The following is a 144,179-nucleotide window of genomic DNA, read 5'->3' as shown; positions in this document are numbered from 1 at the left end:
AGGTTTTCTCTGTATAACAGCTTTGTCTGTCCTGGAACTCACTTTGTAGACCAGGCTGGCCTCAACTCACAGAGATCTTCCTGCCTCTGCCTCCAGAGTGCTAGGATTAAAGACATGCGTCATCATCACCTGAGCTACTCTGAGCATGTTTTAAATTAAGTTTAATTGACAAAATTTACATTATTATTATTTTTATTGACAAATCATAATTTTAGACATTTATGGAATACTGGGTAGTGTTTTTATAAATGTTTACAGTACAGCATAACTGAATCAAATTTATTAATATATACTATTTCTTATTTTTATGCTAGGTATTTAAGTTCGCTATTATTTTTGAAATTGTAATATATTATTATAGACAATTGTTACTCTATTGTGCATAAGCCTTAAAATCTACTCTCCCTGTTGGCTGAAATTTTGTATCCTTTGATCAACACCACCACGCTCAGCATGCCCTGCTGATCTCTGGAAACCATTTAATTATGAGGGTAGTCTGTTCAGACTCCTATGTAAGATCATATGATATTTATCATTCTATATCTGGCTGATTTCAATTAGCATGATGTCATCCAGATCGATTCATGTTGTCACAAATGGCTGCATTCCCTTCTCTCTACATTTTAGTCAGTGTTTACAATTCATGGCTTTTACTTATTACTTTTTTAATTCATTTGTGGAGGGTATTATCATGTGACAAGATCTTCCTGGGGAGATACAATACACATATCTACTCATCCCAGACAGGGAGTCTACAACCAGGCAAAGTACAGATACCACTAAAGTCCAATTTGGTGAACAATGAGTTTCATTTGGGTTGCTTACAGGAGTATGGATAAGGGATTACTTAGAGAAGTGGAAATGATTTAAAGACAGCTACATCACCAAAACCTACCCAAATGTGAATAAGAACTCACAAAAACTGGGAACCTACAGGACAGTACACAGCCTGCAGGCAGCTCAGTCGGTGGGAGAGTGTTTTTTCTGAGCGATTCAGTTGGTCTAAACCTCTTCTAGGCAGTTTGGCTGGTTTCAGGGTCTTCTTTGCAGTTTGACTTTATGGCTTACTCTGGGGGTGGGGGCTAATGAATCTGCTCAGTTTCAGGGACTTCCTGAAGCTATTTTGAGTTGCTTGCCCTCTGATTTAAGGAACTTCCCCACAGGATGAAGTGTTTCAGTCTAGGAGGAAACTGTTACCCAGCAGATATACATTTCCTTCCATCATTTGGGTCCTGGAGATTGAGCTAAGCTCCTCAAACCAGGCAGCTGTTACTTTTGCTAACTGAGCCATGCTGTGGTCCCAGCATTCATTTTTGTCTTTTTTTTGATAAAAGCCACTCTAACCATTATGGGGTGGTATTTTATGGTTGTTTTAATTTGTATTTACCTAATGATTAGTTATGTTAAACATTCATTCTTGTACTAGTAGGCCTTCTGAATAAATGTCAGCTCACAACCTTGGCCCATCTTAAAATTTTTGCTTGATATCTCTTGTGTATGAATGTTTAGTCCAAACATTTTGATGCACCACAGATGTACCTTGTTCCCAAGGAGGCCAGAGGAGGGCTCAGATAGCCTATAACTGGAGTGAGTTATGCCTGTGAGCCACCATGTGGGAGCTGGGGATTGAAACTAGATCTTGGAAGAGCATCTAATGTTCTCAACTACTGAGCCATCTCTCCAGCATACTTTGTCCATTTTTAATAAAACAGTTTGTTTCCTTACTACTGAACTGAGTTTTTTTTAATATTGTAGTCCTTATGCCAGATTGTGGTTTGTCTATATTTCCCAGCTGAATAGTTTCCTTTGGTGTCCATTTGCCTATATTTGCTATTGTCACATGTGCTTTTGTGGTCATGACTAATATTCTTGCCCAAGCCAATGAACTAGGTATTAACTCAATGAATACTGTATAATATGGGTTTAAAGTATAGTTTATACATCCATCCCTGCACATTTCCAACTCCTAAAAGTTCCTGCTTCTTTCACATTCTTCATACAAGGCAGTATCTACTTCCCATCACTAAGAGACCCTTCTCCTTGTATCGATTACAGACTTAATTGTGCCTTCTGCAAATTCATATGCTGAGCTCCTAAACCCTATGCCTCAGAATGTGGCAGTATTTGGAGACAGGGTCTCTAGCAGGGTGACTAAGTTAACACGTGGACCTTAGAAAAAAAGACTGCAAATGAAACATGATGGGTGTCCTCATTAAAGGAAACCCAACACGACTGGTGGCCTCATGAAAGCAAATGTGACATGAGTGGTGTCCTCATGAAAGGAGATTAGGGCACAGACACGCAGAGGTAAGACAAAGTGAAAACCTGGGAGGAAGGTGGTCCTCTACATTCCAAAGGGAGAGGTTTCAGAAGCAACCAACGGCTGGGCAGTGGTGGCACGTGCCTTTAATTCCAGCACTCAGGAGGCACCGGCAAGAGGACCTCTGAGTTGGAGGCCAGTCTGGTCTACAGAGTGAGTTCAATACAGTGAGGGCTACATGAAGTCCTGTCTTAAAAAAACAAACAAATGAAGAAGGAGGAAGAGGAAGAGAAGGAGGAGGAGGAGGAAGAGGAGGAAGAGGAGGAGGAGGAGAAGAAGAAGAAGAAGAAGAAGAAGAAGAAGAAGAAGAAGAAGAAGAAGAAGAAGAAGAAGAAGAAGAAGAAGAAGAAGAAGAAGAAGCCATCATTATTAACACCTTGATGGCAAGTTTTTAATACTCAGAGTGGTGAGAAGATTAAGTTCTGTTATTTAAGCTACCACACCATCTCTGGTATCTGTCATAGCAGCTGTGGCAAACCAATTCAGTACCGCATTGTTAAGATCTCTAAGGAGTGTGAATCTCATTGGTCCATGGTGATGATCAAGGTCTCTGTAGAGCCAGTTAGAATTTCATCAACCCAGAGGATGGGCTCTTCTGATCAAATGCCCCCCCCCTTGGGACAATTAGCTTTGTCTAGGGCATATGAGGGTCAGGAGGGAAGGAACATATGTTAACTCAATGGTAGTGTATATTTAAGTACCCATCCTTGCCAAAATAGAAATGACTTAGAACACCTTACATTGCTAGGATTCTGGAGGCTGGATAAGCCTAAGGTTGAACCTGTTTTTAAGATTTCTTTCTATGGATCAAGGCAGAGCTAGTCAAAGACACCAGGGTGTATATATCTAAGCAACTTCTATCGCTTGTTTACGCTCTATACCAGCATTCAGGTGCCTGGCACCTGCGAAGCACTTAGATGGCCTGCTGAATCCATTTAATATGGACAGCAAAATCCACCCAGAGACTTTCTTAGTGTCAGCAGAAACCCTGGACAGGTGATCAGAAGATCCACACTTCAAGAAACACACTCAGAAATCTGCTCTTAACAGAGTTGCCTCGATTCCTCTTGGATGCAAAGTAAAAAGAAAACAAGGGGAAAAAAATTGCAGAAAGGGGATGAGGTGATTTGTAGAGGAGGCTGGAGCTCCCCCTAGGGGCAGAGATGACGCATGTGTAAAAATGCAGTGCCGGGTTGGATAGAAAATTCCTTTTTTAAAGGAAAAAACATTATGTGGCAGTATTGTTGAAACTACATCACAGAACGACAGAATTAATCCGTTGGTTACACATTTTTCCAAAAAAAAAAAAACCTGTCTGTTAGGGGTCTAGAGAAATGGTTCAGAGGTTAAGAGCACTGGCTGCTCTTCCAGAGGTCCTGAGTTCAGTTCTCAGCAACCACGTGGTAGCTCACAATCATCCATAATGAGATATGGTGCCCCTCTTCTGGCCTGCAGGCATACATGTAGGCAGAACACTGAATAAAGAATGAATAAATAAATAAATAAATAAACTCTTTAAATATATAAATAAATGAATGAATAAATAAATAAATAAACCTAACATTTTTTTTTTAAATGTTAAATATCAAGATGTGGGGCTGGAGAGATGACACAGTGGTTAAGAGCACTCATTGCTCTCCCGAAGGTCCCGAGTTCAATTCCCAACACCTACATGGCAGCTCACAACTGTCTGATACCCTCTTTTGGTGTGCAGATATGCATGCAGACAAAGTACCATATACATAAAATATATAAATAAACAAATCTTTAAAAAAAATCAAGATGTAAGATACAAGGCCCTTGAATATTAAAGTTGAAATTCATTAATTTTCTTACATCTATTTATTTATTTAGTGGGGGTTGGGAAAGAGGGTGGGAATGTATGCCAAGGCATGGTTATGGATATCTTTGGTATACACTTATATAATTTAATATTATTACATTTTTATGAGATGTAATAATTCATTTGAGCTTCAAAGGACATCTAGTCCTGCCATCCAATATCTCTATACTGTGGAAATAGTTTTAACAGTCAAGAACAGAGGGAGATGTTTGGTTTTGTTGCTTAATTTTTATTGTATACATGTTTGTGGGTTGTTGTGGGATTTTTTTGAAATGTACTTTAAAAATATTTGGGGGTTCTTTGAGAATTTTATATAATGTACTTTGATCCTATTCACCCCCAACTCTTACCCTTAACTCCTCCTAGACCCATCTCTACCTACCTATACCCCCCCAACTTTGTGTCCTCCTTTTAAAAAATACCCATCTATTTAATTGATGTTCCCTGTATACTCCTGGCTGTGGAGCTGTACATTGAAGCATGGTATACCTATCAGGAGCCACACCATTAAAGAGAACTGACTCTCCCTCCTCCAGAAGCCATCAACAATATTCGGCTCTTCAGGAGTAGAAACTCATGAGCCTTGTCTAAGGTTTCTATTGCTGTCAAGAGACATCAAGAGCAGCCCTCGGAGATCCGGTGGATCTGTGTCTTGCTTCAACAATGTTTGGACGAAACAGACCCGGGGCCTCCCTTTGTTAGCTTCCACCGCTCCTCATCTGCAGTCTCAGCCTCCGGGACCATCTCCTCGCCACCTTCAGCTCCCAGGACCAGCCAGCACCATCTCTTTGCGGGTAGCTCCAGACTGCATCACAGCCATGACCTCCCAGGTTCGTCAGAATTATTCCACCGAAGTGGAGGCTGCCGTGAACCGCCTGGTCAACCTGCACCTGCGGGCCTCCTACACCTACCTCTCGCTGGGTTACTATTTTGATCGGAATGACATGGCTCTGGAGGGTGTAGGCCACTCTTCCCTGAACTGACCGAGGAGTAGAGCGAGAGCGCCAAGCGTCTCCTCAAGTTGCAGAACGATCGTGGAGGCCATGCACTCTTTCAGGATGTGCAGAAGCCATCTCAAGATAAGTGGGGTAAAACCCAGGAGGCCATGGAAGCTGTCCTGGCCTTGGAGAAGAACTTGAACCAGGCCCTCTTGGATCTTCATTCCCTGGACTCTGCTCGCACAGATCCTCATCTCTGTGACTTCCTTGAAAACCATTTCTTGGATGAGGAGGTCAAGGTCATCAAGAAGATGGGCAACCACCTGACCAACCTCCGCAGGTTGGCTGCTGGGCCCCAGGCATCTCTGGGCGAGTACCTCTTTGAGCGGCTCACTCTCAAGCATGACTAGGGGGCCTCTCCTTCCGAGGGGCTCCCACCTCTGCTCTGCACCAGCCAGCCTCAGGACCTTCACCCCAACCTCTCAAGAAGCCACTAGGCAGCTTTGTAATGCCCTGGAGCCCCTCTCAAGTCTTGGACCAAGTAAAAATAAAGTCTTTTGAAACAGCAAAGAGAGAGAGAGAGAGAGAGAGAGACATCAAGGCCATGTTAAACCTTATAAAGGAAAGCATCTGTGGCTTGTTTACAGTTTCAGAGGCTCAGTCCATTATCATCACCATGAGAATGGTGGCATACAGGCAAATCCAATGCTAGAGAGGTAGCTGAGGGTTCTACATCTTGCTTGGCAGGCAACAGGAAGTGAACTGTGTCAATGGGTGCAGCTTGAGCATAGGAGACCTCAAAGCCCATTCCCACATTGACACACTTCCTCCAACAAGACTATATCTATTCCAGCAAAGCCACACCTCCCGATAGTGCTACTCCCTTTGGGGGATATTTTATTTCAAACCACCACAGGCCTCTTGCCACTCCATGCTAGAACATTAGCTAGCTTCCTCTTGCTTTGTGATCTCAGAGTTGCCTGAGAGAAAGTGAATTGTCAAGTGTTTTGTGTGCTGTAATCCAATAGGAAAAGCAAATGCTTTTACAGAGTTTCTCCAAGTTATATCCATTTCCTGTTAATTATACCTGGGGACTGAACCCAGATGAAGGAAGCAAGAATATTGAGCAATAGATGGAGATCAACTGTGAAGTTCTTTATCTAGGTGATGGGTATTATCTTAGCCCTTCAGTGTTACCATAGCAAAATGTCACACACTGTTGCTGAAAGGCCAGCTAATTATACCAAAAGCGCCTTTAGAAATACTGGTAAATATGGCCGGGTGGTGGTGGCGCACGCCTTTAATCCCAGCACTCAGGAGGCAGAGGCAGGCAGATCTCTGTGAGTTTGAGGCTAGCCTGGTCTACAAGAGCAAATTCCAGGACATATTCTAAAGCTACAGAGAAACCCTGTCTCAAAAAACAAAACAAAACAAAGAAATACTGGTAAATATGAACACACAAAATAACCCAAATAAAATTTTATTTGACTCAAATACACAGAAATAAGCAGTAGCCACCGGTTTCTGTCATGGGAGCTTCCATTCCATAAGCAGCATGGTACTTTTCCCTGGTGAGTTTTGGGTGGAGTCAGCTTCGCTATCACAGCCATATTTCAGTGTGTAGCGTGACTATAAAATTGGAGCATCAACCCCACGCTTGTAGCTTCTCAACTGGTGCAGGAGCTGCATATTCCTGGGATTTGGTGAGCAAGGAAGACAGAATAAGACGGAGTTAATCTTTTTTTTTTCTTTGTCTTGAAACTATAGCCTCAGTAAAGACACAGATGGAGAAAGCATACCTCAGAGTAAAACCAGTAAAACTCAAAGCAGAAGTAAGAGATGGATTCTGAGAAATGAAACAGCTAGATCCATGTGAGATGGAAGGAAAGTCTTTCTTTGAAGTTTTCTGCTATGTATCCCAATAAACACTCTTTTCTGGAAGCCAGCTTTCTGTCGCTTGTAACCATAACCATGCTGATGACTGGGATTTCCATCTGCACCGGCTCTAAGTCTGGAAACTGATGCTGTCACTGTCACCTGAGATGTCGCCTTTATACTTACAACACCAATTCAAACTATAACTTAGATAACGGCATGCTTCCAAAGCACACAGATCTGTGTACAATAAGATTACTAGCTTCATGACTAAAATCTATTAGAAAATCTATGATTACCTGAATAAATTTCACTTCTGATAATATTTTATGTGGAAATGGCAAACTAACCTGAAATGAAATTCAGTTTGACTTTATGGTAGATAAAACATATGAGATATAAACTTTTGTGAGAGTGCTTGTTATGGATGTGTGTGTGTGTGTGTGTGTGTGTGTGTGGTGTGTGTATGTGTGTGCATGTGTGTGCATGTGTGTATGTGTGTTTGCTCATGTGTGTATATGTGTATGTATGTGTGTATGCATGTGTGTATGTGTGTGTATATATGTGTGTGTGTGTATGTGTGTGTGTGTGTGTGTGTGTGTGTGTGAAAGAGAGAGAGAAAGAGAGAGATGGAAAATCAGAGACTCAGTTTGTGAATCTGCAAAGTGATCAAGAATAAATGACCTTGTACTCAGTACCAAGTCATAAAATGATGACACACATGACAGATTCCTCTTCTGATGGCAAGAGTTTTAGACATTTTATAGAGATTTAATCCTAGAAATAGGGACGCTGGCAATTGAAAAACTTTCCAAAGTAGCCAGAGAAGACTATCATCTCTTAGGTCACTAGTAAGGCCATCTCTCTTCCTTTTATCTGGCCTTTACTAATGACCACTACAAATGTCCACTCTATAACAAAGTGCCTGGGCAATAGGGTTTCAGCAGTGCCCAGAACACAGAAATCCTTTACCTGTAGGAGTTCATGGGTCATGAATTCACAATAAGAATACGACTGCGGGACAACAGCTCATTTAATGAGCATTCGTCTGAGGAACATTATAGAACACTGGATGGAGTGGCTAACTCTGCTTAATGGAAAAGAAGTTGCAAGTGTTATAGGGGTTGATTTAGGAGATTTTAGCTGAGACCTTTAGGGACATTTCCTACAATGAGCCTAAGACCCCACCTCCTCCACCCCCATACATTAATGTCCTTTTTGTTTTCTTTTACCAATGAGCAGACGGTAATTCACAGATCACAACTACTTTGTAGTCTCTCAGACTCCCTGAGCATCCCAAGGGCCTCTGGAAATCTGGCTTGGGGTTCAACGTTGCCTCTTAGCTAAACAAATGTGCACGACACGGAAGCGGAATGCCCTAAAGCTTGCTGTGTCTTCTTTGGAAAGGTAAGTTGTGTATGGTGATGGTGAAGAAGCTGTAACTCTCTCAGATCCTCTGCTTAAGGAATCTTTGGCTGAAAACCCTTCCTGCTTATTAGTCTGAAGTATAAACATCAGTGAATCAGATCAATGGAAATGGAGGACATCTCCATGGACCTTTCCGTTTCTATCCCAGGAAAAACGCTAAGAGCAGTTAGAAGTCCCAGATACTGAAAATACCTGAAGTGTCTGACAGTGCACTCATGCATGTAAGTAATTGCCCCCAGGTCCAAATCTGGAATCATCACTTTCCAGCTAAGGAATCACAGGCAAATTACTTGAGCTTTTGGCTAAGTTTAGTTTCCTCATCTATAAAATGAGGATCTTTTCCATGGGTGATTAAATGAGATAATACACACTTGGTGAAGTGACATTTAACTGAGAAAAAAAAAAAGAAAAAAAATTGCTGGACAGGGTGGAACCTGCCTTTAAACTTGGGTACAGAACTTGAGTTCCAGGCTAATACATAGAGACTTTCAGGCTATTCTCAATGAGACTCTGTCTGCTCTATCTAAAATAAAATTTAAAATATTTTTTTAAGGTTAACTACAGTGGTTGCTATCATCTAATAGAGTATCATTCACTTTATTGGCCAAACAAAGTTCGACTGCAGACAGGGGCACAGGCCCCTCACACTCAGCCCACACTAAGCTCTCAGTCAGCCCTGGGCAGCGCTGGTGAATAACTGAAGAGTCTTCGCTACTAGCAGAAAGGCTAATGCAGCATGTGTCCTGGCTTCTGCTGAGGTCCAGAAGGGGATGAAGCCTTTTATTGTCGTTACAGTCAAAAAGGATCACCAGGTGGTGGTGGCACTCGCCTTTCTTTACCAAAGGTAAGCAGATTTCTGTGAGTTTGAGGCCAGCCTGGTCTACAGGGCTAGTTCCAGGACAGCCAGAGCTGTTACACGGAGAAACCCTCTCATGAAAACCAAAACCAAACCAAAGCCAAACAGAAAGAAAAAAGATCCAGTTGTGGTGGTGCACACCGGTAGGATTTGCTGAAGGAGGCAGAGGCAGGCAGATTTCTGTGAGTTCAAGGCCAGCCTGGTCTACAAGAGCTAGTTCCAGGGCAGGCTTCAAAAGCTACAGAGAAACCCTGTCTCAAAAAACCAAAAAAAAAAAAAAATCAGTGTATGGCCTGGCTCAGGCTGACTCCAAAGAGGAGCATTCCATTAGAATGCTGGAACACCCTTTTTAAGCCCAGTCACTATAGTCATTAGCTAGCTGACACCACATGCAGATGCAGGTTTACGGGGTGTCTCTCTCTCTCTCTCTCTCTCTCTCATCACCAATGCATTTTAAGCTGCAGAGAGAGTGAGGTCTTTACTCCCTGTGGTGGTTCATAAGAGCAAGTGATTGAAGCTAGAATCTCAATAAGCACTTGCCCTGAAGGGACTGTTAGCATTTTGCTGTGATGATGTTGGTTAGACCCAGAATGAACAATCGAGTGCTTCCTCCAAATATGTGAACACAAGTTCTAGAGATGATGAACACATAACCAGGTCCTCTTGTTTTTCTATATTGATATACACTCAGATGTGGAAAGTTCTTCTGTATATGTGTTGCTTTTATTGGCTAATGAATAAAGAACCAGCCTTGACCTGTGATAGGATAGAGTAGAGCTAGGCGGGGGCAGGGCAGGGGGCACTGACATGACTAAACTGAATGCTGGGAGAAAGAAGGCAGAATCAGAGAGATGCAGTGTAGCCCCCTCCCCTTGCCAGGGACAGACGAACGGGAACCTTGCTGCTAAGCCACAGCCACATGGCAGTACATGGATTAATAGAAATGGGTTAATGGAGATGGGCTAGTTTAGGATAAAAGAGTTAGCCAGTAATACACTTAAGCTATTGACCAAACAGTATTGCAAATCATATGGTTTCTGTGTGATTATTTCAGGGTTGAGCAACCAGGAACTAACTAGCAACTTCTGCCAACAGTCTAGAGATGCATGCCATTGTAGGTGGCATGGCAAGCCAAGTTGAGGCAAGTGGCCAACTAGAAGTGGGTGCAGGAAGCCAATACATAGAGTGAACCCAAAGCAGGAGCCTTTGACCTCCTGGGGGTGGGGGCAGGCTGTGGACCTGGAGTGGCTGTCTTAGATTCTTTATTGCTGGTCACTTTGGAGCCCAGCCTCCCAGGTTCCACCGGGTTGAGGGAGACACCCCAGAGTTTTTCTGTAGAACTGTCCCTTTATTTATCACACTTTGAACAGGCTTTGGTCTGTACCATCCAGTAATCCCTAAGATGGACCTGCTTGAAAAGGACCAAAAGTTCCGAACATTAAGTCAACTGCGCTATTGCCAGGATGTGGCGCCCACAACTAATTTACATGGTGAGCAAGCATTTGTGCAGACCTCTACCCACAGAGCGAGCTCCATCTCCCTAGCATTCAGAAAGCTTTCCCTGGTTTCCAAAAGAACCTTCCCCCCACTCTGCCCCCATCCTCAGTGTTAAACTATCTGGGTGCAAAGGTGGCTTTGAAACACAAAAGTGTTTCTGATGAGTGTTTAGAGCCTCCTACGGATGCAGATTGTTCAAGGTCTCACTCACGAAGCAGAATACTGTGTTCAGAGTTATTAGATTTTCTAATAAAAAGAGTTTTTCCTCTGGCTTATTGTGATGTAATCCACATAAATTTACAATAATTTAGGCTCTGCTCCCTTTTCAGTGGTAGAACAATAAGCTAGTTGTCTATGTGGCTATGATTTTGTGTTCTTTGAAAATCTTGATCTTTCCCACTCCACCCCACCCCAAAAGAGCTCACTGCATCTGAGGCCTCCTCAGATCGCTGACACAAAGACCGAGATTTTTCATTCTTCTTTCTAAGTTGTAACAAGTTAAATTCTCTCTCCCTCAATCTCTCTCTCTCTCTCTCTCTCTCTCTTCGTCGTCGTCGTCTTCTTCTTCTTCTTCTTCTTCTTCTTCTTCTTCTTCTTCTTCTTCTTCTTCTTCTTCTTCTTCTTCTCTCCCTTTCTCTCTCCCTCTCTTCCTTATCTTTCAAAATGGGGTTTCTTTGTGTAGTCCTGACTGTCCTGAAACTCACTCCATAGACCAGGCAGGCCTCAAACTCAGAGATCTGCTTGCCTCTGACTCCTGAGTGATGGCATTAAAGGCATGTGCCACCATGCCCAGTCAAGAATTTTAAAAGTCCTCTCCCTAAGAACCTCAGAGTCTGACACTGTAGATATTCTTTGGTGTGTGACATGATTTTTGTCATAATAAGTACATTATAAATTAAAATATCAGCTGGATGGTGGCATATGCCTTTAATCCCAGCACTCAAGAGGCAGAGGCATGTGGATTTCGAGACCAGCATGGTCAACAGAGTGAGTTCTAGGACAGCCAAGTCTGTCACACAGAAAAACCCTGTCTCAAAAAAAAAAAAAAAGGAGAAAGAAATAAAGAAAGAAAAAGAAAACAGAAAAGAAAGAATAAAAGAAAGAAAAAAGAAAATGTCCTAAGCTGAAAATGTATTCACTATATCTAGCCCAGAGACAGTACAGTGTAGGCTATGAGCCATTCATCCTCATGGCTAGGGCCTAGGAAGGAGCTACAACCATGGCTGCTACCCAACAACCCAGAGTGTGACATGCTGTATATGGTTAGTCTGAGGAAACACTCAGAATTCAATATATGGCTTCTGCAGGATGATTATTGCTCTTGTACCATTATGAAGAAAAAAAAAATAAATCAAGTCATCAGAAATGAGGGTGGGTGAGGCTACGTTGGAAAATAAGGCCATTGTTATGTACAGTTGGTAGAGATAAGGGCATATTGTGTCAGGATGTGTTTTTACTCCAAGAGGAACAGTGTCCTCAGAAGAAGAGGAAGGTCCACTGGGTGCTGGTGGCACTTGCCTTTAATCCCCGCACTCACTCGGGAAACAGAGGCAAAAGAATCTCTGTGAGTTCCAGGAGAGCCTGGTCTACAGAGTGAGTTCCAGGACAGCCAAGAATACACAGAGAAACTCTGTCTCAGAAAAACGAAAACAAAAGCAAAACAAACAAAGAAAAACCAATATCCTGGCTCTAGATATCCAGAAGTCTCGCTCAGCCACTTCCCTCCAAAGTCCTCTTCTTCGAGAAGCTCACACTGGACAGCCAGTCCAGCCTTACTTATCCCTCACCCTCTCAAGTATCCTCGTACTGACCGGTCCTGTTTCTGTTCTTGTGGGGCCTAGGCCACATGGAGCCAGGTTCCAGGAAAAGCCATAAACTGACACCACCCAGTGAGGGCCAGCATCTAAAGGGAAGTACCTGACATTCCAACCATTAGATAAGATTAGATAAGATTTCCAGACTTTCCCTGAGCCCAGGACTCACCAATTCCCCTTTGCCAAGACCCCTAGACCAATGTCAGCCAATCAGAGTCCTGAACCCTGGAAATCCCCTCTACTGTGAAATCCAACCTCTACGGTGATAAAAATCCTATCCAACTGGGCTTGGCACTCTCTAATCTCAACCTCTGTGACTGTGGTGGGTTTTAGGGGTACCCCGCGATCTGGGTGTTATGTTTATTTTTTCAGCTCCTATTTGTCCCACAAAAGTTGCATATCTTTGTCTCTTGGTATTCACTGTACAATAGCTGCTCAATAAATATCAGTTGGTTGACTGAAGACCAAAGGACAACATCAGCCACCGGCCGGGCCGGGGTCAGCGTGGGCTGAACTACCCAGAGGTGTGTAGAACCTGCTCCCAGGAGCTGGGGAAAGATAACTTGCTTCTATTTTCTGTCCCTGTTCAGTGATGTCACATGGTAATTTGGGTAAAAAGCCATGGTGAGAGTATTTACATCTCAGTAATGGGCAGACCCTACACATCAGGATTTGTTTTCAGGAAACAGAATGACTACACATTTGTTAGCATATCACCATGATTTTCAAGACTGATTAATATTAATGGTGAGCTTGACAAGATCTAAAATCACCCACAAAACCAGCCTCTGGGCATACAGTTGTGAGTGGGTTATTTAAAATGAAAAGACCCATTCTCTGTGTGGGTGGCGCCTTCCCCTAAGGCCCTGATAGAAGGAAGTGGAAGGAAGACACTTTTCTTTGGTGCCTGCTCACCTTCACATCCTGCTGATGAGTTCATCTGCTCTGTTTGTGTGGGTTCAGCTACCCTGTTGCTGTTACCTCCTCTGCTGCTGCCATCTTTTGCCAGCACAGAACCCAACCCCTTTAGCCTTCTAGTGTGGACTTAAAACCAGTGACTCTTAGGAACCCTCCAGGCCAGTGGTTTTTACTCTTCCTCATGCTGCACCCCTTTAATACAGTTCCTCATGTTGTGGTGACCCCTAAACCATAAAATTATTTTTGTTACTTCTTCATAACTAATTTTGCTGCTGTTAATGAATCATAATATAAATATCTATGCTATCCGATGGTCCTAGGCAACCCTGTGGAAGAGTCATTTGACCCCCAAAGGGGGGTGTGACCCACAAATTGAGAACCACTGCTCTAGGGAACCCTGACTGATACACCTACCACTGTGAAAATAGTACAAAACCAAATTTTAGCTGTGAAGCCGAATATATGTCTGAAATTAGTTCATTTAGTTTACTGTTTTTTTAAAATAATTTTGCTCTAAGAAGACAAAAGACCTACTGAAAATAAGTTCCATGTTCTCATCTGTATGATATGATGATCTTTCTTATGACTGTTCTCAGGAAGGGAAGAGACGACATGTTGTCACCATCCAACAATGCTTTAGAATAATCTATTGCATCTACAAATAACTTCAATTTAACTCCACTACTGAAATTAAGCTCAGTCATTGGAATGACACTTTAGCTTAACAGAATGAGTGAACCAAGCCCTCTGATACCAGACCGTGTATGAAAGCCTGCTCTTATCCTCAACATGCCTGCAGGCTAGTGACAGAGGGTGATGTGGAGTATTACCAGCTGGGAACTAAAGGTGTAGAGAATGCTTCAAGAGAGGCAGACAAATGACAGAGATTATTTATTACCTAAGTGTTTGTGATTTTTCTTGGTTATCAAAATAATATAGAAAACAACGCAAGAAGCTACACAGGACTCCTGGAATCTAGTGCACAGATTAGATTCCTGGTTCCCATCTTGTACTCCTTTGAAAGCAGTCAAGGATGGTGTCGTTATCTTCTGGTGATGGTGAGCGAGAGAGGGTCAGCTAAAGTGTAAGAAGCCACCTTTTTCCTATCTCAAACAGTGAAGAGGCAGAGGGGTGGATGGATCTTCATGACCTTGGCTCCCAGCTCCAATAACAGCCAAGGAAGAGAGAGCTCTAATTAACCAGGAGGTGGCCGGAAGACCCAGTAGATAGAGGACTCAGAAGGAGGACAAGCATGTGCTCCAGTTGTCATGGGACCCTTGCGTTTTGCACCTTTCACTGTTGGTCTAGTTTAGGATTTGCGTGGAGGAAAAAGAAAAGGTGCCAAACCCAAGTAAGACGGAGCAGACACGGGCCAGCAGGTGGCGCCAAATGCAAGAGGACTTTGGAATTCTAAACCCGTTCTCCGTTTTGCTGTAACTTGACCTCATCGTCTGGATCATTCTATACTAATCCAAAACCCCATCTTTACTAAGAATTTTGGACATAATGAATGTCTTTGGATAATTTTCTCATGACTAATTACTTTCTTCCTGCGGGTAATGACTCTCTTCTTCACCTTTTTTTTTTTTTTTGGATGGGGACGTGAGAGGGCAAGGTTTCATATATGTCTAGGTGCATGTCCACGTGTGTACATGCATACAGAGGGCAGAGGGCACAGCACGTGTCTTCCTCAGCCAAGGTCCATCTTATGTTTCGAGGTAGGGTCTCTTGATGAACTTGGCGCTTACTGATTAGGCTAGACAGGGTGACCAGCAAGCTCCCGGGATCTTCCGGCCCCGCACCGGGGCTGCAGTCAAACACTGCAGCACCCAGCTTTGACAGAGGACCTGGAGATTAAGCTCAGGTGCTCGTGGTTGCCTGGCAAGCACTTTAGCAGCTGGTCATCTCCCTAGCTCATCACCGCTCTCCTTTCTAAGAAAGCTTCACACACACGCTCTCTGGTTCCTAGCCTCAGAGACGGAATCTCCCTAAGACCCGGCGGCCCTAACAGTTTCTACACTTTTGCCTTTTAGGACTGAAAAATGTCAGGCTCTTTCTCTGGCTTGTTCAGCAACCCTTCCGGAAGCCCACACTAACAAGATAATGTATGGTGGGAAGACGGGGTGTGGACCAAAAGATGCCGAAATAGATGAAGTCACCTAAAGAGGCTTGATCCAGTTATTGACACAGCTCATAAGTAACATTAAAAATAATAAATCTTAAACCTTCTCTAAGATGCTCTTGTCTTCCTCGGAACTTTATCCTAAAGAACAGAAGGCTCTATACCCATCCCAAATTATCACTCTCCATCCTAAAATAACCGATTTTCATTTGGAGACCTGATCAGTCACCTCTCACCATTGCAACAGTGTTCTAGTAAGGCTAAACATCTCCACTGCCCACCCCAATTCCTACCCATACTCCTCAGAGTTGAACATATAATTTAACCCAACATTCATGTAAATTCAGCGTGCTTTCCAGAGGGGTTTCGTACTGTTTACAACATGGAATAGGTCTGTCTCATCCAGGCCAATTTCTTCCCATATCCCTTAACTCTGACCGTCTATTCTGGACCTTTAGCCTCTGCCCAGGGCATTCTGGGACCACACAACCATAGCACCACAGTCCTGCTTCAGGTAAACCATTGTCCCTCCTGCCTTTGGTAAGCCTACATGGTATTGAGAGCAAAGGACTGTGTCTGTAATCTGGGAGACTGTCAATCATTCATTCAGAATTTTCTCATCACTTTCCTGGTTCCAGGATACACCGTTTTGCCTTACAGAATCAACTTCCTTTAACCTATCAGTGTCCAACACACCGTGACTCGAGACTTGTCAGAGGCGGTATCCAAGGATGCTGAGAGAGAGGCATTTTCCTAAATAGTTCTATCCGTTTCAAATTGTGTAGCTGCAGACATTAAAATACAAAAGTAATGAATTCTTTGAAGTTAAGTTTCATGGCAAGCCGTCCATAAGCCTTTGACGGTGGAAGTGACTCAGTGCATTATTTTCTGAAAGTCGCACTTATCAATTGACACCACAATTATTCCTCCCTTCAGCATTTGACCACACTTGTGTAACTCGAGATGAAAGTAGGGTTAGGGGTGAGGGGGGCGGAAACTAGCCAAGAACTTTGTCAGGTCTCTTCTTAAGTATAACTTGTATATGATAAAATTCATTCACTTTAGGTATACCTTCTTTGAATTTGGCAGCATCCGTGATGCTCTGCCCACCCCTGCGATTGAGAGAAAGAACATTTCCATCGCCAGTTAATGCTCCTTAGGACCCTTTTGTCATGTCCCCTCCCCGCTTCCCAGCCTGCAGCAACCGCTGACCTATGCCCTGTCGTTACTGTCTTGTTCTTTCCAGAATGTTACACAAATGCAATCAGACCCTCTGTAGTTTTGCTACTGGCCTCTTCCCTAGAGCATAATTCTTTTTGAGATCCACATTTCTGCATGTACCAATAACTCATTTTTTTCTGTTGCTGACTCATATTTCACGGCCTGGGTATAACAGACCTGGGCACTGGCTGGCCTAAGTACAGCCCCAAGGTTGTTCCTAGGCTTTCGTGACTGTGAATGAATGGATGGTTCCTGTATGAAGACATTTCGGTGTTTCTCTGGGGTCGGCACTGAGGAATGAGATGACGGGTCTTAATGATAAATGAGTGTTTAGCTTTTTAAGCAACTCTGGATGATTCTGGAGTGTTGGTTCACATTTCTACCATCAGGTGGGCTAGAGTTCGAATCTCTCCATAGCCTTCTGTAATGTGGCTGTCGTAATAGGTGTAGAGCAACACTTTGCCATGACTGTCAATTTCGTTAGTACTGACTCTGTGATTTGATTCCTATGGAGAAGCCAGACGTGGTGGCGCATGCCTTTAATCCCAGCACTCAGGGTGGGGGTGGGGGGAATCTGGGTGGATCTCTGTGAGTTCGATGCCAGCCTGGTCTACAGAGTGAGTTCCAGGACAGGCTCCAAAGCTACAGAGAAACCCTGTCTCCAAAAACCAAAGGTGCTGGCCACCAAGTATGACTCCCTAAGCTCAGCCCCTGGATCAATGTGATGGAAGGAGAGAACTCATATCTGTAGGTTTTCCTCTCCTTTGACCTGCACACTGCTGCCATGGTATGCATTCATGTAGGAGGCAGGAGGTCCTTGTGCTCACAAATAAGCACAAGGGAAACCTGGGATGTTGAGCACACAGGGTTGTTCCTTCGAGGGAAGGTGTACGCAAGACCTGTCATCTCTCTGCCCAGAAGGCTGGGAGCGGCTGTGCTTCCTGTGCACTCTCTGTGAGGTCTGGTCCCTCCTGCAGACCTTTATTGTAAGCTTGCTTCTCACATTCAGTCTGTAGATCCTGTCTTTATAGAAGACGTCACGTGCACTTTTCAAACTGTGTTGATGTAGTCACATCCAACTTTCATTTAGCCTACTTTGCTCCTCAAGGAGATTCACTTATACTTCGTTGTGCACGTGGAGTTGAATTAATTATTACCAGAAGAGTTTTCCACCAAGTTGTGCTGTGCTTAAATATACCTGAAACAAACCACTTGGGGTCAGGCTTTCCAGATTTGAACCAACGCAGGCTAATAAGCCATGTTGAACTTGCCTCCCTCAGATCTTTGCTCCACAGGCCTCTGGAGGTTACAGGGACTCCCCCACAAACACACCCCTCCTTCTAACCATAAATAAATACGTTAATAAAAGAAGCTTATTGAGGTCAATGAGTCAGACAGAAAGAATAATGGTATCATATCTGTGGTGTCTCAAAGAACAGTCCCGATGTTAAATACATTTGAACCATCTGTTTTATCTTACTGACAATTATTATCCTTTTAAAAAAAATGAAGAACCAGCATTTTATTGTAGGCAGAGATTGCATTTCATTTTCTGGCTGCCCAGACCCGAATAAACACAGAAACTATATTTATTACAACACCCGCTTGGTCTATTAGCTCAGGCTTCTTATTAACTATTACATCTTAAATTAACCCATTTCTATTAATCTATGTATCACCATGAGGCTGTGGCCTACTGATAAGGTTCCAGGGGGAGTCTTTCTCTTTCGGCAGCTACACGGCATCTCTTTGACTCCACCTTCTCTCTCTCTCTCTCTCTCTCTCTCTCTCTCTCTCTCTCTCTCTCTCTCTCTCTTCTGATTTCCCACATGGTTTTACTCTGCTAAGCCATTGCCCGAAACAGCTACTTTATTAACCAATGGCAATAAAACATATTCATAGCATACAGAGGGGAATACTACATCATTTTATAAACATACTATTATAAAGCAACAAGTATGTATCAAATTCATAGTCTGGAGTAAACCGTGTACAAATCATTGCGCCTCATTCTTAGTAATAATGTCCCTGAAATCAAGAGTCCTGAATACAAGGCTGGTTAGGATAAAGATCATACTGTCATTTTCCTTTCAAGAAACTAGGCCTGCACCTTGAGTAAATGTGGTGTGACAACTTCTCGGAGCCCTCTGTAAATGACAGGTGGTATGTGACTTCTGCCACCTTTTCAGTTTGTCCCTTTTTCTTACCTTGTAACTAGAGCTGAGGAGATAGCCTTGGTTCATGAGTGAACCTTGACCACGGGGATACACACAAATCAGTAAAATGGAAGTCTCTGAAGTTCCTGAAAATTCCGAGCCCCATGCCAGCCCTGAACCACTTGCCTGCAGAATTTGATATGGAACAGATAGACTTCTGCTTTGATGGGGCAGTCTGAAGGATGGCCCTTAAGTCTGCCCTCCTCACTGTCTCCATTCCATCATTTCCAGAGGAAGAGCATTCCCTATCTTTGATTCTGTCTTCAATGTGTAGTGTCTGCTGACTCTGAGCCTGAGCTTTATAAAGCTCCCAGCAGTTCTGCCTCCTCTGCCTTCCTTTATTGGAAGAGCAGCCCTGCCTAGCCTACCCTTTTGAATCTCTGGATGGCATGGTGGGAGCCTGCGCAAGGACACAGTGGAATAAAACAAATCCACATGTTTTGAATAAGTCAGCAAAGCTTTGATGAAAGGTAGAGTTTCAACTAGAAGGCAAAAGGGAGTTAGTTCTGACCAAAACAGTGATTAGGAAGCCCTTTTAATGGGCTGGAGAGATGACTCAGAGGTTAAGACCCTGACTGTTCTTACAGAGGTCCTGAGTTCAATTCCCAGCAGCCACATGGTGGCTCACAACCATCTATAATGAGATCTGGTGCCCTCTTCTGGTTAGATTACATTCCTAACGCTACCCCCCCTACCAGGTCTATTCCCTTATTTGGCCACTTCCTCCTCCTAAGGCTGACCACCAAAGGTCCAGCTATTGAAGTCTAGCAGTCAAAGTCCCCTTTGGCTCACCTAATTAACATGCTTAATTAAAATTAAATACCTCATACTAACATGGGGTTATTTATAAAGGTAAAACTTTATAAACTGCCATTTTCCTATGTGCCACATCTGTCTCCTCTCTGTCCAGAGACAGTCCTTTGACCCCCTCCAGAACAAGGATCTCTGCCCATCTCTCCCCTTTCCCCTTCCCTTTCTCCCTTGCCCTCTATCCTGTCTTTGTCTCTTATTCTCTGCCATCTGTCCCTCTAGGGCCAATAAATCTCCTTCGTGCTGAGACTTGGCCTTGGGTTTTCTGAGCTGATGCTTTTCCTCTCAGTGTGGCCTTTTCAAAGCCTGCTAGGAACAGCTTGGTTTGGTCATAAGGGACCTCAGTCTGCGTTCGGATTCAGGCATTATGCTGGCCCTTGTCACCTGGCAAGATAAACCCAGGTCCTATAGCCAACCCAGAGTCTTATAGCTGCTATGTCACTACTTAGTCTGTACGGAGATGCGAAGGTCCCTTTAAGAGGCAGGCTCTTTAATGAGCACATTCTCATCTCTTTCACTGCTTTTCTGAAGAGCAAAGCTGGTCCTTGACTCTTCTTCCTCTTCCTCTTTCTCTCTGTATTTCTCTTTCTCTCTTCCTTCCCCGACTCCCTGTATCTCAATAAAACTCTGACACAAGCTCTGTCTGCATGGCGTGTCTGTCTCTCACCTGCCACATGGCCCCTTAGCCAGCCAAGGTCTCTCACGCCATTTACAACAGACTGTAAATACCTGGCCTCCTGGCCTTACCCAGCATTTTATAATGAAACTGTTGAAGAGAATACAACAACTCACATGTCATCCTTCTTTGATTCCTTCAGGTAGTCCCCAGTGCTTCACCCCTTCTCTTGCTCCTGAAGCCAGATTGCCCAAACGTCATAATTCAAAACATAACCAGGTAAGGTTCAGCAAAAAGCCAGCAATCCAAAAGGATATTGTTCAAGGCAATGGGCTCTGGAATGGTTTGTCGTTTAGGGGTAATGTAATTGACATACTTGTTTGAGCGATTGTCCTTGTGGCTATATTCAGAACTGAAACAGACTCTAAGTAATGCAGCTACGAAGGCATAAGATGCCAAGCTTAAGCTCCGTGGGAGAGCACTATCGAAAAGGGAAAATAGAAGACAAGGTAATTTAATTAGAAAATTCTTTTTAAGGGTCTTGTAACAACTAGATATCCCCAAGTGGAAAATAATCAGAATTTACCCTTAATTTGCTTAGTACACAAATGTTAATTTAGTATAGATCATAGACATAAACATAAAACCTAAAAATGTCAGGGTTCTATTTCCTAATCTACCTATGCTGAGTGTCTACATTGCATTGCTTTAATAAAAATAAATCTTGTAGGTGACTAAATATTTATGTACCTGAAATGACATGTTTACATGGGTTATTTCATTTCATTCTCAGACTAGCTCGATAATATAGGTGTGCGTGGAGAAGCAGCTATGTATTTGTTTAGCTGACTGTGGTGAGAAGGGTCCCTACGCTTTCCTCAGAAGGTTTGCCTCTCCTTATGCCTGATGATGCTGCCTTGTCTGAGACAGGCCTCGTGCTCTGCTTCTGGAGCTGACATTTGACCCAAAGCTGAACTATTACAATCATGACGTCCCAGATCCCATTGCCTCTCTTTGGTTTTGCTTTATTATGGGCTAGTGCAGCCATGTGACTGTTAAACTTCAGAGAGCCAAGAGTCACGTAGCAATCGCATTAAAATAGAGGTTCCTCAGTGCTGGAGAGATGGCTCAGTGGCTAAGAGCATCTCTTGCTGCTCTTGTAGAGGACCAAAGTTCAATTCTCAGTACCCTTATTCAGTTTCTGAGGGCATCTACACACATAACATATATATCCAGGTAAATAGAGGCTCTTGGCCCGCTGCCCAGAGACTGCTAAAGGTGAACAGGGCTCACAATTTGCATTTCTAGCTGGTTCCCATTTAGTGCTGATACTGATCATGCGGGATTGTGCTAAAGATACAACTTCACAGAGGTCCTCGCTCAGACCGACGATTCAGAGTCTCTAAAAGTAAGGCTCAGAAAGCTAAGTTTTCGCATAACCTACAGATGACTTTTAGCCTTATCAAAGTGTGTCCATTCAGTGTTTTTGAACCTTGCAACTTCATTAGAATCAGTCGGGAGCTTTAAGAGTAGTTCATAACGCAGATCTCTTCCTGAAGATTCCCATTTTAACGTTTTAAGAAGTTTTGGTGAGCGACAACTTTACAGCTTAGAGCGGAGAGCTCCTGTGACCCACAATGCCCTGGGAAGGAGGGCGGGCCCCGGGTCTGCCTTAGAAATATTGGGTCCAAGAGGAGAGGGTGCCTGAACTGGCCTTGGCCCATAACCATACTGATGAATATTTTGCTTATCACCATAGATCCTTCATCTGGCGATGAATGGAGATGGAGACGGAGACCCACATTGGAACACTGTACTTAACTCCCTAGGTCCAAACGAGAAGCAGGAGGAAAGAGAACGTGAGCAAGGAAGGCAAGATCAGAGGGAACCTTCATCCGACAATGGATGGCGATACAGACGGAGAGTCACATTGGAGCACCGGACGGAGTCCCCCAAGGTCCAAATGAGGATCAGAAGGAGGAAGAAAATGAAAAAGTAAATCAGGACTGCGAGGTGTGCGATCACCCACTGATACAAGGGGACTGATCTAATGAGAGTTCACCAAGGCCAGTTGACTGGGACTGAGCGAGCATGTGATCCAGCCAGATTCTCTGAATGAGGCCGGATTCTCTGAATGTGGCTGGCCCGGAGTCTTTCTGAAAAGACATTGACAATGACACTGGGACTTGTTTCCTCTGCATATACTGGATTTCTGGGATCCAGTCTGTTTGGATGCTCACCTTCCTGGACCTGGAGGGAGGGGGGAGGAGCTTGAACTACCCACAGGGTGGGAGACCCTGACTGCTCTTGGGGATGGAGAGGGAGGAGGGGAGGGGGTGGGGGAGTAGGAGGGTGTTGGGAGGAGGGACGGAAATGGAGACTTTTGTACTTTAATAAACTTTGAGAAAAAAAAAACAGAATAATAAAGTTTGAATATCATAAAAAAAAAGAAATATTGGGTCCAGGTGTACAGTGCCCGTAGTGTAAATGGAGACTGCTCGTTCATTTCCAGCTGCATAAACGTCAATAATCTTCCGTTCCTGGTCTCCGCTTACAGGACAGGGAACTGAACAGATACAAAGGAATATTTTTTAGATCATTTAAAACAGTCAACTAAAATGAGTTTTAATGACTGTGTATTGTTCCAGTATGATTATTTGTTGGTTGTCCACGAGGAGGCAGGCCCTTTCTCATTTACAGTCTATACTAACTTTACTGTGTACTCAAGAAAACTGAAACTTGGAAGGAGTCTGACAGATGCCCCATTCTCCGATCCATTTCTCCGACTCAAGTTCTTTGGTCTACACCAAAGATTCCAGCCAGGCTGCCCACAGAAAATACCTGGAGAATATTTAAATTAAGCAAGTGCCTGGACCCCACCCCCAGTTAAAGGCACATATCTCTTTTGGTTGGACATTTATTTGGTTTCCCATGATTCCGTTGTCAGGGCTAGATGCTTTATCTCTCAATATTATCCTTCTGTGGCTGATTGCAAAGGTATTTTTGTGGTTCCCAGGTGTTTCAGAGGGTCACCAGTCTGATCATCAGTAAATTCTAACAAAGAAGACACTTTTTTTTTTTCGTTTACTGGTACCAGGTCCTCACCAGGGACTCAGAATTTCAGAGTGTAACCCTGAGTTACCTCAGTCAGGGATTTATAAAGGCAAAGAACACAAAATTACATTCTGATCTAGTGCAAGCTGCAGGTCCTCTCAGGCAAAACAAGGTTTGTTTGCAGAAGCAGAAACAAAAGTTGATCTTATGACCTACTAATTCGCAGAAACAATACTTTTGTTAAAACGTACAAAACCAGGCAATTACAAAAATCAACCCTTAACAGCCCTTAACATTTGGAAATTTAATTTTGCTTTATAGTTCTCTTAATCAGAGAAACATAAAACTTTTAAACATGAAGTCAACCATCAACATAATGTTAGCTATTGAAGTATGATTTCTGACTTTCTTATTCCTTCTCCAGGTTGAGTGCTGTGGGATAATTTTTCTGTACACCGTAAAGACGTGTTGTTCTCGTTGGTTAATAAAAGTAAGACATGACCTTGAACTTCAAAAAACATCCTAGTTTGAAGTATCTAAAAGTATTAATGCAGAAAGTACAACCACAACAAAACCCAGAGCCGCTGCTGTTGGAGCGGCTGCCTGCCCGCCCACCCATCTAGTTTACCACCACTCTAAGGGGGCTCAGATGGAACAGGACATGAACGTGGGTACCTACATCTCAATGATGCTCTCGAACATTCTCCTTCATGCCCAACTGTTTTCGAATATGGGAAACTGTGCCAGGATAGTGCGGATGGGATGGCTCCAGAGCTAAAGTGCGGCCTGCTCTGTTGTGCACCATTAAAAGGTTTACGTTTGCTAATTCAGTTCTGGAGAGAAGAACTCCCCCCATCACAACAGCAATGCCATTTTCGTGTCAAGTTGGCCAAAACATCGTTGTGAAATGGTTGTGCAAAAATGAGAAGTGTTCGGAAGATTTATCTTTTTAGCAATTACTACTTGTGGGTTATCTATAACATTCTGGCAACCGAATGAAACAGCAGCTTCCTGACTGCATCAAACAGGCAGAGACTTGCTTGAGATTAGTGCACAGGAAGAAAAGAAAGAACATAGAAACACACAAATAGCTCATCAGAACAATTCTTCTCCTTCAAAGAAACCAGAAACAATGACAAATATTCTCTTTTCTTCTTTAGCATCCTAAGTACAGAGTATATTTTGTTCAGTCTCCTTGGTTTCTCATGAATACCTTTGCATAGTATGCCTTGCATGGATACATTTTTCAAACAGTTTTACTGATTTTTAGTTCATTTAATAGATGATTTAATTACTAGGTATACAAGATCAAATGATGTTAATATATTCTCAAGGCAATGTGTCAGGCAGCACAATCAACTCCTCTTTTTATTACCCACCCCCAGAAAAACTCTCAGCCTCTTTCCCTCTTGCCTGCTCCATTTCCTTTGACCTAGCAATCCATGAATCTTTTCTGACTATAGATTCATTTATTCTGCATAAGCCGTAGAAATGTAGCCATAGAGTATTTGATCTTTTGGTTTCTTCCAGTTAGAAAGTTTTCAGGGCTCAACCATCTCACAGTATATATTTGTATTTTTTCTTTATTTTATTTTTTTTAAAATATTTATTTATTTATTATGTATACAATATTCTGTGTGTATGTCTGCAGACCAGAAGAGGGCACCAGACCTCATTACAGATGGTTGTGAGCCACCATGTGGTTGCCGGGAATTGAACTCAGGAGCTTTGGAAGAGCAGGCAATGCTCTTAACCACTGAGCCATCTCTCCAGCCCCTCTTCTTTATTTTAAACTTTAACTTTATTTCATGCGCATTGGTTTAATGATGTCAGATTCTCTGGAACTGGAGTTACTGACAGCTGTGAGCCGCCTTGTGGGTGCTGGGAATTGAACCTGGATCCTCTGGAGGAGCAGTCAGTGCTCTTAACCACTGAACCATCTCACCAGCCCATTTGTATTTCTTCTCTACTGCCATGCAGTACCCCATTTCATCACACCGTGTTTGTCAATTGGTGGGCATTTGTGATGACGTTCTCCTCTTATTAATAATAATGCCACTGTGAATTTTTGCATATAAGTGTAGTGGCATTTCATTTGTATTTTAATAAATAAAGAAAATGCCCCTGCCTCAACTGCTGACAGTGTGCTATCCTAATTAGACCAGCAGGACACAACAGAAAGTGACTGCCAAACATTGTCAAAACAAGGAGACAGCCCTTCAGAATATCCTGCCTCACAAAAAAGTCTGTCTGTAGGATATGCTAGGCCTGTAGGCCGAAGTTGGATGCCACAACATTGCAGAGGGACTTTGGGTGACTGTCCAGGCAGCCAGTTGTTTCTGTCATTACTCAGTTTTTGGAAGTTGCTTGCCTGCACTTCCTGCTTACTCAGTTAATATTATTTCCTTCTTGGGTTGCTGAGGGAGTTGAAGACTAGAGAGTTATAGTTATAGTCTTCCTTGTTTACCCGACACAGAAAGCAAATGATGATAGAAAGTAAATTAGGTACAAAGTTTGAACTCACCAAGATAGAATAGATATGAAGTATTTTCTCTAAATTTGTTAAATGCTAACAGACTAGACATTGTTGATGTATTTATTGCCTGTATATGTTGCATATAATTATTGTACTTATTATATATAGTTTTTTATATTAGTTATTGCTTTTTTATTTTAGACAAAAAAGAGAAATATAGTGGCATTTCGTTTGTATTTTAATAAATAAAGCTAACGTGAAGGTCAGAAAAGCAAAACTGCCAGCCACTTGCTCTTACCTCTACTTCAGTCCAAAAATGGCGATCCTGCCTCTGGGAATCTCAGAATGAGACTGAGATTGAGAGCTGTCGCCTCCCATTTTATAATTCTTTCTAGTTCTGGGATGAAGGGCATGCACCACTACCGCCTGGTTTCTATGACAAGCTAGTGTGGCTACAGGGATTAAAGGTGTGTGTCACTGCTGCCTGGTCTGTAGGGCTGGCCAGAGTGGTTGCTCCACTTCTCTGAACTTCAGGCAAGCTTTATTTATTAAAATACAAACGAAATGCCACTACCCATAATTTCTATTTGGACAACTGTTTAATTTCTCTGAAACACACACCTAGGAGGGAATCTACGAGATAACATTGTAAGTACATGTTTAACAACTTGAACCTCTGCCTGCCTCTTTTCCAGGCGAGTTGTACCATTTTGAAATTACACTAGCAACATATGATATTTCTGTTTGTTTCCTTTTCGCCCACTTGCTATTGTCTGTCAGGTTATAGCAGTCCGGCTAGGCTGGAGGTGGCATCTTGTCGCCGTCTACTTTCCATTCTCTGATGACTAATAATGTGGAGCATCTTCACATGTGCTCAGGAGCCATTGGCAGATTTCTTTGTAATGGTGTCTGTTTATATTCGGTGCCCAATTTTAGGTGCTGTGTGGTCCTGTTAGCACTAGCCATTGTTCTGTTCCACACGTCCTTTACTGATGCGTGTTCACTCTCGCTCTACCGTCTGTCTTCTCGCCTCGCGAGCACCATTCTGGGAGGAAGAACTGGTTCAGACAGTGCCTCACACCTTGTGAAGACAACAGTGGCGGATGGGACTTTCACTTGGCTTGTCTTTGACTGTCTTGGATGGTCCTGGTATTGGTCAACTGTCCCCTGTCCGGTCTCACGTTACGTCATTTAGGGGGAACTGACTGCCTTACCCAAACTCCAGAGGAGAGAAGCAGGATGGACCAATTAGAACCTCTGCATTAGGTCAAAGGGGGGGGGGGGGATCACAATACTTATGAGACAGAAGAAATAAATGACAGATAGGAAGTCCATGAGTGTTAATTAGAATTTCCCTCCCTGTAACAATCACATGAGAGAAATGACGTAGAGGGGAGGCATATTCATCCCTGCTGTTTTGCTGTTGTTTTCGTCCTTGGATTATTTGTTCTTCTGCATCTATTTGTATTAAGGACTCGTTACTTTACTGTGTCGAATATGGCGGATTCTTCGTCCTCCTTAGTCTATCTATTCCTCTCCTGAAACCAGCACTTACTCAAGCATGCAACCGTGGTAGTGATCTGTGCTGCTCTGCCCATGAGGACCTAGTTCTTCATTTGCTCTCCTGAGGGATGGAGCAACCCAGCAACTTCCACTTGATTTTTCCCACCCGAATGACCCTGAATCTATACATGAGAGACAATGGCTGGTGACACGTGCACTTTCTAAGTGTGTCCGACAATCATCAGTGCTGGAACTGGGGGGAAACAGTAGGGAGTTCACAAGCCTGCTGCACTACTGGACTCTAAACTTGACTCCCAATGTGAGAGGAAACTGGTAACTGGGTCCAATGGACGAGCTGAAATGTAGACTAAAGGGGTATTTGGAGGAGTTTCAGTAATGACAGTTAAATTAAGCAGTCTTACTGTTTTCGTCCACTACTAGCTAAATAGCTGCTCTAGAGCTAGAAAGATGGTTCCTAGCATTAAGGACTTGCTGCATTCTAAGTTAAAAAAAAAATTCATTTTGTTCCAAGTGTACAAGTGTGTGTGTTTCTTGCAGGAGATAATTTTCTTTTCTTTTCTTTTTTATTGTTTTGTTTTTTCAAGACACTTTTTTTTTCCTCTGTGTAGCTATGGAGCCTGTCCTGGAACTCTCTCTGCCAACCAGGCTGACCTCGAACTCAGAGATCCTCCTGCCTCCTAAGTGCTAGGATTAAACGTGTGTGCCACCACTGCCTGGCCAGGAGATGAATTCTTGTCTCACAAGGCTAGGCAGGGACTCGACCACCCCATCTTCCCAAGGCTGGTCCTGTTTATACATTCCATTAAACCACAAACACTCTTAAAGAGTAACCTTAGTACCTAAGTCTATGGTTTGCACAGAGTGATTAATCAAGAACTACTTCAGGAGTACAGCGATGTCTGGACTTAACCTAAGCTGACAGACACTACTGATGGAACGTCCTGCTCACAGGCATCTTATCCAAGTGGCAGAATTAGCAGCCGTAGAGGCACAGGTAAGATCTCTACATAGAGAAGAGCAAACGTCATGATAGCCTTGGCACAGACTCTTCAACCTTTCACTTCAAATTTTCGGGGGCTGTTGGTGTAGTCAGTCAATTCGCCCCCTCCAAGGAGAAAACTCCCATATAATGTTCCTATAATGTAGTATTTGGGTGGCAGTATTTCAGAAAGATTAAGTTAACATTACATGCTGGGTACTCTGAAACCAAACGGAGACGCATTGCAATTTAGCCAGGACTTTTTTTTCATCATTTTAAATTGTTTAGACAATTTTACTAAATGGATAAATGGACAGTGGCCACTCTCTCCTTTCAGCCTCCTACCCTCCCTGCCCACAGCCTCCCCCTTCCCACAAATCTCATTGTGACCCACATGATTAACCAGGTCTGTCTGTGTGACCACCTGTTTGAGGCATCCTTTGGGGCATGGTGTCAATGAACATGATTCCCCCTCTCTAAGAATCTTTCACTAGCAAATGGTTCAGAAGTAAATGGTAGGCCCCACAAGCCCCTCCCTGCACTGTGACTGCTAATAAGGCCTATCTTAGGTGCGCCTAGTACCGATAATTAGTTTTGAGTTAATGATTGCACTTCACTGGCAAGTTACTGGTTCAGTGAGAGACCCTGTCTCAAAAATTAAAGGTAGAGTGTGACAGAGGAAGATGCCTCATGTCTTCATGCACCCTCTCTCTCTCTCTCTCTCTCTCTCTCTCTCTCTCTCTCTCTCTCACACACACACACACACACACACACAAAAGCTCATGCACGTATGTAAACACATACTAATGCACACACTATACACATACATACCACTTGGGAGGTGGGAGTGGAGAAACAGGAGACAATAATTTTATAATAAAACATCTCTCAAAGCAACTGAAGAAGAATGGTAATAAAGAAACCCAACCACTCTTTAATTTAGGCAAAAGTGTATGAGCCAGTATTAACTTAGAAAAATAAGTCTAGTCTTTGCTGTAAACTCTTTCACAGTTCTCAAGGAAATGAGTCTCCTCATCGCCTTCCAGAGCATCCCCAGCAAGCATCATCCTTCCACGCCCTGCTGCTCAGGGAGTACTTTCGGGGTAGATCTGTTCCGGATTCTGTTCCGTTTCCTCTTCTTTTCTGAAGCAGGTGACTTTGTGTCCTGTGCTTTCTTCTTTTTCTTCAAGCAGCTGAGAGGATTGGGGCCGCCTACCTTCTTTTTCCTCCTCCTCCTAGGTTCCCGGCTCCTCACTAAGCCTTGCTCCTCCTTCAGTTGCTTGATACTTTGTTTCTCGTGCACTGAGACCAGCTGGCCTGACTCAACAGCCTTCACAAAGGCCACTGTTCTGGGAGAAGGCCTGTCCAAGACCATAGTGTTCTGAATAATGAACATGAGAGGAATCCCAGGAGTTTTCTTTAGTTTCACAGATAAATCCTGATCCTGTTAAAAAGAAAATGCATTTAGTTTCTCAATCAAGTTTAGGTAGTTAAAATTAAGTTTACAGGAATTTCAACAAGGTTGTATGGAAAAGAGTGAGACTGGCTTTGATTCCTCACCTCAGTAGGCTTTACTAATCAAGGTATGTCTTATAAGAGAGGACAAGGAACATAAAAACTGAGGACAGGTGGGCAACATCAGTCTGGGCTAGACTGCTCAACACTGGGGCCATGAACTATCAACTAATGCAAAAGAAAATGCATTAGGAAGTTTCTCTTGTTTCTATCCTAAAATATTAGCTGGAAACATCAACGTGGGAGGAGGCTGACGTGGAGAAGTGAGCTGACTCAGGTCATTCTGGAAGTATAGTTGAGCAAATCTGCATGGGAGTGTTTTGATATCAGCCCTGACACCTCTCCTTTTACCTCCCAGCCTTTAAATGCCTTCAACATTCCATGTGTTGCCGGTCTCTTTCTTTTAAGGTTCATTTGTCTTTATGTGTATAGATATTTAGCTACATGTACATCTTTGCACCTCATGTATGTCCTTGGAGGCCAAAAGAGGGTGTTGGGAATTGAATCCCAGTCCTTTAAAAGAGCAGCCAGTGCTCTTAACTACTGAGCCACCCCTCCAGCCCCTTGAAGTCAGCCTTACAGGATAAGCACCATGACTTTTGGAGAAATCGTATAAACTAAAGAACATGAAAACAGTTATGAATACAGAATGTAAAGGCTCTGCCCTCCTTCCCACTGAAGAACCCTGCAGCAGTCAGCTACTGCAACAATTCCTCATCCTCTCGAGGGAAACTTCTGGAAGTTTACTTAAGTTTTCTCCTCATACGCTTGAGTAACATATTTTACTGGCTCCATTGATAAGTCTGCATTTTTGGAAGTCCAAACATGAAACATGGATTATAGCTAAGTGATAGCATCCTTGTCTAACACATCACAGTGAGTAAATAAACGCCAACACTGCATTATCCCTTCCACTTATTTCTTTCTGATCACGTGAAGTATACACAGAAGCACTCAGAACCGCAGTTTCCAAAGTACCATCACCTGTGTTGCCACGAAATAATGATGAGGGTTTCCCTCCTCCACCATGGACAGGAGGCACTCTGATCCACTCACTGCACTCTTGACATGACGACAATTTCGAACCTGGCACTTCTGTGCGATCAGCTTTGCTCCATATAGTTCCTTTCCCAGAGTCTCTAACTCCTTTAACACACATCTGGTGGGAAACAAAGTCAAGAGAAGTTCACGATCACAACTGACACACTCCTTGTGTGTATACAAAGCAAACAGAAACACAATATGCAAGTGTTTACAATGCAAAACTATACCATCAAAATGTGAATTTATAGTACTGCTGCCATTTTCTTCTTAAATGAAGGGTTGAAAATTACATACTCTAAGCAGAAGGAATATCAATGCCAGAATATATTGAGCCCTTGTGTGTACAAGAAGCAAGGAAAGTGCTCATTACGGGTTATTGCTTAACTCCAAATGACTCCAGAAGCTAGGTGATAAACTGAATTAATTTCTAACTTATCCTCAAGCCTACAAGAGGTACCAGATACAGTCAGCCTTCCAGATGCCTGAAGAGGTCTCCAGGTTGCTGGTACAACTTCAAAATATCCTAACACAGAATCCAAAGCAATTTGTGTTATCTTATTTGAATCCTGATTTTAAAAAGGTTCTTCAAAATTGTAGGAGTCGGAGGGGTTGAGGACACAAGGAGAACGCAGCCCACAGAATGAACTAAGTATGGCTCACAGGGGTTCAGAGACTAAACGGCAATCACAGAGCCTGCATGGGTCTGTGCTAGGTCCTCTGCATTTGTTATAGTCGTTACCTTAGTGTTTTTGTGAGACTTCTAACAGTGGGAATGGAGGTATCTCTGATTCTTTTGCCTGCTCATGGAATTCTTTTCCTTCTACTAGGTTGCCTTGTCTGGCCCTGATATGAGGGTTTGTGCCTAGTCCTAATGTATCTTGTTATGCTGTGTTTGGTTCATACCCCTTGAAGGCCTGCTCTTATCTGAAGGGAAACAGGAGGAATAGAACTAGGGAAGAGGGGAGGAAAGGGGAGAACTGGGAGGAACAGATGGAGAGGAAACTCCAGTTGGAATATACTAAATGGGAGAAGAATGAATAAAAAAAAAATAAAAAATAAAATGGGCGGTGGTGGTGCACGCCTTTAATCCCAACACTCAGGAGGCAGAGGCACGGATCTCTTAGATTTCAAGGCCAGCTTGATCCACAAGAGCTAGATCCAGGACAGGCTCCAAAGGTACAGAGAAACCCTGTTTCAAAATACATAAATAAATAAATAGCTGCTAAACAACAAAGAATGAAGGGGAGATGCTCTAACTTGAGTAAGAAGGTAGGGAAGAGACGGATCAACAAGAATGAGCATCCCGGTACCTGCAAACAATGGGTATCAATGTTTTCCTGCATCATTCTACTTCTGTGTTGTTCGAAAAATTCCCAAAGTAGCTGGCTTATGGTGGCGCACACCTTTAATCCCAGCACCCTGGAGGCATGTGGATCTCTGAGTTTAAGGTCAGCCTGGTCTAGAAGGCTAGTTCCAGGACAGCCAGGACTACACAGAGAAAACATGTCTCGAACAATAAAAACAAAACAAAAAACTGTGAGTTTATGTGTGGGTGTGGGTGGTCGCAGAGGCCACAAGAGCAAGTTGGATCCCCTGGAGCTGGAGTTACAGTTATGAGACTCCTGACACAGATGATGGGAACTCAACTCAGGTCCTCTGCAAGAATAAGAAGGAGACCTCACCTTCAGTAAACCATCTTTCCAGTCTGGGGTTAAAGTTTTAAGGCTATTTGTAACCCAGAAGGAGCATTACTTGAGAATTCTTTCTTTTTTTCCCCCAAGACATGGTTTCTCTGTGTAACAGCCCTAGCTATTTCAGAACTAGCCCTATAGACCATGTTGGCTTTAAACTCACAGAGATCCTCCTGTCTCTGCCTCCTGAGTGCTGGGATTAAAGGCATGCATGAGAAATTCTTAATACGGAAGACTATTCACTGCAAGACAGAACATTACCACAGCACACGGCACAGCTAGGTTTGTATTCACACATAAAGAACATTCAAACCAGCTATTCATGAGCTGTAACAGTATGACTCAGTTTATTTGCTTATGCAAGTATCCTATAATGCAAAAACCACTAAAGTTCTTAAGAGTTGTTCATGGTCTAGCTTTAGTTCACGGTACTTTCATGTTTCACAATATTAGATACAACCTGTTCTTCAGAGGTCAACCGACTGCATTTGTTCAAAAGTTCTCTCAATCGACAGCACCATTTTTATATTGGCAAAACAGTCCCGTGCCCCCCAGGTCTGAACGAACCTAGGGACTCAAACATCGACTGACTGAAACCTTTTAAAATTACACCCCCACCCTCCTGCTCCCAGTGTTCTGCCCTAAGTGTGCTCACTTACATGAAGTAAGGAGGCACAGATGTGGGATGAAAACAGCCACTGAGAGTTGACTTTACACACTTACAGCCCACGAAGGCTGGACCTCTGTCCTGCCCACGAAGTGTTCTCAGTTCGGGAGCAGCGCTTGACATTTGATTGGTACTTATAAACGGGCAAAGGTTTCAATCTCCAGTCTTGACTTCTTTTCCTAGGAACTGAAGGTAATACCTCACTGGCAGTTGGAAGGCTTGAAAACCTTTGCGTTAAATTTAAAAGTACCAACCACTATAGAGAGGGGGTAGCATTCGTATATTGAAAAATGCACTGTGTACACTATACCTCATCTGACCTGACAGCAACTTTTAAGAAGTTATTCCCTTGGGGCTGGAGAGATGGCTCAGTGGTTAAGAGCACTGACTGCTCTTCCAGAAGACCTGGGTTCAATTCCCAGCACCCACATGGCAGCTCACAACTGTGTATAACTCCACTTCTAAGGGATCCAACACCTCATAATGGCAAACCAATGTCCGTGAAATAAAAATAAATAAATCAATTTTTTTAAAGGAAGAAATGGTTCCCTCTATTTCACGATTAACGTCATTTCTTGCCTGAAATCACCCAGGAATCAAAGCCAGGCCTGCCTGCTACAAAACACGCGTTCTGTGGGACTATAGGCAGGGCACAGTACCACCCGCCAGACCTGTCAGTTACCGAGGGCCACACCCGCGACCCCGCCCAGCAGGCCCACCTCGTGGTGCACAGCTGGGTCTCTCCCATTAGGTAGCGGGGCAGCTGGTCCCGCAGCTGGATGCGACCCCGCAGCGCCGCCTGGCAGAACGTGCCGTCCAGAAGGATCTGGTAGGGCTCACGGACTCCGAAATTGTTACGGAAGAAGCCAAGATGCTTCTTGGCGTGTTTCTGCCTGGTGATCTTCATCCCTGCTTAAGCCCCCGTCCAGGACCCGGCGGCGCCAGCTTCTCTTCCGCACTCCTAGACGCCCGTATCCCCGGAAGCGAAGCCTCTTCGGCCCGGAAGTACACGCCCCGCCTCTCTGGTTTACGTCCCTCTCAGAGGAGCGCCCACTTCCACGTCCTGGCGCAAACCTTAGGGGGCGGAGCTTCGCAAATTCGCGCGGGCTGGCAGGTTAGCAGCCGTGAGCTGAAATAAAAAAGTTGTTGCTTTGTGCAGCTTGTTGCCTGGCACTTAGTAATAAGAAAATAACCAGCGATGACGCCATTGCTCCAGGCACTCTGTAATTTGCCATTTGCTGTGTATCATCCCATTGAATGTTTTTAATTTTCAAGAGAGGGAATGGAGCCAGTGTTGGACATCCTTGCCCCTTGGCAAGTTTGGCTGGCTGCTAATCTTTAAGGAAGCAAAGCACCTTTGCTAAGGGCACGTGGTTCTTCAGCGTCTGGAACCCAGCCCTGACTGCCTGATGGTCACAGGTATTTTACCACACCCCTAAGAATCGACCCTATCAAAGAGCCACGTGTCACGGCAAGAAGGTCTGTGTACCCAACTCGAGGTCACAGTCTCTACCCCATAAGCCTGTTCTGGAGAACACAAAACAGCCAAATTAACAGGAAAAAGATTTGATTATCGTGGCCCAATGGAAAACAAGGCTGAAGAGATCCAGTGAGCAGCCATTTCTGCTGTCAATCTCTGAGGTCCTGAAATGAAACGGAAGTCTAAGGCGATGATTCTCAGCCTTCCTAATGCTGCGACCCTTCAGTGCAGTTCCTCATGCTGTGGTCCCCGACCATAAATTTATTTTCATTGCTACTTCATAACTGTAATTTTACAACTTTTATGAATCGTAATGTAAATATCTGATGTGACCCCTGTGAAAAGGTCATTCGACCCACCAACACATTGCGAACCACCAAATTCTCACCAACCTACGTTAATGAATGTTACTGCTCACCACCGACCCCTCTTTTTGAGGCTTCAGTCCTATCCTGCAAGGTGTTAGGACTATGAAATCTCTTTCCCAGACGACAAATTAAGTTCCCCCATGTGTTCTAGGCTCTGAGACTTTTCCTTCTCACAGCACAAGAGTCCCCATGGAGATTCCCATTTCTTGGGGTCAGTTGTTTCAGATGAGGGAAACAAAGGAATATCTTCATTTCTGTTAGGTCAGATACAGAGTCACTATTGTATCTCCTCATCCTAAAGCCCATCCTAAATGACTCAGTGTTTCAGAAGAATTCCTGAGTTTTATTTTATTTTATTTTAACAAAGTCTGTTGAGTTGGAGGCCCAATCCTACCACTAACCTGGATCATTTGAGCTGGCTGACTCTCCATGACAGCTGTGCCCAGCTTCCTCTTCAAACCAATTGGAAGGTTGATTCAATTTTATAGATGTTTTTCTGTCCATAGTTTCAGACAGAAGAAACATACATACTGGGTTAAAAATAGGAAGACACACATCTAATTTAAATAATGTACAAGTTACTTAGTCAATTTGGTTAGATGAAGACAATGAACCAGAAGTTTTCGAATTTGGTTAACCACATGGGGTATCCATTGGAAGGTAAAATGATCAAAGAATGGAGAGTATGGATTTTGCGTTTTTTGTCTCTGCCTGGAATCTGTCCCAGATCCAGTTTTGGTCAAAGATTGAAAGAATCATTTTTTTCAATGACTTATAATGTGATTGAAATGCATTGCCTGTATTTGGCATTTTGTTTCAACTTATAGGTTTATGGAATTAGAACTAAGGTATTCTAAAAAGTTAGCCCTGATCTGAATCCCAACACTTTCCTGAGATGATGGCTGCTTTCATTTAACTGAAAATTCAATTAGGAATTTGAAATCATGAGAAATTGTAGTAGGGTTGGATTTGTGGTCCTTAAGTATAATTTCTCACTATTTTCTGCTTTGATTTTTCCTTTGTCCTGTTGTGCACACTCCCTGCCTGAACATACTCTCATCACAAAGAAATATTGTCCCAGCCTTGTAAAACAATGAAAGCTTTATATTTTTTTTTTTAAAAAAAGCTCACGTCTTTCACTCTAGATCTAACTTCTAGACATCGTGTAGCTCTAGAAAGATGTGGGACACCACAAAGGACTTGAGTCATATTCTAGGGTTTTTCTTCTTGTTTTTAATTTACTGAACTACAACACAGTCTTTTTCAAGTTCTGCATTTGCCTGCCAATTAGCCCTCTTCCTCTCCTTACAAAAGAACAAAAGCACCTTAGAATAGTGATGAGCAAGTTCGAAATCCTTTCCTATTAATGTCTTTTAAAAACGTGATCCTCAGATATGCAGAAAACACCTTAGTGTGCTTGCTTAAGACAACCATTTCTGGTTCAGACCTAGTTTTGTTGGAGAGAGATTCTACTTTAGTTATAAGTTCTTAAATTCTTCCAGCGGGAACCTAACATGTGGATAGTAGTGGATTTTATATAGACTATGTCTTTTCCAGTAGATACAGGACTGTGATAAACTTTAACTCATAAATCAGTCACAGTAGGGAACTGTCAACAATAATAAAATAGAGCAGTTAATACTGTAATAAAACTTATGTGAAGTTCTCTGTGTCTCTTGCCTAAGATCTGACTTTTGGTTTCAATTCCACCCACTGAGGAACTAACAGGCTGGTAGTATATAGTATTCAGACAGACAGGCACATTTATTATGAAAATTTCTCCAAGTCTTCACTTGCTTATTAGTGTTCCTGACTGACCTTTTGCAGTAAAACACTACTGTTTATCCAATATGATATTTCCACTAGGCGATCTACCTAAAACATTTTTGCCCAAATGCCAAATGACCTAGTATTAATGGCAAGTCAATATTTGGTTACAGCCAAGGCAGAAGCTAAATATTACCATTATTCAAAAAACTCTTAGGATATGTTTAAACTTTTCAAAGAAACGAGTTAATTCTTTTGAAAAAATATTGTGATATCATTTTAAAAGCTACAGCAGTCTTTGAAAATATGATTTTATAATGGTGAGAACAATAATACCTTAATATTGCTACCCTTTGGTTTTGTCTTGGGCTGCTGCACTGTGTGCTTCCTATGCCAGACATTTACATTCAGCTGAGGTGGATGGAAATTTATTTTTCTTGACTTTTAAAATACTCTTTATATTCATTATTGTGTCTGGATCAAATATAATTTATAAAGTGACGTTGTTGTACATGGTCTTGGAGGGTTTTTATTCCTCATGAAAGTTTGATGAAGCCAAGGTGACATGAGAATGATTTATTCTTGGAAGGTGTGACTAATACCCAAAAAGGACTATTTCATGAAAGATTCATGGTCTAAATGGAATTAAATAGGCAAACATTAAGTTCAGTTCATAAAGGTTATTTTGTTTCACTCATGAATGTTAGTATAATTTTATTTAATTTTATGGGCATCGAGGGATGCATGTAACATATCTATTGTGATGCTATCTTTCTTGCATTCACATTTAAATATTTATAAACAATTGTTAACATGGCATTAACTCAAAAAGAATATTACTTTCCTCCTAAATTATGCAGCAAACATTCTCTCTAAATAAATGATTTAGCTGAATAAATTGCATTTTAGAACAAGTTAGGTGAACTGCTACATAGTGGGGTCCCATTAATGTCTTCACTGGGTAGAGAGAGTTATACAGATATATTTTGTTCTATAGGACAGAATTCATGTGGGCTCCCTGACCTGTCTGAAGGTGTTATTAAGATTCAATATAAAGGTGACACATTTAAAAATATTTTTAAATTTCAAATTACAAGGGGGCTGGAGAGATGGCTCAGAGGTTAAGAGCATTGCCTGCTCTTCCTAAGGTCCTGAGTTCAATTCCCAGCAACCACATGGTGGCTCACAACCATCTGTAATGAGATCTGGTGCCCTCTTCTGGCCTGCAGACAGAATATTGTGTACATAATAAATAAAAATATAAAAAAATTTCAAATTACAAAATCAACCATGTCAATTCTATAGCAAGTAGAATAATAAATATAAGATGTTAACTGCTGTTGTGTGGCAGAACCTTCTTTCCTGGGGAGACATGGCATAAATGTCTACTCACCCCAGATAGGAAACCTAGAAAGAAATGATGCCACCGACGTCCAGCTTGGTGAACCCACGCGTTTTGTTGCAGTCACTCATAGGAATACGAGTGAGAGGTTACTTATGGGCACAGAAATGACTCAGAGACGGCTGTGTCACTGAAGTCCACCCCAGCATGGGTGACAGCTCACAAAAGCTGCAGACTTGGAGCACAGCTCAACAGGTTGGAAAGTGTCCTTTCCCGGTGCCTCATTTGGCCTAAATCTCTTATTTGGGAGTCTTCTTTGCAGCTGTACTCTGCTTGCTTTGGCAAGGAAGAACCTAGAGCTACTGTTACTACTATTGGTTGTTTACCTCCTTGCTTAAGGAACTACCCTGCAGTATAGAATGTTTTTTTGGTTTTTTTTTTTTCTGTTTTTGGTTTTTCGAGACAGGGTTCCTCTGTAGCTTTGGAGACTGTCCTGGAAGTAGCTCTTGTAGGGCAGGCTGGCCTTGAACTCACAGAGATCCGCCTGCCTCTGCCTGTACTGGGATTAAAGACGTGTGCCACCACCGCCCTGCTAGTATAAATGTTTGAATCCTAACTTTGAAACCTAGACTTCCTAGAATGAATTATCAGAAGATGACTTTCGTCTGATGACTGCAAAATTAGACTAGAAAGCTCATTTGAACAAAAGCATGCAAGATTACTGCCCACTTGACTAAAGTGGACGAGATTCAGTTTTCCACTATGGTTTGGACAAGTGTTTGCCTTTGGAACTTCGCTACAGAACCTTTAATTTTACTCAATAAAAGTATGGGGGGGGGGCGAGAAACTTTTAGAGAAGAGCAAAGGGCTCAGAACTAGCAGCCATTTTTACTTTTTCCTGTTAGAAACTGTTGAACCCTAGAGTCCAATCACTAAGGAGAGGAGTCGCCCCCCAGAGACCGTCTCTCACCACCACAGCTGATGTAAAAGCATGAGGATTTTATTAATTCTGTCATGACAGGGTCTTCCAGAATTTGGGAGGCTAGAAGACTCCGAATGGCTGGTACAGGCTATTTTTAACAGGAGAAACCACAGAAAGAAGGGGTGTCTGGGGGTTGTTCTTTAACTATTATGATTGGGTTATTCAAAAGGGCTATTACCAATAATTGGCTGGAGAGTGACTGACAGATCAGATGAGATAAGGGAAAACATCTGAGGGTCACTTTGCCCCTTTCCCAGGGCCTAAGTCAAAGCATCAGTCACTGAGTCAACACCTAAGGGTTATCTTGCCCCTATTCAATAACTGAGTTCTATTTGGAGAACATTCACAAGGACTCAGGGAGATGATGGAACTCTCCCAACATTTCAGTACGTGTTTGGGAAATTGTTAGGTCCTTGGTTCCCAAGGGGGAAGGGGGAGCATTACTGCTGAGACTGAAAGTTATCAGAAATGGCTTCAGAGTTCCACGAAACGAAGCAGCCTCTAAAAGAAAAATGTTTCGGTTTGATGAAAACACCTTGCTATTTGAAGTTTAATTACATCATAACTGAAATGGGTCAAAGAGTTCACGCTGTAAAGGGGGCTATCGTTTTGACCATCAAAACACTTTGGAGATTAATGAACCCTTATTAAATTACTCTAGGTAAGCAAATATTAGTGCTATTTCTTAAAGGAGCTTAAAGATTGAAAACGATCTCCGATTACAGCTTTAAAGGGACTTTCTTACAGCACTGTTTGTTTTTGTAGCACGCGGTGTTAAGGGCAACCATTCACTTACAGTTCCGTGTGTATTTTTGTAGCGTGTGATGGTAAAGGCAACCTTTCACTTAAGAGTTTTGTGTGTGTTTTTAAGCTGCAGGAGGACTTTGGGGTAGAGACCGAACTCCTGGAGGTAAGAAAATAAATGCGCTTTATTAATCCAGTAGAATATTATTACAGAGTCTGGTAATTATAATTGAATTACACCAATACGAGGTATTAATTACATGATCTTATACAAAATAAGCTCACTCTTAGAATCTTTGACATTTTCCCAGTGCGAGCTCAATTTGTTTTAATACTAGTCAGTAAGTCATAAATCAACACACGGGGATAGAAAGGTCAAATGTCACTTTAAAAATTATTATTTTAGCAAACCTATAGAAAATGGCCTCACGCTGAGTCTCGTGGAAGTTCTGAATATTGTTTTCTTTTAAATGGCTCTGCTTTACCCTCCCTTCTGTCGCTCCTTCTGTAGCACTGAAAAAAAAGATCACTTCACTCTTCCAAGCATACACTCCTATGCTACACACAGGACAAAAAAGGAGATATGTGGGTTCAACTGACACCAATCGGAGCAAAGGAGAGACTTTTCCTGGGACAGGCGTTGTGGTTTGAATATGGAATATCCCCATGGGCTAAAGTGTTTAAATACTTAGTCTCCAGGTGGTGTGATTTTGGAAGGTTCTGGAACCTCTAGACGATGGACCTGAAGGAAATGGGTCTTCAGTGGTAGACTTGGAGGATTTTTAGCCTGACCTCACTGTTTGTCAACTTCTATGTCACCGACGTGTAAGAAGTCTTTTGGGGGAGGGACATTTGTGCTCTATATTTCTAAAGATACTTTAAGGAGTTGGGATTGTGTGTGTGCATGATTCCTTCCTTCCTTCCTTCCTTCCTTCCTTCCTTCCTTCCTTCGTTCCTTCCTTCGTTCGTTCGTTCCTTCCTTCCTTCCTTCCTTCCTTCCTTCTTTTCTTCCTTCTTTTTTTCTTTTCCTCCCTTCTTCCTTCCCCCCCATTTTTTTTTATTTTAAGACAGTCTCACTGTGTAGCCCCAGCTGACCTGTAACTCACTGTGTAGATTAGGCTAGCCTTGAACTCACCAAGATCTGCCCACCTCTACCTCTTGAGTGACGGGATTAAGGCTTTCACTACTACATCCAGCTCCTTGCTTCCTCTTGAATAGACTAGTTGAGGTATTTGGGGAAAGTGACTGATTTCTGGCCAACACAGTATCTTCTGACTTTGTTCCTCCATTTTTCATGTTTTAGATTTAGCTCATGGATTGCAATGGCCCTGTCTTAATCTCTTGGGGAGGAAGGGGGTAGAAGTTACTATTCTCTCCTCCCATTTCCAAGAAGAGAGGATTTCTGATACTACTCATGAGTAGTGTTGGAAGGTCAACTTGTCCATCCTCCTGTACTCTGTTACTTGAGACTCCCCAAAGGAGCAGCTCAACTAATGTTTTAGTAGATGCATAAGCATTGCATACAAAAACAGGTCATTTCCTAGGGAACAGATGATTATAAACTACTGCTTGTTTTTCTTCACCTCAAAGAATAAAATAAACATTTCGAAGCCAGAGAAAAGATGTTTGTGTCTTTTCTCCCCCAATATACGATCTGCACAGACAAGAAAATAACATAAAACCCCAATATAATACCTGGTTCACCGTTTCTTTGTTTAGATACATTGCTTCTCCGCCTTAGGTTGTAATTGGTAGTGTAGACCACACTCCACTTCAGGACCGACACTCTTGTCTTCTGGAGGTGTAAGAGATAGGAGTGTGTGATCACAAGGTGCAGGTGACATCACACCAAGGCAGGAGCACAAGCTAAAGAGGTGCTAAAGAGATTGGCCTGGAGCCCCAACAGAAACATTCCGTGTCGTTTTCTTTCTGCCCCATCACCAAAGGCATTGCTTAGCAGCAAGCCTGCGGGATGTTCCAAGTGACCTCATCCCACAAGGAGGTCTCAAAGCAGCTACACCAAACAGGAATAAAAAATAAATTAAAAATTGTTATAATTTGTTCTTATTTATCCTTGCAACTTCCCTCCCCCATTTCCTATGCACCCCCCCACTGGTCTCCTTCTGTCACACAAATAATACTTGCTTCTGTGCCACGTTTTCCATTATCTTGCTTTCTTTTGGTTAATGTTTTCTTGATGTATTTTCCATCATTTTGCTGTGTGTGTGTGTGTGTGCATGAGCATACAGGTGTAATATTTGTATGCAAGTGTGTGTGTGTGTGCACAACTGTGCATGTGTGTGTCACATGCATGAATGTGTTATGTATAGGTGTGCATACACAAGTGTGCTTGTGTGAGTGCATGTATGTCTGTTTGTATGTGTTTAGGACAGAGAGAAAACTCAGGTATTGTTCCTCAGGCACTCTCTGCCTTTGAAAGATAAATTTAAAATATTATTTATTGTGTGAGTGTGTATCTCTGTGAGCATGTGGATGTTCTTTAGTTGGGGGCTTCACCCCAGCTCCTGGCATAAGCTCCCTCCCCTGGGAGTTGCCTCCGTCGAAACTCCACCTCCAAGAAAGCCTGCCAAATGATGACCCCTCTCCAGGGAAGGTCAAGGTCACTCCCACAGACTATTTAAACTGACCCCCAGAAAATGAACATAAGGTCTCCTGATTTTCCTGGTTTTCTGAGCTCCAGATATGCCAGAAGTCACGCAAAGGCTCTATAAATCACGGAAAACAATCACTGTTTTCCACAATGATTTCTTCAAGGTCAAAGTACTTCTAGGAAACAGCTCTTCATTCTACTGCTTGCCCTAGCTAAAGTGAAGACAACTCTCCCTTCTAACAATTACTGCTGTCAGCTTGATGTATAACGACCCCAAATAAAAGCAACAACAAAATCAAAACATCAGGGTACATGGCTTGCCATAATGTGACCATTTCATTACGTTTGAATACTGAGTAAAGGAATACTTACTGCAAAAATAAGGAACGGGAACAAAGTCACTTGAATGTAGAGAATTACCTAAAATGGCTTGCTCCAACTGATGCAGTAGTTTCCAGACTTGGTATGTATTTCAGAATTGCATGTCACTTGATTTGCAATGTAGTCTAAATACTTACCATTACATCGAGTTCAACGCTACAACACTACATAAAAGAACTTTGGTATTTTACTCAAGTAAGTCTTTGATCCTGAAGACTGATCGAAGTTAACCATGGTTTAAGTATTTTCTGTATGTTCTGAGTGGCTAGAGATGGCAATCTAAAACTTCATAAGGCAAGCGACTCGATTCAGCTTGTCACTAATTAACGGGTGATGTCTCAAGTCTCCTTGACAGCTGGTGAGAAGATTGGGAATTAAATTAGAAGTCAAAGCATTTTTTTTTTTTTGTCTTCCGAGGATGGGTTTCTCTGTAGCTTTGGAGCCTGTCCTGGAATTAACTCTTGTAGACCAGGCTGGCCTCGAACTCACAGAGATCCTCCTGCTTCTGCCTCCCGAGAGTTGGGATTAAAGGCATGCGCCACCACCACTCGACTAAATAAAAGCATTTTTACTATGGAAGTGATACAGAAGTGCGAGCTCTATTATTATAGCTGTCTGTCTAATAGCGAGCAAGTCCACACTAAAAAAAGTGTAACTGGGCTGGAGAGATGGCTTGGCGGTTAAGAGTACTGGCTGCCCTTCCATAGGTCCTGAGTTCAAGTCCCAGCAACCACATGGTAGCTCAAAACCATCATCTATAATGGGATCTGATGCCTTCTAGACAGAGCACTCACATGTATTAAAAAAAAAAAAAGCGTATTAGGTTTTAAGTAGTGAGTGGGTGATGAAAGACTGGAGACACCAGCCATACACAACGCGCTTGCGCAGAGTCATTGACTCCCGCCCGCCCGAAGTGGGGAAAGCACCCGGGTGAGTCTTGGCTCTCCCAGACCCCGCCCCTTAGCCCTCCATTGACGTCATGACGTTCGTCATTCCGCTTCCGGCGTCTCACGCTTTCCCTTTCTTCCTGTCTGGCTGGAAACATGGCGTCGCGCAAGGAAGGCACCGGGTCCACCGCCACCTCCTCCAGCTCGGCGGGCGGCGCGGTGGGGAAGAGCAAAGGCAAAGGCGGCTCCGGGGACTCAGCCGTGAAGCAGGTGCAGATCGACGGCCTGGTGAGTGCGGAGCTTGGCCGCAGGCCGATGCGGGACCCAGATCCCCGCCGGGCGCGCTTCCTGCCGCCTTCCCCGTGAGGATGCTGACCGCGCTCTCCCCTCAGCACCCTTCTCCTTCATCCTCACTCTTGCTCGAAAGACACCACAGCCTTCCCTGGTTTCCAGGGACAGAGCTGGGTGCTGATCAGAAGGACCGGAGTCGGGGCGTGCGACAGATTTGCCTGATCTGGCGTTTAGGTGCTCAGGAAGAGGGCGAAAGGACCAGTTCCAGCCAAGTGGCAGTTGTCATGAGAAGGATGTAGGGCCCTGGTGAGAGTTCTGGGGAGGGGAGAGAGGGAAAGGCAGACGCCTTGGCTTCCCGGAGAGACTTTTGACAAGTGCCTTCTCCGGAGATCTGCTACTCCGTTCCCGTGCTTTCAGCACGTCAGCTGGAATTGCGGGGCTGGGATAGACTCCTGGGCACTGTTCAGTCCGAACCACAGAAAGCCGTGGGAAATAGCCTTACGTCTATTTCTGGGTAAGGGGCACCTGTGGCAACTCGGTAGAAGGAAGAGGATGGAACAGAAGATGCGAATCTAAGTGGTGTGGGTTTCTAAGCTTTAGGGTGTACTGCTGGCATGTGGTTGTACTCCCAGCGCTGGCGAGGCACAGGCCGGCACATCTCTACGAGTGTGAGGCCACCTGGGGCTAAGGTGCCCCCCCCAAAAAAAATGACAAAAGAAAAAGGCATTCACCCTGCGTTTTTTCAAAAGCACACTTTCCTCTCAAATCAGTTTTCTAGGTAAGTTAAGACACTTGTAGGAATTTTTAAGTTCGTGTGAAAATTGGGATTATAGCAGGCAATGCAGTGTATTTTTTTTAAAAAAAATTTTAGTTATTTATTTTAAAAAAGAAAACCGTCCTTTTTCATTATACATACCAATTCAAGTTTCCATTCCTTCCTCTCCCATTCCCTCCACCTTCCCCCCACCGTCACCCCCATCCTCAGAGAGGGTAAGGCACATTGTTTTAGGGAAAGGTTCAAGGCCCTCCTACTATATCTAGGCTGAGCAAGGTATCCATCCAAAGAGAATGGGTTTCCAAAAAGCCAGTATATACAGTAGAGATAAATCCCACGGCCACTGCCAGTGGTCCCTTAGTCTGCCCCAGCCATGCAACTGTCAACCACAATCAGAGGAACTAGTTTGGTCCTATGCTTGTTCCTCTTCCCAGTCCGGCTGGAGTGAGAAGTCGGTATGTATCAGTGTGTTGTTTGGATTATGTAGAAACCCTTGATGTGGCGACCTGTTGTGAGCTTGTGAAGCTGTGAGCCATGGTTATTGCTGGCTGGAACATCTGTGGAGTTTGAAAGATGTAGGGAATAACTTTGGACGGCTTAATCGCATCATTTAAATGTCACTTGGAAAAGTAATGCTTCTCTTTTGCTTAGCTGACAGTTTCAACTTTCATTGGCTTTTTTGAAGCAGGTGCCTTCAGGAATAAAACATTTTTTGGTTATTCTTGTTTTTCAAGATAGGGCTTCTTTGTAGCTTTGGAGCATGTCCTGGAACTCGCTCCCTCCGTAGACCAGACTGACCTTGAACTCACAGAGATCCACCTGCTTCTGCCTCCCGAGTGGTGAGATTAAAGGCATGAACCCATTTTCAAAGATTGCAGATTAGTTGGTGGGTGGACTTGTTGAAGTACCAGTTAAATATTCAGAAAATATTCTGGACGCTCGGAAAGTCTTGCGAGTTTATGTTTTACTGCATTTGCGTATGCTTTGAAAGTACTCTAAATTACTTGGTTTCTAGAGGTGTAGAAGGCAGCAAGTAGGTATTATAAGTCCGGCTGGTGGATCTAATTACAAATAAATATTTTAGGACTTGGGCTGGGCATGGAGGTGCACACCTGTATTCCTAGCTCTTGGGAGGGTGCAGCAGGGTGCTGCTGAGTTGTCTGTCAGTCTGTCTGGGCTACATAGTGAGACTGTCAACCAAGAGAGAGTAAAGCATGCTTTTTAGGGCAGCCTTGAAACTACTGAGCTGCAACAGTGTCAGGGCACCTTAAGAAAGTTAAAGGCATGTGGTTGTTGTGGGGATAGACAGGGTCATTTGAGTTGAGCCGGCAGTGGGCCTAGGAAAGTCAAGACACTTGCTTTGGATTTCTGTATTCACAGCCACTGTTTGATCTGTAAGCTGATTCATGCTCTTCACAAGAGATTGGATTAAAAGTTTATAATTTGCTATGAAGATAGACTTTTCAGTGACAAAGTACTCATGTCTTCAATCCAAAGGATCTCTTTTACCAGGTTTTCTGGCAAATTATACTGGGGATTATGAGTGACCCCAAATGAGTAATAAAAAGGGACACTCAGGTTGTTAAGGGCCTTTGCATGCCGAGCCATCATGCTGGCCCTTAGTTCAAATCTTGATATCCCCTTTAGTGATATTTTAATTTTTTCTCATTCACTTAAAGTTCAGATTGTATCTCCCTGCATTAGATGTTGTCAGTGAATTCAGGGTCCATCAAGATGTTGCTTCTTTTTTTCTTTTTTTTTTTAAATATTTATTTATTTATTGCATATACAATATTCTGTCTACGTGCATGCCTGAAGAGGGCACCAAGCCACATTACAGATGGTTGTGAGCCACCATGTGGTTGCTGGGAATTGAACTCAGGACCTTTGGAAGAACAGGCAATGCTCTTAACCTCTGAGCCATCTCTCCAGCCCCCAAAGTGATGCTTCTTGTGTTCAGGTTTGTTTCCTGATCGTTCCACACTTTGTCTAAGGTGTGTGGCCAGTTAGTCCTTCCCTGACTAGGTCCTGCAGTTTGTCTTTTGTCTGTGGCGTTCCTCTTTACCTCATTTCATATACAGTGTTGCCAAATGTTACTAAATAGAGCTATGGTTTTAATCTCTAGTTTAATTTGAATCTGTATACTTCAGATATGTTCTGTTCTTATTCATTTAGTAAAAATCATGGGTTACCTATCTTTTTGCTTGTTTGTTTGTTTACTTATTATTATTTTTTTTTAGAATTGATTGCTCTGTAGTTTTGACTATCCTGGGACTAACTATATAGACCAGGATGGCCTTGAACTCAGAAAGATCTCCTTGCCTCTGCCTCCCGTCCACACCCACTATGGATTACCTATCTTTAGTGACGTTCAGCTCTGCCAGTTGCTGCTTATGTTGGTGAGCAAAGTAGACACTCGAGAGTCCCGCTACCATGACTTTATTTAGCCATGCATAGGCATGGGTGAATTCAGATATTAGTTTCATATTGATTATATTTGCTTCTGGCATATTACTAGTGGCTACAACCAGTTAATATTATCCTTAGGAATATAAACTCTTGATTATATTGAAGGATAGTTCATAGGAATGACTTGACTTATTTCAAATAGATTTCTGTTTTTGGGGTTTTTTTTGTTTTTTGTTTTTTGTTTTTTTTTTAGTTTTTAGTTGTTTTTTTTTTAGTTTTTCGAGACAGGGTTTCTCTGTAGCTTTGGAGCCTGTCCTGGAACTAGCTCTTGTTTACCAGGCTGGCTTTGAACTCACAGAAATCTGCCTGCCTCTGCCTCCTGTGTGCTGGGATTAAAGGTGTGCGTCTCCACCACCCGGCTTTCAAATATATTTGGCCAAGCATAAATTGTTAGAAGGCAAGTTGACCATGTCTGTTCAGCAAAGTGGTGAAGGCAGGTTTTGCTTTAGGCTTTTGACAAGTACTGCAGTATCAGGCATTCCATTTGTGCCTGTGGAGCAGGTCTGCTGACTGACAGTCGGCATGGTTTGTCTGTAGGTTGGTGCAGCATGTGGATGCAGCTGGATAAGATCTTTGTTGTCTTTTCTTCCCCCAACAGCTGGTCCACTTCATATTTTAAAACTAGGCCTCTGAGGCGGACCTGGGCCTTGCTGATAAAGTTATGCTGACTGACCGGATTTACAGGGATCCAGCATTCTTTTCCTCCCTAGGCTTAGGGTGTCAGACACCAACACCAAGCTTGGCCTTTTCGGTGAGGTTTGAGGAATTCAGGTCCTCCTCAAGAACTTTGTATGGCAAAGCACTTTACCAAATAAGCTATCATCCCCAGCTCCTATTCCAAGAGTAGCATTCACATGCTCCTTAACAGTGGCGTTACCTCCCCATAAACCTACAGAAAATTGAGAATATTGTAAATCGGATTGTGTTTCAGCTGAGAGTGGCGGCTTTACAGATTACACACCTGTAATCCCAGCGTTTGAGGTCGGGGTAGGAGGACCAGGAGGTCAAAGTCATTTTCAGTTATATAGCAGTTCGCGACCTGATGGGCTACATGAGATCCACCGTCATCACTTGCCTGCTCGCTCGCTCACTCACACGTGGGATTGGGGCACCTGCCCTACCTAGTATTAGAAATACTGTACTGTGTGCCATTCATCCATGAGAAGACCACAATTCAGAATTACAGGTTTAATTTTTGACTGCTTTCACACCATCATAAGGTCAACAATTTTTTTTTGGTTGTTTGTTTTTCGAGACAGGGTTTCTCTGTAGCTTTGGTTGTTTTTCGAGACAGGGTTTCTCTGTAGTTTTGGAGCCTGTCCTGGAACTAGCTCTGTAGACCAGGCTGGCCTCAAATTCACAGAGATCCGCCTACCTCTGCCTCCTGAGTGCTGGGTTTAAAGGTGTGTGCCACCACCACCTGGCTAAGGTCAAAAAGTTTCAGGAGAACTTTATAAAACCAGCTTTACATATTATTGTGTTGAGTAGCTCTCAGGTAGAAATGACAGCAATCTTCATATAAGTGGATATGAAACTGCAACATATAAGAAATTAAAATACAGATTATGGGTCTTGGCATATGCTAAAATGGGGAAATAATTTCTGTTTAGAACAGAGTTCTCAACCTGTGGGTCACAGCCCCTTTGGGGGGTAGAATGGCTCTTTTTCAGGGATAACCTTAGACTGTTGGAAAACAGATATTTACATTATGATTCATAACAGTAGTAAAATTATAGTTATGATGTATCAATGAAAATAATTTTATGGTTACAGATAACCACAACATGAGGAACTGTGTTAAAAGGTCACGGCGTTAGGAAGATTGAGAACCACTGATTTAGAAATTATGTACAAAATGTTTTCTTGTTTAGTTGTTAGAAAGCAGTTTCCAAAAATTTGATTTGTTATGTGAGGTTTTTCTGACTCCTTTCCCATTCATTGCCTTAGATTTTTCCTTAGATGAATGCCTCTGCTTTTAACAGTTCTGTGAGACATGAATAGGTTTGCTTTTCTGATGATGAAAGAACAGAGTGCAGTGTAGCTCACGCACATAGCGTAAGCTTTATTTCTTTATCTAAAACTAAAAGGTCTGAAGCAGATACTTGCATGTGTCAGAGTGGTAGGGTGGAAATTCAGCTTAACATAGTGAACACGGGAGGCTTTCACCACTTGCGTGGAGCAGCAGCTGCGTTCTTGTTTTGCGGTTTTATTGTCTTCCCAGGTAAAGTATCAGTAGCACTCACTGGTGATTGAGGTTTAATTTTTGGACTGTCTGACCTTCTCTTATCCCTGCCTACAGCTGCTTTCACTGTGTAAGTGGCAGGTGCTTACCTGTGACACAACCCATGGGACACAGTTTCTATGAAGAAAAGCTCCATACGCTCATTTGCAGGGGGGTTTTGGAGAAATCAGAAAGAAGAAAATTAATTCGGGTTGGCTGATACTCTTTAAATTAGGGGATTATTGTTCTAGCATTTTCCCCATTTTTTAAATAGATGTGTAGAGTTGGAGTTGATGAGTTACAGATGATAGGTGTTTCTGGTCTCCGAGCATTGCTCTCCTCAGTGGTCACTGTCTGTCTGTCGTCCGTCCTCAGAGTAGTCCCATGTATTTTTTTGGCTCCATTGCTGACTGAATGTGACTTTTTAAAAAATGTTACCCTACTTTTAAAATTAAGTGTTCATATTAGTATCCTTGTTGTACTAATGCAATTGTTTTCTATTATTATGATTCTCCTTCCTGCCTAAGTCCCCCAAGCATCTGGGCGTCTTTGATTCCTAGAGGAATTTCCTGAGACTCTCTGAAGATCACTTCTTAGCACTCTGAATTATAACTGTACTGCCCATGTTTTCCTTTCTAGCTCTCCTTTCCCATCTATTGCAAAAACCTCACGTAAGTTGTCTTACAGGCTGTTTTGTGTAGTTGGCGTCACAGACAATGCTGTTGAGTAAACTTTGTGGAACAGCTGTAGCCCTAAAACTAAAAACCCTGTGGTAAAATCCCTGTTACCTCCAAAGCAAGCTCACTTCACTGTGCGATATTTAAATCCTGAGTTCATATCCTGAAGAATCCCTCCTGCTTTATATATCAAAACATAAACTGAGGGGTAAATACATTAGCATTCTGTTTCCTTGGTAACCAGGTGAATGGCTTTTAGTCATGTCTACATCTACCTATCTGCTCTGTATGCTAGCTGGCACACAGGCTTGATTAGCATCTCTATCAGACATCCTCTAAATTACAAAGAAAAGAGCAAAACAACATCCTGACCTTTTCTTAGGTTAGCGACAGCCTGTCTGGAAGGTTATGTGACCACTTCAGATACTGACGATGGCTTTAGAGCCTGGCTGCCATACCATATAGAAATAGGGGCCAAAGGACCCAAGATTTGGTTCCTAGCAGCTACATGGCAGTTCACAAGCATCTGTAACTCTGTTTCCAGGACACCCAACACCCTCTTCTGGCCTCTAGAGGCACCAGTCACAAATCTGTGTACTGACACAGATGCAGGCAAATACCGGATACACGTAAATTAAACCAACTAACCAAACAAACAGAAAGTATGCATTTTATGAAAAGTGGATGTTGGTGTTTATTTAAAATGTTCAAGGGTGTAGTTTCCAGTGTTGTTTCACTGGGTGATTGCTTCATCAGCTCTCACTTGATGCAGTCTTTGTTACATCCTCCTAGTGAAGTTTGCCCCTCATCACAATGTTAGGAATATTTCCTAACATGAGTTCTCCGCTGATGCAAAATCCCAACCAAGCCAAATCAAAACAAGCCAAATTAAGAGATATCCAGTTTTAATGGAAGTTCTGCGCTCTTGGGTGGCCCTGAGGGGGAACCGAGAAGCCAAGCAAACTGGACCACTGGGAAGGAGAAAAGGAGACCAAGTGTTCCTCTTTTGGGAGTTCACTTGAATACTCTTGGGAGTAGTCCTGAGGCCACTCCCTCCAGGGAGGGGTCAGGACCTGGCCTGCTGGGATTTGGAGTCCAGAGTGCTAATTCTCAGGGTCAGGGGGCTAGGATAGATGCAAGGGGCTGGGACCTAAGCTCCCAACTTAATAACAACCCCTCCCCTTCTTTTCATTATAATTGTTTTTCACAAACTGTTACAGAGAAGGCCCCTTTGCTCTTTCTGGCCACCCGGCCAGCTTAACCCCTCCCCCCCCGAAATAATCACACAGAAACTGTATTCATTAAAACACTGATTGGCCTATTAGCTTTAGTTTCTTATTGGCTAATTCTTACATCTTAATTTAACCCATTTCTATTAATCTGTGTATCACCATGTGACTGCCTTACCGGCCAGCGTAGGTCTCAGGCAGAAGATCCATAGCGTCTCCCTCTCTGCCCTTCTTCCCAGCATTCAGTTCTGTCTTCTCCACCTATCAAGCCCAAAGCAGTTTCTTTATTCATTAGCCAACAAAAGCAACACATGAACAGAAGAACCTTCTATACCAACAAACTGTAATCATGATCAGGTTTGTTGATTGTCATTAACATCTTAGTTAGATATTACTTAAAAAGTCTCCAGGGTCAAACTTTTCATAATACATAAACCCTCTTTTCCAGCTTTTTGTGTATTCTTTCATGAGTTTTCAGTACATTCCAGATGCTCAGCGATAAAGTGATGTAATAAAAGATTGAGTACAAAGGCAGACTTGGTAATCCACCTGCTGTCTACAAAGCAAGATGTTAAAAAGACTTGAAAATGTGAAACAGTTTGATTCTTCTGTTCTGAATACAATATTTTTATAAATTAACTTTTTCTAAATATCTGAAAGTGCCATTTTTGAATACTGAGTAAATATTATTGTTTTGGAAAATAGTTATTTTTCATAAGAATGTAGCTTATGCTGGAACATAGCACATTCATTATTGTTGTTGAGAGAAATATTGTGAAAATTTCTCAATTGACTGAAATTATCAATACTTTAGTTTTGGGGGCCCTTGGTGAATTTTAAGAATTTTAAAGTTTTAAAAGATTAGTGAGTGCTTTGGGTCTTGAGTGTGTTCAGTTCTTGTTCCCAGTTTCTGTACCAGAACTTCTATCACGTTTAGGGCTTTGAGTGTCAGGAATGGATTTTGTTCGTACTCAGCGCTCTGGTCCCATAGGAATTTATGTTTATGAGGATGAGGTTCTGTAAAGAGATTGGAGTAGTTGGACTTAGCCCCACTAGGTTCTAGGAAGGAGTTGGGTAAGCTGGAGATGAGTCTAATTTACTAAAGATTAGTAAAAACAAGATAAAATTAAAACAAATCTACTAAGATGTAAGTCTTGATGAATGATAGGAATCTGAATAGTTAGAGGTTCTGGGGGAGTGGTAGGCTGTTCCTGCTGCCAGTCCCTTGCATTGTCCACTGCTAAGTAATGTGTTTCCCTGGGTCCTGTAAGCTTTTTAAAGGAACTGGTTAAACCTGAGAAAGGTGTCATGGGAGAATCCCTGGTTTATGTAGTCTGTTGGTCAGAAGCATCCGAGACATGAAGTGTGGAGGTGGTGTGGGACAGAGCTCCTAACTGTTGGAATCTGGTGCTGACTTCAGGTGTAGAATTGCCTTACAATCTGAGACACTCAGGTGGTGCTGGGAGAACGGGAAGACTTGCTTAGTATGGAAGCCTCACATATTTGAGTCAGAGGCTTGCTTTTCTAAACTTGGAACCTCATGAAAGCATAGACTTTGTGCATTATGTTAGACTTCATTTTATGTTCCCAGGGTATGGGAGAGGTGACCCATAGAATTAAGTCATTAAATATCTGACCAAATGAATTAATGATGAAAAGAGACAAGTAGAAGGTAGCAGAAGCCTGTAAGTCTGTGCAGAAGATGCAAACCTTCTTTAGGTAATGTTCTTCAGAAATGCATATTTGATAGAAAACAGTTATTTGCTAAAAAGCATTTTCTGTATTTTGGTAAGATTTAAAGTCTTTCCTGATAGGAAGTTAAAAGGCCCTTCAACCTCCCTCCTTTTTCTTTTCCTTTTTTCCCTTTTTCTTTTTTGGTGAGACAAAGCTCAGACTGAACTCTGACCTGAAATTTCCATTCTTCCGCACCCTGCTTGGAAGCTCCTAATGTATTTATAGGGAGGTCTTAGGGAACCACAGAAAAATTTACCCATCCTGTTAATGCTTTAAATTTAAGCATTTTTGATTGTTATTGTAATAACTTACTTGGCTATTATAGATTAGTATTTATAGTCTTCCATATATGTGTCTTAAACTTTTTTGTTTATTTGTTTTTTGAGACAGGATCCTTTTATGGAGTTCTGGTGGTCTAGAACTGGCTATGTAGACCAGGCTGATTTCAAACTTACAAAAATCCATCTACCCTTGCCTTCCAAGTGCTGGCATTAAAGGCATGCACCATCACTGCCCGGCTTGTTTTAAATGTTTTTATTTTTTATTCAGTTCATTTGATTATGTTTTTGTGTCACAATCTCCAGTTCTTTGCCACCTCCCAACCAGCCCCACTTCTCCTTTCTCTATTTGAAAGAAAACAAACAAAACCCAACAAAACCAATAAACCAAAAAAAAAAAAAGAGAGAGAAACTCCAACAAAACAAAATTGGAAACCAAAATAAACAACAAAAGACCAGTAAGACAGAAAAAGTCCAAATAAAGCAAATGAGCGGAAAGCTACTAGAGTACCTTGAGTTACTTGTGTGTTGGCAGCCATTCCTCAAAACTGGTCCTGCAGTCCAGTGCAGAGTGAGACTGCGGTGGAGAAAACTGATTTTTCCTTTGCCAGCGTGTGTCAATTGCAGGTAAGTTCTTGGTTAGGGTAAAAGTCCATGTCCACTAACTGGTGCGGGCCTTGTGTGTACTGTGTCAGTCTATGAGTTCATATGTGTATCATCCTGTTGTGTGGAAGACCCTGTTCCTTGGAGCCATCCATCACTTCTGACTCTAGAAATGTTTCTGCTTCCTCTTCTATATAGATAGATTTTGACGGTTCCCTGTTCTCTTGAGAATACTATTTTTTTTTTGAGAACACTATCTTAAGTTACATCAGTTGCTGCATTTAGACTTTGAATCAAAGTTAGGTTGCGTTTGTTTTGTTTTCCTTTTTAAAGCCAGGCACGTTGAACATACTCTTATGTTCATAGACTCATGTCAGGTGGCTCACAACCACTTGTAAGCCCCACTGTAGAGGACCCAGTGAATTCTGGCTTATACAGGCTGTTCATACTCAGGAGCAGATATCTACACATAGACACATATGGCTACACTAATTTAAATAATAACTGAAATAAATTAAGTTTTAAGGTACTAGAGTCAAGTAGGATGATATAGTCTAGTCACCTGGAGAATCTCAATGCAAAACATCCCACACAGTATTCACACCAGCTCAGGTTAGTTAACTCTGAATTCAGAGAGTAGGATTGGGTGCAAGAATATTTTAGGGCTCCCCAGATGCCCCTTTATATGTAAATAGGGACATTTATTTATGCTGAAAACATCTATTAGATCATTTGTTAAACAGAGAGCAGGTGATGTAAGGCTCTGGAGTATGTGGGCTCAATATCAAAATATATTATGGGAATATGTTTTTATTTTGGAGACCTAGTAAACCTTCCACACATGCTTTTGAAAGTAGGGACAGGGAACTTGACTTTACTAAACAGGACTAATTAAATACATCAGCACTGTTTTATGGAAAGAAACATGGTGGTTGGTGGGAAAGAAAGTAAATAGTGAGTGTGAACAGGTGAGGATTTTTGTGGGTGGATATGCCTAATTTGCAACTGATGTGTAAAAGATTAAAAGCTGCCTTGCATTCTTGGAGTGACTGGGCACTTGTTTCGGCGACCAGGGCCTTGATCATCATCACCATTCTTTCACAGACAGTTGCTGCCTGATCTTGTATGGTGTGCTGTGTGCATGAACCCCTTAGTGTGTAGCCATAGTTACAGCGACACCATCTAGCTACAGAGATGCTGGCACTGTATCATGATGGTCTAGCCTGTTATAAGCATGTTTAGCACACCTTCACTTTCTGAGTTATTGTAAAGTAACTTAAAAGTATCAAGGTTTACATGAATATGCTCATTTTGTGTCAGCTTCATTATTTCTTGGGGAAGACAGGAAACTAGTACAATTGGCTTTGTAAAAAGAAGGCTGTAGGGATTGAATTAAGTCATTCATTGCTTGTAAGACATTGAGCAGAGGATTTAGTGTATCATGAATGATTGGTAATGTTTTTTATGCATTCCTTAAACAAACTACATTTGGAGTTATCTTTCGTGTGCTAGTGTCTGTTAGCTGTTGGAAATGTAATACTGAGTAAAACAGCCCTTCATTTATGAGAGTCTTTAAGAGGGACTGCAGTAAGCGGGACGTTGAGACTTCCAGATTCCAAACATGCAAGTTTTAAACACATGTATATAACAGATTTGTGGTTATGTAGAATTATAAAAAATAGGCTTCTGTTTGTTCCCTTGAGGAATTTTCTTTCTTTGTTCATTCAGTTGTTCTTTTTTAATTCTTTCTTTCTTCCTTTCTCTCTCTCTCTCTCTCTCGTTTTTTTTTTTTTGTTTTTTGGTTTTGTTTTTTGGTTTTGTTTTTGATTTTTTGAGGCAGGGTTTCTCTGTGTAGCTGTCCTAGCTGTCCTGGAACTAGTTCTTATAGACCAGGCTGGTCTCGAGCTCACAGAGATCTGCCTGCCTCTGCCTCCTGAGTGCCAGGATTAGAGGTGTGAGTTACCACTCCCGGCTCTTATTTTGTTCTTTCAGCTAAGTAATTAGAGGGGCTAGAGAGGCCAGTGGTTAAAAGGGCTTATTGCTGTGTTTGTATGCCTGTGAAAGGGTGTCAGGGACTACAGTTACAGAATTATAGTTATAGTTACACAGTTGTGAGCTGCCATGTGGATGCTGGGAATTGAACCCAGGTCCTCTGGAGGAGCAGTCAGCACTCTTAACCTGAGCCATCTATCGCTTCAGCCTCCAGTTTAATATTCTTATGGTTTAGGTACAAAGCTGAGTTGTCACCAGATGGGCTTTGGGAAGTGGTTGGGTCATGAGGGTTCTGACTTAGTTAATCCTCTGTTGGAGTCATCCTTTATGGTGGTGTTGGGAAGAAGTGGAGACTTGTGTGATGGGGTTTGGCTTGCGGAGTTAGTATCTGGGGACCTGCTTAGAGGGGCTGTAGTTGTCCCTGTTCATTTCCTGTCTCTATTTGTTGCCATGGAGACATTAGCTCAGACAACTCCACTTACTGTCTACCATGATGTTCTACCGCACTCTCTCCAAAACATGGGCTAGAACCCCTGGAACTGTGAGCTGGGGTAAACTCTCCTTCCTAGAAGTTGTTAGTCAGGCAGCGTGCTCCAGCAGCACAGCTAACATTGTGTGCGGGTATATTACTTTACATTGCTGTGGAAACAGCAGGGAACAACACCTTAAAGGAGGAAATTTAACTTTGGTTCTTGGTTTCAAATGGTGCAGTTTGTGGTTGCATGCCCCGTGTGTTTGAGTAGACACCATCATGGTGGCAGAAGTGGATGAAAAAGAAGATGGGGAAGCACTAAAGGGAAGGGACTTGGGACCAGGTCTGAATTTCAGAGCCATGCCTCCAGAAATACTGTCACCAGCTGAGGCACAACACTAAACACGGGAGTTTGGGGCCATTTGTATTCCTACCACAGCACTAGGGGAGTGGAAAGACCATACAGTTTCAAAGGATGAATGAAGCTGCTTAGGTTTGAGAAGGATGTGGTTTGACTTATTTTTGAATGCTTTATTTCATTAGGTTGAAATGGTAAGATCACACATTTATTATGTTGCTGGTGGAGTCTTTCTTGATGAATTTATTGTAGCCAGTCTTGAATGCTGTAGATAATTTACCCTTAAATTTGAAATTTTATTTATTGAAATGAACACAAGTAATTCCCAGGCTTATGTTTCCACCTAAGGTTAAAGGAAGTGGTTTGTGAGACAAAATTTGTTGAGTCCTAATACGTAGTTTTGTGGTTGTGGAAACTCACTGGTGGAGTTTTTTGTTTGTTTGTTTTTGTAGAAATAAGTAAAATATAAACTAGTGTGTCTTTTAAGTTCTTTTTTGTATTTTCTTTCAGGTAATATTAAAGATAATCAAACATTATCAAGAAGAAGGACAAGGAACTGAGGTAGTTCAGGGCGTGCTCCTGGGTCTGGTTGTAGAAGACCGACTAGAGATTACCAACTGCTTCCCATTCCCCCAGCACACAGAAGATGATGCTGAGTTTGATGAAGGTAAGGGTCTAGACTGGCATCAAGCTTGTCTTTACAGGATATACAAGTAATGACGAATTTTCCAGTTAACTTTTGATTATATGCTATCAGAGTTTTATTGGGTTAACCTAAATTTCAACTTGACTTTTGAGTTTCTTGGAAACATTGCATGTTCTGCGCAGTGAGAATTTGTGGAATAAAGTTTATGACTTTGTCCTGTTTGGCAGCAATTGTCTTCTGTTTTGAAGGGTTGAAGAAGAGGTAAGTCTCAAGAAAGACAAAGAGATGAGTATCGCCAGCTGCTTTATAGGAAGATCACCCTTCTAGTTAAAAGATCACACCAGACACAAACGCAATATCTTTAGAGATTTCTCTTTTAAAATATAGTTGAATTTTCACTGTTTTTGAACTCTTAGGACACAATTTATATATAATTTTTTAAAATTAAAAATGGTTGCTTATAGTATATGATCGATTTTATTATCATAACCTTTTTTTTTTGAAAAATGTACCATAGTCATGTGAAATACATGAATATTGTCAGTAGATCTCTGAAATTTCTCATAAAAGTGACACTATTGCTGGGTGATGGTGGTGTAACGCCTTTAACCCCAGTACTCAGGAGGCAGAGGCAGGTGGATCTCTGTGAATATGAGGCCAGCCTGGAAGTTCAGGATAGCCAGAGCTACACAGAGAAACACTGTCTTGAAAATTGAAAAAAAACAAAAAAACCAAAACTCAAACCCAAAAAACCTAAAAGTGATATTATTAATGTTTCTTTTTTAAAAAATTTATTTATTTTTATTTTATATTAATTGGTGTTTTTGCTTTCATATGTGTCTGTGTGAGCATGTTGGATCCTCTGGAACCGGAGTCACAGACAGTTTGAGCTGCCATGTTGGTGCTGGAATTGAACCCAGGTCCTCTGGAAGAATAGTCAGTGCTCTTAACCTTTGAGCCATCTTCCCAGCTCTCTATTAATGTTTCTGTGACTCTCACCCCTGACAACCACTGCTGTGAATTGCTTTCAGTTTGACTGCCGTTTAGCCAATTGGCAAGTTGAATCATGCAGACTTTGAGGCAATGTTTTCAAGTTTCATCCATGTTGTAGCATATAACAGGATTTCCTAAGACTTTTTATTTAAAAGATCTTTTGTATGCATGTGTGTGTGTATGTGTGTGTGTGTTGGATCCTCTGGAGCTGGAGTAATAGCTGGTGGAGTCATTTGATGTGGGTTTTGGAAAACAAACTTCAGTCCTGAGTCATTTCTCCAATCAAGACTATCTTTACTTTATTCCCTGACAATTGTATATATGTATACAATGTGTCTTGATCATACCTGTTCCCACCTCTCCCTCCGCCACTCTACCAACACCCCCAGCACATCACTCGCCCACGTTTACCTTCATGAGTATTAATTATTTTGTTTCATTTGTTTACGTTTTTTTGCGACCTACTGGGTCCAGTTAAAGCTGCCAGCTGGAAAGTTGACGGATCTTGTTGCCTTGATGTTGTTCAGGTAACCATAGCTTCAGTGCGCTCGTGAGCACAGTGCCAGTGTCAGGTCAAGAAGACAGCAGGTCACAGCACTCGAACTCAGACTCCTCTTCGCGCTCGTAGTTTCTTTCTGCCTCCTCTTAGATGATACTTTCTCAACCTTGCATATGCGTAAGGGGTTTGATTTAGGTAGTCATTTAGGGCTGAACCCTGAGTTACCTTTTCTTAACACTTTACCAGTTATGAGTCTCTGCCTCGCTGCCCATGGCACAAAGAGACTTTTTTGGCCAAGACTGAGAGTAACACTAATCTATGAGTATAGACATTAATATTTAGAAGACAGTTTGACAACATGTCCATGTAGCAATAGTAGTAGGTTCCCACCGATAGCTTGGGCTTTTGACCAGGTTTGTAGAACTAGCCATGAATTTCCTTTGGCGCATCCCTCAGATCTAGAAATAAAGTTGTTTCTCCCATAGCTTTCAGGCCAGTGTTGCACGAGCAGGCACACCTTGCCTGGTAGGTTGGTATTATAGAATTTGGGGTTCAGCCATGGGTATTGATACGTTTTTTTCTCAGTGGCGAGCATGGTAACTTACTGATGAACGATGATGCTGAACCTCTTTTCGTGTCTATCCTTCCCTTGTTTTCTATTAGGGATTGTTTCTAGGACCTCACCTTAAATATAAAATTTCTTGTATGCTTAATTCCTTTTATGTCAAACAGTATAATATTTACGTGTAACCTGTGAACATCCTTCTTTGTGCTAGAAATCTTCACTTTACTCATTTGCCTAATATATGAACAGTTGTTAACAGTATTTTATTAATAGCTGAGAAAACAATAAAGAGAAAATGTCTATAAAAGTTCAATACAGACACAAATTCTTTCCTATATACTTTTGATCTGAAATTGGTTGAATCCCTCCCTAGTCATGGGTCCTGTGAATATGGAGGGCCTATTCCACTTGATGGTTTGAATAGCTTTTGGAGAAAAGATTATTCAAGTCCTTTTCCCATACAGTTGTGTAGGCAGAAGCTGCTTGTTTGTTACAGGCTGCCCAGACCACGAAATAATCACACAGAAACTATATCATTTGCAATACTGTTTGGCCAATAGCTTAAGTATATTTCTGGCTTACTTGTATACTTTAAATTAACCCATTTCTATTAATCTGTGTATTGCCACATGGTTGTGGCTTACCGGCAAGGTCTGTCTTTTCTGTTATTCTGGTTCAAATGTCTGTCCTCTTTTAATCCTACCGAATGAGAGTAGAGATCATCCCTCAAATTCTTTTTGGTTTTTTGAGACAGGGTTTTTCTGTAGCTTTTGAGCCTGTCCTAGAACTAGCCCTTGTAGAACTCACAGAGATCCACCTGCCTCCACCTCCCGAGTGCTGGAATTAAAGGCTTGCGCCACCACCGCCCGGCCATCCCTCAAATTCTTTGGTCAAATTATGCAAGCTTTATTTTCTGTTGGACAGGGCTACCTCCCTAAAGCAGAGTTTGAGGAAATAGCTTTGAACATAGGAGATAGTAGGTTTATATAGTTCAAAAAGCTGCAAGAGTGAGGGTTTTCAGGTGTTGGGTGATTTCCAGAGGTTTTTTTTGGGTTACATAGGAACTTTGCTGAACATTGCAGAGCATTTTATCAGGGTGGAGTTTAGTGTATAGGGCGTAGGACATGTCAAATTCCAGAAAAGACCTGGTTAAGACATGCTCAAATCCAAGTTTTATAGATAATAGGAATGAACTTATTTTGACTTTGTAATAGATAGCTTCTAATCTTAAAATGAAGTCAGGCTGTTCCATCAATACAAGAACATTAGGTTTTTTAGCTTTGTGATGTCTTTTTTTGTTTTGCTTTGGTTTTTGGGATAGTCTTTACTGTGTAGTTTTTAGCTGTCGTGGAGTCCTTTGGACCAGGGTATCCTGAAACTCACAGAGATCCTCCTACCTCTCTGCCTTCCTTATGTTGGGATTAAAGGCGTGAGATACCACAACCAGCTGGAATATAATTTTGCATTCAGAAAGTGTGAGATTTTTAGTTTTGTTTTTCTCTTTCAAGGCTGTGCTGCTACTTAGCTTTGTTGGAAATTCTGTGCATATTTACAATTTTTTTTCAAAAAAAGAAATGGATTTATTCATGTGTTTTATGTTTACTAGTGCTCTGTCTACATGTATGTTTGCAAGCCAGAAGAGGGTATCATCAGATCCTCATAGATGACTGTGAGTCACCATGTGGTTGTTGGGAATTGAACTCAGGACATATAGAAGAGCAGCAGCCAGTGCTCTTAACTGCTGAGCCAGCTCTCCAGCCTGCATTATTAGACTTAATAAAATATTAGAATTTTGATAGGGATTACATTGAATATGTAAGTCACTGTAGGTAGTGGCAAGTCTTGTTTTCTTGGTTAAGCGTATTTCTAAGTATTGCATGTATAATGCTGTAAATTGGGTATTTTTCTTCTTATGCATTTCTTTTAAATAATTTTTGTTTTGTTTTGTTTTTTTTTGTGTTTGAGACAGGGTTTCTCTCTGTAGCCTTGGCTGTCCTGGAACTCACAGACATCTGCCTGCTTCTGCCTCTGTGCTAGGATTAAAGATGTGTGCCACCAATGCCGGCTAAATATAACTTTTTATTATTGTGGTTGGAGGCATGTGTGCCATATCATGTGTGTGTAGGTTAGAGGTTATTTTTGCCTTTCCATCTTTGTGGATTTTGGTGATCGGTCTTGGGCTGTCAGACTTGAACGGGAAGCATTTTCTTTCCCTACTGCTCCATCTTGTTGTTCCCTCATGATTTTTAAAATAACTTTTAGCCAGTTACTTTTAACTTAATAAAATGTCACTATTTTATTCAGCCTTGAACATACTAGAAATGTACAGTATATTCTTGCAGAGGCTGATTTCATGGTACTGTCATTCTTCTGGGAATAGTTTTCCATTAACTTAATATCTCTGGAAAATCATGTATCTGTTTTTGTTTCAGACACCTGATTGCCTGTGTGTTAGTTTGTAAACTTCTATACATAACACATTTTTTTCTGTTCTAAACAGGCCTGTTTTCACTTGGGTTTCTGTAAAAACACCTTTGATAAGTTTAAAGCAGGATCAGTAGAGATCAGTTTCTCTGTTAAGCGTGTCTGGAGATGCTGAGTTGTAATTTAATATCCACTCTTTCAGACTAGGGGACAGGTGGTTATTCGTACAGTTGTTTTCTCTTAATAATGAAGAGCTTTAGGTGTTTATTGAACCAATGTGGTTGGTTAGAATAAAAACCATCTCAGAATATATAATGTCTGATTTTGTTGGGTAGGTATTATTTTTTAAATAAAATTTTTTAGAATATAAAGAAATAATATTTAGTCCAATTATGCTGCATAAAGTGTTACATATTAACTTTAGAACTTGATCATTGGAAGTTCGTTAATATATACTTTAAGAAGCTTTTTTAAGGCTTTAACAGTTTCAAGATAAGAAGAAACTGTACTTAGCATTTAGTAATACTAGTAATTTTTAAATCTTGGTCATTATATCCTGTCCCACATGGGATATAATTTTTATCAGCCCTATTTTCTGCATTAGGAAACTGAAGTGTGTGTCAGAGATGAAAATATATTGAATGTAAAGCAGTGTGGTTCCATATCTGAAATCTCTTTATATAAAACAAGCTTTAATTTCTTGGTTTACCTGTAAGAACTAATAAGGGGCTGTGAAGGTGGCACAGTCCCTAAAGCACTTGCCCCCCAAACTTTGACAACTCAGGTTAGCTCCCCAGCTTTGCGTAAAAGTGTGGCTCTGTAGTGTCTGTAGCCCCAGATCTTAGTACAAGGGAACAGCGTGGAGGAAGGAGGGTCCCTCCCTGCACGTCCCTGTCAGCCAGTGAAGCTGAATTGACGGCTCCAGGTTAAGTGAGAGACCCTCCAGGTATAAGGTGATTGCTGAAGACGCCGGCCACACCTCTGGTCTCAGTATGTGTACAAACGTGCTCTTACAGAGAACTAATGGGATCCATCCTTTTCATTATACACGTGAAAGTGTAGCATGACACTCTATTTCTTCATAGTCTTAGGTGAGAAGTTTGAATTTTAGGTTCAGTTACCTAAACCCATTTATTCTCTTAATAATCATCAGAATGTGGTCATGGTTAGAATTTTTATTTTTGTCAAACAAATAAAATTTCTTACTATGGTTAGGTATCTTAGAATATTCCTAGATTGGGCTGTTGTGCGTCATAGTAAAGGTTGCTTGTTTTACTCACTGGTTTTCCATCATTCTGTGTCCTCTTCTGCCACCGCTTTATGAAACTGAAATATCAAATATTTCATAGTTATGGTAATTATACAATTTGGGTTTCTTACGAATTTTTGGTAGGGATATGGGCTTGGTTTTTGGTTTTTGTTTTGGTGCCTCATGCGAAGTGAGGAATTTTAATCTGTGGTACAAATAAAATATTAGTAAACGTTTTAAACCAGGTTACAAACTGATCTGTGTGCCTGATGTTGTAAGTAAAGTTTCATTGGAAGACTGTCCTATTTGTTTATGCGTTTGTAGCTATATTCCTACTAGAGTTGTTACAGTAATTATATGGGTCTTTAGCCTAAAATACTTAAAGTTTTGGCTCTTTGAATAGTTTTGACTGATAATATAACTTTCTTATTCCTTATTCTCTTTATATGGTTTGGATAAAGAGTAAGATGATAGTTTTTCTTTTTATTTTAAATATGTATTTGGTGGTAGTTGCTTATTGCTTATTTCTCTTGGATGTTGCACATAGTATTACCTGCAAATTCTAATGCTATTGGATTTATTTCACTGGCAACGCTGGCAAGTATCACAGTAGATTTTCTTAATTTTAGTGTGTTTTCTCTTAAAGAAAAACACACACACTGAGTTGTTGATGTTTAGGGAACTAACTATAGATGACAGGGTAGGTGTTCATGGGTGATCTGCTCACACTGGAGCTCCTGTGACTGAATACCTTGGGTGCACTTCTGCTGGATTCGGTGATGCCTTCCACTTAGGAGATGTTGCTTGCTCCCTCAGTGAGTACAAGAAATCCTTAGATAAAACTGTTTGGTGTTTGCTTGGATTGTGCTTTAGGATCATGTAAAACCCAGAAATGTGTCGTTTGTTTCTGTTATTCAGAGGGTTTCTTTCCTTCTAATTTTGATTTTTAATTCAACATAGGTAACTCTTTGAGTGGTCCAAATTTTGTTAAATTTATATTAGAAAATTTGCTTTTTGCTGAAAGTGAGATAGCTTACTCATTAGAGAATATTTGCTTTTTAAAAGTGTGAGTAAACCCCTCAAGTCAAAACCCCCATTAGGGGGCACTATTATCACGCTTAGAACTGGAGACTAATTTGTTTTCTCAGACATACAACCCGAGGCTTGCTAACAGCAAAAATATTTTCATCTGATAAGATTCAGATCCTGTTTTATACAACTGAATTCCTTAAATATGTTATAAAGTGCACTGAATTAAACACAGATTCAATAACTCACTGTCTTGTTTTTCAGCACACTAAATCAATTTAATATTGCAGGTACTATAAAAAGCTTACCTTGTCTGCATCAGAGCCAAATTTCTAATTTTTATATTTGGAATGGACAAAGTTTAATTTTGCTTGCCTCAGGTTTGCCACAAAGTGGTCATTGACTTGCAGAAGGGGTCTCCTTACCAAGGAAGCAGGGAGGGTGGTAGGGGAATGACTTAGACCATCCTACTGTGTGTGGTCGACAGTTACTACAAAGATAGCAAGTTATGTGATGCTTGAGACTTTGGGTAATTTTTGTTGTGGCAAATTTGTTTTCTTTGTTAAAAGTCTAGTGTTCATTTGAGAAATGCTAGTACAGACTGTTTTACAGAATTAGTTTTAAAAAAAATTCAAATAGAAAGTGCTGGGACTCCTAAATGGACTTCTCAAAAAAGAAAAAAGAAGTTGAATGAAAATAAGGCGCTTTCAGAGTAGCGAGCGCCGTGCTGTCCGCGCCCCTGGTGTAGGGAGAGTGAGAGCTGTAGTTGCGCGTATGCAGTGCTGTGTAAGAGTCTGTGCGCCGTGGTAATTAAGTCTTGGCTTAATTACTTGTTGCCTGGCCGCCTTCCTCCCCTTTCCTTAGGCTGCCCCAAATGCAGACCCGAGCCAGTGCTGCTCACAACTTAGAGGGAGGGTCCTCCTTCAGTCTGTGTTGCCTCAGAACTCCAAGCGTGGTCAGGACAGAGCATGGTCTCTAATTATCACACAGATGGAGACATTTTGTGAAAAGATGGGCTGTTTGCTTATTATTTTCTTGATTCGCCTATCTGTAGTTAGTAATCACTGTGTTCTTTTCAATAGATTCATTCTTTTAAAAAATCTGCTTGTTTTAAATTTTTTTTTACAAAGAACCTTTTTTGATAGAAACAGACAATTCTTGATAGAAATATTAGACACTTTGAGGAGAATGCTTGAAGCTTGCTGGAAAGATGGGGACATTTTTAGTGATCTCAAGTCTTCAAGTGCAAGAGTATGACAAAATGCCTCATATGTTTCAGGGGATAAAAGATTTCTCACAGTAATTTATTTTGGCATTTATGTGGAAATGATATTGTATAGACAATGAAAAAAGAAAGATAGCAAATCTTGTTATAGCCGTGAAAGGTTTTAAGTAGGAGAGACAAGTGTGTAAATAAGAAAGTTTGACGTGTACTTGGTACATCTGGAAGGAGATGGAGAAAATGGTACGAAGGATCAGATATCGGTGTGGTTTCTTGTTTGGGATGACCTCACAGAAGCAAAGCTTGAATTTGTAGGTAAATGTCAATTGCAATTTTAGTTAATTGTTAAGGAAGGTAATATGTTTGTTCTTGGTATATTCTAATTATCCGTATTTGTGGGACATAGTAAATAGCGCTGATATCTCAAGAAATAAAGAGCAAACTAATGTGACAATTTGGCTTGACATTTAGTCAGAGAAAGTTATATTCCTGTACAGGACTTCTGATGAGGGTGCTCCTGTATTCATAGTGGAGACACCCTTGATGGGCATGCTTGTGATAAGCAAGGGTCCATGCTAGTGTCAAGTTTGTGGGGATTTTAGTCCATAGAACAGAAGCTCTATTTAAAATATGTAGGAAAATGTTTAACATAAATATTTAATAGCTTGTTTTCACTTTGTCTAGGTAGCAAACCATGGGACTGTATACTAAATTATAATTCTTCTGGTTTTGTTTTTTGCTTTTTGGTTTTTGTTGTTGTTGTTCATGGTAGTGTTTGAAATGTTAAATCATAAATATTTAATGATTTTTTTTTCTGATGACTGTTCAGAGCAGTAAGCTGATTTAGATTAATGCCTTATCAAATTATTTTGACCATTCAGATAGGCTGTTTGTGTGTTAGACTTTAAATGACATGTTTTATTTTTGGTTCATTAAGGTGATTAGAAAATGAGAAAACCTAAAGGTGAAACTGAAATCACAGTTGATTCTAGTCGCTTTTTTGTTGTTCTTTTGAGTTTTTAAGAATAACTATAGAAGTGTGGTCAAAATCTGGCTTCATTTTAAAACATTCAAAAGGGTCAGGGTGTGCTTATTTCATATTTTAAATTTCACTTTTAAAAAGTGAGTTGAGAAACACCCGTGTGAGGAAGGATGTGCTATTGGAAATGCGGTCCCGTGAAAGGTTTTTCTGCTTAAAGAAACCGAAAGCAGGGTTCCCAAAGCGTAAGTGCTATGGTTTGGAAAGAAGCCAAGGAAAACCTGTTTGAATTTTGTGCAGACTTAAAGTAATACTGTAAGATTTGAAAATTACAGGTGAATATAGTACTTAAATAATAGTTAAAATTCCTAAGTTTCCCAAGTCTAAAAAATGTAATCCTTAAATTACTGTTCCCAGTGGTTTAAATTTTAATTAAATGAAACCTGTTTTACTTTTGACCCACAACAACTCTAGGTAAAGATACTTGAATCATTACTAAATTTCAAGCTGATAACCATTAAGAATGAACTATTTAATACTAATTAAGATGTCAAAAAGCCACAATTAGGGTATGTAAGCAAAGGTCCTTGTTATTTCTGTTTTTCTATAAACTGTTTCCTAAGAAGCAAGTTTAAGCTCGCTTCCTATTTTGCCCAAAAGTATTGGCTAATTTCAGTCTGACAATTAAATATATTACCTAATCTGTGAATTTTATATGTTGCTAGGTTAACTATAATTAGATTTGATGTTTTTGATTCTGATGTTGCATTTTTCAGAGCTCCCTCAATCAAGGACCCAACATCTGTTTGTAAATTGGCCTTTCTCTGCTGAAATCGCTATAGTTCTGCATGCCCATCCACTTGAGACTGCTCAGAGTGGGCTTTGTGTGCCTTACCATTTACAACATAAGTATTATTTATTCCTTTTTAGAATCACCATGTTTCATTTGGTGTATTTTATCTACTTTCCAACGTAGTGAAACACAAAAGCAATGTTTGTTTTAACCACTATCATAGTATAGATGATTTATACACCCTGGATCACCTCCTGGCCATTCCCTTGTGCACATTTACCATTGTTTCCTCTAACATCCAGCCTGTGCGTCTGCTTGAATAGGGAGAGGATTGTATGTTTATTTCGGCAATCTTTTCAGAAATGTCCACATTGTTTGTTTTACAGAACTAGAAAGGTTGTAAAGCTGTAAGCAAATTTGATAGCAGGTAACTAACCTTAGGAGCCAGCAGCAATGGCCATAGGAGTCTGACTGCAGAACCTACTTGGGATGCCTGGGATTTGTGACCTGAGCAGGCCGCAGGGATGACAGCAGTAGCACCAGCTGGGCCTCTGCCACTTGTCCTTGGGCTTCATAGCTTCCAAGTTCCATTTATATTCTCACCCCTCCCCATCTCTTTACGTTGATTGATATTTGAATGAAAACTATATACCTGGCATTTTTTGATGGCTACAGCTCATCACATCTCTAGTATGGATTTTTTTTGGGGGGGGGAAAGGGGAGGGCTGGAAGAGTTTTATTTAAGGAACTTAGCTGTTCTAAGCAGCACATTAGGTTTGAAGCATGAGGAAGCCTAATAGATGATGTTAGTAAATCAGAGAAGTATAAAATGAAGACTGTATCTATCTATCTATCTATCTATCTATCTATCTATCTATCTATCTATCATCAATCTTCTGTTTACAAATAAGTAGGTGAATGACTTGGGTGAAGAATGGAAAATATATCTACAAAGCTCTACATCATCAATTCTGTGATTTAAAATGATTCTACATACAAGGTAGTTTGTTGTTCAAATATTAAAATTGAACCACCCTTGCATTGATTACTAGACATATATTTTATTTCTTCTTTTAACCTCATTTGGTAATAACTCCTAGTGCTTTTAAATGTATTTTGTGCATTGTTTTGTTGTTGCTTATTGTTTGAGATAGTGTCTTATGTAGTTTAGGCTGGCCTAGAAATCTTAATGTAGCAAAGGATCTCCTCAAACTCGCCATCCCCTGGTCTCTACTTGCTAGGTGCTAGGTTTACAAATGGGAGATGTAATACTAGCTGTACTCAGTTTTCAACGTGTATTACTAAAGTTTCTGGTGTTGTGAATTATTTCTCCTTAAATTTTATAGTTTGATTTGTCTTCTATCGAGTGCTCAACTCCTCTCCTCCACCCCCAAATATTGCTAAAACAAAGCATTAGGAAGATCCAGGACTAAAGAGGGTGAAGAACAGTGAAGTGATGTCTTGATTGGTACTAGTCTTTCCTCTGGTGATGATAAGGAAATGGATAGTATGGTAGGGCATGGCATACTCGGTCTTAGGGAATAGCCAGGGGCTTCCTACCGCCTTAGCAGATGCTGGGTGTCGGGCAGTGAGACTGCTCTTGCTGTCTCAGAATCTAGCTTTGTGTTTCTTTCCAGAATGTCTCCTCCTACAGAACATTGATTAGAAAACTATACTAGTAGCTAATTACAGGAACTGCACACATACACTATTATAGTTTTCACTTGAGAAAATTTCTCAGACACATTTCCATCGCCAGCCTTTGAAAGGCATAAAAGGAAGTCCAGTGTTAGGAAATATTGTTTTAAGGTGTATGACTTGTTTATGCTTCATTTGTTTAACTCTGTGAAGCTGTGATTCTTTGCCTGCCTAAAACACCTGATGGTCCTAATAAATAGCTGAATGGCCAATACGAGGCAGGAGAAAGGAAGGATATGTGGAGCTGGCAGGCAGAGAGCATAAATAGGAGAAATCTGGAGGAGAGGAGGATGTCAGGGGCCAGCCGTTCAGCTACAGAGGCACCTCAGTAAGAGTGAAAGTAAGATATACAGAAATAAGAAAAGGAAAAAACCCAGAGGCAAAAGGTAGTTGTGATAATTTAAGAAAAACTGGCAAGAAACAAGTCAGACTAAGGCCGGCATTCATAACAAAGAATAAGCCTCCATGGGTGATTTTTTTTTTTTTTTTTCCCTGTAAAAAGCCAAAGAGTAAAACATCACACAACAGTCCAGACTCGAGTTTCTCAATGGTTCTGGCTATCTGGCTACAGTTGTAGATTTGTCACCAACTGTCATCTTCCCTCCAGGTAGTTTTAACCTTGGTAATGTAGATCATTGTGGATACTTCCCTGAATCTTTAATAGGTAGGAGATTGAGGAAATAGAAGCACAAGGTTAATTAAGTAGTGACAGAAGCCCCAGTTAACAGACCTGTGCTCTGGGATCCAGTCAGGAGCGCTGGAGTGATCCTGCTGGTTTGTCAGAATGCTTGTCTGTGAGTGACGCACCCTGAGATCAGCGTACAGGCATGTGTTCACTGAAAGCACTGCTCGGTGTTACCATTTACCGTTGGTGCAGCTGAAGGAAATGGTTGTTAAATTTAAAGTAGATTTCAGAAAATGTAAGCTTGTGTATATGTACCATAGACATTAAAACTCCAGGGCAGCTCTAAGCTTTGCATTAACCATAGATTAGTGGTGGCTGAATCAAGTCAGACGTTCTAAACAGGCAACTGTGGGTCAATCAAGTCAGCTCAGGCATTCTAAACACAGTTGCTGAAAGTCAGCATAGCCTCTAGTATTTGCTACACAGAATGGGGAAGCTAATTGAAGTATAGATTGAGCTGAGTAGGCTGAGTTCTTATTAAATGCCACGAACTGCATTTCCAAATAGCTTGAATAGATGGCTTTACTTAGTATAAGTTGGCTGACTGATGGCACAGGCTTTCTAGAATACATTGCTTTGCAGATGACTTAGACAGACAGTACTGATAAAGCCTGTCATGTGAGTTCCCTTCTTTACTGAGTACACAGTATGGTTAAGTGATATGTTGTGCAATGCTTCCAATCTGCTGCTTCTGCCATCTGGGCAAACAGAATGAAAGAAAAGAAAGCACGGGAAGGAAATGAGTCCCTCAGCTGTAAGGAATCCATGTGAACACTGGGTGCCACTCATAGCACACTGAGCCGTGGCAGCTGTCTCTGTATCTGTCTAAGTCACTGTGTGAAGTGGAGGTCTCTAACGTGAGCAGCTGTCAGTCACCTCTCTTGGATGTCCTGGACCCTGTGGCTGAGACAGACTAGTTCAGCACCTACAACATTCACAGCTAGACGAAAAGGCCATCCGCTCATTACCTCACTGTTCTTCAGCCAGTCTTTTGCCCTGTTCCGGCACGGAATCTTCCTAGGAATTTGTTTTTACCAGTGTTTTAGGTGCGGAGGTTGAGCTGGTGAAAGAAAGCAGATAAAACGATTTCTTCCTATTTAAAGTACAGTCTTTTCGCTGCTGCCGTCTTTGGCTCAAATGTTGAGGTAGATGTAATAACCACTGACACTTTAGCTTCACTTTAGTGAAACCTTTTTGGAGCCAAATTATGCTCTAAAGCAAATTTCCCAAGATACTTGCGTCCCGTTTTAAACGGCAGCAGGGCCTACAGATGGGAAAATCACTTCAAACCTCACCAGTTGTACCGCTGGGGGAGCTTTTTGAATTAATGATGAAGTTGTATTTGGAGTAAGCCGACACTTTTGTTAGTGGAGACATCTCTTTTAATCTACAGGATTGTTAAACAGGCTTTTGTGCTTATGTTTGCTTTTTATACTGCAGCTTCTTGTTATTATCATAAAACATGTGAACCCTTACTAAACTGTGCTAACCATGCTCATCTGGAGCCTCCTTAGGAATTAACATAGCCTTGAATAGATGGCTAATAGTACAAAGCCACTGTGGTTTCTGAGGCTTACCAACCATGCTCCAGTTCTGAAACATTCAAAATTAGATCCACTCTTTTTTACTGTACTTTTTTTTTTTTTTTGCAAAAAGAGTTATCAAAAAAGATGGTAACTTAAACAGATCCATAACTGGGAGGAATTAATAACAGAAAGCTGTTGTTGACACCAGGAAGTAGGTTAAATAGTGCAGTGTGGTAATGAGGACCATCTATGATAAGGCCAGGCCACCTGGGTTTTATTAGGCTGCTTGATACTTTGATCACAGTATTATTTCAAGGCTTAAATTGCTAAGGTTTCTTGTCATCGTGTGATTTAGACCACAATTTCGTTCATTGCAAAGAGGTTTTTTGTTTTTGTTTTGTTTTTATTTTTGAAAAAGAAAGATTCTGGCCAAGACAAAAGTTGGAGAAGGTGCAAGTTCAACAGCTAGAAGAAAAGCATTACACAAGCACATGACAGCCGCTGAATATCAAGTTCGTCTGACCTTCTTTGCAGTTTCTGCTTAGATCACAATTACACTTCATATGGCAGGGAATGCTGTAAGGATGACTGGTATAATTCAATTAATTTGTTTGATAGAAATATATGCATTTAAAACACGCATCTTATGTTTTGAGAAGGTACTGCTGCTCTCGGCTTTCCTTCCCAAGTGCTAAGTGGTTTTGATGAACATCTTCAAGAACTTATGGAATGATTTTTAACTGCTTCAGCCATAATGACTGAATTATAATCACAGAACTTAATTTGCTTGATAAATTGTCTTGCTTTGCCTTTGAACCTGAAATGCTTAAACTTCAGTTAGCTTAGTGTCAGTAAATGAAAATTTTACTCATCAAAACCATCAGAATTCCCTTCTACTGATTTCCTTTATTACAGAAATAGTCTTTTTGCTAATATTTAACAGTTTCTTTGTTTTATGTTAAAGCATTTTTTTTAAACTTGGAAAAGCATTTTGAGTAGTGACGGGAGGACAGGAAAATTGAATAATTTAGGATAACTATTATTAGCATGGTAGTAACGATAATCATTCAGCAACGTTCTGACTTATACGCAGTACACTTTGTACATTTGTTCACATTCTCACTAATTATCCTTGTTTTGATACCCTGTTATAACTGCTATAAATTTACCTCTAAGTTTCCCTTTCCCCATGTAACTTAAGTCTGGTTAAAAACATCCAAAAATGTAAATCCTTGATTTTTTTTCCTTTAGTTGTAAAAGGACTATGTGAAATTGACATCCAGTCTTACTTTTCGTTTCTCTGATCAGAAAAAAAGAGGAAAAATTAAAAATAGGTAAAAGACTTGAGTATTGGAGAGATTGCTTACCAAGTAGGTTTGTATTTAACTTGTCATATACAACCTGTTGAATCAAGAAAGATGATATTGTGGGATGAAGGAAACTTCTAGCTACACAGAGATTAGGAACATATATGTGATGCAGGCAAAGAATGAGAAGACCTGCTGGCTGAAGCAGAGGTTTCCTTTTGTAGTAGACTGAAACAATAGTAGGTGGTGTCAGATTCTAGAATATTTGAAAATGTAGTATAGTTTTGAAGTAGTAGTCAATCTGTATTCTGTGGCATAGGTGTGATGGTGTGAAACCAGCACTTTGTGGTGTACAGAGGGACGTCAGAAGGAAGAGGAGAGCTTGAGGGAAATAGCTAATAATCATGGGTGAACACTACAGAGATGGAAGAACACATAAGGTGGGGCTAGAGGCTTATTACCTCCAGTGCCTGATATATTCCAGATAAAGGAAGAATTAAATTTTGTTTATTATCCCCTCCTTTAAAATATTTCATAGAAACACCCGTGATGGTGCTAAGTGTCAAAGGACAGCTGGGTGTAGTAAATGAAAGCAATTGATAATAGGCCAGGAGGTTCATATATTTAGTAGTAACAATATCATCTTTACTGGAATGAAGTATTTAGTGTTTTTCGATTCGGTAGTTGTAGAGAATTGTTTAGATCATTTGAAATACACAGAGAATGCGGAACAGCTACTGCGGGGCAAATGTGAGCTGATACTTTAAGGATAGCTTCAAACAGAGCCTAAACCTAAAAATAGAAAGAGGATGCTATTTCTGTTACGCCGTCTCAGATACAGATTTGGCAGCTTGTTGACCTGACTGATTTGTTCAATGAGTGTTTACTAGCATCTTTAGACCTTTACTATGTTAAGGGATTCCGTAGTCAAGTGGAACAGAAAACACTAGACTGTAAAAGAAGCACAGTGTACTAAGTAGAAGGGTTAAACACATGCACTTGTAGACAGTGATCCTTATGAAAGGTCCAGCCAGATGACGGTTGAGGGATAAAATGATCTAAGCCGACAGGGGGCTGCTGCCTGTAATTCCAGCACTTGGGTGGCTGATGCAAGAAGATCACTGTAAGTTGTAGGTTATGAGTACCAGGGCAGCCTGTGCTACAGAGTCAGATCCTGTGTGAACAGATAGACAGACAGCTACTGTGCAGAGCCAAGAGGAGAGGAAGAACAAGTGTAGAGACCCTGCACTGGGCTAATGTTGCTTAATGAATCTTTTTGGATGTGAAACAAGGTGCTGTTATTCAGAACCCCAGAGGATGGCCATGCACTCTGTAATTCCATGACTATACTAAGACTTTGCCCTTTGGTCTTGACAGTTGACATTGGAAATGTTTATGGAAACCCGGGTTGGGAATTAGATTTATTGGTATTTATTCTAAGAAAACGTAATGGGTACTTAGATACTCTTCTCAAGTCAGAATATCTGGAGTCTTTTGTAAATAATATTAAATAATAATCCTGCATTAAACTCCAGATACACATTCAGATTTTACATTTTTTTTAAACTAATATCCTTTGCCTTTCTGGGATTTGAATGTAGTGTGCACATTTTATTAGTTGTCTTCTTTGTTTCTTTTCTTTCTTTCTTTTTTTTAAAGTTCTCTTTGGTTTCTTACTCTCTCTCTATTTTCTCTTTAACAATCTGGACAGCCTTAGGGAGTATGATTAAGTATTTTATGATATGTCTCTCATTCTTAATTTTTGAATGTTTCTTCGTAATCACACTAGAATTACAGGTTTTTGTTTTGTTTTGAGATAGAGTCGTACTGTGTTGCCCTGATTAGTCTGGGACTCTTATATGTAGACCACGCTGGGCTCAACTTTGTAGAATTTCACCTGACTCTACCTCTCCAGTGCTGGATTTAGAATCCTTTTTCGCCACAGTCAAATGGAATAATACCCTTCTATTCACTCATGGGAGGAGCGTCGTGCCTCTATAGTATCACTCAGGATGCTAGCCTGTCCTGTGGTATAAGGTCTAATCTAAGGTCTGGCTCACACAGTGTCTTAGAAATCTTTGTAACCCAGGAAAAAAATGGGGGATGAATTCTTAATTCTTCACTCAAGAAATAATAAAAGTTCATTTTTTTGCATGTATTATTTCAAATAGCTTCCTTTTACTACTTATTGCTAATATCTAATATTGATCTTATGTATCTTTATGCAGATGGAAGTTTATTTATACACTGTTGCATCTTGGTCAAAATATTATGTAAATTCCCATAGGTGGCATAGAGTATATCTTTGACAGAGTTTGAGTTAGATATTGGAGAAGATTCATTGTAGTCAGTCAATCAGCATGATTAATACTTGGTAATATTTCTTAAGGTGTTACTGCTGTAGTTGCTTCCTGCTTCAAAGTCTCAATTATACCAGGAAACTCTATAGACAAAATTTGAGATAAACATAGTTTGGCATATCAATATGAGAGCTGTATAAGAACATACAATTACAAGCGTATTTAAATAATACTTGAAATGCTTTCCTTGTAAAAACTCTCACTTAAAATGTTTATGTTCTCATGGGTCATTGAAATTTTTCAACCTGATGTCTTTCAGTTAAAAAATAGGAAAGGAAATACTAAAGGATTGGAATCACTCTTGATTTCCCTTTACTGCAGTTTCTTTTCGACATCTATTTGGTCCCGGCAGTCTCCTCATATTTGTTGACAAATATGGAATAAACTATCAGCCCTATCTTTTAAACTGGAGTAGATTGTTGAAAAGTAAAAGACCTGGCCATAGAGTTTAGCTAGGAAGGTAATTATCTTTGTTGTCTTGTTCATGACCATTAATGTATTGAAATACTAACATTCTAAGCATCATTGGCTTAGATTTGCCATGTTCTAAACAGTCTGTTGAGCACTTAGCAAGAATCTGTTTAATCCACGAGATTTATGTGAAACTTGGTTCCTGTTATTTCAGTCCATTTGTAGAGGTAAGATTTAAATAGGAAAAATTAAATAACAAACATGGCAAAAAATCAGTCTATATTGATCCTTATTTCGAAATGCATAGGACTAGAAATGGTCTGGATCTTGGAGGTGTGTGCTTTGTTTTGTGAATGCTTGCATAGATATTACAGATTGAGTATCTGTATTCCAAAATCCAAAATCTGAAATTCCTAAAGCATTATGAGCACTGATAAGACATTCTCTTACTGGTAATGTTTGACTTACACGTCTTGGGGTCATGGGTTTGGTCCCTAGCACAACTACCAAAAACCAGGGGGGAAAGGTTTCAGATTTTGTAATCTTTCCAGTTCTCTACTGCCTGAGGTAAGATGCTCTCAAGACATGGTTGGGATGAAATGACAGATGGGAGACATGGTTGAGTAAAGGATATCCTCCGGCAAGAGGTTAGTGTGGTTGGTGTGGTTGGTAGGTCTACCTGGGATTCGAGCTGGGTCTTGAAGACAGGTGGCTGTCTTCTTACCTTGTTTCTCTCATTATTCTTCAGTTGTCCTGAGGCACTTGTTTACCATACAAATGCAAAATCTACCTTGTTTCTAGATAGGGATCCCCTCTATTAACTCCTGCTTCTATTTCAGGACTCAGTTTAGATATTATCCCCAGACCGCACACACATAGTCCTGAGGCAAGCCCTGGCTGCATACTCCCACAGATCACAAGTTTATCCAACAGTGGTGATTACCAGATTACATACATTGAAAGCCACTATTCTGACATTAGATTTACAGAGTTTGCAAAGATAGTACATTCCTGGTATAGCCTTTAATCAGCTTTTCTTGATGTCATATCTTCTTTTTTTCCCTATGTGGAGATGCTCTTTATTTCTGACTCCCTGTTGTTGGGGTAGGAGTGTTGGAGACAACATTTCACTGTATAGCACAGTCTGGCCTTGAACTTGATATTCCTGCCTGAATCTCCAAGAGTGCTGGGGTTACAGGTAGAAATGACTCCATAGTAATGGCTACATCTAAAGATCATACAGGGTCATGCTTCTGTTTATCCCTGGGCCCCATACAACATGGTCAGCAAGTTCACAGCTCATGAGCCCACTCAAATAAGAAATTACTGGTGCTTTACCAAAAGCTAAACTATAGGTTCTAATTGAATTTCTCCAGGTTTTCTCCCTCAAGTTTTCTCTGTCCCTTATCTGTTGGGGGGGGGGTCTACTCTAGGATACTGTATTACATTTAGTCATTGTGTCTCTGGTGTCCTTTACTTTGTATATGTTTTTTTTCTTTTCCTGAACTTGACACATTTATTTTTATCAGTTATTTTGTATGTTTGCCACTTCAGGTTTATTTGTTTTCTCATGGTTATGTTGAAATTTGGATTTGGTGGAGAAAGTGGTGAAACCCTCTTCCCCATTGCTCCTAACCTGGACAGTGCTTCCGGGCACACATTGATAGTTATGGCCACTTGATCATGTGGTTTGGGCTGTGACTGTTAGGTTTCCCCACTAAACAGTTAGTGGTTTTCTTTTCATATTCTTATCTAATGCAGCCTGCATGGAGGATGGAGTTTAAATTCCATGTCTTTGTGGGAGGAATATCAAAGACCTGCAGATACATGAAAAGCACTCTATAATTAATAAACGATCCTATCTTTTCAGTTATTACTCACTTCCGCTAGACTGAGTTCTCATTGAACTCTTGGGGACACTTATTTATAGGTCCCCTGTGTGTAGAACAGTAGAGTGAACTAATTGTTAAATGAAACATCTATTGTGTGAAAGGGGAAGAGTGTAACATGCCAAGGTGGTGGAAACTGGCATACAGGTAGCTAATAGGTTGGTGTCACTGATTTTTCCATCTGACATGAATGTCTTCCAATACCTTACTTTGTTTTGAATTTATTTGAAATTAAGCAGTTTTTAAAAAATTTCTCATTTTAACGTTTTCCTCAGTTTTGAAGGAAAACTGACTAAGTCCTTTTGACAATATAAGAAATCTTATGATTAAAGATGGTTGAGTGTACCCTGCATTTTAGAAGGGTGGAATCAGCTTGGGAAAGCTTATAATTTGTAAGTAAATTAGTAGTGGTAGAAAAATCTCCCCCCAAAGGTGTTTAAAAAGTCCCAGTGTTGTTTTAACTTTATTTTTGCAATATGAACGAACTCTCTGAACCTCAGGCATACCAAATTTAACTTCTATAGTTCATTCCAGCTTGTCTCATGGATGCTGTCCGATTTATTTTCAAACTGCTCTTAACTGTTTTGGTTTTCTCCTTCCCTTTTGGAAAAGCCTGCTGGTTGCCGCACTAGGAACAGAAACAGTAAGCCATGCTTGCATGTAACATTTGGCTTTTTTTTTCTTCAACTAAGGAGCAACTAAAACTTTATAGTATAAGAGATCATGCCCAAGTGGGCTGGTATTTTAAAGGCTATTGGCTGAAGGAGCTGAATGAGTTCCCACAGCACCTCCCTTTTTTGTTTAAATAAGAGAGTTCTAAACCCAATATAAAACTATATACATTAGGAACAGATATCAAGTGTAAGATTAGAATTACAACCAGCATAAACAGTATTAAGCAAGGAACATATCCTAATGCTTTAACAAATATTCTGTCTTAAGGAGTCTAAGTCTTGTATTGGAAATGGCTTGGCTAGATCATAAGAGGACGGTAACTATGATTGTCTAATCTTCAAGCCCATCGAAGGCCTGGGAAGGGAGATAATATTACTTTAGTAGGCAGGAAGTAAGCTGCAATCATGCAGCTTCTAAAATGTGCAGTAGATGACAGAGACAACCGACTGCCTGAGCAGTCACCCAAAGTCTTCTTTGCAATGTTGAAGCAAACAACTTCAGCTAAGGTCTAGAGTAACTGACAGACCATTTTCAGAGGCAGGAAAATTTTCAAAACTGTCTTACCCTGTCTTGACAAGATTTGACAGTCTTTTTTCTTGTATCTTGCTTGTCCAATTCAGACATCGTGCACTTTGTCAGTGGTTGAGGCATGGGCAGTTTCTTGCCCAAAGGCCAGTTGTACCAAGAAGAAGACAAACCCCAAGAAGAGTGTCTTTGGTGCTCAACACTCTCTCGGGAATAGATCAGTGCTGCCAGGAGCAATTGTGTCTCAGAATTAGATTCTGTGTCAACAGAATTCTTAATTATTTAAATGCAGTGTTCTACAGCTCTTTGAAGTAATTGAAGGTTATCTATCTATGCAGAATACAATCTCTATGTATCTAAAGAACCTAATTAGTCTGACTAAAAGTATAACAAACATGAATGACTGTTGACCTATAATACTTAATATCTATATAACTTAAAGATTAAGATTTCATATCAGAATATTAAACAATCTTTAAACAACTGTGCAGTAAAGGAGGACAATGACCCCAAAGTGTAAGCAATGTATAAATATTTTGATCAGAGGTAAAAATATATAGATAAATATATCCTAAAATTGTATCAATAACAAACAGAGGTAGAAACATACATGCATACAGTCTGTAAAATGCTCAAGTGAGCACAGTAACCCATACTGAATTAGAGCAGCAGTGTCATTGTACTGATATGTGTCAGTCCTTCTGTAACACAGTGAACCAGTATTTCTGAAGTCACCCTAAATTTTCTCTATCTTTTAGGTGAGAGCTATGTTTGGGGTTGGTAGTGGTTGTCCCACACAGTGGGATGGTTCCTGCTCAGAAAGGCAGGAGAATGAAAATGTAAATGATTTCTGGGCTTTTTCCATTTAATAGTTTGTACAGATAGGAGGATTGTTATATATGTCTTTGTTTATACCATTGTCTGTTCTTTACTTCAGCAGGTAAAGAGAGGTAGTACTGGGGAGGATTTCTGAGGAGGTTGCAGGAAGTAGGCTCTTATTTGCCAGATGGCCATATGAAATTGTGAGTCAAAAGAAGATATTTTATATTAGAGTTAGCACCAGCTGTTACACGATCTCTGCTCCAAGTGGAATAATGTGCAAGGTGTTTGTTTATTCTTTGAAACCTTAACATCGAATAGAAAGTGAAGATATTTTCTGTCTTTTCTTTTCCAGCTAGAAGGACACTGTTTTTGGAGGCTTTTCCCTCCTTTTTTGAGACAGTTCAAATTACTGAAAATAACGTATGGGAGGTGAAAAGATTTAGTATATGTTAAAAGATTGAAAGAAAAGAATTGTTATATTTGGAGTGTTCTTAGAATTTCTCACAAAGCCTACATCCCCACAAAATCACATTTAGGGCTCAGGAGTGAATATAAACTAAGGTGGCATTTGGCTTGAGCAGCAGTCAGATGCTGCCACTGTGAACAGTTTGAAGCGTGCTATCTCTGAGTAACGGACAGCCTACAAGTATGTTGTTTATGGGATGATGAAGAAAGCCATTCTTTTTCTAAGTGTGACAGCTGACTCTTAGGAATCGCTGCCCCCACCCCCAAGACTGTAGCAGGATGGGGGGTGCTTAGATTTAGAACAGCAGGACACAGCTTACCTGGATGATCAATGTGAGGCTGAGTGTTCTCTCCAGAGACACGCTGATGTCAGTCATTTGGACAGGAATCTGTGTGAACTCAGCCATGGGATGCGGGAGGCTTTCACTCTGCTTGTGAGACTCTTCACTGTGTGGAGAGTTATGGGCTGTGTACACACTTATTTCATGTAGCATTCTTAAATCATGCCATACCTCTGTCTGTTTCCTCTGTCCCACTTAAAGTGATTACAGAAAGCAGAAGTAATGTTTGAATATTTGCTGTGTCCAAATTATATTTGATTCTTTCCACTGTATACTGAGAATATAAGAAAAATAGGTTATAATTAAAGTCTTCTGTAATTCGAGCCTTTGAAATGATAGGATTAAAGTAGTAATACAGCAGCTTGGAAGAATTGATAACACCAGCTCTCTCTTAGGCTTCCTTCCTATAGCCTTTTCCGAGTGCACCTCAGCCAAGAACATTACATTCTCATGGGGGTTTCCTAGCTTATTTCTCGGTGTTTTTGTGGTATTGGATACAGGAATTGAGAAATGAAGAAAGGGATGAAGAGATAAAGGGAGAGTAGTTTATTCTTTGAACTGCATTAAGCCTTCATGTTCACTACTTTTCAGTAACACCTGTGATTTCTATAATAGCTGTTTGTGGTTCTAACTCAACTCTTCATTCACTCCAGGCAAGTAGAACGTTCAGAAACAAGAGTGAATAGAGGTCCATTGGGAGAAAGACGTGGGCTTGCCATCTTCAGTGATAGATAGGGTTGTTCTTTAAGACACCTGTGAACAAACTTGTTTTAAACAGATGCTAAAGTCATGGGGACCATATTAGTATATATGTGGAGGTGTGCGTGGCATTGGGATGCGAGAGTTTGGTCTTTCTGGGCTGCATTATGTTGCATGTATTCTCCTTGGTGCCACTAATTATACCCACAAAATACAGGAAGCTCTTCAATAAAAGGGTCTCTCTCTCCCTCTCTTCCTTCTTCCCTTACTCCCTGCCTCCCTCCATGTCCTCCCTCTCTCTTTCTCTCAAAGTATGGATGTTTGAGACCACATAGGTCTCAGTTCTTGATTCTGTATGTAATGATTCCGGCCTTTAATGCTGTGCTCTTAATGATCTCAGACAAATCATGTTATTGACTTTTTAAATATTTCTTGAAAAATTATTTTTGAATAATATATAATATTATATAATATTTAATAATATAAATATTATTTTCTTGAAAATAATGTTTGAATTTCTTGAAATATTTTCTTAAAAATTCTCATGATTGTTTAGTGAAAGGATAAAATTTGTGTATGTATTCAACTCTTAGATGGGCTTATTAGAATTATATTGAAAAATAAGATTTGTTGCACTATATTTTTTCTAAGCAGCTGTAACATTTTCCAACACATTCTCCTTACACATGCACCTTACCCATTCAAAGTGAGTTTTACAGATGAATACAGCCAGAGTCAAGCCATCTTAGATCCCAAAGCAGCTTTGTTACTCTTCAGCTTTGCCCTGCTCATCTCCTGGCCTTCTGTCTTCTCTCCCTAAGCCACCATTGACACACTCTCTGCTGCCATAGAGGTTCATTTTGTACATTTTGTATGAATGTAATCATGCAGTTGTGGTCGTACATGACTGGTTTCTATTTATTTGTTTGTTTGTTTGTTTGTTTATTTATTTATTTATTATGTATACAATATTCTTTCTGCGTGTATGCCTGAAGGCCAGAAGAGGGCACCAGACCTCACTATAGATGGTTGTGGGGCACCATGTGGTTGCTGGGAATTGAACTCAGGACCTTCGGAAGAGTAGGCTGTGCTCTTAACTGCTGAGCCATCTCTCCAGCCCTCCATGATTGGTTTCTTTCACTTGGCATATTTTCAGAATTCTTTCCCACTACAGCACATGCCAGTACTTTATTAGTTTTTTAAATGCTTTGTGTTTTGACATACCACCTTAATTTTTTAGTATGTAATTAACTGATAATGGCTATATTCATGGTGTTGTCATCATTTCTTTTAACTTTCTAATCATTCCAAACGGAAACTCTTTACTTCTAAAAACTAGCTTCTCGTTCCCCTTTCCTTCTCTGATAACCTCAAGTCTGATTTCTCGTGCTGTTCATTTGCTTTTCTGTCCTGTAGGTAGTCGCACAACATTTGTTCTAGGATGTCTTGCTTCTTTAATTAAGCATAACATTTTCAAGGTTTGTCCACATGGCACCTCAAAATAACTCCAACAGAACTTAGAAGTGCCTTGTTAGGACCAGGATGAAATTCTTTATGTGCACACGTTATCTTTTGTTTATTCATCACTTGTGAGTAGTGCCATTGTAAACATTTGTTAGTATAAGATTGTATATTCTCTTTAGTGTATTCCTAGGGAAAAAATGGCTGGGTTACATGGTAATTACATGTAATTAAGGAACTGCCTGGTTGTCTTGCAAAGCAATAATACCATTTACACATTGTTTTTAGAAAACTGAGATATACTTTGCACATTAAATTTGAGATCTTTACATCACTTAAAATATCTCATTTAAGGAGCTGGAGAGATGGCTCAGAAATTAAGGCTGCTCTTCTAGAGATCCTGAGTTCAATTCCCAGCAACCACAAGGTGACTCACAATCATCTGTTATGAGATCTGGTGCTCTCTTCTGGCACCCCCTTCTGGCGCCCCTTTCTGGCAAGTGTATGTATAATAAATAAAAAAATTTTAAAAAATATCCCATTTAAAAGCATTTTATTGCGAAAGATGTTTGCAGGAGAAGCACATAAAACAAATGCATAGCTTGGAGAATAATTAGAAAGCACACATGTCCATAACCACTGCTTTGGTTAAGAAATAGACCATGATCGTACCACAGACTCTCCCTAGAGTGTTCTTGCTTGATCAAAATCTACTTGTTTTCCCGTTAGAACTAACCAGTATTTTGACGTCTATGGCATTTCATCTTTTCAGTTGTCGCAGCTGTGTTTATATGCGTTATAAATTTGTCTGATTTTTGGATTTTATAAATGTATATCTTTTCTGTCTTGCCTCTTTTCCTTGGCACTAACATTTTAGTTCTGTTATCATCCTCTCTGGTTCATCCATTTTCATTCTTATATCCTTTGATAGGAATATGTTGTGCTTTGTGTTTTCATTCCTCAGAATACAGCTGAGTTGTTCCTACTTTTTATGTAGAATTTTCAGATTTTTAAAAAGTACTGCACGTCAAGACACTTGTACGGTAAAATTGTCTCGTGTAGTTGATAATTTTTTAGTTCTGAGTGCTGGGTGGTCAGCATGTCTGCTACTCCGTGAGTGCATTCTGTGGAAGATTTTTTACTCTAACTTGTGGTTGCTTCAATACGTAATTGCGTGTTGCAAATCTCTTTGAACTTTTCCATTGGATTGCTTCAGTTTTTTCAGTCATATAAATAATATATAGATTAAAATGAGGAAACTAAGGGATAAATTGACCTATTAAATACGATATTTGTTAGTGTGTTTTTTCCTTTGCTCTCTGATTTTTGTTTGTCTGTTTGCTGAGACAGGCTCTCTCCACATAGCCCTGTCTGTCCTGAAACTCAATATTTAGACCAGGCTGGTTTTGAACTCACAGAGATAGATCTACTTGCCTCCTGCATGTGAGAGAGCTGAATGCCACACCACGCTCTATCATCTATTGCCCTTCTAAAACGCTCATTACCTTTGTATTTAGCTAGCCTGTATTATGAGGCCACGCAGGCGGTTGCCAGAACTTGTGTCGGTTTGGAGTGTCGCCTGGGCCATTTTCAGTTCTTTTGGTTTGTTTTCTGTCTTTGCTTGTTTGTGTGCAGGATCTCACTTAGCTCACTCTGGTAGCCAAGACTGACCTTGAACTGGCTGTCTAACCCAGGTCAGCCTGAACTTCTGGCAGTTGTCCTACCTGAGCCTGTGGAATGGTAAGATTACAGGTGTAGTCTACCATGTCCATACATATTAGATTCTCTTATGTGCATGAACAGTGGCTTTTGTGACTTTCTAACTGTCTTTAAAGGGATCGTGTCATACATAAATAACTTGACAAACCTCATTTTAACAGATGAGACTTTATTCCAGAAATGAATGCATCAATGGGAAATACATTCTGGAAACTATAGTTTTTAAACCCTGTAAAAATGCCTTTTATCAAATGAATTTCTCTTTGTCTTTCTAGCTTAAAAAAGGACCAGGCAGAAAACAAAACATGAGGTAGTTGGGTAACTTACCGATATCATACATCGTACAACACGTTGTGATTATAAATCATGCTAGTTGCTTATTTGAGAATATTCGCATTGTACTCTGACTTGTGGATTTTATGATGCCAACCTGAGGTTGTATTTTTGCTGCAGCGCCAGAGTTGAAGCAGGTAGGATGCAGATTTGCTGTCTCCTTGTGAGTGAAGCTGTTCTGCAGCACATACTTCATTATTCATCCTGTACTGAGCCTCAAGTGTCTTCTAGAGTTCGCTTGTCTTTCTGATGTTGGCATACACTTTGTGACAAGCCCGTGTTATAGGTAGCATGTGAAGCTGCGGAGTTCCTTCCAGTTCTCACGTTGATTCTTTTTAGCCTTTCGGAATCCCCTCACCGGTCACCGCTGTCTTTCCTTGCATAGTTTTCTTGTGCACGTCTTCCCTTCTGACTTATCCCTCATTCCACCGCAGTGTCTAAAGCTGGTGGCCGAGAGTCTTCATTTCAAAAACCAATTTTGTAAGCAGAGTCCCTGTCTCTTAGGCCTTTGGCCCTTTGAGATGTGGTTCAGAGCTGTCTACAATGCCTCATTTCTTGTTCTTTTGCCGTGGTCATTATATAATCTGTAATTGTTAGACATCTTCGAAGTTTGTATTCATGCCCTGTGCCTTGCAGAAGGCTCAATGATACCCTCTCGGGAAGGCTGTGATGCCACTCTGACTTCTGCCTGGCTAACTTACCCACCCTTCAAAGTCTAACACAGGTAACATTTTCTGAGAAGCATTTATCAATGCTTTTATTTCTGTAGTTCCTTTTGCATTGTTTTGCCTTGTATATCAGTTGATTTTTTTTTTTCACCTGGCTTATTTTTTTTTTTTTTCATGTGTGTGGCTACTTGAAGGCAAGGATTATGTTGTCTTTCAAGGCTGGCTGTTGGCTTTTACTGTAGTGTCAAAAGGGATAGGTACTCGGGAATATTGGTTGGAATAATTTAGTAATTAGCTATAAAGTGACCTTTTTCTTCTTTTTAAAATCTATCCTGGAATTCACTGTACGGACCAAGCTGTCCTCATGTTGTTCGTGTAGAGGATGGTAGTCTCCTAGATGGTCACCTATCTTTCTTTTCAAGATATGTTGACTGTCTTATTCTTGCTGATAGCCAGGTTCTTTATAAAACCACCAGGACACGCCAGCTTCACTCTGTGTAATTAAGAATGACCTTGAACTCATGGTCCTCTTGACACAGCCCCCCAAGTGCTGATGTCACAGCAGCATGGTTTCTGCGGTGCTAGAGCACAAGCCAGAACCTCATGCTTTCTAGGTAGGAAGCATGCCATAATGTTTGATTTCAGAAGCTGGGTACCAGAATGCTCCATAAATTTGTATAGATTTAGGCTTTTTAAAAATTATTATTATTAAACTAGTTGTTCATCCTAGTGAAAGAAGAGTGCAGGTGTTGTGTTTTTTATTAATGTTGTGTTTGGTGATGGTTACTTCTCTTTCAGTGAAGCTTCCTATACTGAAGTGCAAGGTAATTCCTGCTCTTTCTCCTGAGCACTAATGGAAGTGGCTGATGGTGTGAGGTGATGGAAAGAGCGTTCTGAGGAGTTTCTAGTCTGCCCTTGGCTTCTGTTACTCCGAGACTAGTCCTCGCAGCCGTGAGGGAGTCTGAGTGAGTTCCTCTCCCGCTGTGCAGATCATTCCTTGTTGGGGAACCTTTCATGGCACAGTTGGGGCTCTTAAAAGTGTCAGAACTGTTAGGCTATTTACACTGCAGCAAGCAAGGTGTTTTTTTTTTTTCCTTGTTTCTGTTTATGGCACAACATTGAAAGCTGGAGGTAAGTGGAGAAGGACTGCTGAATGGGGTTGGGCTCTTTTGGACTTTCTCAGTTTTTCTTTTTGTTTTTTTTTCTATCCCATATTCTTTTCTTGGTGTGTTTCAGAACAACAAAAAGAACAAAATTAATGAATCACAGAGAAATGGCATCCGTCCTGACTTGAAGCTCAGTTGATTTATGTGGAGGAGGGATGTAGTCAGAAGCCGTGGGTGACAACAGTCTATTGAACTCCTCCATGGCTTTGAAGGAATTTGCAGGAATGCTGCTGCTAGTTCTCTGTGAGCCTCAGTTGGTAACACATTGCCAAGAAAAGAGGAAAGTGCTCTATGAAGCATGCTTTTATATTCTGCATTATGCTCTTACTGTTTGCATGGAGGTTGCAGCTCTCTTGCTGGATCCTAACCTTAGCAGCAGATGTGGTCCTTAGGCGTGTAACGTGCTTCACCAGATGCTCCACTTCTCCTTCAGGCACCCCTCTGGTCAATGCTTATCACACACTGCTGAGAACACAGAGCTTCAAGTGTATTCTAAACAGATAGGAGGAAATGATGTGATTTGCCTTATAGTAAAAAGGTTGTGCTGCAGCCACGTCTTGTGAATATCTCCCTGACATATCCATATTCTACATAAAAAAGTGTGGAAAAATCTTTTTCAGGAAGTGTCCCCGATGAATGTGTGTCAAAGTATGATTTATATATCCTTCTAAAAAAGTGGTAAATATTTGTTAATTTAACAATTTAAAACATTTGTAATTGAGCAGATATTTGATTTGCTTAATCATAGCGTCTGCAGGATATTGATTTATAAACACTGAAAAGTGCTATGTTGCTCTCATGCTATGCACATCCTCCAGTGTGTGTTTACAGTTCAGAGGAATTATTTTCCCTGTCTGTTTCCTTCAGTCTTTGAATTTTAGCACTGATCATAGTTCCGAGTCTGGAAAAGATTGTGTGCATTTCATATTTCTCTGGTTTTTTTTCCCACCAGGAAAAGTATAGCAATTTTATTAAGGACGGTGCCTTATAAAAACATCTACGTGGTTAAGGAGAAACGCAGAAGTGTATCACTTTATTAGGTATGATAGGGTAGGATAATCATACAGGTAATCATAAAGTTCTTCCTGGAAATCTTACTTTAAAATTGTGCTTCTTGTAAGTCTCTATTTTAGAGGGTCCAGCAGGAACAGCCTGCTTGTGGATGTATTATGGATGATTACAAATTTCAGCCAAATTGCCCCTGTCTGTGGAACTTATCATGTGGTGAGAACTTGATCTCATTCTGGCCTTCTTTCATTTTGGTCCTCTCAAATGCTGTGCTGCAACAGTATCTCTTCGGAATTAAATGTAAGACAGGGGTGACAAGATGACTGAGCTGGTAGTTGGTGCTTGCCGTGTAAACCTGGAGACCTAAGTGCAATCCCTAGAGCCCATGCAAAGGTGAATGAAGAGAGCCAAGTGCATGAGTTACCATCTTACTTTCCTGTGTATGCTGTGCTGTGTGAATGCTATGCTGTGTGGATGCTGTTTCCCACACTCACACACTTGTGCACTCACGAAAGATAATTAAAAATAAAACTCACAGTACAGAGGAAACCCCTACTTTTTCTTCTCCCTCCCTCCCTTCCTCCCTCCTGCCCTCCCCTTTTTCTTTCTTTGGTAGTCAGATGAATTTGTGCTGATCTTTCTAGAAGCTATAATTGTTTACTTATCCCCATTTTCTTCTGGAATTTATGTTGGGAGATCAACATAAATACATATGAACTGACTGACATACTTTTACTGTCTTCTTTCTAAACTAAATATATGTATTTTGATCATTCTGTGTCTATAAAAAGCACATGTTTAAGGAAGAATTGAACATCTCTAACTTGCCTTAATTTTAGAAATCATTATGTGATGATGACACACTTAAAATTTATTGAGTGACATCCTCATGATGAGCAGAGTTGGTGTTTTCATTTTGTCAGCTTGTAATGTTTTCTGATATAATTTTTTCTATGAATATTGATATTACCATTTCATAGAAATTGTGGTTTAATAAAATTAACTGTTTTCACCCACCCCATATACACATACAGTCAGTGTAGAGAAAAATAAAATTCAAGTTGTTGTAGACTAAATGTTTGTTCTCTTTAGCACCCACCCTCCCTAGTGTTGAACCTAACCTTCAATGCAATGATCATTTGGAAGATCATTAGTGTTTGATGAGGTCGTGAGGGGAAAATGTGGTTGTAAAGCATACATATAAGAATAGATATCAGGAAGTTTTCTGACTCATAGAATGTTGTAAGACGGCCACCTTCCATAAGCCAGAATAGTCCTGTACCAGACCTTCATTCTTTGATCTTGAACTTTCCAGAATTCAGAACTGTGAGAAAATATAAATACGTATTGTTTAAGTCACTTGTTCCATGGTATTTTCTTATCTATTGATAGCCCCAGAAGATTAATGCACAAGTAGAGTTCATATTAGAAGTAAATAGGTATGCAGTCAGCTGTGCTATATTACACTATATAAATAAATTTGTTGTATGAAATATTGTAACAACGAAAAGTCATTCTGCTCAGTGAGGGGGTTATGGCTTTATTTACCACCATTTCTGATAGCGTAGCTGTTTGTTGAAAGTTTTGTCCTATGAAGCCACCTGTAAAACATTATTGTAGGTGGAGGTACAGATGTTTTGATCTTTAACATTTGTATAACTTTAATTGATTTTCCCCGGGCCAGCACTGAATGTACTAGTCATAATTCAGTGTCAGATGATTATCTTCTAAGCAGAGTTCTCTAGAAAAAACTTCATGGCTTATAACTGTAGCAAACCATGTAAAACAGCGCTTCACTGTGTATATTCTCTTGATTAGGGTGCTGGATGGAAGTCAAGGGGGGATTACTCTAGATACTCCTAATAAATTCACTTTCACGTGGAAGGTAAATGTTTTTGGAACAGAGCAGAGCAAACAGTAATTTTTACTTCATGTGTGAGTCTTTCATCTGGCGGCGAGAAGTGCTTATGTAATATTGTATATAAGTAAACGTATAATCTCAATTGTGTGGAAAGTAAAGGAGAATTGCTTGGAGAGGAAGAAGTGATCGGTACAGCACAAGCAAATGAACTTACTTTCTATCACATCACACAAGATAGTGTCTCTTCCATGATGCCTTTGTGTCTGCATGTGCATGGGTATGACGAGTGGGTGTGTTTCGCCAGAAGCTGAGATTGGGTGGCTTTTCAGTCTTTCTCCAGTTTTGTTTCTGAGCTTTGCAGTGAGCTTCAGGAATCTGCCTGTCTCCCCAGCACTGGGATTACACACACGCACCAGAGTGCTCTGCTTTTGACATGAGTGATCAGGACCAGAATTTGGGTCCTCATGGTTACACAGCAAGTCCCTTACAGACCGAGCCCCCCCCCCCAACTATCTTTTGATCTCTGTCTTGACTGATTGCCAGTATTTGTTTAGCCAGTGAAGTGCTTAAGAAAATGATCTCATATTGCCAGTACTTTTTTTTTTTTAAACTCAGTCTTCAACTGACACTACTTTGACTTTTGCTGAAAGTGTCCCATGACTGTATCCTCCCTGTGATGGACATTCTGTAGTGGCTGGACCTTTTATGGTTTTTGATCTAAACATAGCCTTTGACATTCTGAATTTCTCTCTGTAGAATAATCTGCTGAAGATCCACAGGGATGTCTGGTCTACCTCTTAAGCTTCTGTTTTGCACCTCTTGCTTATCTGTTCCTTTAAAAGTCACTGTGACTAGAGAATATACTGTATGTATGTATCTAGTCTCTGTGACTAGAGAATATACTGTTGAACTTTGAGTCCTCACTAAAATTCCCCCCCCCTTTTTTGCAGTTTTTAAATTGATTTTATTGAGCTATACATTTTTCTCTGTACTCCTCCCTTCCTCTCCCCTCCCCTTCAACTCTCTCCCATGGTCCTCATGCTCCCAGTTTACTCAGGAGATCCTGTCTTTTTCTACTTTCCATGTAGATTAGATCCATGTATGTCTCTCTTAGGATCCTTATTGTCTAGGTTCTCTGCGATTGTGAATTGTAGGCTGGTTTTTCTTTGCTTTATCTCTAAAAGCCACTTATGAGTGATTCCATATGATATTTGTCTTTCTGAATCTGAATTACCTCACTCAGTATGGTGTTTTCTAGATCCATCCATTTGCCTGCAAAATTCAAGATGTCATTATTTTTTATTTCTGCTGTATAGTACTCTGTTGTGTAAATGTATATTTTCCTTATCCATTCTTCGGTCAAGGAACATTTAGGTTGTTTCCAGGTTCTGGCTATGACAAACAACGCTGCTATGAACATAGTTGAGCACATGTTCTTGTGGCATGATTGAACATCCTTTGGGTATATACTCAAAAGTGGTATTGCTGGGTCTTGAAGAAGGTTGTTTCCTAATTTTCTGAGAAATTGCCACACTGATATCCAAAGGGCCTGTACCAGTTTGCACTCCCACCAGCAATGCAGAGGAGTTCCCCTGACCGTACATCCTCTCCAGCGTAAGTTTTCATCAGTGTTTTTGATCTTGGCCATTCTTACAGGTGTAAGATGGAATCTCAGAGTTGTTTTTCATTTGCATTTCTCTGATGACTAAGGATGTCGAACATTTCCTTAAGTGTCTTTCAGCCATTTTATATTCCTCTGTTGAGAGTTCTCTGTTTAAGTCTGTACTCCATTTTTTTTATTGGATTATTTCTTCTTTTGATGATCTTTTTTTTTTTTTGAGTTCAGTTCTCTGTCTGATGTGGGATTGGTGAAGATCTTTTTCCATTCTGTAGGCTGTCGTTTTGTCTTGTTGACTGTGTCCTTTGCTTTACAGAAGCTTTTCAGTTTCAGGAGGTCCTGATTATTAGTTGTTTCTCTCAGTGTCTGTGCTACTGGGGTTATATTTAGGAAGTGGTCTCCTGTGCCAATGTGTTCATGTGTACTTTCTCTTTTATGAGGTTCAGTGTGACTGGCTTTATGTTGAGGTCTTTGATCCATTTGGACTTGAGTTTTGTACATGGGGATAGATATGCATCTATTTTCATTCTTCTACATGTTAATATCCAGTTATGCCAGCACCACTTGTTAAAATTTTTGATTTTTAGATGACTTTTGAATGCTACAATTATTAGAAAATATTTCAGGGAAGTTAGAAAAATACCTATGTTTTGTGTTATCTTAAATCGTTTCAATGTATATGAATGTTTGTGTTTGCTGTATGTCTGTGTACCATGTGCATGCATACCCGGTATCCATGGAGCCTAGAAGAGGATCCTGGGTCCCCTAGGACTGGAGTTACAGTTGTCAGCCACCATGTGCGTGCTGGGAGGTGAACATAGGTCCTCTGGAAGAGCAGTCACTGTTCTTACCTGCTGCGCCATCTCTCCAGACCTTGTCTTATATTATTTTGAATACAACAGTTACTATTTTGGTACATTTCATCTAAAGTTTAAAAATGTTTTACATTTTGTGTATGTTTAATAAATCACATATTCTGTAGTTGAAATCTTCATTACCATTAATATTATCGTAGTACTGGAAACTCTTGAAGGTGTGCTTGTATTATTATAGCTTACTGACACTATCATTACATGTTAATTAATTAATTTGTGTTTGTGTGTGGGGAGTGTTCATGTGAATGTGTACAGGTGCTTGTGAGTGTATATAGAGGCCAAGCATTGGTGTTGGGTGACTTTCTGAATCTTTCTCTACCTTATTTTTTGAGATAGTGTCTCTTGTTGCACACAGAGCTCACTGGTTTGGCTAAGCTGCCTGGCCTGCAGTTACACACGTGTATTACCACACTGCAGAGTTACACGCGTGTATTACCACACTGCAGAGACGCACGCGTGTATTACCACACTGCAGAGACGCACGCGTGTATTACCACACTGCAGAGACGCACGCGTGTATTACCACACTGCAGAGACGCACGCGTGTATTACCACACTGCAGAGACGCACGCGTGTATTACCACACTGCAGAGACGCACGCGTGTATTACCACACTGCAGAGTTGCACGCGTGTAGGACACTGCAGAGTTGCACACGTGTATTGCCACACTGCAGAGTTGCACGCGTGTATTAACACACGTGTATTACCACACTGCAGAGTTACACGTGTGTATTACCACACCGCCTTTCCTATTTTTATGCTGTCACACCTCAAGTCTGAACTCACTCTGTACCCCAGGCACTTGAACAAAGACATTCCCTCAGCCTTCGGGTTTGGGTTTGTTCGGTTTTGTTGTAAACGTTTGTCATTTTTATGTGGGTTTAAAACAAGGCCTTGCTTTAGTAGTACTGTACTGTTCTGTCCATCCAGGCAACATTTTCTTAACTGGATACCACACAGAGATGAACAAACTGGGGTGTTCAGCCCCAGTGGATACATCTGCACCGTAGCTCTTGCATCTGTGTCTCAGGGAACATTGTGGAAGAGGGGACAGAAGAAAGATTGCAACAGACAGAACACCAGGAAGTCTGTTGTGAAACAGTCTGTCCTAGAACTGGCCACATAAATAAGATTAGACTGGCAGTATTAGTAGGTAACGTTAACATGGAGGTCCTACCCCTGGACAAAGAACTCTAGGCTACTAATGACTGCTCGGAGAATTAACCTCTTCCAGAAATGAGCCCCTTTACTGGTGGCCCAATGCAGAGTGGTCGGTCTTTTTTTTTTTTTTTTAAAGATTTACTTATTTATTATGTATACAGTGTTCTGCCTTTATGTACACCTGTATGACAGGAAAGGGCACCAGATCTCATTATGGATAGTTATGAACCACCATGTGGGTGCTGGGAATTGAACTCAGGTCGTCTGGAAGAACAGTCAGTGCTCTTAACCTCTGAGCCATTTCTCCAGCCCCCAGAGTGGTCAGCCTTGAAGCCTGATACACACAAACAACAAAAACAGACTCGTTGGATTATGTGTATGTGTGTTGTTTATAATTTGTGCATACATAGACATACATGTGTGCTTATGTAAAAAATATAGTCAAAAGAAACAACTCGTGAGTAGGGGAGCATTGGAGGGGCTCAAGGGGAAGTAGCTGGAATAGCCGGAGCAGCCTTGGAGGGTTGAAAGGGATGGGAAACAAAAAAAAAAAATGTTTTTTCATAAGACCTTACTCTGTAGTTCAATCTGGCCTTGAACTAACAGTAATCCTGCCCCATCTTCCTGAGTGCTGACATTGTAGTTGTGATACAGCATGCCTACTTCATATGGTTAGTTTTTTCATGACCATGGACATAGTTTTCTTTCCTTTAGAGTTTGAGTTATAACTTTACTCTGTATTCCTATGAAAGAAATTAGTCACCGGACATAAATATTATTATGGCGTATAGAAAATAACAAAGTCTTGGCAGTTTGGGAAGTGTAACTTTGAGTTACAATTGTCAGGTTCTTATTGTATGGACAAGTTATTCTCGGGTCAATTGGAAAAACAAGTTTCTGCCTTATATAGGAAATGTAGAAATGTCTGATTGATTGAGTGAAATACAGGCACATAGTAAATGGGACCTTTATTTAGTGCCAACATTTTTCTTTTGGGCTTGTTGCTCTCAGTATGTGGGAGTTCCATTTAACTGTGTGCGTATAATTTACCGCGTAGTATTACTTTAGTCAGCTGAGGGCTGAGCTCTCGACGTTACGACAGAATAATATATTGGGACTCAGGCATTTTAGAACACATGTCCTATTGTGACTAAACTGCATTTTAACTGCCATTGAGTGGTCCCTCCTCCCCTCCCACATTGTGTACGTTTTGGATGAGAATTACACCGTTTTAGTTTAACTCCTATTGTAGGTGATGTTGGTGGAAGGTGATGCTAACTTGAGCAAGGCTACTGGGTCAGTATGCAGGACTTAGGCTTATCTGAGATCGTAATTTTCCTACAGTGTGTTTTTCTGGGAAAAAAAAAGTAAATGGCTTTATAATCCCCATTCATCTGTTCTAAATTTAGAAAGTTTTTTATATAGTTCATATTGATTTGATATCTGTGAAAGCTTGAAGTCATCACAATATTTTAGATAGTCTTAATCACTGAATAAATTTGTAAATGTTATTGTTATTGGGTATCATAAGAACGGATACTCCAGAATTCATCTGCATCCTTTTAGCAAGGAATCCACGGTTTTCTGGTGATCATCCACCTAGTGTTAAGGACATAGTAGTTTATTTAAAAAAATAAAGGCAAAAAGCAGTAGAGCCTTGTGAGACAGCTTTCTCAGAGCACGTGGTCCCCAGGATGGAGAACTGCGGTCCTGTCTGGAGAGCAGGAACTTAGCAAGCAGAGATGAAGGTAAGCAGCAGCTCACGGTTGGCCCTTCCTTTTCCTGCCTTCGTGTCCATCCGCACTGCCACATACGGGCTTGTGGTCCTCTGACCATGTGCTTTGTTTGGTCAGTATATGTCTGCACTAGGAGATGTGGTTAGAAAGACTGCTTCTACGTGTACATTTCATTGTCTTTACCTTTTTATTCTGCTGTTGTGTTCGTAGCCCCATCTCAAAAGTATGTCATAGAGGATCATTTAGGCATCAAAATAGTGTCATCATTGTCTCAAAATAATGTGACACTTAAGTGCAACTCCGGTGCTTAAATTAGTATTTTCAGGACACACAGGCTTGCTTTCTATTAAGCTTAGGCAGTTTGGAAACATTTTGGGGGTATAGCCTGCACCCGAGTGTGTTCCGCTCCCACCCTACCCCTACCCCAGAAAGAATTATTCAAATAAAATGTCATTGCTACCCATGTTGTAAAACCTTGTTCAGGAATGGTATATGGATCTGCAGCTGTTGAGAATGGGAATATTTGTGTGACTGCAACCGAAAAAGAAGTATGAACAGAAATTATAATGAGTGTGTCTGAAGATAGGTTTTTTTGGTGCATTTAGTCACTTGCTCTTGCCCACAGCTCTGGTCTAGTTGTAAGACATTGTTAGGTTGTGGCATAGTGCCCTCCAAGTGTTTGTAGGATTTAAAAGTAAGTTATGCTGACATTTGACATTTATAAATCAAGTGAATTTTTCTTAAATTTTCTGAAGGATTATTCTCTAAATGATGAGTCTTCTCTCTAAAGATAAGCAATCTCTTCTGCCAGAACAAGATCCAAGTTGTGCTGTGGCAAAGACCATTTGAAATTGGTTACAAAGTTAGTGAAAAATAGATTTTGGGAGAAAGCAGAGGAGCCATGTCATTTTCTTTACAAAACTAGTGATTGAATAATATTGCCTAATATGCCAAAAAAAACACCATTCACTAATAAGTACACAGAAGCACACTCACACGCTGAGACCCACAGCTAGGCTGAACACGTGTTGCTTCCGTGCAGAGTAGTTCCTGTGCCCATCGTGGAAAAGCGGATTCTAGAGAAGAGTTTTTATTTTGTTAATGTGAAGTGTGATACATGGCTGGAAAGAAACGTTGGACCCAGTACTGATGGTGCAGTTGTGCTTTTAGAAGGTAGCTTCTGTCACAGAATACCCGTATACTGCTTTCTTTACAAAGAACGGCTTCCGGAACATCACTGATAGTCAGCCTCATGGTACTCTGACAGAAACACCTGGCCTAGCTTGAAAAGAGGAAGGTTTTTGTTGCTGGTGGATTCCGAGGTCTCAGCCACAGTGACTCGACCCCATTGTTGTTAGGTGGGGAGGCAGGACAAATTTTGAGGAAGGATCGGGCAGAGCAAAGTTGTTTATTTCGTGGCGGTGTGGAGCATCGACAGACCTGGTATAATTTCCCGTGCCTGCACTTACTTCATTTGGTTGCACCCTGCCTCGTCACTATCTCTCTTTACGAATCCAGCAAGGGGGAAAGACATCGATTAGATCCAATTTCTCGAGATCCATTTGTTTCGTAGGTGCCCATTATCTGGAAGCCAAGCCTTCGGCATGTAAACCTTTTTGGAAATTTTCTGTACGTGAATTATGACAGCAGCCTTTAGTCCCTGGTTGTCTGACAGTTGAAGTGGTTGGCCTTTCCTTGTCATGCTCGGTGGAGTTTTAGACTCGATGAAATAATGTCATGCTTTCTGGTTTAACTCAGTGTAGAAGGAAGTACTCGAAACAATAAATTCCAACTTTTGGTCTCTAAGTGTTCTTTTTTGCAATGTGCTTGACCTCACTTTTCCAGATGAGTTGTGAGAAGGTTACACAGCTACATTTTGCCCTATGTTTACGGCACACTTAATGCCAGTAAAGCCACCCCACATTCTTTCAAATAAGGTGGCATGCTGTAGCTAAACATACAGTGCTCGGGTGTTTGCACTTGAAGTAAACCGTGGTGATTTTTACTTACAGAGGACAAAGTTGATGAGCTTGCTTAACATTTTTTTTAAATATCTAAATTCTGCAGTAGGGGGTGCACGTAGCTCCCACAGCTTGATTAGGTCAAGGATAAGATGTAATCTACATATTTTCCCTAATTAAACTGTGAATTTCTAGTTTTGCCCTACTCTTTAGACAGCCAGTGTGAAATCGCCGTGACTCTGTTCATTTGTCCGGTGTCCCCTAGCAGTGGCCACTGATCACTGTTGATGGACGCCCTCTTAATCTGAGTAAAGAGCTTTGCAAGCAACCATTACTCATGTAATCCAAACTGAAATGACAGCTCGGGAAGCTCAGTTTCCATGAGTGTCCATTAAAGGTCCACATCCGATGAAAGCTTGAGAAATGCTACTTCCTTGTCTGAAGTAAGGTTAAGCCTGAGGACAATTATTGATGTCTGTATGGTTGGCTGATATTCTCAATCTCCCCACTTTCCCTCTCCCCTTCGACAGGATTTTGTCATATAGCTCAGGTTAGCCCGGTACTCACTGTGTAGCCCAGGATAACCTTGAATTCATGGTCAAGCTTACTGCTGTTTTGTGAGTGTTCATTTCAGAATAGTCAATGCGGAGAGCTCCCGTAAAACTCCTTGGTCTCATTTTAAAACTAGTGTGTGTGTGTGTGTGTGTGTGTGTGTGTGTGTGTGTGTGTGTGTGTGTGTGTTATACATGTGTTTTTCTGATTCTAAGCACACATCTGTTACAAAGATATCCTACAACTGTCCTGTCAGTTCAGAAACCAATTCCTGTTCTGTCCTCTCTCTGCTGACCTCTGGCCATTTATGTGAGCCCTGTCTTCATTTCCACTGTATTTGTGATTGCTAGGGTGCTAGGACAAAATTATAACGAAACTGGCCTTTTAAATTTATTTCTGTGCATTATCAACACAGTAATAACCAGTTGATTGTAATTTTACAAACCCAAGCAAAGAAACAATGAGAATTCTGTTTATTTATCTGGCCCTTGCTTTACCTCTAAGATTCTGCTTTACAAAAATGTGGCCATTTGACTGTTGTCACTACCATGGTGTAAAAGCATCAAACCAAATCATTCTTTTTTTCATTGCATGAATTGAATGTACATGATTTAAAACCATAGTTTTAGGGAGTGTCTTGTCATATGGGCATTTTCTTTTACATTATTTAGTCCCAGCGTTGCAGCGTAAGCCTCTTGTTTGCCTAGACGGCAGTGGTTTTCTTATACTGCAGTAACTTGGCTGGGTCTGATGTCAGGGCTTTGACTTCTAAGCTTTAGTTCCTCATTGCTCTGACAAGCAGCTTGTTCACTTTCATGGCCTGGAGAACTGTGTACAGACTGTCCATCAGGCATCTGAGAGGACCTTGATTGCTGGCTGCCAATCCCCTGTGTGTGTTTTATTTCCCTTCCTAAATGCCAGCTGTGTCTCATCTGCTCCATGCTTCTCAGCACCTAGCTGATCTCCACGTTTGAGCTCAGAGTGAATACACAAAGAAATGAATGTATCGGTTACCCTTTCTTTTTCTTTCTCTCCTTTCTTTCTTCCTTCCTTTCTTTCTTTCTTTTTTTTTCTTCCTTCCTTTCTTTCTTTTTTTTTTTTTAAATTCTTGTTTTCAATTATGAGGAGGGCGCATAGGAGCCCCTCAGTGTCTAACGGTGTAGTCCTTTGGCAGGAAAAGATACCTGTCTTTTTAAGAGGAGGCTGCTTTGAGAATGCTTTGAAACATGTATCCTGTCTCCTGCGCTGCTCGGCTCTGGCACATCTTCACCATGTGATTGGGATAAATTGCCCCTGCTGAATGGCTGATTACATTTTCCTATGTGCGTGTTTGTAGTTTTCGACCTATTCCTGTCATTGTAACTAACCCTGAATTCCTTTTTGAACCTCGAGCAGAAACAGAACAGAGAGCCCCTTGGTCTGTTTTGTAGCTTCCAACACTTTCTCCAGTCATTTTCTTAGAAGCCGTTCAGTAGCATTTGCTTCCCAACACTCTGTGGTCAAAGTGGACTTCCATAGAAAATTATCTTTATGAGCTTCAGACAGGTCTCTCTAATGATTCTTAGAAGTCTCAAAAAAAAAGGTTAAGATCAGTGTGTTCTTTGAGCAATATATTTGGTTGTGAGACTGTACTATTGTCTTCTCTAGTACATTCATGGCCGCAGAAAAAGAAACACATTTTCCCAGAGGCAGTGCTCTTCTTTCCCGTCTGCCCTGGGAACTGCTCATCTGGACCACACAGGAGTGGAGTGGAGCCTCCATTCAGCTTGCCCCCGTGCTTATTTACTTCTGCTTCTTGGTTGGAGGAAGAAGAGTGTTGTTCTGGGAGGTATGCGTGTATGACAGCTGGTTCAGAGACAGAGTCTCTGAACTCTGTCCTGTCTTTGTAGTCTTCCCTACAGGTCTCTCCTTGGTGGCCAGGTAGTGCTGGTCTGTGTTACTCCACAACTGTCCCCCAACTGAACCTCTTTTACTGCCTACACCTAGGCTCCTTCTCATTTCCTGCCTCCACAGAGGACAGGCTCCCCTGACAGCCACGTTCACTCGGTCTTGTTCTTAGCACCTATTAACCTCTTTTGGATCTTTAAGCCTCTTTGAGAATTTGGTGAGAGCTTTAGGTTCTCCTTCACAGAAGTTATATGCATGTGATTTGGAGAAATTTACCCTGAAATTTCAGACCCCTGGGTTGGGAACTGTCTCCTTAAACAGTATCTGAACAGGAAATGAAACATGGTGTTAAAAGGAAGCCATGCATTGCTCAAGCCTTCAGATTTATTGTGAGTTGCTCTGAAAGATTTCTGCCTGAGCGTTTGTCTCAGCATGAAGTTCTGTGTTCCTTATCCCATTAAAAAAAAAGAAGTTTGGATGAATCGGAATGTGCAGGGAAGGAGTTGGAGATGTAGAGAAGTGGGGCCCGTGACTGTGGAAACATAAACGTGTTTATTTAATGAACCCATAGGAACTTATTTTCTCTTCCCAAAGTGTCTTTGACAGTAGCACCGCCACTTTCCAGGTTTCCCAGCCTCTCTTTCTTCAGGTTGCAGTTGAGGATCAAAAACTGTAGACCTGGAACTTGAATTGTAATCCTGGCTGATTTCAAACTCACTCAAACTCACCTGCCACTGCCTCCTGAGTGCCTGGATTACAGTGTGCCACTACAGCCAGGCTCATATTTAGTGTTTTCAAAACTGGCTTTAAAATATAAATCTTAATATTTGAACTTACCTTTAGACAGTTAAGATTGCAGTAATGGACCAGCTCCATCAGCATGGCGCATTCCAAAATTGTTTGCCATTTCTGGTCGAGTTAGTACTTTGCTTAGATGGTCAGGATTCCCAAGAAGCCCCTGCTGGGGTCTCTGAGCTGACTGCGCAGACATTCCTGTGCTGGCACCACTTGGCCCTCACCCATCAGTGGTTTTGTTTTAGTCACCTCTAGGGGGCAGAGGTTTATCCCCTCTTTTTTTAAAGATTTAAAATGGAATCGGGAGATAGAAACTTGTGTAGTACAATGTAATTATATTAGGCGCACAGTAATACTAGAATGCTCAAGATTACCTATTCCTGAAATTGAATTTCTGTAGCTTGTTCCTCTCTTATTGAATCTGTTCTTTATTGTATGGAATATAATTAGCTTATAGCTTTAATACCTAGAAGTATTTTTCCTTTTGTAATCTTTTCCATTGTAGATTGTTTTCTGGTCACATTTGTATTTATACACAGGAATTTAGTTTCATGAGATGAATGTTAATGAAGTTACACTTTGTCTTTTGTGGTTAGGTAAATCTTCTTTGTCCTTTTGTTTTCTGTATTCCCAGTAGAGAAGTGGAAAATTAGGACTTTATGTAATACCTGGCTGTCAAATTAATCAAACTTAGTGTTTGAAAACAATTGATTTTGAACTCAGGTAAGTGTTAGTTCTTTGTGATTCTAATCTAAGTATTTCCAAGCACCAGGTGATAGTGACGAGCTCTTGATTTCTTTGTGAGGTAATTTGCCATAGAATACTTGGAATTAATTATGCTATTTAACCCTGGAGTGCTTTATTGCTGTCACTAGTGCTACCGAAATAATCAAAAGAAAATAATAGTAAAAATTATTTTAAAAAACCGAAAACTTCTCTGATCTTTCTCCTCGAGAGAGCTAGGAGCATTACTAGTTTTACCCATTTCTTTATGGTGTTTGTTTTTAGGGTACGGGAGGAGCTCAGGTTGTTTTCATGTAGCCTTTGCATCCTGGCAGACTCACACTCTACCTGTTTCTCTGTGTCTCGTGATTGAGTATTTTCTCATGCCATTATCCCCGCCCCAAGCTTTGAAATAATTTTAGCTGTAAAGGAAAACGAATTCTTCCGCAGGTGTTCCCGGCTGTATGACTAGTGAAGGAGCAGTAGGCCATTGGCCCGTAGTGTCCTGTACTGAGGAAGGAACTGGAAGCAGCAGGCTGCAGGGTGGGAGTGACGGTCACTAAACTGCTTTCTCTGCAGGTGCTCGTCCAGCAAAGGCCACTTATATGGGAAGTCAGCTTCTGAACTTGCTGTCAATACCGTGTTTTTGGAAGTTGAAATCAATATTTTATAGTTGACGAAATTAAGAACGTGAAAAACAAATATGCTAACTGATGCTCAGGGTCAGAAATTGGGGTTCAACTGAAGATCTGAAAAGCAAAACAGCCAAACACTGGCTCTTACCTCGACCTCAGTCCAAAAATGGCGATCCTGCCTCCAGGAATCTCAGAAGGAAACTATTCCTCTCTAGGACTGGGATTAAAGGTGTGTGTTAGCATATTCTGGTCTGTAAGGCTAACCAGTGGGACTGTTTTACTCTTAGATCTTCAGACTGTCTTTAGAAAGGGCACTCCTCAATCAGGATGCCCAGTGAACTGATGATGTACAGGATACCACTGTAGCTAGCTTTCAGACAGCACTTACTTAAGGCCTTCCAACGAAGGAAAGTAATTCTGTAAGTTACCTGTCTCCAACCTTCTGGAAACTGCCAGCAGTCCTAGGTCAGACAGACAGACAGACAGACACACGCACGCACGCACGCACGCACGCACGCACGCACGCAGGATATATATATATATATATATATATATATATATATATATATATATATATTAGTATGTTTGGTATTGGTGTGTCTCGTTCTGGTTTTTTGTTTGTTTGTTTTTTAAGAATTGGAGTTTGAAATCGATGCCACACAGATCCATATAGGATGAAACGTTTGATTCATTTTTGTTGGAGGAGGAGGCTGCTTGTTGGTTCCCAGCTGCTCAGCACCAAAATAATCACACAGAAACTATATTATTTAAATCACTGCTTGGCCCATTAGCTCTAACTTCTTATTGGCTAACTCCTACATATTAATTTAACCCATTTCTATTAATCTGTGTATTGTCACATGACTGTGGCTTACCAGCTAAAGTTTTGGTGTCTGTCTCCAGCAGGGCCACATGACATCTCTCTGACTCTGCCTTCTTCCTCCCAGCATTCCATTTAGTTTTCCCCACCTAATTCTGTTCTCTGCCCAGGCCCAAGACAGTTTCTTTATTAACCAGTGGTAATCACAGCATACAGAGGGAAACCCCACATCACATTTTGACAGCCTTTTTTTTTTCTTTTTAAATTTCTTCATTGATTCTTTGGGAATTTCACATCATGAACCCAAATTCCGCCTCACTTCCAGTACCCCCCACACCTTCCCCTCATCCGTGCAGCACCTCTCCACAAAATAAAATTTGAAAAACGAAACAAAGCAAACAAGCAAAAGCAAACCAAACTAAACCAAAGCCTCTTAACTTCTTCTTTCCCACCTTTCTAATGCCTCTTCATTCGCCCTGGGGCACTAGGAGCCGAGGTTTGTCACATGGTATACCCTTTGGTCCAACCACATTTACTAGCAAATGTTCATTGCAGTGAATCACTGGTCTGGTTCAAGGCCTCTGGTTTCTGGTACACCATCATGACTGGATCCTCACCAGAACTCCTCTGGAGATCTTGTAGGTATTATTCCTCAGGACCAGTTCCTTCACCAGCTTTCCTGTGAGGGCTGGGACCAGCTCTCCTGTTGCAATCTTCAAGTGAGAGGCGAGGCCAGCTTTCCTTGACCCAGCGAAGGGCGGGCCAGCTCAGAATGGCCCTCTGATTTCATCTGGCTTGGTTCCTATGACCTCCTGAGGTGACACCAACCACAGACATCAACACAGACCCCAGCTGCAGCTGCATCATGGACCCAGACATGGCCCTTGGCAGCATCTGGGCCCATGGCCCCAGGTAGCAATACAGGCCACCCAGATCTGTATGGTCCCTAGACTCCAACAAGGCCACAGGGTGTGGCCCAGATTTCAGGCCTCCATGTGTCTTGGGGCACAGACTTCAACACAGACCCCAGCCGCAGCTGGACCACAGACCCCAGGTAGCAACTCAAACTGGTCTGTATCATGGCCCCAGGTGGAAGCCCCAGGCACTCAGATCAGGATAGCTCTGGCAGCAGTGTGGCCCCAGACACCTTCAAGGCCACAGGTTGTGTCCCAGACCCTAGGCTCCATGTGGCCTTTGGTGGCAACATGGGCCATGAACTTCAACACAGACCTTGGCTGTGGTAGGACCGCGGACCCAGACATGATTCTTGGCAGCAACCCTGATCTTGATGGTCATTTTTTCCCCTCATTTTTATCCTTACCCCTAGTATATACTATTTTATTTTTGTTGTTGTTTTGATAAGTAGTCATGACCCTGTTCTGTCCTTGCACATAAAAAAAAAAACCCAAAGTTTTAGGAATGTCAAGTCAGACTTTTTTTTCATTTCAGGAGTAAATATCCATTTCTTTTTTGTTGTTTGTTCTTTCAAGATAGGGTTTCTCTGTAGCTGTGGCTGTCCTGGAACTTGCTCTGTAGACCAGATTGGCCTTGAACTCACAGAAATCCTCCTGCTTCTGCCTCCTGAGTGCTGGAATTAACAGCGAGCACCACCACGGCCCAGCCCAAAATGTTCCTATCTTTAAACTGCATGATAGCTTTGATGGAAACCTCAAGTGGCAACTGTACTTAGGGTAGGTTCTAAGGAAAGTCATTTGTTCTCCTGTTGGCCTTGTAACTAATGATATTTCCCTTATTGTTTTGATAGCTGGAATGCCAAGAGCCCAGAGTCACCCATTATCTGACTCACTCTGTTCACTTCTGTTTCTGCTTTCTCTTCACACTTTTCCTGTCCTGATCCTGGTTATTTTATAGAGTTTACCATAAGTTACTTCAAATCCTCTGTAGATTGGGGCAGAACGTGAATACGCACAGACAATTTTCTCATAATTGTCACCTTTTTACCATTTTATCAACATCTCTCAACTTTCCATTCCTTCAGAATTTTTTTTGTATCCTCTAGTTTTTAGCCATAGATATATGGCTATATATGACTATAAATATGAAAGAGATGCTACCTGCCTTTTGAAAGGACTTTATGTAATATTTTTGTGCACATCCAGAGATTATCATTTGGTCTGCCTTATACCATATAGTCATTTTGTAATAGTTTTTCAGGAGTGAAGAATCAGTGTCTTTGATCCTGGGTGGGTAAATTAATTTTGTTCACAAATGTCAAGTGACATTAACTTCCCAGTGCTTTTGTATTTACTTAGTGAGTACGTTTTCATAACCTTAAATACAATTTATTGGTTGTATTTTATGGCCTGATTAAAAAGACATTGTGTGTTACAGAATAATTTGTGATTTTTCTCTTACTTTCTTCTATTTCATGGACAACTCCTTAAATACACCAACACCCCTCTCAAAATTTTTTTTAGTAATTGTCAAAGACTCTAAGTAGTTTTAAAGATAAACTAGAGTCACCCTCTTACCTTCCTTCTATTTCCTGTCCCCAGCCTGACATTTAAAGGAAATTATTTTGATGAAATTCAAAATCAGTTTAAGGAATACATCTAACCACTCAGGACAAAGCAGTATTTTGTCATTTCTTTTAGTGGTTTTTAGGTAAAGAAGAACTTATATTGAACATTTTATTGTGAAAAATTGAGCCATTACCAAAATTCATAAACCATCATAGGAGTGGCATTAATAACAGATGTGTTAATTAAAACAAGTGATGGATACATGGTACAGACTGGGTGAAGAGACTATGGAACTTTTGAGAAATCTGTGTGTTCCATAGTTCTCTCCACCCAAAGTAGATTGTATTTAATTCTTTTTTTCAAATGCACATTCTGTTTGCTTAAATCTACATCTGCTACTAGCTTTGAACATTGCCTGGAACGTATGTGCGGCTTGGCAGAAAGTCCCAATGTGAAGGAAAAGCACAGAATGAAGTTTGTCTTGCTAAATGCTCACAGGCTGTGAGTGCTCCTTGGCATCCCTCAGCGCTGCAGGGAGAGAGGCTTGTAATTGTTTTCTCAAAGTCCTCTCTGGCTACAGTGCCTGAACAGATAGGTGATTTCTATGCCCTGCACTTTGACAATATGACAGTATTTGTTGAAATCACTAGTTTGTTTCAGGACCATTGTATGGCTTTTCTTGTTTTTAAAAGTTATTTGCATCTTCTGACTGAGTTTCTTTGCTGTGTAATGTGTGGTCCATTGCTATGACTGTTTCCCTGCTTGTTCTGAGCCAGTGTTTAATGACAACTCAATCTTGACCCAAGTTTCAAAAAATGTAATGTCTTGGGAGTCTGGTTTCACATTGCTTTGGCACCTAAAAGCCTTTGGTAGTAGCCTCACCACTTCTTACTGACTGTTGATTTGGTTGAGTTACCTTGTGCCTGAGAAGCCATGGTGACTTTTCTCTGTAGGTTCTAGTGCATGTCTGCTGCACTTTGAGTCAGATATAGATGACCACACTCCCTAGCCAGGGCCTGCGAATGAGGGAGTGCCTAGGTTTTGGAGTCAAGAGTCTAAAGGCAAGTTGAAGTCAAGGCTGTGGAGTCCGCTTTTCTAAAACCTTTCCATGATTGCGATTAGCTCGTTATAGTTATTTTGAGTTAGAATATGTTTAGGCCGTTTGGGAAGTCGAACTAGTAAATGATTAGTCAGGGCTGGTTTCTTTTCTCATGCCTAGATGTATCCTTTCCCACCCAGGCTCTACCTGTGGGTTTATTTTTATATAATATTGCCATTAAGACAGTAGGCCTTTAAAGTGATTTTTAATTTTTAAAATTCAGGTTTTGGCCTTCAGGAGTTCCCTAATAACACATCTGTGCAACTTCTTCCTCCCAATCTGCTGGACAGACTGGTTTTTATTTTTATTGTGCTACAGCTTTATTTATGATGTTTAGGTCATCCCAGCATAGGCAGCTGCTCCCACCCAGCAGTGAGGAACTGCTGCACAAGTGTCGGGCGGTAGGGTGCTCGCTGCTGAGCTGTCAGTCCACAGGACCTGAGTTGTGGAGGAGGAGAGCTGGCTCCTTGACTTCTGCACGCACACATGTGTACAATAAACAGTCTTGAGAAATGGCATCAAAGAGGTGTTACTTAAAATGTGAGTGAGGAATTGGAGGTGAAGGGAGGTGCTTAGTAATCCTGGAGTGACAATCCTCTAGTCATGTGATGGGCCGCCAGAGCTGCTCCAGATACAGCAGCTCAGTGTAAGGTGACATTTACCTTCAGGGCTCTCTGATTTTAAAAAACAAAACAAAAAGCACTGGGATTTTTTTTGAAGAGTAGTTACCAGGCAGCCTAAGGGCAGCTGTAGCTCTGTGTGTTTGAGTTCTCCCTGGAAAGGTGAAGGTGAATGTTTTTAGTGCCAGACCTGGAACAGCTTGCTAGCGTTGCCCCCAGGTTCTCTGTTGCTCAAGAAGGTCGAGATAGTTAAGACAGTGGTAGGGGTTTTGTGATGTGTGAAGCTTCGACCCTTATAATAATAAGCTGCGCATATTATGGCACCACCTCTCTGTATCTGTGTATAGACTTTGTATTAGTAATCTGAGCTGGCTTAGTAATAACTACCAGTTTGCAACATTATTTTGCTGCTTGCTGCTTTTTTTTCAGTTAGTTAGACATTTGCCTTGCTTTTAAAAAGTTAATTGCATTTTCTTTATTGTGTGGAGGAGCTAGGGGTGTGCAAGTAAGCTTCTGTGAAGATCAGAGGGCAGCTTAGGGGAGTCCATTGGTTCTCTTTTAACCCTTTGGGTCCCAGGGATAGAACTTAGGTGCCCCCAGGCTTGGCAGCAGCTGCCCTTACCTGCTGAGCCAACTCTCCAGTCTGAGTGTTTTATTTTTTAAGCTAAGACTATTTTAAAGGTTCTCCCCTAGACGTCTTATAATGAAATTCTAAGCCCTTCTCTTGAACATTATCATCAATTTAAAAGTAGTCCCTTTTCCGAAGGATTTTCCCGTTGCCATTGTTCCTTGGAAAATTCCCAGGAACCCCGAGCCATTAATTCAGAAGTGAATACCATTGGATGACTGCTTCTACTGCTTCTTTATAAAAGAGACATTTTCACCAAGATGGAAGTGTCTCGCCATGGACCAGCTTTGAGAAGTTGGCAGCTTGTAGTTTCGGTGGTCTGCATTAGTGCAGCGATGGTGAGTTACGGCTGTTTATTAGAGGCCCTTCTTCTTTTCCTCTTGTTTCCTTTGGACTTGGCTTTCTTCCTTCTGTTGTGAGCCACTGTCTACATAGGAATGGCTAGATGTAAGCTAGGATTCAGTCATGTTTCCCAGAGCTGTGGGCTATAACTTGGCCTCATCCGGGCTTCTCTATTGATCTGTGGTTTACTCTCAATGGATTCCATGCTCACCTTATCTGCTCACTGCTGGTGGACTAGCACAGCCACAATAGCGTGGTGTTAACTTAGCAGTCAGAATCCAAAATGGCCATTCTTGTCATTAACAGTGTAAAGCTCATTGTAATGGCAGTGTCACCTCTTCATGATTGGTTTATTATGTCTCCACAGTGAGGTAAGTGGGTGCCAGCTACCATGTCACTCTGAGTTGACTGGTGGGTGCTGGGAGTGTTGCTTTGGTCTTGAGTTTAGTGGTACTGCCCATCGTTTAGTTCTACTTAGTTTTAGCAACAAGCTTTCTGGAAATTGGATTGGGAGGAAGAAAAACCAAGTGAGGAGCTAAGGACCACATGTCTCTGTCAACATGAGAGCAAGGACAGTCCTTAAATATCTGCAAATAGACTTGGTCCTCATGACTGTGTGTGAGCTCTGTGTGGTTCCTTTGCTTGCACATGGTAGGAGCATCAGTCTCTAAGTGGAATCCAAGTGACCTCTCTCAGACAGCACATGGATGGGACCTCTGCCTCCACTTCACAGGAGAGCTACCTCACGTGCACTAAAGAATAACCACTATTCCTTCTGGTTGCACAGCCACAGACTTTGTAAAATTCAATGCATGTGTTTAGTTTGTGACTTGCTTTTGAGTTGGGGCTCCCTTTGTAGTCCAGGCTGGCCTCAAATTTGAGATAGGATCCCCCTTGCTTACCCTCTTGAGTGATGATGGCATTATAGCTTATTATAACACGTGATTTCAGAATTCTGACATTTTGTTTTTGTTTGTTTGTTTTTTTGAGACAGAGTTTCTCTGGGTAGCTTTGGAGCCTCGCCTGGAATTTGCTCTGTAGACTAGGCTGGCCTTGAACTCACAGAGATCCTCCTGTCAATGCCTCCCAAGTGCTGGGATTAAAGGTGTGCTGCCACCACTGCCTGGCAGAATTCTCAATTCTTAAAATTGAGTCATGAGCGCAGTCAGGATAGATAATGAACTAACGCTTTATCCAGAATGGGCGAAGCACAGATTTCATTGTAAAATTCCAGTGGACTGGAATGTTTTGTTTGTTTTCATGGTTTGGGGGTTTCTTCGTACGTCTCCGACTGGCCTGAAGGTTGACTACAGAGATCAAGATGGTGTTCAGGTCATAGCAGTCGATCCTCTTGTCTCTGCTTCCCAAGTATTGGGGTTACAGGCATGCAGCGCCACATCTGGCCCTCTCTAGAATTCCTCAGAGCAGCCCTGTTCATCCACTGCCCGTGCTCTTAGCACTTTTATTTTATAGTCATTAAGATAGTGACTTGTGGAGGAATATGTTCAACCTCCAGAATCTTAGCATTCTCTGGTGGAAAAGAGGGCACATTGTTCCTTTGATCCTGCCATGATAAATAATCAGCGTTCCTACTCTTAGTCCCCAGATTTAGTTATGCACCCAGTAGCCCTGGGGAAGAACTTCATCTTTATTGGTCTTTTTGGAGGGCCTGCGGAATTGGGAAGAGTGGGGGGAGCTGAACACTGGAGTTTTGCTACTGATCTTAGAATTTTTTTAAACTCTGTGAGGTATTCTGAAAATGCTTTTGTAAAATCCATTTTATCCAAGCTATTTGAGGGGAGTCTTAGTTAGCTTATAGACTATTTTTTTTTTCGAAAAATGCATTTTGATTTAAGTTGTAATGAATGCCTGCTTTAGCTAATAGACAAGTCATTGTTTATAATTAGCATATCCAATGAACAATGTGGAGCCCTAGCATTTTGACTGGGATAAGTTCTCAGATGTCTTTAGAAATGAAAAAACTAAAGATCAGAGGCAGCAAGATCCCCACAGGGAAAATGTCAGAGCTAGCAGGAGCAGTCTTTTTTCTGCTGTTCCAAGTTGGTAGATGGCACTAAGGCTCAGCTACTCACTAGCAGATGTGTGGTGGATGCTGCTCTTGTCCTAAGGCTCAGCCACTCACTGACACTGCTTTTCAAGTACTGATGTGGTGTTTGTTTTTTTAATCGTATTTGTTCTGTTGATTATTTGATAATTCCTCCATTTCCTCTTCACTTTTTTTTTAAACAATCTCGCAAATTTCATTTTATCTCCCATTTTACTGATAGTATTAAGGTATTTATTTTTAAGTTAAATTTGACTAAAATTTGTCAAATAAGTTTATATTAAGAGTTTCATGCTAGAGTCCAAAGGAATGATTTGGGTTGTTGAAGGAGAATCTGTTAAGTTGGATGAAGGAATGGGATAGTGAGGTGTCCCTTACATCACAGAAAGAGATAGTACTAAGACAAAAATCTTGATATAAGGTTATTGATTTGGTTGTGGCTTGCTAATTTAATTTTTTTTAAAGATTAATTGGGTAACTATTGAACTGAGAGCCTTCCATGTTCTAGGAGGATGCTCTACCACTGAGCTGTCTCCAACCTGGTTGTGGTGCTTTTAACTGTGGTTTAGAATGTAACATGGGCTATAGGACTTTTGTTTTCACATATTATTTAGAAAATTGCAAAAAGATACAGAATTTATAAAAGTGTATGGCATATTATATACCTTTTTTGCCATATCCTTTACTTTTTTGTATGTATGTGTGGGTGTTTTGAGTATATGTGTGTATATGCACCACTTGCATACCTGGTGCACACGGAGGCAGAAGAGGGCATCCCATCCACGGAACTGGAGTTAATGGAGTTACTGATGATTGTGTTAAACCACCACGTGTGTGCTGGGAACTGAACACAGGCCATCTACAGGAGTAAGAAGTGCTTAAAACTGCTGAGCCATTTCTCTAGCACCTCCACCACACCCTTTAATAGGAACAAAAAAAGCAGTCAGCCAGAGAATCATGAATGGACGAGCTCACTTTGAAGAGAGTTGTTTGTGTTTGTGTGCATCTTGACAGCAGTGCAGTGTCCACCTCCTGCAGATTTACTGTGGAAATGAAATTCGGTTCTTTCAAAGACTGATGGGTGTACTGTGTTTGGGTCTTTTCTGCAAGAGGTAGATGCTCCTTGACAAAAATCTATTCATTTCTTTGCCTAATAACATGTTGGAAAATACTGCAATCTGAGTCTTGTTTGATTTTTTTTTGAAGCCATAGTGCTATGGTCAGAGGAATAGCAATAATAAAATTTTTGGTAAAATTTGATTGTTTTGAAAGTGAAGTTGTCAGGCTTAGTGTTAAGCAGCCGTGCCTTCATTCTTCCTTATAGAAATAGCTTGGCTATGGCTGACTATAAAACTTCTCTATTTTATATTAAGTGTACATTGTTAGGATGTAATTCTTAAAGATTTATTTTTATTTATGTATGTGTGCATGCACTCGCAGAGCAGAGAGGGTGGTGTACAATATAGTCCTCCTTAGAGGTGAAGTTAGAGCCGGTTGTGAGCTAGCGTGGATGCTGGGAGAGGACTGAGGAGAACTAAATGCAGACATTTCTCCAGCTCTAGATTGCTTTGTAAAGGCATTTATTACTTTATGAACTTATGCCTCTTTTTCTAGTACTACTACGTTAAATAAATAATATATATTATAGTTATTAATTCAGCAAAAGGAAAAGTCATCACACCTATTCATTGTATATATGGTGATTAAAATACAGCCAGTCTAATAAAAATCATCTACTAATACAAATGAATGCAAAGAGAAGAAAAGAGAATTTTTTTTAAAGTAAGTATATGCAGTAGGGGGCACTAGATGAAGGCAAAAGTGAATTCTTATGTTGAAGCAGCTGTAGCCTGTGTCTGGTTCATATGTAAGTCGTGTGGTAATTGTTTTCCCTTAGTTTTCTTGATGGATTTAGTTCTTAGTTCCAAAAGTTACATGTGAAAGAGACAATGACTTCTCTCATCATTAATTCAGATGAAACTGTTACAATTCAACACTTGTATACCTTTTCCTTATACATTTACTGTTTTTAGGGTTTTAGAAAAGAGAAGTACGAGCTACAATTAATAATTCCTTGTTTAGAATAAGGCATTAACTTTGTATTTCTAATATCTTTTGTATAAACTGTGATTTGTTAAATAAAAAAGGAAAAGATCAATTATTTGAGGTGATTTGAAAATGTTCTCTTTTTGTGTAAATGAAAAAGTCTTATTTTTAATGTTAGTGGCATCACTAAATGCTTCGGTTTTTGTTTGTTTGCTGAGCTTTGTATGAATTCCCTGCTGTGTCTTCTAGTCCAGTATCAGATGGAGATGATGCGAAGCCTTCGCCATGTGAACATCGACCACCTCCACGTGGGCTGGTACCAGTCCACATACTACGGCTCGTTTGTTACCCGGGCGCTTCTGGATTCTCAATTCAGTTACCAGCATGCCATTGAAGAATCTGTCGTCCTCATTTACGGTTAGTAGGAGGCTCCTTTATTATTCTTTTCCTCCCTTAATATTATTACTGCTATTTTTGCTTTCTGTCTTTCTGCCTCTTGGAGCAATGCTGGCAGGCCTTCTCAAGTAAATACAGCCCCGTTCTGCAGCAGCCTCAGCAGCAGCTACGTCTAGACAGGGTTTCCTTCTTTCTGTTTATTTTTCTTGCTATCAGAGCCCTGATGTGTACGTTTTGGAATGCTGGAGTAGCTGCTTCATTTTTTTCCTCATCTCCTTCCCTCCCTCCTTGCAGGGGCTGGTGGAATGAGACCAGATGTCTAACAAACCCCGATTGCTGGCGTGTCTGGTTTTGTACGTGACTGACCAATCATAATACAGTGTGCCAAGTCCCCCCCCCCCTTTTTTTTTTAACCTCTGACAGCAGCGTACAAAACCTGGACTGTTTCTTAGCACAAAGATTTTTTTCTTTTCGGCCTATTTAATGGTGTTTCCTCAAGCTCTCCAGACCAGATGTTCTGTGCTATATCAGAACCGTAGGCAATTTAACAGCTTTATAGCCTCCCCCTTCCCAAACACTCACAGTTTGCCATATCTGGCAGACTTGCATATAGTTTCCAGCTGAGAAGTAAATGTAACGTCCTGAGTATCTGTCAGAAAAAATACTAATGAATACGATCAATCTTATGAGCTGCCCTGAAATTGTTTCAGTGTGTTAGCAATTGGATTACAGGGAGAACAAGTTGTTAAAGGGCACTTAGATTGGCTGGAAACATTGCATCATCAGACCTTGATGAATTTTCCACTTGCTTCAATCTATTTTGGTTTTCATTTTATCACCTATTGCTAAAAGTTTCACTGTGTTGAATTTCAGACAACATGAATGTTGACACAGGTTTTAGGCAAGCACTGGCACACCAGAGCCGTTAGCATGCACAAGTGCTCAGCTCCCTTCCTTGCGGACTGTTTAAGCAGTCAGTTTTGACAAAAATTTGTTTCTCTAAAACTGAAGCGACACTTTGTGATAGCGCTTTGACATAGTGGTTTTGTTTTTACAGTCTGCCTAATGAAGAACTGCGAACAGCACTCACTGGGATGATGTGCTTTGTTCCCAGGCTGTTTGTTTTCAGTTTATTGACTGAAGGGCTATAGAAGTGTACACAGAGATTTTCTATGTTCAATATTCATGAGTATTTTTCTCTTGTTTATGCAAGACCTATAGAACATATCATACATTTAATTTTCAACAAGTTTTCTGGTTCTAGTTGAGGGATGGATTTGAAGGTATTCCACCTAGATTTTGACTCTTAGTTTTTGTTTTAAGGAGGAAGCTGTTCTGTTTTTAATCAGCTTCAAATTATGTACTGATTATTTATTTTGGTCTTCATATTTCAAAGCTTGTGTGATTAGTAACAGTGTCCTCAGAAGTAGGACTGTACAAGCACTAACCGTGGCAAACTTCTCAGTAATACCTTTCTCTTTTTCTTTTTTGAGATCCCATAAAAACTGCCCAAGGGTCTCTCTCCCTGAAGGCGTACAGACTGACTCCTAAGCTGATGGAAGTTTGTAAAGAGAAGGACTTCTCCCCTGAAGCGTAAGTGCTCCAGGCCCAGGAGGCTGCAGTGGGGGACTTTGTGTGTTTCTTCTAGAATTTCAGTTAGCCATGTATTGAGTCCTCAGTTGGCCTATGGTAATGCCATTACCGTGCGGATGAAAAGTTTTCTGCGTTGTGCAAGTGCCACTTGATTTCCCCTCTCCGCATAAATAGTTTAAAAACTATTCCGTGTGGAAAGTCTCATCTGCTGCTCTCACTGGGTGAATTCACTTAGTGGGAATTAATTAGCCACTGTATTTGAAGCATGCTCTAAGTGGTGGAATAAAGGAAGGTGGGAAGAGTGGTTAGCCACCATCAGCGTGCAAGCAAATCTGCTTCTGCACATCATGGCCTGTTGGCGAGGAAGTGGAATAAATCTCAATGTTTCAAGCATTCAGAGAAAAAAAAAGTGGCTTATTGGCAATTTAGGGGGTAACAAGTACATATCAGATTAATTGTTCTGTGATCTGACTTTGTGGCATAAGAGTATGTATATTTAAAAATATTTAGAATTACTCTGTTATTGTGAAGGGATTTTTTTTTTAAACTTATTATGAAACTTTATGCCGGACGGTTCATCTCTAGTTTCCCAGTTGGCCCCTAAAAAAATGACATGTGTAGGTTTTTCAAAAGCAAAGCTGACTCATGATCAGGTCTGAGTGTGGAGCTCAGCCAACCCAGGAGAAGCTGTGTCCTGCGCTGGTGTGCAGTCCCTGAGCCCGCTCCTGTGCGGTCACCTCTCTGAGGTGCGGACAGCACAGCCCTTCCCTACACTACTGCAGCCATGAGTGTAGACACATCACAGCTCACAGTGACATCCCAGTGTCCCTGAAAACGTAAGAACTCCTGACTACACTGGACGAGCAGGTTCTTTTGCCAGGGACCTAATTTTCGGGCTTAGATTCAGGTCATTTTTAAAGTTACTCAAGTCACTGGACTCAGGCTTGGCAATCACTTCCGGCCCCAGCCCCTGAAAGAGTGTGGAGAGCGCGGTAATCGGGTGAAATGTGGGAAACACTCAATTTAGCACTCCGTGCTGACCATCAGCCTTAAGTGTCTTTAACGTGCTTCACAGATTGAAAAAGGCAAGCATCACCTTTGAGCACATGTTTGAGGAAGTGCCGATTGTAATTAAAAACTCACACCTGATCAATGTCCTGATGTGGGAGCTTGAGAAGAAGTCAGCCGTAGCCGACAAACACGAATTGCTCAGTCTTGCTAGCAGGTAAGTGATCCTTCCTAAGGAAATGCCCCCACCTTGCTTTTTAAAAAAACAGTTCTGCAAACAATTCTTTCGTGTAGATGGCCCTTGTGAAACAAGGAGAAATTACTGAAGAGCGCTCGGAGGTTACTGAGATGTGGAAGAGCGTGTGGAGTTTGTTTGTCTCGCCCCGTTCAGACAGTGTGAAAGCCGTCAGTGACCTGTTGTAAGGGCCCTGGGCTGCCTTCCTTACTGTGCCATTTGGACCCTGGTAGGGAGGGGTTGTGAAGTTTGTATTGTTTACTGTACTCGATCCCAGGAGACAGGCATGCTGCTCTGTAGTCTCTAATGTGCTCGGAGCAGAGAAAGACATTCATTTGACGGCAGTTGTCCTTGTACAAACGGAGACTTCCTGAGCAATAGACTTTCAGCTATCAGAGCATGTGACCAAAATTAGCATTTTTGATCCTCACATTGGCTTTTGCTATTTTAGAAGTTACATATGGGATGCAATTTCCTCTAGTTTGTCTGTTTTAGCTGTCGAATTGGCAAGATAATATTTTTATTTTGCTATAATACTGATTGAGATGTCTCCGAACAAATAGTGTTTCTGAAATTACTGTTCAACTCCTTAGTTCCCCAAAATCTTACCTTTTTTAAGTCATGGGGATTGAGTGCAGAATCTCACGCATGCCAGGCAAGTGACTGCTGCAGTCTCTTAGTAAAAGTATTGGTGAACTCGCAGATAGATTTTACATGCCCTTTCCGCTTCAGTGGTTGTCCTGTGTGGTAGAAGGAGGCATCAGTAGACATATAATATAAAACAAACACAGAGTCGATAGTCTGGTGACTGAAAGAGACGGTTTCACCTCAACTCTTAAGTGGCTCTCACTGGATAGGTTAGGTATCAAAATTCTTCTCCCTCAAACTATAGGTGCGTGCCACCATACCTGGCTAAGGTATATTTTCTTAAGCAATCGGCTAATAGCAGAACTCCAGTTGTTTGTCAGATTTGTAGTTATCATTCAATAGGAACTTGTAAGAAAAATGAAAAGCTTTGTAATTATGAGAGGAACAAAGGACAGGAAACCAGCACTCTCCGTGCTCTGTGTGAGCAGCGCTGTAATGCAGGTAACATTGTCCTCATTAATCCATCACAAAGGCCACTGGGACCTTGAAGGGCAACAAGATGGAAACCTAATGGTAACCAGAATGCTAAATGATACAGCCAGGTTTCAAGGACCCAAAGAGTGTACTCTTTAGTTGCAAAGCTATTTTTATAACAGTCCTTACACTTGTCTGAGAAGATCAGATTTTTCTGTTGTTTTTACAGAGATAGATGCTCAGCACACCTATATTTAAAGAATCAAGCTAAGGACCTACTTTAAAGGCATCTGAGGTTACAGTTTGATGCACTAGTACAGAGTTGTATAATTCACGTCTTCCCTTCTTCCCTTTCTGTATCAGGCATAGAAGACAACACAGCCTTTGTGCAGCTGTCGGGTCTCCAGTGAGCCTATCTGTAATTGCTGTTGTTCAGCAACAGTTGTAGTAGCCAGGAATATTAGCCTAGCTTGCTCCATCACCAAAAATCTCCAAACACTGTTTTATTATGGATTTATCCTTTGTATTGTGACTTTGAAAGAGAAGCCTCTTCTTTCCCTGTGAAGTTGTTCAAAGGGTAAATTAGTTTTGTGGGGCAGGAAATAATGCCTGTCCTATACCTGTGAATTGTTATATAGAGCCAAGTGATAACAGTGCCTTCAAATACATTTTGTATATCCTCATTAATTTTGGGCATTAGTAGGATAATAAGGTGATATCTGGATATGTGCCTTTCCCTCCCTCCCTCCCTCCCTCCCTCCCTCCCTCCCTCCCTCCCTCCCTCCCTCCCTCCCTCTCTCCCTCCTTCCCTCCTAGAATCCTGATTAGAAACTTTTATTACACAGTTCCTTCCTTGGATATTAGGTTTATTTTCTCTTCCATGACCCATATGTGGGTGTCAGTTCTTCATTTACAGTTAATTTTTTTTTTTACTCATGCCTGAAATGTGCAGTTTCTTTTGTTCAGAGCCTTAGCCGTGTGCATTTTACTAGATGGGTATTCTAAATCAGTCTTTGTTAGTTCTAACATTTGTAGAGCACAGGCCTTGGACTTTTCACACATGAAAAGCAATTCTATTTCCTTCTTTTAGACAGTAAACTAGGGGTGAGCATCCTATATTAAGGATAATAAGCATGAACTGTTGCTTTGGTGAGAGCCGGCTTCACACAGTCTTGGCTCACATCTGTTTAAGTTATCTATTTTCAGTTCTTTGTTTCCTTGGCAGTAAAAGACAGAACTGTGCTATAGAAGCTCCTCGCAGGAACTCCCTGTTTCCTTATACTGGCTAAACCAAATACTGAAAAGATTGCCTCAGAAAATTGCTCCTGGTGATGGATCTGATTTTCTGTAAATGGTGTCTGAAATTGGTATGAATTGTTAATTGTGGGTGCCTATACACTGTCTTTGGGTATGTTTCTAAAGACCACTGTTATGGTGTATGTGTTGCCATATCTTTGATGGCAGTCTTTTACTGTGATTGCATATACTATATGCTTTTTAAGCACATGGTTTAACAGTTGAAAGACATTAATGGAAAGTAAGATTTAGGAATTTGGGAAGGTAGTTTTTGTTTTCTTCCTCCTCCTTCATATGAGTGTGTGTGTGTGTGTGTGTGTGTGTGTGTGTGTGTGTGTGTGTGTGCACGCACACACACACACACTCAGGTGCTCATGGGAGGTCAGAGGTGTCAGATCCCTCTGGAACTTGAGACACGGGTGGTTATGAGCCACTGTACATGGGTATGGGTGCTGGAAACTGAACTTGAGTCCTTTTCCAAAAAAGCACATACTCTTAACCAGTGAGCTACCCCTCCAGCCCCAGCAAGGCCTATTTTAATTTTTGCATTGCTGAAGTGAGTGTAGCCAGTCTCCAGGATTAATCGTTTCTCTGCATTACCAGCGACTCTTCTGCTCTCTGTGTCATCTCCCCGTTGCAGGAGTGGGTGTATTCCTTAAGTAATAAGTAATAAGTAAGAGTGTGTCTTACTTAACAACCAGTCATGTGAATGGTGTTTCTCATACTTGACATAGTTCTGGTCTTTCACTGTTGAAATGTTTGCCCCCAGGCAGTTCCACGCTGCCCCCAACTTCTGTGCCTTCACTGAGTTGAGAAACTCCAAGTGTCCATCTTCTGCTTAGATTTTCATTTCATATCATTCCTAGTTTACTGTCATTGCCAAGCCTTCTCTGTTGCAGAAAGAATAACCTTAACTTCATGCTATTATTCTCCAACTTTTCACCCCTTCCTTGTCTTGTGTTTAAATTTCTTGATAGGGTTTTCTATCAGTGTCTTTATCTCCTTATTCCCCGCTGTCCCCATACTACAATGTATGTTGTTGGAACTTGTGATAGTTTAAATGTAATTGACCCCCATAATCTCTGTGAGGAGGTGTGACTTTGTTGGAGTAGGTATGGTCTTGTTGGAGTAAGTGTGTGATGGTAGGGGTGGGCGGGCTTTGAGGTTTCCTATTCTCAGGATGCCACCCAGTGTCTCAGTTGACTTCCTGCTGCCTGCAAGATATAGCACTCTCCACTCTGGCACATCTGCCTGCGTGCTACCATGCTCTCCATCGTGATGATCAGGACTGAACCTCTGAACTGTAGGCAAGACATCACAATTAAATGTTTTCTTTATAAGAGTTGCCCTGGTCATGGTGTCTCTTCACAGCAAGGAAAACCCTGACAGAGCTCTCACCAAGGTTTTTAAAATTTGTTTATCCCTGGATGCCTTCCATCACTTGGCGCTGAGTACTGTTGGCTGATTCTTTATGGAACTTTTCCTTTGGGATCCACTGATTTAGTAAGGATTGCTTTTTATACACGGTGAACGCTCTTGCACACCCCTCCATGTTAGTGCTGTTCTGACTCTGTCTTCCCTGCCATGTACCTTGAGGGGTGACTTCACCTTATTTCCGTCAACTTTTGCTACTTCATTATGTTTCCTTATTTTGGTCTTAAAACTTACTGTTTTTTTTTTCTCATTTGTTTTAATTTTTTCTTTTAATTCCTTTTTCAAAATCGTTATCTTGCTATGTGCAGACAGGATGCTCATATTGCTCCTTTGAAGTCTTTTCCGGGTCCTATTGTCTTTGGATGGGAGCCCAAGATTACAAAGGTCTGGTGCGTGTGCTGCTTGCCTCTGCACTGCCATAGTTCTTGCCCGGGGGTCTTTGGAGCATGGCTCCTGCCTGCCTCTGCACTGTACTAATGCTCATGTCCCCAGTTCTCAGTGGATCTCCTTCCATGTACCTCCTTTTTCTCACTGGGGTCCCGGCACACTGCTTTTGCCCAGTACCTGTAGTATGCTTTTCCATTCTTCTTGCCTGCCTGCCACCATCACCAAAACCCAGATGTAGTTGTCAGATCATCTGGGAAGGTCTCACTTTATTCTACCGAACCATCTTTTCTAAGCATCTGTTGTGCATCTGTTACAGCTCTTAACCGCACTTCTGTGCTTATCTCTTTACCTTCTCAGCACAGTGTGCAGAGTGCAGCAGTGTCTTACAGATTAATCCTTATTGTCTAAGGGAGTGACTGGCAGTGAAAGTGTGGCCTCAGTACGTGTTGAAAGAGTGAGTGTGAGATGCAGTATTGTTAAATTAATTCTGAAGTTATTTGGGAAGCAATGTGACTAATCAGTGGTTCTGGACATTTGGTTAGCTACCAGGAAAAACAATCACTCTCATTCTTCATCTTGCTCCATATGCCCAAACACTTGAGTCTGGGTGGATTAAACTCAAACTATTAAGAAATTAGAAAACAGCAACAAATACCTAATTCTCAGAGAAGAAATATTTTTCAAGTTAAAAATTTCAATGAAATACTATAAATGTGAATTAAGTGTTAGTATTAAAGTAGCACTTGAAGCCAGTAAAACAGCAGTAAGGAGATAGGGGCAGGAAGATGGGGGAGGTTGATTCAAGGTTAACCTCATTTGACAGCAAGTATGAGGCCAGCTTGGTCTCCATGACACTGTGGGGGGAGAAAAGAAAAGGGGAGAGGAGGGAAAGAAGATAGAAAGAGATTAGGCAGGTGGAGTTACTGAGTCAGAGTTGTCTAAGAACTGCTTGACTGGGATTAAAAAGTAGATTTATTCACCCACACACATCTCATTCTGTTATAATACCATTTAAGAAAGAACCCAAACTTTCTAATTTTCTGATTACAGATGGAATCCATAATTTAGTTAGATTTACTTTGATTTGGTCCCAAGCTTCCCAGCCTGTTTCTTCTTGAACCAGTTGGCTGCTCAGACCAGGAAGCTGAGCCACCAGCACCCCGCTCCTCTGTCATACCCCTTGTGTAAAGCGGCAGTTGTGCTCGCTGGGCACGGGCAGGCTAAGGGCATTTTCCCTTATGGTGATGAGTGATGGCCCATCACTAGTGGTGGTTCTAGTTTATGTTTTGGTGTTTAAAGACATCGTTTCTCTTTGTAGCCCTAGCTGTCCTGGAACTCACCTGACTCTGCCTCCCAAGTGCTGGGATTAAAGGTGTGCACCACCACAGCTGGCTCACATTCCATATTTTAAAATAGACACAATTTCATAATGCTAACCATGTTGAAGGAAACGGTCTTCATTAGTCTTTAATTGGCCAGGATGCTGTAGTTGAAAGAGTCATTCCCACAAACCATGTGAGCAGGCCAGAAGGGAGGTTTGATGCCCCTGGGCTTCTTGGATAGTTGTTGCTTTTAAATTAAATGGATTTTAAGATGCCTATTTCTTGCCTATCTTCAGGCCTTTATCACTTGTACTTATCTTTTCTCTGGAACAGTTTTTTGGCATAGTTGATGCCCGATCCTCCGTTTTCAGGCTGTCGTCTCCTCAGAGATACTCTGACATGGTGTCATCTAAAGCGTCTCCTCAGCGCTCCAGGTACAGGTCCAGTGAAGATGGAGACTGTGTATGTCTGATCCCTTGCTGTCTCCGTTTCCTATGACTGAGACTACCATGTAATAAACTTCAGCAAATGTCTGTCTGTCTGCAGCAGGTGGCCGCTGCTGCTGGAATGTGTCGGTCAGTCGTCCAGGCTTCCTTGTGGCAGTGGATGCTTGCAGGCAGCAGTGGTGTAGATTGCGGTCATTGTGTCGATCGTTAGCATATCTCTACAAGAAGTTAGGAACTGAACTGCCTTGGAAGTTTCTGGAAAGAAAAGGGAGTATAAAAGACTACCTGCCAGTATTCTAGGAATGGTGAGAGACAGAGCGTCGTGCAGTGCAGAGCAAAGGCTGGTGTGTCTGGAGCCTGCTAGACAAGAAGTGCAGTTGGAGGAGCCTTACTTGTTCATGTGGTTTTTTTCTGGTGACTGCTGATTTAAAATTCCGGGACAAGAGGGGAAGGTTTAAGGGAAAACGTTCAGGAGTACAGAATTTAAATTAAACTTGGATTTTTAAAAATGCCCATTGTAGATGTCTCACTAGCTAAGCTGAACTGTTCCTGGCCCTCATCCCCATGCTTGGACAGTAAGAAACAGACTAACGCAGACACTCCTGGTGATGCTTGAGGTTGACTGTGGAGCTTAGCAGCAGACTCTCACTATTGGCTGCCTCTGTTTCTACATAAGTATGGGCTCGTGCCTTTAAGAAAAGTCAGGTTCGGTTACACATCTCAGAACTGTTGAGAAAAGAAATAGCCTGAAGAATGGCATGCCAATGCACTTTGTTTTTCAGCAATCATTTGGGGAAAAATCTCCAGTTGCTGATGGACCGGGTGGATGAAATGAGCCAGGACATAATCAAGTACAACACATACATGAGGAACACCAGTAAACAGCAGCAACAGAAACATCAGGTGGGTATAGCTTTCAGGAGAATTTAGTAGTCGTCCATCTTTAGGTGCAAATGCTTCAGGCGTCTCTCAGAATTGTTGGGAAAGCGTTGGCTGCAAACCTAATGACTTTATCGTGTTTAAAAAATATCCTTTTATACTCTTATTTATTTACACCTTGTACTTAAAATCCCTGACTTACAGAGAGCAGGCTATTTGGCTGAGAGTGCAATGCCAAGGTTATTCAAATAGGTGATGCGTTACTGAGACAATCAGAGGCCGAAGAGAGCCAGTGCCACAGCTCATTTCTTCTCTAACTGTAATTGGTGTGGTAGTGGCTCATTGCGGCGTACTTAGCAATCTCCAGTTCATTTAAAAACTGAGCAATTGTGATTAAGAGCAAGCAGTTTTGATAGGAAATAATAGACCAACTGCTGTGAAATAGATAGTATGGCACAGATAAAAACCCTAGGATTACTCAAATATTCTCATATGCACATACACAGTCTTTTGTTCATTTAACCTTTCCTTTATTCGTGTAACCTGATGGCCATATGACTTTCATGGTGTCTGGTGTTACTCTAGTGTTCTTAGCCTTTGATTCATAGATAAGTTGACTCTAGAATGTTTATCTGTTAAAAAGGTGTTTAAATATGACCACTTTGCTAAAATGTCTTATATACTAGGTGTTGTTTAACACACTATGCTAAGCACAGTTAAGTATTTCTGACAGTGTTGTATTTAAAAAAAAAATCTTAGCATCAGTTCACATATATAGTGAATTATAAATACATGGTTTTGCCACATTTGAATGGAGAAGACGTGTGCGCTCATTTGTGTGCACAAGGTCTTTGTTTTCTTGATTAAGAAACATAAATCATTTTCCTTTTGATTTTAGTACCAGCAGCGTCGCCAGCAGGAGAATATGCAGCGCCAGAGTCGAGGGGAGCCCCCGCTCCCTGAGGAAGACCTCTCCAAACTCTTCAAGCCCCACCAGGCCCCTGCCAGGATGGATTCGCTGCTCATTGCAGGTATTACTGACCGTGGGGGGCACATGTGCCTTCTTGTCTTCTTCAGAGATCAGTACATAATAAAAAATTTCCAAACAGCATTGTGGGTCATAAAAACTAGTGTTTTATAAATAGTAAGAATTGAATTTGTGTCTAGCACCTGCAGTTTCTGTGGCTGAGAATTTGTAACCCTTTTGTGTCTTGGATCCTTCCAGGATTTCACTCAGTATATGTGTATCTAAACACATCTGAGCTGGCATTATAAGCTTTCTAAAATAGATTTTATGTGTCATATCGTAAATGGAAACCTAGACAAAGGTTTATACCCTCATAATGCAAAAGACCATGTAATTCAAGCCCTTTTCATCTCTTCCCATGCTGAACTGAAAAGGAGTTTGGAGTGTGAAGAAAATCCTGCCTTTTCTTTGATTATGGCAGTGCAAAACGGAGCCTTCTTTGTGGGTATTTGGTTTTGGCATCTCCCTTCTGTGGGTGGATTTGTTTTGTTTGAGATATGGTCTCACTGTGCAGTCTGGCTAGTCTCCGAAGTGCTGGGATTAGGACGTGTACCACCACTGTCCGGCAGCATAGTTGATTTTAAAATATAGCACCCATGCTCTTACTTGGCTATAATATTCCTACAGAAATTTTCAGTGTGATTCTTCAGTCAGCTAGTGTCTTTGGGAACTGTATTAGAGTTAAAACATAAAACTTATCCACAATTTACTAATTGAGAGGGTGAAAATTCAGATTCCTTAAAGCTCAATATTCATGAGACTACATGGTTTTTCTGAGCACCATGGTGAAGGTGTCTGTGTGGTCGGAGGACTCCTTGTGCTTATTGTTCATTCGTGGTCTTCCTTGAGTAACTTTATCTTGTACTGTAACCTGGCTCCAGGTCAAAGCGAGATGATGGCCCATAGTCCATAATCTGTTGTCTTAGCTGAATGATATGGCTGTCCCTACTCCTTCACGAACAGGACTTTTAAGTTCTTTCATTCTAACTTCTTGTGACATCCAGGCACATGATTCTGTATCCTCACTGAAAGTTCAGTCACCTGTGATCAGTATAGTTAGACTGCAGCAGTCATGTTCTGGTGTCACATTACATTCAGAGCAGCTTTCCAGGGCATTGTGTGATGAAAACGAGACAGGAACATGGGCAAGGATCTGAAAGACTGGTGACACAGAACTTGAATACAAGGGAAACTACCGAAGAGTAGTTTACCCTGGCTAGACCACGAAAGTCTTATTTCTTCCTGTTCAGTACGGTATTTAAGCTATAAATTCTGGATGGTATACTGGCTGCGTGAGGATGCTGTTCTCTCATAAGTAGAAATAATTTCATCACCTTTCTTTCATCGACTTTTTAAAAAGATTATTCTTGTGTTTACTTTGTGTGTAAGGGGAGTGGTTGTGTGCATATCACAGCACACTGTGGAGGTCAGGGTTAGCTCAAAGGAGTCAGTGAAAACTCCTCTTCTACCAAGGGTATCCTGGCAGTAGGAGTCATCATCAGCCTTGGCCGCAGGCACTTTTCCACAGTGGGCCAATCTCACCAGTCCCCTTACCATTTTCAGTGGGCTCTTTTTAAACTAAAATCTTGTCAAGTTGTCTGTATTTATGCATGCTTTGGGTGGAATCAGTGGCTGCTCTACGTTTTAAATTTGTCATAAAGTTTTTTTTAAATAAATATTCTGCAGTTTTTAGATAAGAGGAACTGAGACATAGCTCTTCCTTTAGGTCAAGTTCAAGTGGTTAAATCATATGTAGGTGTGCTAGCTTTCTGATATCAAAGCTCCCCTGGTGACCTTCAAGAGGGCTGGGCCCTGGCTCAGTTGTAACCTAAGGATAGCACTCCTATAGGTCATTCTAAACAAGGTGGCCATTCACATGTGGGCCTGATGAACCCTGATAAGCTTCAGGTTTTGGTAATTTTTGTTACTTCTCCTGTCCACTGAGGAGAGCCTTTTGCTGCTTTCTCGGTTGTCTTAACATAATTTATCAGTCCAGTCTGAATAGTTAGTTGTTGATGGACAACTAATACATTGGGGCTGGTGGCTGATGATTATTAGAAAGGTACCATTTTTCATCATTCTTTAGGGCACCGAGAGTGGAGGATAGATTCTTTGGCAAAGATATTCTTTATCTCCTGTGGAAAAGTATCACTGGAGTTGTTTTTTTTTTTCTTTATGGAATTCTTGATTTAAAACAATGCAGGTGATTGGTGTAGGAGGTTAATGAGTAAAGAAACTGCCTTGGCCTTTTGATAGGGCAAAACTTAGGTAGGCAGGGAAAACAGAACTAGAGGCTGGGAGAAAAAAAAGCAGAGTCAGGGAGAAGTCATGGATCCTCTGCCTGAGATGGACGCCGGTTAGAATCTTGCCAGCAATACACAGATTAATAAAAATGGATTAAATTAAGATGTGAAAAATTAGCCAACAAAAAACTAGAGCTAATGGGCCAAGCAGTGTTTTGATGAATACAGTTTCTGTTTGATTATTTCGGGTGTAAGCTAGCCGGGCAGATGGGACAAACAAGTGGGTCCCCTTCCTATGACAGGTGATTTCAGTTTCAACCTTGTAGGAAAATTTTGCAGTTTGTTGAATATTAATTGTGATCTGTTTTTCTCAAATATGCAGGTCAGATTAACACGTACTGCCAGAACATCAAAGAGTTCACTGCCCAAAACTTAGGCAAGCTCTTCATGGCTCAGGCTCTTCAAGAATACAATAACTAAGAAGAGAAAGTTTGCAGAAAAGAAGTTGAGTGGAAAACTGTTGAGACTCCACCAGAGTGACTCTTGGAAAACTGTATTTCTGTACTGCAGAGTGGACAGGGTTCTCTAATGTCACTGCTGCAGTGTTTTTCTAACCAGTAATAAAACCTTGATTGTGCACTTGCCTGCGTGTTTTATTTTGTTTTGATGTCTTTATTTCCAGAAGGATGAAAGAAGTCTTGACTAGAGGCTACACAAGTTCAGACTTCAGGCACTCATCTCGCAATCAGTGCATGCTCCTGTGGCATCACAGCTGTCCGTCTGTCCGTCCTGTCCACCCTCCTCTCCTCCTCCCACACATTACCCTTTCTGGGCAGCTGGGCCTTCTTTTTGTCCTCTGCTCTGGAGGTCTGTGGGCGCTTTGTGTACTCGCACGGATGGTCTTCCTTTTCTTCAAGTGAAGCACCTGCTTCTGAACTCACAGACCACTGAGCAGAGGGATTTTAGACAGTGACTTTGTCAGACGATCATAGAAATTCATCTTTTGTATATTGTCTAGGACTCCATATTTATCTTCCTATACTACCAAGTACTGTATTGTCACTGCGTGTTAAACATGAGGAAGAAAACTTAGGAGAATAGCAGTGTATTGAAAAAACATATTTCAGTAATTTTATTTTTTAATTTCTGACAGTGACGCCTGCCTATGAATTATCTCAGTACTCAGGAGACTGAGGCAGGAGACTCATGAATATAAGTCTACATTTGTAAGATTATTGACGATCCCACATTTGTATAACCTCAGAATTAGCCAGCTATGAAGATATTAGTCCTCTGTGAGAGCATTGATATTCTAAAAAGTCTGTACAGGGTATGAGGTTGTTAGTTGAGTTCTTCCTTTAACAGCTTAGGACCTTGAACATTTTAGAGACCAGGTTTCTAATGTTGTATGTCATTATTTGTTTAGGATAAATTCCTAAAAATGGGCCTGCTGGCCAAGCGGTTTGCAAATTTTAACTATCCCAATTGCTTTCAAATTGGGTTCTGCTGAAGATGCAGCTTACAGGTAGAGAACTTGCCTAGCGTGTGGGAGGCCCCAGGCTCAGTTCTCGTGGGGGACAGGGAGAGAAGGAGGAAATGTTCTACAGATTGGCCTTCCTACCCCTATTGAAAAAGACACTGGGTGCTCTTGGTTTGTTTCCCTGCATTCTGTTTGCCTGGACTTGGAATTTTATTACCTTAGACACCACTCTTGAAGAAAAATGGGACACAGTCAGCTTAGACATGCCCTTACTGCTCTGCCCATAATGTGAGATGACCTTACTAGTGTGATCCTTAGGCTCTGTGCTTAGATTCCACCAACTCAGTAAAACATGAATGCATGGGTAAAGGATTACAGTAGTTTCTTACTCAGAAATTACTGTTTCTTACTCAGAAAAACGTTAGGAAAATAATGCTGTCATGGCATGTAGTGCTGGGCAATAGCTCCAGACCGGAACTCAGTGTCAGTACCACATTGAGGTGTTTTTAGAGACCAGTGAATGTCATTCATAAATATTTGTGGTTTCTTTAGCTTGAAATGCAAAAGGCTTATGAATTTAGTACAAGATCTAACAGTCATTTACGTCAAAACAGAAAGGAAAATCTTGTATGTTGATCTGATGGAAAATTGAACATTAAGCACCAAGAAATGAAAATATATTTTACATTAACCTCATAATCATTAGTAATTTGGGAAATTTTGCTAAGCACTGAAACATGATACATTTCCAAGTTGCAGAGTGGATCCCAACTGTTCTCGGATTATCAACTATTTGAGGCAATAGATAACATGCTTTGCTTGATGTGGTCATTATATCAAGTCATGCTACCTTATGAAGTACAAATACATGTGATTTGTGCAAATATAAATCTCGCGTATGGGACACCAGTGCCTATGCACATGTGTGCAGGTCACTTGGTGTCCTCAATCTTTCATTCTTGTCTTCCTCCTCTGAGACTGTCTCACATTTAACTTGGTCATGATCTTCCTGTTCTTTGCCACCCCCATCCCCAGACTTTGTAGCCATCATTGTATCTGCTTTCAGGAGCTTAATTGTTTCAGATATAAATATTGAGAGCGCACAGCGTTTGATCTGTATTTGACCTCTGTGGCTTTAGTGCAGTTTATCCTCTCGTTCCATCGCTGTCACAGATGACAGCATTTCTTCCTGTTTAGTGTTCATTGTGCGTATTTTTATGGTGTGTCTATCCACTCTTCCATTGGTGTCCACTCGGATTAAGTCCATAAGCTGGCTATTGTGATGTGATGTGAAATTCACCTCTGTATGCTGTAAATGTTTTATTACCATTGATTAATAAAGAAGCTGCTTTGGACCAATGGCTTAACAGAATATAGCTAGGCTAGAAAAGATACATAGAGTAGGTGGAGTCAGGGAGAAGCCATGTAGCTGCTGCAGGAAACAGACACCAGTTGTCAGACAGAACCTTACTGGTAGGCCACAACCATGTGGTGATACACAGATTAATAGAAATGGGTTAATTTAAGATATAAGAGCTAGCTAGAAATATACATAAGCTAATAGGCCATATTAAAATATGGATTTTAATATATTTCCAGTGTGATTATTTTGGGTCTGGGTGGCTGGGAAACAAGCAGCCTCATCCTACAGTGATGCACATGGGTGAGCATCACTGATTTCAAATCTTTTGGGCAGCATCCAGAAGTAGGACCATTATATCCCTTAATGTAAATGTTTGAAAGATGTTTCATTTTTGAAGGTTAGAAATTGAAATGTGATTGATAATTAATTGACTTTAATATGATTTCTCATTTCCTACCTTCAAAAATGTTACTACATTGTTCATATTGTGGTTTTGTGATCTTAGAAAACTTGTATGAACTTCATTTGCTGGCACTGAACTCTGGCATACCGATAATCAAATATGTTACAAATTGCGTATTCTAGTTGTAAGTCCTGCCTTTTTATAGCAAACAATTCTTAACCAACTTAATGTAATAAACCATAGCCCTTTTCCTTTTCACTGAACATTTTTTTCCCTGTGAAAGGTCTAATTTGATCCTTTTTATTTGTTTTCCTGCAACAAATATTTTAAGCATCTACTATGTGTCAATTACTTATTTTGTTAGGAAGAAAATGAGAACACAGATTCTGTTCCTCAGCTTGGTATAGGAGCTTCTTGTAAAAGTCCCAGAAGAGGAAGATGGGTAGGTGGCCTTGATACCTCGGCCAGTGCTTCAGGCCATCTTCTGGCTGGAGCTGTACAAAAGGGATGCTGTGCTCAGACATGGAGCAGGGGCGGATGTACATCTGAGACTGTCATGTTGACAATATAGCAAGAAAGGCAATGGCAGCTGCAGCATAGGCGGGCGTTAGAGCCCATTTACTGGACGGGGACTCATATCAGGTGTATGAACTTTATTGATGGATTGGATATGAGATTGTCCCAACCTTCTGGAGACAGGAGGATGGTGAACCTGGGAATTTGATTGTTGGAATAAACTATTATGGGTTACCCGTTGAGACTTTTTACACAAATGGACACTCCTTATAGTGCCTCTTAATCTTGACTCCATAGCTACTGGTAGAACCCAGATTGACCATGCAGAAACCTTAATTGTGATTTCAGGGATGTGTGCATGGATGCAAGGATAATGTTCAGAAGCTTGCATCTCCTGCTTGGAAATTGTCTTCATTTCTGTTCTATTGTGACGAGACACCATGATCAAGGCAACATACAAACGAAAGCATTTAATTGGGCATTCTCTTACAGTTTCAGATTAGTTCATGATGGGAAGTGAGACAGCAGGTAGGCACAATGCTGAAGCAGTAGCTGAGAGCTTAGGTCTTTTTTGTTGTTGTTTTGTTTTGTTTTTGAGACAGTTTCTCTGTGTATCTTTTGGAGCCTGTCCTGGAGCTTGCTCTGTAGACCAGGCTGGCCTCAAACTCACAGATTCACCTGCCTCTGCCTCCCAAATGCTGGGATTAAAGGTGTGCACCATCACCACCTGACAGTTTACATTTTACGCACAAGATAGAGACAGAGAGATGGGGGAGGGAGAGTGGGTCTGATGTGAACTTTGAGACCTCAAGGACCATCCCCAATGACACACTTCCTCCAATAAGCCAAACCTCTTGATTCTTCTAAAAAGTCCACCACTTGGAACCAAACATTCAAATACATGAACCTTTGGGGGCCATTCTTTCTCAAACTAGCACAGAGAGTTTGGGCCATTCCAAAGAGTCTGATGTATCCCAGACAGTTACTTCTGAGTACCTTAGTCAATCCTGGCCCTCAAATGCTTTGTCAAATATGCCTTGGCTTCAGTTGTCATGTGATCAGCTCTTTACAATACAGGTGAGTATATGGGATTACATGCTGAAGTCTATTTGCATTTCTTACAAGTTAGCTATTCTTTGTTTTCGTTCTTCAGAACAGTTTTTCTGTGTAGTGCTGGCTGTCCTGGAACTCACTTTGTAGACCAGTAGACCAGGCCTGAAACTCACAGAGATCCACCTACCTCTGCCTCCTGAGAACCTGGATTAAAGGCGTGTGCCATCACCACCCAACACCATTCTCTTACGTCTCTTCATTGGATTAATGGCCAGCAGTCTTATTAAAGCAGTAACCTCTACCTGGTGCCATCCCTACAGTTAAGGGATGAAGGACAAGGAGATGAACATGTGTTACTCTAAAAGTCCTTCCCTAGTTTTCAGATACATGAGTTTCTTTATGCCCATTCCCCAGCCCCAAAAGAATCCTAATTCCCGAGGAGGTTCTGTAAAGCAAAGATAAGTTCCTCTTTCAGCGTAGGGTTACTGATTTTACACTGAGCACTCTAGTACAGCCGCTTCCATAATGCAGAATGGTCCATTTCCAAATGTCCTAATTTAAAGGTGAATGCTTCCAGCATTTCTGTCACTCTCAAAACACAAGCTCAGGAGTTGCCGTATTTCTTTCAGTCGTATTTGGCTCAGAGACTTCACAGCGCAGTCATTTCTATCATCTTTCACCTTCCCTTGGGGACACTGAGGCAAGGATTTGTTTAACCTTCAGTTGGGTTTACTGTCTGGCAATGACCCTTGCCTCCTCTTCTCAGAATGTAGTCTCTTGGCAGCATCTTACTTTATGTAAATTGGAAAGGATTCTTACTTTGTCAACCCTGGGTCATCTTTCCTCACCTTTGTTTATCTTGTCATTTGGCTCTCACTGGCCCAACTCATTCCTAATTTCAACTTGCCTGTGATCTTTCGGGTTTGATTCTTGCCCTTCTCCAGGTAGAGATTTTAAAATTGCATGCATGTGTGTGCATACACACACACACACACACACACACACACACACACCTTTTAAAAATAGCCACAAAGATTTTAATTTGTTCCTTAACCTAACCATGCATCTCAGCAAGTCATAATTTCCCCATCGGGCAGGCAAGTGTCCCAATAACCCTGTTGGTGATACAACGGTGAGAGCCACCTCTCTCTGTGAGGCGTGTGACTCCCATTATTGCTAATGAAAGGTCTTCATGTGCATTAAGGGGAAACTGGGCCTCTAATGAGATACAGAGGAGAATCGCAGCTGATGATGACTCCCACTTCTAGCCCACTGGACTAAAGCAGAAGTGCACACTCAGGAGGCAATGGACCAGGGAAATACAACATGCATGTGCTGCCTACATAAAATATCTGTTCTAATGGGAGGGTTGCTTTGGCTTCATCTGTGAAGCTTTGGCTTCATTTGTCTGTGATGCTTCATCCATCCTGAGGGGAGTTTTCTGAAGGCAGAAGAGCCAAGTTTGGAGAAGAAAATAGAGACAGATTACCTCATAGGCGAGATAACTTTAGGTGAAGTTCCCTTTGTATTGTATTCCTTTACAATGTCCAAAGTTCTTGTTCATATATTTTCTCCTATTCAGATACATTGGGAAGCAAAATGGTCCAGAGAATACTGAGGGACTGAGATATCAGCCCTGCTTAAGGGTGATGGAACTAGACTTCAAGCAGACTGTGACAAGCCCACCTCAGATTGCTGCCCCGAGACTGGGCGCTGGAAGTGACAGGTGCTGTCTGGTTCTCTAATAGTTGGCTTTCTGTTTCCCTTCCAAAGCTGTCCTTGCATCTGTGTCCTTGGGTTTTACAAAAGGCTTTGAATCTTCTTAGTAAGTTTCTCCTCCACCAACTGAGTTGGTGTCTTTACTTTCAACCTCAAAAACAACATCCTCATTGTTGTCCCAAGACTTATTTGCTGTTAGGTAGGCTCCAACAGTTTGGGGAAGATACGGTCTTAAGGGTGAATGTGATAATCAAATGAGATGTTGGGAGACCTGGTCCAGTCCTGGTCAGCACTGACACCCATTCAGAGGCAAAAACGGGTCCCTAGGGCTCTGGTGAGGGTCCTGAAACATCACAGGTCCCCAACCCTTTCAGAGGAGCCTGTGCCACAGCGTTTTGCAAACTCAAATGTTGTCTCTTACATGATGGGCACATTTCCTTCTGATGCATCCGGGAGTGGGGATGCAAATACTGCACACTCAGAGAGGCACAAAAACTTAGATAGGATTTAAAACTCTCTTTCCCCATCACCTTGACTGCTCCAGCTGGGACGTGAATGGGAGAGGTGAGCTATGACTGCTTTGCTGGAGACTGGCAGCAAAAACAGGTGGCAGGGGGTTCTAAATTTGGTCTGAGATGAAAACATTTCAAGCAAATCAGAATTCAGCTATATTCTCTTGACAGCAAAGTATTTCTTCGGAGATGCAGATGTCAGTTTTAGTGAAGTACAAATCAGTTTTGGGAAGAAAACGCGTAAGGGTGTTTGTGTGTGTTTAAGAGCAGTTGCTTCTTGGGGGGGCTCTGGGTAGCCGGAAGCCCCGCTGCCCTAGCTCCTAAGCTTAAGGTGATTTTGCAGAGACCTTTCCCTGACACAGAGGAGAGAAACTGGCATGGTTTGTTAGCAGTAAAGACATTTGCATTCGTGACGCCCCTGTCATTCTGTTCATGTCTCGGTGAATTCACAAATGCACAGCGATTCAGAACTCATCCAGGGTAGAAGAAGGAGAAAAGGAAGGTGTCAATGTTGCGTGCTAATGAAGCCCTGATGTGGCAAGTCTCAGATGTCAATATTCTGTCTTGTATTGATGGACTGGAGCAATTTGGGGGGCTCTGCCGTGAATGCTTAGAGCTGACGAGGCAACTCCTGCCTGAGTACTGACGGTAATAATCGCTAGCCCTAAGTCATTACTCTCAACTGAAGCACACTTGGAAAAACATGATCTTCTTCCTTCGGATTCTTTTAGGTGCTACCTACTTGTGCTGAGGGAAAAAACCCTACTGGCCAACCAGCAATAAGAAATCAGAGAGTAACTTGCCCGTCAGTTCAGCACCCTGGTCTCTTGTCGCTTATCAGACTTGCTTCCCTAGGCAGATCATCGGCATGGGCAGAAAGTGTAACTCCAGACTTAGTCTTTCAGGGATCGTCTCATCCTCAGATCTGTGCCACGCTTAGAGCACTTTGGGAGCGCAATCAGCAAATACGTGGATCAGACCCAGCTCAGTGCTGGGGTGGCAGGGACGCTGGTTTGTTAAGGGACTTACCAAAGGTAGTGGCTCTCAAAGCATTGCCCCCATGAGCATCGTCTGCAGGCCTGTGAGGGCAGTGAGTTCTCTGGCCTCAGCCCAGATTCATTGGATCAGGAACATCCAATGCATAGGGGGCTGGGGGTTACGGTTGGGGCCCTGGCCAACCCCCTTGTGGCTGGATGGACTTTTTGCCCTGGAATCTGGCTATGTTGCTTCCTGGGAAGGTTCTTCTGTTTTTGTTTTTCAAGTCTGAAATAAGCCCATAATGTCTAGAAAGCCTCACCTCCCCCATCTTTAAGTTGCCAGGTGATATCGAGAAGATTTTCCGTAATAACTTAGGGTCTCACTGGAACCTCTACAGGTTGAAAAGGATGACTATGCTGGGCCTCGGAGGAGGAGAGGTTGTCAGGAGAGGGGGGCTGGCAGGGTCTCGAGTCCTGAGAGCCTTCCAGCTGTAAGGCAGTAGCTGGGTGTCACTGTATGGTCTGTATTGGCAGTGTAGCACCCAAGCCAAAAAAGGATACCATGTGATGTTTTACAACCCTGCAGTGAGGAAATTCCCCAGAGACCTCGACTGTGTTCTGGGATCTGTTTTGAAATATAGCATGGGGTGGGGAAAAAAAGGGAGAGCAATCTGTTCCCTCCCCTCATTCTTTGATCCCCGAAATTAGGGTCAAGAAGTCAGATACAAAGTGGAAAAAAGATTAGAAAATGTGGAAGAGTTTTGTAGCAAAAGCACACAAAAATGTAGTTGATGAACGCGGTCTTGCACTTTACAATGAGAGGGCCGGTGATATGGCTCAGAGGGTAAAGGGGACCGCTGCCAAGCCTGACAGCCTGAGTTTGATCCGTGGGACTCCCATGGTAGAAGGAGAGACCTGACACCTGCTTGCGTATATTTACATATCAGAGTTTCAGTCTCTCTCTGTTTCTCTCTGCCTCTCTCTGTAATAAAAATTCTTTTTAGAAGAAAAAAAAGACATGTTCATTATTACCAAAAAAAAAAAACCATGCTTTTCTCAATTTTGATATTCCACCAGGAGTATATTGAATTTTCTTTTTTCTTTTCTTTTTCTTTTTTGTATCTGAAGTATCTCCAAAATACTGGAGTCTTTTGAGGGATTTCTTACGTACGTAGGTACTATCAATAGAGTACTGTTCCGAGACCAAAGCCTGCGCAGCTTAGGGCTATGAAACCGCCTTCCCTCCCGGCCCAGTGCAGGAAATGGGCTTATCGTCTCTTTTTCTACCAGGGTCCCTCTCTCGATCTTTCTTTAAAAGAGCAGAAAGGAGTTTAGATTTAATTTGCTACAGCTTGCGTTGAAGGCTCTGGGAAGTTGAGAGGTAACTGCAAGAGAACGGTAGCAGCTGCTTAGCTAGTCGTTTCAAAATATGGCAATAAAATCTTCAACCCCATTTGCGTGCGAATGCCTGTCAGGGGTTGTGACGAATTCTGAACCTGCTTACCACGTGAATGCTTCCGGAGGGGCAGCGGAGAAGGCTTGTGCCGGTCAAGACCTGATTCCTAAAGAAAGCGCTATAAACAGGACCCAGCTAAACTTTACATATATAAAAATTTTTCTTCCCTTTGAAAAGGAGAGGCGTGGGCGCTAATTATCTTCCAGGTTGTTTAATTGACTTGTACTAGAAGGCAGCCTCACTTTTCCGTACCGCTGCTGGAAAAAAAAGCCTGCCACCGATTCGGCACATAAATTCAGAGGATGCGGACTTAGAGGAAGAAGGGCCATTCTGATGGAAGATACGGTTTATTTGCCTCACACGTTTGAGGTGTTGGGATGGGTAAAGTTACATCCCTCAGCACGCTAGGCTAGAGCTTCATTACTCCTGTAAATGGAGTTAGCCCCCAACAGTAGCGTGGACGACACAGGCTATTGCGGTGAAAATGGTGTTTCATTTGCTTGGGGAGCGAGGCGCCGTGTGCCTTTAATTGGGCATGCCCCAGCACCTTTGCGTGGCTCTTCCGGGGAGGCAGGGTTGGCTGGAACCCTGGAGCTCGCTGACAGCCCCTCAATGCTGTGGATTGTCTGACGGGAAGGAGGGAGGGAGTGTTCTTAAGCCGTTCTGAAAAGCAGGGGCTGCTTTTGTTCACTATGTCTGAGTGCTACTTTGTGGGGATGAGTAGGTGGGAACTTTCCTGGCCAAACACATTTTAAGTAGTAGTAGTAGAGGACAATGGTCTTTACTTTAATAGTAATAGACAGTGATCTTTAAAATGAGCAAGATTCCTTTCATAAAATGGAGCGTGACCTATCAAAAGAGACAGCACAATAAAGTGGGTAGCCCTAGACAAGTGGTTTCTCAACCTGTGGGCCACGACTCCATGGACCCCTCCATTCCCCCAAAGTATTTACAGTTCGTAACAGTAACAATATTACAGCTAGGAAATAGCAACAAAAGTAATTTTATGGGAGGGGGTCACCACCACATGAGGAACTGTATTAAAGGGTCCCAGTGTTTGGGAAGGTTGAGAACCACGGACCTAGACTACCGCTGGTCTGGGCCGAGCGCTTTCTCTTCTTAACTGTCTGCTGCTGGCCACAAGCCCTCCTGCTCTCTCTGCTGCAGTTCTCCTACTGATACCATTAGCTTGATTCTCATGAAATTGGCATACCTTGCTGGAAACTATATTAACTACAACACTGCTTGGCCAATAGCTTACCCGTGTTTTTTAGCTAGCTCTTACATCTTGAATTAACCCATCTCTATTAATCTGTGTATCACCATGAGGTCGTGGCCTACTGGCAAGGCTCCAGCGGCCTCCAGGGGGCCTCTTTTTCCTTTGGCAGCTACATGGCATCTCTCTGACTCTGCCTACTCTCTCTCTCTCTCTCTCTCTCTCTCTCTCTCTCTCTCTCTCTCTATTAACCAATGGAAATAAAAACATTCACAGCCTACAGAGGGGAATCCCACATCACCACTTGATCTATAAAAAGATGATCCTTTCACTTGGTTGGGGCCAGTCCCCTTGTCATGCCATATAATGAATGCAGTAACCTAGCCTTATAGGATTAAATTAAAATGCTTATTAAAGGATTGACCATGTGACCAAGGAACCACAGAGCCGGGTTGCTAGCAGTAGTTCCCAGGGCTGACGGGAGATTTGCGGGAGAGGGGCTGCAGAGTAGGAGGCTGGGCAGCTTTTCTCTGGAAGGGGTCATATACCATATACTATTTTAGGCCTTGTGGGCCAGAGGCTCAGGACCGCAGCTGCTCGGCTCTGAGGCAGATAAGGCCACTGCAGACAGTATAGAAATGACCGGTATGGCTGTGCTTCGGAGAAATGTCAGCTACAGACTGGCTCAGGAGCTGGGCTGGGTCAGCTGTGGTTTTGCTGGCCCTCGCTGAAGGCGAAGGCAAGCAGTGGGTGTGGACATAAGCTAAGAGAGAGTTTGGCCGGGTGGTGGTGGCGCATGCCTTTAATCCCAGCACTCGGGAAGCAGAGGCAGGCAGATCTCTGTGAGTTCGAGGCCAGCCTGGTCTACAAGAGCTAGTTCCAGGACAGGCTCCAAAGCCACAGAGAAACCCTGTCTCGAAAAGCCAAAAAAGGGGGGGGGGAGAGTTTGGAGACTCCCCGCCCCTCGCGCAGTTGAGTGCCAGTTCTGGCGCTGACCATCAAGAGAACGTCTCTGAAGCATAATTAACTGGATTGCCAGGTGGTTTAGCATCAACTCATGAAAGAGCATTAAGATGCATTTCCAAAGCCCATGTAGATCTATAGTTTTATTTATCGAGGATTATTACTTTTTATAGCAGGAATTACTACCGCGATGGTCCTTGAGAACAAGATCATAAATATAAGATTGTCGTCTGTACAGAGCCTGCCTGCGTTCTTCTGGGGCGGTTTCCTTTCGGAAAGTTGTATGATTTAAACGGAAAGTGGTTCCGTGGCTCTGCCGACACTGCTCCCCTCCCCTCTCCTCCCCGAGTGTCGTTAAGGATAGTCAAAGCAATCTAGCCGAGCAAGGGAAGAACTTGACTTGGTGCTCGTGACAGCCAAGGGCTCAGCACCCCGAGAGGCCGCAGCTTTCCATGGAAGAATCCACGGAGCTGTTTATGCAGCAGGCTGCTTCCAGGAGCAGCTGTTTCCGGCACCTGGTTAATTAATCCAGGAAAGGCCAGCGCTCATTAAAATCCCCTAGTCCCAGAGCTGCGTTTTATGGGTGGGGAAACTGAGGTACTGCAAGGGTTATGGGATTGGCTCGGCTCACAGCCTGCTGGAAGCTGAAGGCAGGATTCAGGCCAGCACAGCCGGTGGGCCCTAGGAACTGGACCAAGGCCTCTTTCTCTCGGGATGCCTCCGTCTCAAGGGCAGCTGAGACTTCTCAGACCCACGACTCCAATTAAGCTTAAGACGGATTCAGACGACCGGAGGCCCTGCTGCGGGAAGCGGGTGTGTGTGTGCTGCTTTGACAAAGGAGGGGTTGCAATTGGGAAACCAGATGCCTCTTCCGGACCAAAACACTTAAGAACTTGGCAGCCTCAGGGGTACGAGGCGGAGGCAGCAGTGTAAGGACAGTCCCTTTGTCATTTTTCCTTGCAGGAGCAGGTTAGGGCTGTTGCTTAGGGACACATGGTACCGCTGTCTTCGCAGAGAACTGTCCTGGAACCAAAAAACGAGACTCCCGCCTCGATGGCTGTGGTTCTCTGGCTTGTGCAAGGTTTCAGTGTTGGAACAAGCGCTCCATCCTCCCTTCCAGCCTAGAGCAGTGGTGGCCACCTGGTGTGAAAGGTGTGTTGCCTCTGCTAAAAATAGCAGGGAGCAGGAGTGTCAGGTACCTTATGAATCAGCTTACTTATTATGGTTTTTCTGTTCGGCAGACTCAACCCCCTTTTTGTGCTGGGATTTGCCTCCCATCTATCCAGAGTCAGGCCCCACTGATGGTTCATGGTTACCTGTGATAAATAAGCAAGTTTAAAAAATCGTCGCGAAACTAATTTTAATGTTTATTGAAATAGAATCTGGAAAAAAATGAGCGGGGCAGGAGGATAGGCCCAGCTTAGAGTAGACAGCTATGGACACAATCACAGTGGTAAGAAGAAGGCTGACAATAATCAAACAGTACATCTTCCTTTGGGAGGACCGAGGCCCAGCCAACTGTCCTCAGAAATGGCAGTGGGTCGACAAGGGGGTCCTGCAACAGCTCCAGAAGCTAGTTGATCGGAATCCAGTTTCCCAGATTGGCAAGGAAAGGGTAAATGTGGATCTTTATGTCCAGCAGAAATGTTAGAGGTGTTTGTCACGACAGGTGATGGGAACCTAGCAAGCTGGAGCCTCCCCTGCTCCAGATCCGAGACTCCCACCGGGTTCTCCCACGTTGGCTTCCTTCTGTGGAGGCAGGGTGACAGGGATAGAATTTATATTCGCATAAGTAGCTTTTTGTTTGTTTTTGTTTTGAGACAAGATCTCTCTACGTAGCTCCGACTGTCTGGGCTGTGGAACTCACTACGAAAACCAGGATGGCCCTCAAGATAAAGCAAGGATGTGGGTGGAGGGTAGTGGGCAAAGCCTCCAGATTTGGTCACGTGATTGTTCCTGGGAAGGAGATTAAGCTGGGGAGTCTGGGTCTGCAGCCCAGATCTTAGGAAGTTGCGACAGATGAGGAGGGAACCCCTAAGGCAGATTGTCAGTGGCCACAGGGGCTTGTTTTCTGGGCTGTTCTGAGAGGCCTGGAAGCTCCTGGTGGGGGGGCATTGCCTTGCATAGGCTGCTATGGGTTCAGAACCCAGCAGGCTAGGGCAGCTGTTTCCACAGCAGGAGACCGATACAAGGCGTTTTTGAAGGCTGCCATGCTGCTTGCTGCTTACCTAGAGCTCATGGAGACAGACATTTAGTAATGACATTGGTGTTCACTGATGTGCAGCTGTCACCAGCACCCAGAAGTAGAGAGGTCATGTCATGTAACAGCACCACAGAGGACCCTACTGCTGGAAAAGTTCAGAGGAGCTTGCCTGGAGAGGTCTGAAAAGCACTGTTGTGGTTAATTGTCCCTTTAAGAGACAAGCCACGCCCACTCCCGGTGACTCCTGCCCTTCTCTCGCCATCTTGATTCTCATTGTCTCTTCTTGGCGCGCAGCGCGTGCTCTCTCTCTCCTGGGGCCTTCTCTGTCTCTCTCCTCTTCTTCTCTTTCTTCTCCCCCCCTCCAAGTAATAAATATCCAATTCTATTCTGTAAGATGTGCCTGTCCATGTGCCTTCTACCCGCAGCCTGCTCACACCCCCGGGCTTGCTGGGACGAGCCCACCCACCATGTGTCTGCGGTCCCGCTGCCTACTGCCGCTGGGGATCTTGCAGCATTTTTAACAAGCACACTGAACTCCAGAGAGACAGGAGGTGTAATGATACTTTATTTGTATTTTAAGAAAGAAAGCTTGCCTGAAGATTAGACCGCAAAGCTACTCCATTAGGCCAGGGAGTGGTGGCCCTAATGGTGGCATTAATCCCAGGACTCAGGAGACAGAGGCAGATGGTTCTCTGTGAGTTCAAGGCTACCCTGAACTACTTAAGCTTGATCCAGAAACAGATCCGGGTGATGGTTCACACCTTTAGTCCCAGTGTTTGGGAGTCACACACCTTTAATTTCAGCTCTAGGGAGGTGGAGACAGGAGTGCAGACCTTGGCTCCTGTCACTGTGAAGGGGTCACAATTGGCAGGAGGGTGACAGTCTTCAAAGACTTCTGGCAGAGAGTCCAGGGAATGCGGATTCAGGTACTGCGGTTGGCAACGCCAGCAGAAAAGTCGTTGATGTTGGAGGTCTCATGGAATCCAGGCAGACACTGGACATTGTCAAGCCCCCTGCCAACCTGTGGGGTCATAGACCGTGATAGCAAGGTGAGGAGAACTGAGAAGGGATGGGTGTGGCTTTCAGACACTCACTGTGTTCCCATTCTTGTCTCTGAGATGTTTTCATCTGCAGCTCTATCTCTCCAGCATGAGAGAAATCTTGTAGAAGCTGGAAGCCAGGCACTACGCTACCAACAGTTGCTTTTAGTGTCTTTGTCTTTGTAGACTGGAACCTGCCTCTTCACTGCCCTCTAGAGCATTCGAACCCCACCATTTGGTGGCTGAGGATCTTGGTGATGTGTCCCTAGGTGTCCCTTAACCTCCTCCTGCCCTGCTTTCTTCATACACCTCAATTTTTCAGCTGAAGGGTCAGACAGCACTGGGTCATCCCCCAACCCAGGCAAGTGCTTATGGGAAGCTTGAATGCCTCTTGGCCTAAGCAGTTGGATTATGCAAAAAAGGATCCATTTTTTAAAAATATTTATTTATTTATTATGTATACAATATTCTGTCTGTGTGTATGCCTGCAGGCCAGAAGAGGGCACCAGACCCCATTACAGATGGTTGTGAGCCACCATGTGGTTGCTGGGAATTGAACTCAGGACCTTTGGAAGAGCAGGCAATGCTCTTAACCTCTGAGCCATCTCTCCAGCCCCCAAAAGGATCCATTTAAAGTGAATCTGATGGGAGTTCCTAAGAATGGCTCCAGCAAGCTGCCTTAGAAGTTTCACATGATGAGAGTAATCAGAGCCACGGTTTTCCATTCTTTCTTGTATCGTGTCCTTTGTCATGTGGTTTTGCGTTTCTGTCACCAAGGACTAGCCCTCGTGTGTTCTCTTCCTGGATTAACCTCCAGGCTTGCCGTTGGTCATTAGAGTGCAGCAGAAAGGGTTCTGTGCCAACCTAGGCCTGTGTCTCAACAGTTCTTGCATGTGTCAACCTGGTGTCCTAGAACCTTACAGAACTGCCACAGACCCAGCCAGGACCAGCTGCCATTGAAATGGCACCACGGAAGCCAACTTAGATCAGCCAGATCCCTGCCCACCTGGCAGGTAACCACAGGCCTGACAGTTAGCGGGGCATAGGACAGAAGGGCTAACTGTGTGAGTCTGGCTCAAATCTCAGAAGCACAGAACCCAGCATTAAATAAATGGTTGTTACTTTAAAACTTCACCATGGGCGTTATTTTCATGCATTTCTTGTTAACTGATGGTCAGGAAAATAAAAGATTTTATGGAAAAATAAATATGGAAAAGGCTGGATTGTGCAAAGAAACTTTCCTTGCTATAACATTGCACAGACTTCCAATGCTAACCTTAACCAAGAAATTCCAGGAGGGGTTCAGCAAGACGTGCTGTGGTCATAAATGTGTATACTGTGGGGACACTGACCCCCATTTCATGGATCAAGCTGTATGAAAAAAGCCATGTTTTAGATTGCATAAGGAAACTGTGCAGGAATTTTATTTTTTTTAAAAAAAATTTTTTTAGTGTTTTTATTGAGCTATATATTTTTCTTTGCTCCCCTCCCTTCAACCCTCTCCCATGGTCCCCATGTTCCCAATTTACTCAGGAGATCTTGTCTTTTTCTACTTCCCATGTAGATTAGATCCATGTATGTCTCTCTTAGGGTCCTCATTGTTGTCTAGGTTCTCTGGGATTGTAAATTGTAGGTTCTTCTTTGCTTTCTGTCTAAAAGACACCATTTTCTGGTGTCTTCTTCAATTTCTTCAGAGATTTAAAGTTCTTGTCAGACAGGTCTTCCACTGGTTTGGTTAGAGTTACTCTGAGATATTTTATGCTATTTGTGGCTATTGTGAAGGGTGTTGTCTCTCTGATTTCTTTTCTCAGCTCATTTATCATCTGTGTAAAGGAGGGCTACTGATTTTTTTGAGTTAATCTTGTATCCTGCTACATTACTGAAAGTATTCATGAAATGTAGAAGTTCCTTGGTAGAATTTTTGGGATGGCTTATGTAAACTATCATATCATCAGCAAATAGTGAGAGTTTGACTTCTTTTCCAACTTGTATTCCCTTGATCTCCCTTTGTTGTTTTAGTGATCTAGCTAGAACCTCAAGAACTATATTCAATAGATATGGAGAGAGTGGACAACCTTGTCTTATTCCTGATTTCAGTGGGATTGCTTTGAGTTTCTCTTCATTAGTTTGATGTTGGCTGTTGGTTTGCTGGTATGTTCCTTGTATCCCTGCTCTCTCCAAGATCTTTATCATGAAGGGATGTTGTATTTTATCAAAGGCTTTTTCTGCATCTAATGAGATGATCATGTGATGCAGGAGAATTGTCTGTATTCTGTCAATCATATTTTAATAAAACGCTGATTGGCCAGGCAGGCAGTATAGGCGGGAAAGCCAGACAGGAGGTAGAGGTGGAGCAAAGAGACTGGGAATATTCTGGGAAGCAGGAAGCTCCCTCTGCCATTCCTGCCCAGATCACCGAAGAAGCAAAATGTGAGCTGACAGCTGAAAAAGGTACCAAGCCATATGGCTAACATAGATGAGAATAATGGGTTAATATAAGCTATAAGAGTTAACAAGAAACCTGAGCTAGTGGGCCAATAAGCTTTATAACTTATAGAGATCTCTGTGTGATTGATTTTCTCTGGGACTTTCCGGCTCTTGGGTACCAGGCAGGAACAGATACCCCAACAAGCCGGACCTCATGTTACAATCATGTGTTTTTTTTTTCCAGTTTGTTTATATGGTGGATTACATTGACAGATTTTTGTATGTCGAACCATCCCTGCATCTCTAGGATGAAGCTGACTTGATCATGGTGGATGATTTTTCTGATGTGTTCTTGAATTCAGTTTGACAGTATTTTATTGAGTATTTTTGCATTAATGTTTATGAATGAGATTGGTAGGTAATTCTCTTTGCATAAAGACTTTTGAAGCATTTTGATTTAGTCACCAGCATTTAAAAATCAAAAAGTAGTGCTGGGCTGGGCATGGCCCAGTGTATCTTTAATCCCTTGCGAGGCATAGGAAAGCAGGCTTTTCATTTGAAGGCCAACTTGGTCTATAGACACTGTCTCAAAAACAAACAAGCAAACCAACAAACACCCTCAAACCCAAACACCAAAAACCAAACCAAAAAAAAAATAATCAAGATTTAAAAATGAAAGCCAAAATTTCTTAAGGCTGAATTTTGATTTTTGGTCCAACATACAAAAAATAACTTTTTCTCTATTTTTATACAATGATAATCTAGTTTCTAGATCTCTGTAGCTTGTTCTTATTTGTTCCCACATTGCCTTCTCTTTGCTTTCTTCCACAAAAAAATCCCTCTTGTGGTTTTCATGTTATACATATTCTATTACCTCATGTTCTTCCTTTTGCTTCCTTTCAGACCTTTATCTCCTCCTATAGTCTCCTTTCTACTCTATATTATACACAAACACATATATGTTCACACACATACATTCATACACACATATATTCACACACATATACATACATACACACATACACACATATACATTCATGCTCGCACTCATGTACACACACATGTATGAATCCAGATTTCACATGCCAGATGACATGTGATGTTTATATTTTTTGAGTCTAGATTATTTTGTTTAACACAGTGTTCTCCATTTTCACCCATTTTTCAGTAAATGTCATAACTTCAATCTTCTTTATAGCTGAATAAAACTCCATGTGTATGTAGACGTCATATTCTTTAGCCATTTGTCTGTTGATGGACATCTAAGCTGGCTCCAATTCTTTGCCACTGTGAAAAGGGCAGCAGCAGTAAACACAGATATATAAAGTATCTTGTGGGGGACACTGACCTGGAGTCCTTGGTGTATGTACCCAGGAGTGGTAAAGTTGGGTTGTACAGTGGGGTCTACTTTTAGCTTTTTGAGCAGCCGCCACGTTCTCCATACTGGCTGGACTAATTTACTTTCTTAGCGCTGGTGTTTGGAAGATTCTTTCTCCACATCCTTGACAGCATTTGTTGTTATCATTGTGTTTTCAAGAGAAGCAAGATGATTCCCCTGGGTCAAAGCTACAGGGCAGGCTAAGGATGCACTGTGAAGACTGACAGTAGGCCACATCGGTGAGAGTTCTCCGCGGCTTCATTTGTTTCCCTGATGGCTGCCGTGCTGCCTGGGGTGAGATGTCTCTGTGCCATTTTATGTTGCATATCCATGCTGCAGAAGCCGGGTACTAGGTCTGCATTCCTCAGAGGCAGGGGCATTTCTGCTGTGCACTCTGCTATGCCCCTAGTGGTTACTATTGGGTGCAAAAAAGTTGTTGCTTTTGTGAGAACCAAGGCTGTGAACAAGATGAAACGGACTGGGTGAACTAGCTGTCTGGAATGAGACTGTGTGCCACAGGACAGTCCAAGAGGTGTTTACGTAACCCACATGAAGCAAGGGGCCAGGCTGCCAAGTGATTCCTAGTCTTGCCTTCTCACAGGAGTGGTAGAGCACTTGCCTCACATATGAGGCCTGGGTTCTTTACCCAGTAGCTAACACACACACACAAAGACATGGGCGTTTACAAGGATTTCATTCAAGTCTAACTGGCAAGACAAACACCAAATTGACATACTTGTGGGCTGTACGCAAAGAACAACACTGATTTCCACGACTCTCCCCTAAGTGTAAGCATTGATCGTTATATCTTTGTGGGGTAACACACCTATTTCTTTTCTTTTTTTCCCCCCAAAGATTTATTTATTTATTATGCATACAATGTACTGCTGGCAAGGAAGACACCAGGTCTCATTGCAGATGGTTGTGAGCCACCATGTGGTTGCTGGGAATTGAACTCGAGACCTCTGCCAGTGCTCTTACTCTCTGAGCCATCT

The 144,179-nt window shown here is 41.6% G+C and overlaps 2 protein-coding genes and 1 pseudogene across 3 annotated transcripts; 2 read left to right on the top strand and 1 right to left on the bottom strand.

The window, feature by feature from the left end:
* The first annotated feature begins 4,808 nt into the window (after nucleotides 1-4,808).
* On the top strand, nucleotides 4,809-5,665 carry LOC148118899 (ferritin light chain 1-like; annotated as a pseudogene).
* Nucleotides 5,666-29,418: 23,753 nt separating this feature from the next.
* On the bottom strand, nucleotides 29,419-34,413 carry Utp23 (UTP23 small subunit processome component). Of its 2 annotated transcripts, XM_048457292.3 has the most exons (4): nucleotides 34,144-34,281; nucleotides 33,417-33,610; nucleotides 31,007-31,181; nucleotides 29,419-29,951 (listed from the first exon to the last, which is right to left on the bottom strand). In XM_048457292.3, the coding sequence occupies exons 2-4, from the start codon at nucleotides 33,545-33,547 to the stop codon at nucleotides 29,571-29,573; spliced, it is 687 nt and encodes a 228-aa protein (XP_048313249.3). In that variant the 5' UTR covers nucleotides 33,548-33,610; nucleotides 34,144-34,281; the 3' UTR covers nucleotides 29,419-29,570. The 2 variants fall into 2 exon arrangements, with proteins under 2 accessions (XP_048313249.3, XP_048313248.3); XM_048457291.3 differs by lacking the exon at nucleotides 33,417-33,610 and having other exon boundaries at nucleotides 34,144-34,413.
* Nucleotides 34,414-44,106: 9,693 nt separating this feature from the next.
* Eif3h (eukaryotic translation initiation factor 3 subunit H) lies at nucleotides 44,107-125,117 on the top strand. Its single transcript, XM_048457166.3, has 8 exons — nucleotides 44,107-44,274; nucleotides 57,596-57,752; nucleotides 111,400-111,567; nucleotides 113,040-113,139; nucleotides 114,215-114,364; nucleotides 121,112-121,232; nucleotides 122,107-122,239; nucleotides 124,861-125,117. Exons 1-8 carry the CDS (start codon nucleotides 44,143-44,145, stop codon nucleotides 124,956-124,958), a joined length of 1,059 nt encoding a protein of 352 aa, XP_048313123.1. The 5' UTR covers nucleotides 44,107-44,142; the 3' UTR covers nucleotides 124,959-125,117.
* Nucleotides 125,118-144,179: the final 19,062 nt, after the last annotated feature.

Source organism: Myodes glareolus, chromosome 19 (genome assembly GCF_982192425.1).
Source record: "Myodes glareolus chromosome 19, mMyoGla1.1, whole genome shotgun sequence".
NCBI lineage: Eukaryota > Metazoa > Chordata > Mammalia > Rodentia > Cricetidae > Myodes > Myodes glareolus.
Note: the sequence above shows the minus strand (reverse complement) of the source record. Positions and strands in the feature narration are given on the sequence as shown.

Coding starts and splice junctions, on each gene's coding strand:
- Utp23 (XM_048457291.3), bottom strand. CDS start 34,331: ATGAAGATCACCAGGCAGAAACACGCCAAGAAGCATCTTGGCTTCTTC. Junction 31,182..34,143: donor ACCCAGCTGTGCACCACGAG/GTGGGCCTGCTG, acceptor GTTTCCCACCAG/ATGTGTGTTAAAGGAGTTAG. Junction 29,952..31,006: donor ATTATTTCGTGGCAACACAG/GTGATGGTACTT, acceptor TCTTTTTAACAG/GATCAGGATTTATCTGTGAA.
- Eif3h (XM_048457166.3), top strand. CDS start 44,143: ATGGCGTCGCGCAAGGAAGGCACCGGGTCCACCGCCACCTCCTCCAGC. Junction 113,140..114,214: donor AAGGACTTCTCCCCTGAAGC/GTAAGTGCTCCA, acceptor CGTGCTTCACAG/ATTGAAAAAGGCAAGCATCA. Junction 114,365..121,111: donor TTGCTCAGTCTTGCTAGCAG/GTAAGTGATCCT, acceptor TTTGTTTTTCAG/CAATCATTTGGGGAAAAATC.